Here is a 144,179-nt window from a genome sequence, read left to right as displayed (position 1 = left end):
ATTAAGGATATTGTTCAATAATTTCCTCATCTGTTGGATCACCTTTCTGTGAATAGAGACAAATACCAATCTCTTCCAATTGCTTGTCCAGTAGCTTAGCTGTCTTCCAAATTTCTTGACATAGACAAGTGAGCAGGTTCAGCTCTGCATCCGTTTGTTGAAACATCTCAGTTGGTACTCGTCAATTCCTGGAGCCTTTTTTTTTTTTTTTTTTTTGGCCAGTGCCTTCAGTTTAGCTTGAAGTTCTTCCTTCAATACCATCACTTCTTTCCTTTTTTTTTTTTTTTGAGTTTTTTTTTCTTGTACTTTAGATGAAGGTTTACAGAGTGAACTAGTTTCTCATTAAACAGTATACATATCGTTTTATGACATTGGCTAACAACTCCACAACATATCAACACTCACCCTTCTCAACATCAGGTTCCCTATTACCAGCTTTCCTGTCCTCTCCTGCCTTCTAGTCCTTGCCCCAGGACTGGTGTGCCACTTTAGTCTTGTTTTGTTTTACGGGCCTGTTCAATCTTTGGCTGAAGAGTTAATCTTAAAAGTGGCTTTATTACTGAGCTGATAGGGTGTCCAGGGGCCATATTCTCAGAGTTTCTCTGGTCACTGTCAGGCAAGCAAGTCTGGTATTTCTTTTTGAGTTAGAATTTTGTTCTACATTTTTCTCCAGCTCTGTCTGGAACGCTGTCTTGTGATCCCTGTCAGAGCAGTCAGTGGTGGTAACCGGGCACCATCTAGTAGTACTGGACAGGCTAATGGAGGCCATGGTGGATGTGGTTCATTAGTCCTTTAGACTAATCTTTCCCTTGTATCTTTAGTTTTCTTTTTTCTTCCTTGCTCCCAGAGGGGTGAGACCAATGGAGTATCCTAGATGGCCACTCACAGGCTTTTAAGACCGCAGATGCTACTCACCAAAGTAGAATGTAGAATATTATTCTTTATAAACTGTGTTATGCCAATTCAACTAGATGTTCCAGAGACCAATTAGCATCACTTCTTGATCATATGCTACCTTCTTAAATGGTTGAACATGAACCAATTCTTTTTAGTACAGTGATTCTGTATATTTCTTCTGTCTTCTTTTGATGCTTCCTGCATCATTCAATATTTTGCCCGGAGAATTCTTCAATATTACAGCTCAAGACTTGAATTTTTTCTTCAGCTATTTCAACTTGAGAAATGTTGAGTGTGTTCTTCCCTTTTGGTTTTCTAACTCCAGGTCTTTGCACAATTCATTATAATACTTTATTTTGTCTTCTGAAGCTGCCCTTTGAAATCTTCTATTTGACTCTTTTACTTCATCATGTTTTTCCTTTTGCTTTAGCTGGTCCACATTCAAAAGCAAGTTTCAACGTTTCTTCTGACATCCATTTTGTTTTTTTCTTTCTTTTCTTTTTAACTGAACTTTTGCTTTCTTCTGGGGCCCTGGGGCACAGTGGTTAAGCGTTTGGCTGCTAACCAAAAGGTTGGCAGTTTGAATTCACCAGCCACTCCTTGGAAACCCTATGGGGCAGTTCTACCCTGTCCTATAGAGTCGTTATGAGTCAGAATAGGCTCAAAGGCAATGGGCAGGGTTTGCTTTCTTCGTGCATGATATCCTTGATCTCATCCCACAGCCCATCTGGTCTTCAGTCATTACTGTTCAATGCATCAAATCTATCCTTGATATGGTCTCTAACTCAGGCGGGATATACTCAAGATCGTACCATAACATTAACAGCCCATCACTGAATGCCTGCCCTGTGACTGGTGGGGAGTGGGGAGGAGAAAGGGCCATGCATTTACGGATGGACTACTGTTGGATTTCAAGGGTGGTGATGGGGGGAACTGTAAGAAAAATGGACATAATTTTATATTCACTGTAGAATTTTTAATTTTATATGATTTTAACTCGTTTTGTGAGTTACCACACTCTCCCTTTACTTTTTTTCTTCTTAAGGACCACAGAGCTGATCCTGAATCTTTCTAGATAAGATCTTTTACTACGCTCTTTCTCTTTTTAAATCTCCTTTCTACTTCCTTCCAGCTTCTGGGGCAAATCCTCTAGGCCCCCTGAGAGCTGAGACTTCCTCTGTCTTCTGGGGTTTCCTGTCTTCCAGGGGATGAGGAGTTTGGCTAGGCTGAGTGTTTAACTCTTCACTATCCATAAGTCTGTGTCCTGTTAAACCCCTTTCCCTATAGAGGGAAGCTGGAGGGAAGGGACTCCAGGAACTGCTCTTATTGTGGTGAAATAAGACAACAGTTCAGGGAGGGGCTGAACTGGTGGGGAGGGCAGGGAAAGGGCAGAAAAACCGATGGGGCCTTTCCTGCAGGGGACAAAGAACTGGATTGGGAGAAGGAAAACCTGGATCTGGCTTTGTGCCTGGGTGATCCATGGCAAGTTCACTTCCCTACTGAGCTTCAGTTTTCTCCTTTGTAAAATGAGGGGCATGGACAGATCACTTCTCAGACCCCTCCAATATGACATTCAGTGATTCCCTGTCTCCACCAGACACCATTTTCCTATGGCTACTTCAAGGCCTCTATACTGTCTCTTCCGGAAACCCTGGTGGTGTAGTGGTTAAGTGCTATGGCTGCTAAACCAAAGGGTTGGCAGTTCGAATCTGCCAGGTGCTCCTTGGAAACTCTATGGGTCAGTTACACTCTGTCCTGTAGGGTCGGTATGAGTCACAATTGACTCGACGGCACTGGGTTTGGTTTGGTTTTGGTACTGTCTCTTCCATCCTGTCATGTACTATTCCTAAGGCCTGATGTGGACTAACTGATGAGCCTGTCTGGGGCACCTTCAAAGAGAAAACCCCCATACATTCCTGTGAATTTTAAATGAACATGTGTCAAAGTTTTTGGTTCATTGATTAATTTTGAAACCAGCAGGATGTTACAACTGGTTCAAAGTAAATTAAAAAATCACACGCATATAGCCATCAGCAATGCTGATATGAATTTACAGATAGATCCAAAACTGATCAGTGTTCAAGTAACAATAATTTATCTACTAGACAAATCTACCAGAGCAGGTTACCTTTTTGCACCATACAGGGACTCCTGTAGTATCTGTGGATTACCCACAAAAAGGTCTGAGAGGATGAACATTACAGTGTTTATCTTTGGGAAGAGGCACAATTTTGAACTTTTACTTGAAACAACTCCATTATGTTTTCAATGAACATGTAATACTTTTGTAATCTGAAAGCAACCCAAGAAAGAAAATGAAAATGCCCAAATCAAATAGCTAATAATATAATTTTGTTTCAGCCCAAGCTTGAGAAAACACGTAATGATGTAATATTAAGACAACATCTTCCCCTCCGTCTTTACCTCTCTCCCTCAGCTGCACAAATAAGTGCTCAGGTACTTGTGACACAAAGCAGTCTTACAGTGGCTGTGGAAGCCAGCTGCTGTCAACTCAATCCATCCAATTTCCTTTAAGCTCTAGGTTTTAGTAAACTGTAAGACCCTGATTGGACCTTAACTCCTTGTTTGTTTCCACCTATGGGATTGAACCCACAGGTGCCTGGCTTCCTAAAACGCACCCCTGTACTCAAGGAGGAGACCCCTGAGAGGGACAGCTTGGTGGAGAGGAAAGGGCACTGGCATGGAAGCTGAAATCATGTTTCAAATCCCAAGTACGCTTGGTCAAGTAATAATTATCCTAATGATGAGAGCTGCTAATTGAATGATTATTTATTTTGCAGATGATATCTTTTTTTATTGTTGTGAAAATATATATAATACAACATTGGCCGGTTTTTCAGGTGTACAATTTAAGTTGAACAATTATTGAACACTCTTCTGAAGGCTTTTATCTTATTAAATCTTAGAATAATCCTATGAGGTAAACACTGACATTTCCATCTCACAGAAGAGAAAGCTGATGCCGGAGAGGTTAAATAACTACTCAAGTCCACACAGCCAGAAAACGGAAAACCTGGAATCAGCTCAGATCCCCCTGATGCTAAAGTCCAAGCCTTTGACCACTCTGTTGTGCTGTCCAACTAGGTCACTTAGTCTGACACCAAGATAAATGCCAGTCAATTGGTCTCAACCCACCTAGATCAAAGGAGAATGAAGAACACCAAGGTCACACGATAACTAAGAGCCCAAGAGACAGAAAGGGCCACATGAACCAGAGACTTACATCACCCTGAGACCAGAAGAACTAGTTGGTGCCCGGCCACAACCGATGACTACCCTGACAGGGAGCACAATGGAGAGCCCCTGAGGGAGCAGGAGATCAGTGGGATGCAGACCCCAAATTCTCACAAAAAGACCATACTTAATGGTCTGACTGAGACTAGAGGAATCCCAGCAGTCATGGTCCCCAAACCTTCTGTTGGCCCAGGACAGGAACCATTCCCGAAGACAACTCATCAGACATGGAAGGGACTGGACAGTGGGTAGGACAGAGATGCTGATGAAGAGTGAGCTATTTGTATCAGGTGGACACTTCAGACTGTGTTGGCATCTCCTGTCTGGAGGGGGGATGGGAGGGTAGAGAGGGTTGGAAGCTGGCAAAATTGTCACAAAAGGAGAGACTGGAAGGGCTGACTCATTAGAGGGAGAAAAAGTGGGAGTATGGAGTAAGGTGTATATAAGCTTATATGTGACAGACTGACTTGATTTGTAAACGTTCACTTGAAGTTCAATAAAAATTTTAAAAAAAAGATAAATGCCAGGTGCATCAAAAATTGAAAAATCAGAAATGAAACCATAAAAATGCTAGAAGAAAACACGAGAGAGCTAAAAAAGAAAATACTCTGAAGCAAGGATGATTTTTTTTAATTGCAGTGAAAATTTACGTAACAAAACAACCACCTAAACAATTTCTACAGGTACCATTTAGTGACGTTGATGATGCTCTCCAAGTTGTACAACCATTCCTGCTATCCTTTTCCAAATCATTCCACCACCATCAACATAAACGCAATGCCCTCTAAACAAACCCCCATTTCCTTTCCCTCTCACCTTTGGTAACTACTAACAATCTTTGGTTTCTATACATCTGCTCATTTCATTGAAGTGAGATCATAAAATATATCATCCTTTTGTGACTGACATTTCTCTTGGGATGATATCGTAAAGCAAGACATAAAACCAATAAGCCATAAAAAAGGACCAACAGGTTTGACTTCATGAAAATTAATAAGTCTGGCATGGCAAATATTTCATAGACTAAGTCGAAAAATAAACTGGAAAAATATTTGTAATTATATATTAGAAAAAGGGCTAATTTCCTCAAGATATATATAACTCACACAAATTAATAGGAAGAAGGCAAGCATGGACAAAGGACGTAATTAGCCAGTTCACAGAAAAGGAAATAAAAATGACTTTTAATAATTTGAAATGAAGCTCAAACTCATTTATATGATCCCAGTACCAGTACCAGCTGCCATCGAGCCAATTCGAATTCATGGTGACCCTGTGCATCAGAGTACAACTGTGTTCCATAGAATTTTCAATGGCAGTTTTAGAAGTAGATCAGCAGGTCTTTCTTCTAAAGCACTTCTGGGTGCACTCGAATCTCCAACCTTTAAAAAATGCACATTAAAACTATAATGAGATGTCATTTTCACTTACCAGTTTGGCAAAGGCTAAAAATTTTGTTCACTGTGTGAACTGTTGTTCACTGTTGATAGGAGTGTAGGTGGGAACATCCTTTAGAAGACAATTTGAAAATATCTACCATCCAGGGTTTAAATGTATGTGCCTTTGACCCATTAGGTCCACCCTAGTGGTTTATCTGAATATATATACACCAGTGTGCAAAGGCTCAAAAGGCTACTCATTGCAGCATTGTTTATAGTGTCAAGAAACAAATATCTGACAGAAGTGGACCAGAACTAGAGCCCCACAATGAAATAGTACGCATCCATTACAAAAAATGAGACACGTCTATGTGTACTGATTCAGAATGCACTCCACCATATGTTGTTACTTGAAATGGCATGGAGCAGAGTGATGTGTAGAAAATGTGTTTGAATGTGTGGTTACAGCCATAGGCACACGGAACTGCATAGATTATCTTTGAATGTATACCCAAGAGACTGATCACAGTGCTTGTCTTTAGGGAAGGGAACTCGACAATAGGAGTCAGAGATAGGAGAGAGACTTAATTTTCACCGTGTATTTCCCTGTTCTAATTTTATTACCTCTTTGAAGTTTAAAAAATAAAAATAAAAAAGCAACTTAATGGTTGTTATGGATTGAATTGTGGCCCCCAAAAGTATGTATCAACTTGGCTACACCATGATTCCCAGTATTGTATGGTTGTCCACCATTTTGTGATCTCATGTGATTATCCTAGACATTGTAAATCCTAACCTTTATGATGTTAATGAAGCAAGATTATAGAGAGTTCTGTTAATGAGGCAGGACTCAACCTACGGGATTAGGTTGTATCTTGAGTCAATCTTTTTTGAGATATAAAAGAGAGAATTGAACAGAGAGGATAGGGACCTCATGACACTAAGAAAGAAGAGCAGGGAGCTGAGCGTGTCCTTTGGGCCCAGGGTTCATGAACTGAGAAGCTCCTATACTAGGGGAAGATTGATGACAAGGACCTTCCCCCAGAACTCACAGAGAGAGAAAGCCTTCCCCAGGATCTGGTGCCCTGAATCAGGACTTCTAGCCTCCTAGACTATGAGAGAATAAATTTTTCTTTGTTAAAAACATCCACTTGTGGTATTTCTGTTATAGCACCACTAGATAACTAAGACAATGTTGCTGAAACTCCATCTCCTAACCCTTAGAATGAGGATAATAATCTCTAACTTGCCAACCCCGATGGATTGTTCTGAAGATCATTAGACATTTGGTAGCTGCTGAAATATAGGGGCTGTGAATCATGCTCGTGGTGGGTGGGCTACCTCTTCTCCCAGGCAGTGAACACATCAGGGGAAATCCAAATAACCGGAAATTCCATAACAGGTTGTCCTTAACAATGGTAATTATAATAATAACTGTGTGTATTAAATACATAATTATTGTTGAGTGCTTTTTATGTATCACTTTGTGTAACACAGGAGCCCCACAAGTAGGTGAAGTTATTATGCCCATTGTTCATATGTGGGAACTTGAGGCTTCAATAGCTTCCACTACCATGCTCAAAACCCTTCTTCAGGGCTATTGAGATTCTTCTGTGGTCATCTGTCTTCCACCAGAGAGATTTAAAGACGTCCCTGAATAAGTTCAGCTCACCTGTGCTGTCTTCCCACTCTCTGCCTATACACACACAGGGGCACGTTTGCCCAGAATATGGGCTTCAGAACTGGGGTCTCCCAGAACCAGTGATGTCTCACCTCAGCCTCTGTTTCATCCCTCACCTGCGGGAGTAAGTACATTGCATTACTTGGAGAACATTGCTTTAACTTGAGGGGCCCTGGGAGCCTCCATCACTTAGGGTAGATTTGAGGAGTGGGTAGACTGCCCCAGTGGAGGTGCAATTGCCAAAAGAGAGCAGTGTCCTTTCACTCATCTCAATTAAAGAAGCGGGAGCACACATTTAGCTTCTGTTCAAGTGACCAGATTCACCACAAGCAGCCTCCACTTAGTAGTGGGTGTCAGCTAGCCACTTCCCTGAGCCCATTGAGTTAGGGCAGATTGGACTAGACCTCTCCCCTTTGAGGCACAAGTAACTCCAAGACACTCAGGAGCTGATGGATGCAGAAAGGGAAAGGGGGAGCTTGGAAAGCAATAGAGTGGACTTCTGTCCCCTCTGCTGCTGATAATCGAGCCCTTGCATCCTGACTTGTTTAGAGGGACCAGGTAGCACAGTCTCATCCAGCTCTTCTCAGCTGGCCTTTTTTGAATCATGTCAGCATGTCCGTCCTGCACCTCAGGAAGCATATGCTCTGTGGGACAGCGTGGCGAAGGCCCAAAAAATATAAATATTAACAGAGATTATGTTACTTCTGGACTAATGCAGTGAAGACCCCATGTGTGGTTCTCCCATCTCCCTTTCCCTGCTCTGTTGGCTGAGAGGGCTGTGAAGACACTGTGGGCTCCATAAGGAGCAGCTATGAGATGGTGGAGCCTCCATCCACGTGTGACAGGACCCTTCCTGCACTCTCTCTCATGGAATGTGTAGTGTAAGCACAATATAAACTCTCCTTGTTCTAATATACTGAGTATTTGTAATTGTTACCATAGCATACCCTAGCCTGTCCTGGCTAATACACTGCCTAGGATGAAAGGGAAAGTAAGGAAACCTTTATTATCTATTGCTGTGTAACAAATTATCCCAAACTTGGTTTAGGCTCAAAACAGCAACATTTATCATCTCACAGTTTCTGTGGGTCAGAGATCCAGGCGTGGTTTAGCTGGGTCCTTGGCTGGGTCCTTTGGCTCAGGGTCTCACAAAGGCTGCAGTCAAGCTTTTGGTTGGGGCTGCATTCATCTCAGGGCTCAACTGGGGAAGGAACTGCTTCCAATCTCACTCATGTGATTTTTCGTAGGAGTCCGGTTCTTGTGGCCTATTGGGATGAGGGTCTCAGTTCCGCAAAGACTGTTGGCCAGTTGTTTGCCACATGGGCATCTCCATAGGGCAACTAACAATATGGCAACGGGCTTCATCATAGCAAGCAAAAGAGAAAGAGTAGGAGAGAGGTTGTGTGTGAGCAAGATGGAAGTCACAGTCTTTTATAACCTTATATTGGAAGTGTTTTTTCTATTTCTTAGAGGCAAGACCCTAGGTGGAGCTCATACTCAAGGGGGGAGACTACACAAGGGTGTGAGTATGAGGAGGCATATTAGAAGACGTCTATATCAATTTTGTATTTAGTATGTGCTAGAAACTGTGCTAGGTACTTTGGATCCATTCTCTCTTTTAATTTATACTATTTTTACGAGGCAGGTAAGGAAAGACAAAGTTCAAACGAAACAAAACCCATTGCCGTTGAGTCAATTCCGATTCATAGTGACCCTATAGGACAGAGTAGAACTGCCCCATAGGGTTTCCAAGGAGCCCCTGGTAGATTTGCTCTGCCGACCTTTTTGGTTAGCAGCCGAGCTATAACCACTACGCCACCAGAATTTCCATGTAAAGATTAGCAAGTTTAAATAATCTATTCACAGTTATACTCCACTAGAACCAGAGCTTGATTCCAGATTTACTTCAAATTCGTTATATCAGGCAGTCCTCCTAGAATCAAGGGGTGAGTACATTGGATGGATTTTATTAAAAAGAAAAAGATGGGGTCTGAGTTTTTCTCATTTGTTCTTACATGAAAACACATTTCCTGTTTCCCAAAGTCCTAGTTGTCTACAGCACTGGGGCCAAGAGTTCTGGAGCACATGGTTCTAGAACTAAGGATTTCAAAGTTCACGTTCCTCTGAAGGAGATCTGAGGAGGTTCCATCTTGTTTCACATGATCATGAAGCCAGGAGTAGATCCAGGAACAGAGCTGAAGGATTGTTCATGGTGCTTTGGCCCTGAATCAGATGACAGAATCATGCTGTGTGTCCATCATGGTCCAGGCTCTCTAATATGGATCAGCCTCCAGGACAAGTACAAGCAGAGGGTACATGTGCCCAATGTGACAACCCTGAGAATTGAGAGTCTGATCTTTGAGGACAGTGGGCAGTATGGGGCTCAAGTCAGCTCAACTGAAGGAAGAGTGTTGAACCAGATGTTTCATCTCATTGTCTATGGTGAGTGACAACCCCTTCACCCTAGTCTCATGGCTCACCTCCTCCTTTTGCCCCTGGGAGGGTCACATAAGCCCCCTTTCGCAGGATTTCATCCAGATACCAGTCTTCACACTCTTATTTTCTCCCCTGAGCATAAGGTAAGTGAGTTCACAACTTGATGGTGAACATAGCTAAGATTCATACCTGGGAGAAAATCACTTCACCATTTTGGGAAAGAGGGAATTTGACAAAAATGGAAATTTTTGCAATAACATTAATTGTTCTCTATAAAACTAAGGATACCTAATTTGTGTATTAATTTTCTCTTGCTACTGTAACAAATTACCAAAAACTTAGTGGTTTAAACAACACAAATATGTTATCTTACAGCTTTGTAGGTCTGAAGTTTGACACAGGTCTCATTGGGCTAAAATCGTGGCAGTGTTCATTTCTGGAAGCTCCAGTGGAAAATGTTTCCTTGCTCTTTTTTATTTTTTTGCAGGGGCTTTTTTTTTTTTTTTTTTAATTAGAAATACTTTATTTTTTAGAGTAGTGTTGGGTTTACGGGAGCATTACACAGAAAGTACAGAGAATTTCCCTATACCCCACCCCCAGCCCCTCTGCACAGTATTTCCCTCCTATTAACATCTTGTATTCTGATGGTACATTTTATATAATTGATGAACCAGTATTGATACAGTATTATTACCTAAACTCCATAGTTTACATTACGTTAGGGTTTATTCTTTGTGTTGTAGAGTCCTATGGTTTTGACGAATGCTTAATGTTATGTGTCCACCATTATAGTATCATATAGAACAGTTTCACTGCCCTAAAAGTGCTCTGTGGTCCAACTATTCGCCCTTCTCTTTTCCTCCTGACTCCCTGGAAACCACTGATCTCCTTATTGTCTTTATAGTTTTGCCTTTTTCAGAATGTCATAGACAGTCATGCGCTATATAACGTCTGTTTGGGCAACGTTCAACTGCATATACATCCATGGTTCCATAAGGTTATAATAAAGTTCAGAAATCCTGATCTTTAACGTAATAACACAGTAATAACAATCATGTTTTGATGTGTATCACAAAGTAACCCCGGTTTGTTATTATGAACCATTGTATGTACCTCAAATTTTTAATATAATAGGCTTTATGGGGGTTGATTTATAACTCTGGGTTATATGTAAGCTGTACTTTTGTAACCCAGGGTCTCCCTGTATATAATATGGTGTTTGCACAACGTCCAAATCACATAACGTCCTATTTCACAGAACATATCATGGATATTAAGTGACCCATGACTATAGCTGGGATCATACAGTATGTAGCTTTTTTGGACTGGCTTCTTTCACTTGTTGTGTTGCTGTTGTTAGGTATCGTCAAGTCAGTTCTGACTCATAGCGACCCTATGCACAACAGAACAAAACACTGCCCAGTCCTGCGCCATCCTTACAATCGTTGTTATGCTTGAGCCCATTGTTGCAGCCACAGTGTCAATCCACCTCGTTGAGGGTCTTCCTCTTTTCCGCTGACCCTGTACTTTGCCAGGCATGATGTCCTTCTCCAGAGACTGATCCCTCCTGACAACATGTCCAAAGTATGTAAGACGCAGTCTCGCCATCCTTGCCTCTACGGAGCATTCTGGCCGAACTTCTTCCAAGACAGGTTTGTTCGTTCTTTTGGCAGTCCATGGTATATTCAATGTTCTTCACCAACACCACAATTCAAAGGCTTCAATTCTTCTCCAGTCTTCCTTATTCATTGTCCAGCTTTCACTTTTATGGCCTTATGGTCAGAGAAGATGCTTTGTAATATTTCAATGTTTTGGATTCTGCTAAGTCTTGCTTTATGACCTAATATGTGGTCTATTCTAGAGAAGGTTCCATGTGCACTAGAAAAGAAAGCATACTTGGTTGCTGTTAGGTGGAGTGTTCTGTATATGTCTATGAGGTCAAGTTGGTTGACTGTGGCATTTAGACCTTCCGTGTCTTTTTTGAGCTTCTTTCTGGATGTCCTGTCCTTCACTGAAAGTGGTATGTTGGAGTCTCCTACTATTATTGTGGAGCTGTCTATCACACTTTTCAATGCTGATAAAATTTGTTTTATGTATCTTGCAGCCCTGTCTTTCGGGTATATTGTCCCTTTAATCATTATATAGTGTTCTTCCTTATCCCTTATGATGGATTTAAGTTTAAAGTCTATTTTGTCAGAAATTAATATTGCCACTCCTGCTCTTTTTTGATTGTTGTTTGCTTGATATATTTTTTTCCATCCTTTGAGTTTTAGTTTGTTTGTGTCTCTAAGGCTAAGGTGTGTCTCTCGTAGGCAGCATATAGACGGATAGTGTTTTTTAATCCATTCTGCCACTCTCTATCTCTTTACTGGTACATTTAGTCCATTTACATTTAGCATAATTATGGATAGGTATGAATTTAGTGCTATCATTTTGATGTCTTTTTTTGTGTGTTGTTGACAGTTTCTTTTTTCCCTTTAATTTTATGTGCTGAGTAGATTATCTTTATATATTGTCCTTTCCTCATATTCGTTGTTGTTGATTTTGTTTCTGCTGAGTCTCTATTTTTTTCTTGTATTTTGTTTTCGTGAGTAGGACAGTTTGTCTCCTTTGCAGTTACCTTATTATTTTCCCCTATTTTTCTAAATTTAAACCTAACTTTTATTTCTTTGTATCACTGTATCTTCCTCTCCATATGGAAGATCTATGATTACATTTCTTAGTCCCTCTTTATTGTTTTAATGTTGTCTTCTTTTATATAAGAACATCACTCTTACCCTGTTGTGAGCTTTTTTTTTTTTTAATCTTGCTTTGTTATTTTGATTTCCCTGTCTGGGTTGACTTCTGATTGCTCTGCCCAGCATTCTAGTCTTGGGTCGATATCTGATACTACTGATTTTCTAACCAAAGAACTCCCTTTAGTATTTCTTGAAATTTTGTTAATCTGGAAATGTCTTAATTTCACCTTCATATTTGAGAGACCGTTTTGCTGGATATATGATTCTTGGCAGGCAATTTCTTTCCTTCAATTTTTTAAAGAAGTCATCCCATTGCCTTCTTGCCCACATAGTTTCTGCTGAGTAGTCCGAGCTTATTCTTGTTGGCTCTCCTTTGTAGGTGACTTTTTGTTTATCCCTAGCTACTCTTAAAATTCTCTCTTCATCTTTGGTTTTGGCAAGTTTGATTATGATATGTCTTGGTGACTTTCTTTTAACATCTACCTTATGTAGAGCTCGATGAGAATAATCTTGGACAGATATCTTCTCATCTTTCACGATATCAGGGAAGTTTTCTGCCAACAAATCTTCAACAATTCTCTCTGTATTTTCTGTTTTCCCTTCCAGTCCTGGTACTCCAATCACTCATAGGTTATTTCTTTTGATAGAGTCCCACATGATTCTTAAGGTTTCTTCATTTTTTTTAATTCTTTTTTCTGATTTTTCTTCAAATATATTAGTGGGTGGCTTCTAATTTTTGGCATGTATGAATAAAGCGTCCATAAACATTTGTGTGCAGGTTTTTATGTGGACATATGTTTTCATCTTGTTTGGGTAAATGCCTAGGAGCACAAATGCTAGATCAAATGGTAAGCACATGTTTAGCTTTGTAAGAAATGACCAGACCGTCTTCCAAAGTGGCTGTACCATTTTGCATTTTAACCAGCAATGAATGAGAACTCCTGTTATGTTTGATGTTGTTGGTGTTTTGTATTTTGGCCATGGTAATAGGTATGTTGAACATTTTAGGTGGTAGCATATAATCAAGAACAGATGGTACTGAAGGAAGAAGTCCAAGCTCCAGGCTTCACTGAAAGGAAAAACAAGACTCCAGAAATTGACGGAACACCAACTGAGACGCTTCAAAAACAGTGCATTGCTGGAGGTGCTCACTTGTCTATGTCAAGAAATTTGGAAGACCAGTTCCTGGCCAACTGATTGGAAAAGATTCACATTTGTGCCCATTTCAAAGAAAGATGATCCAACCGAATGCAGAAATTATTGAACAATGTCATTAATATCACATACAAGTAAAATTTTGCTGAAGACCATTCAAAAGTGGTTGCAGCAGTATGCTGACAAGAAACTGCCAGAAGTTCAAGCAGGATTCAGGAGAGGATATGGAATGAGGGATATCATTGCTGATGTCAGATGGATTATGGCTGAAAGAGAGAATACCAGAAAGATGTTTACCTGTGTTTTGTTGACTATGCAAAGGCATTGGACTATGTGTGTCATAAAAATTATGGCTACATTATGAAGAATGGGAATTCCAGAACACTTAATTGTGCTCATGAGGAAGCTGTGCATAGACCAAGAGACAGTCATTCAAACAGAACGAGGGAATACTGTGTGATTTAAAGTCAGGAAATGTGTGAGTCAGGGTTATATCCTTTCACCATACTTATTCAATCTGTATGCTGAGCAAATAATCCGAGAAGCTGAGCTGTATGAAGAACAGGGAATCAGGACTGGAGAAAGACTCACTAACAACCTGTGTTATGCAGATGACAGAACCTTGTTTGCTGAAAGCAAAGAGGATTTGAAGCACTTACTGATTGTCTTAGGTTAGGTTCTCTAGAGAAGTAAAACCAGTAAAGCTTATAAATATATATAGAGAGAGATTTATATCAAGGAAGCAGCTCACACAATTGTAGAGGCTGAAATGTCCCAAGTCCGTGCATCAGGATAGACACTCCTCTCAATTCACGTAGCCGTGGGGGCTGGTGAACCCAAGATTGACAGATCAGAGAGTGGGGCTCCTGCTCTCAGCCTGTGAAGATCGACAAATTCCAAAATCTGCAGATAAGCTGATAGCTCAAGTCCCAAGAGCTGGAGGTCAGACAAAAACAGGAGGCAGCTGCAGGATTCAGAGTGATCAAAAAAGCCAGAATGTCTGCTTATATTCAGATGCAGGCCACACCCCCAAGGAAACTCCCTTTCAACTGATTGGCTATTCACATCAGATTCAATCATGGGAGTGATCACATAGAAACACTGAGAATCATGGCCCAGGCAAGCTGATACACAATCTTCACCATCACACTGATGAAGATCAAAGACTACAGCCTTCAGTATGGATTACACTTCAACATAAAACAAAAATCCTCAAAGCTCTATCAATAAGCAACATTATGATAAATGGAGAAAATATTGAAGTTGTCAAGGATTTCATTTTACTTGGATCCATAATCAACGCCCATGGGAGCAGCAGTTAAGAAATCAAACAACGTATTGCACCAGGCAAATTTGCTACAAAAGACTGCTTTAGAGTGTTCAAAAGCAAATATGTCACTTTAAGGACTAAGGAGCCTGAGTCAAGACCTGGTATTTTCAATCGTTTCATATGCATGGAAAAGCTGGACAATCCTCATAAAAAGACCAGACTTAAGGGCCTGACTGAGACTAGAAGGATCCCGGAGTTCATGGTCCCCAGTCCTTCTGTTAGTCCAAGACAGGAACCATTCCCAAAGCCAACTCTTCAGACAGGGATTGGACTGGACTATAAATGATACCGGTGAGGAGTGAGCCTCTTGGATCAAATAGACACATAAGACTATTTGGGCAGCTCCTGTCTGGAAGAGAGGTGTGAAAGCCAAAGGGGACAGAGCTGGCTAAATGGACACGGAAATACAGGATGTTGTCTCATTAGCGGGAGAGCAACTACGAGGATATAGCAAGGTGTATATAAGTTTTTGTATGACAGACTTAAAGCACAATAAAAATTAAAAAAGAAAAAAAACTGGACAATGAATAAGGAAGACCGAGAAAGAATCAATGCCTTTGAATTATGATATCGTTGAAGGATATTAAGTGTACTATGGACTGCCAGAAGAAAGAACAAATCTATCTTGGAAGAAGTACAGCCAGAATGCTCATTAGAAGCAAGGATGGCTAGGCTTCGTCTCACATCCTTTGGACGTGTTATCAGGAGGGAACAGTCCCTGGAGAAGGACATCATGCTTGGTAAAGTAGAGGGTCAGTGAAAGAGAGGAAGACCCTCAACCAGATGGACTGAGACAATGGCTGCAACAATGGACTCAAGCATAACAACCATTGTGAGGATGCCCCAAGACCAGGCAGTGTTTTGATTTGTGGTACACAGGGTCGCTATGAGTAGGAACCAACTCAATGGCACCTAACAACAACAATAGGTGTGTAATCGTACCTCATTCCAGTTTTGATTTCCAATTCCCTAAGGGCATATGATATTGGACTTTTTTTATAGGTTTATTTGTTATCTGTATATCTTCTTTGGTGGTTTCTGTTGAAATCATTAGCCCTTTTTTAATTGATTTGTTTGTTTTGTCATTGCTGAATTTTAAGAGTTCTTTGTATATTTTGGCTATAAGTCTTTTATCAGATATGTGTTCTGTAAATAATTTCTCCCGGTTCATGGCTTATTTTTTCATTCTTTTAACAGTGTCTTTCTAAAACGCAGAAGTTTAATGAAGTCCAGCTCATTAATTTTTTCTTTTGTGGATCATGCTTTTGGTGTTGTATCTAAAAAGTCACTGACAAACCCATGGCCTCATAGATTTTCTCCTATTTTATTTTCTAGATATTGCATAGTTTTGCATCTTACGTTTAGGTTTATGATCCCCTTTGAGTAATTCTTTTTTTGAAAGATGTAAGCCCTGTGACTAAATTATTATTATTATTTTTATATATGAATGTCCAATTTTTCCAGCATCATTTGCTGAAAAATCTTCCCTTTCTCCATTGAATAACCTTTGTTCCTCTGTGAACGATCAGTTGACTATATTTCTGTGTTTATTTCTGCACTCTCTCTTCTGTTCTACTGATATATTTTCTGTTCCTTCACCAATACTACAATGTTATGATCACTGTAGCTTTATAGTAAGTCTTGAAGTCAACTAGTGTCTGCCAACCAAGTTTGTTCTTGGCTATTCTGGGTCTTTTCCCTTTCTATATAAACCTTAGAATCAGTTTGTCAATATACACAAAATAACTTCCTGGAATTTTGATTGGGATTACATTGAATTTATAGATCAAATTAGGAATAATTGACATCTTAACAGTATCAAGCTTTTCTATTCATTAGGACCACCACTATCTGTCAGTTTGTTACACTGAGATGGCTTGCATGTTGCTGTGATGCTGGAATATGCCCTTGTATTTCAAATACTAGCAGGGTCAGTTGTGGTCAATGAGTTTCAGCAGAGCTTCCAGTCTAAGACAGACTAGGAAGAAAGACCTGGCAATCTACTTCCAAAAATTAGCCACTGAAAACCTTATGGACCACAACAGAACATTGTCTGACTCATTTTCTTTTGACATGTCTTCAGGGGGTATCAACTGCTGTAGGAGAACATCAAGTTTGATGAAGTAGAGGGCCAAAAAGGGCAAGGGAGACCCTCAGTGAGATGAATGGGCATGATAGCCACAACGATGGACTTGAATGTAGGACTGGGCAACATTTTGTTGTGTTATACATAAGGTCACCATGAGTCAGAGTTAACACTACAGCATCCATCCATCCATCCATCCATCCATCCGTCCATCCATCCATCCATCTATCATCTATCTCTTTTGGGGAACAATAGAACACCTCTCCATTTATTTAGATAATCTTTGGATCTTTCATCAGAGTTTTATAGGTTTCCTCATATAGATTTTATACTTATGTTGATAGTTTTACACATAAGTATTTCTTTTCTTTTTTTCTATTGCTAATGTAAATGGCTTTTGTTGGTTGGTTAGTTGGTTGGTTGGTTGGTTGGTTGGTTGGTTGGTTGGTTGGTTGGTTGGTTGGTTGGTTGGTTGGTTGGTTGGTTGGTTGGTTGGTTGGTTGGTTGGTTGGTTGGTTGGTTGGTTGGTTGGTTGGTTCAATGTCGAACTCTAATTTTTCATTGCTGACATATTTGACTATTGTGTATTAATCTTGTATCCTGCTATGTTACAATGATTGCTTATTAGTTCCAGGAGTGTTTTTGACAATTCTTTGAGATTTTCTACACAGATAATCATATCATCTGTGAATAGAGACAATTTTATTTCTTCCTTACCAATATGTATTTTTTTTCTTTTGTTTGTCTAATTGTATTAGCTATGACTTCTGTTGTGCTGTTGAATAAGAGTGGTAAGAGGGGACATTCTTGTTTTTTTCTGATCTAAGGGGAAAAGTATCTAATTTCCCATCACTTGGTGTTAGATATATTAACTGTATGTTGGTTAATAGATGCTCTTTATGAAGTTGAGGAAGTTCTCTGTCTTAGGTTCTTAGTGCTGCTGTAACAAAACACCACAAGTGGATGGTTTCAAAGAACAGAAATTAATTTTCTCACAGTTCAAGAGGTTCGAAGTCCAAATTCAGGGCAACAGCTATAGGGGGAGGTCCTTGTTTATTTTTGTTTCTAGTACCTGGAAATCCTTGGAGTTTCTGGGATTGCAGATTCATCTGCTTTCTTAGTCACTGTCTGTCTTCTCCCATTTGTGCTTCCTTTTGTGTCAATGTTACTCTTTATATCATTTAGAAGTGATTAGGTATAGAACAAAGGCTGTGCTAAGGTGGCCCCCTTAACATAACAAAGAAACCACTATTCCCAAATGAGATTATATCCACATTTAAAAGGGTTAGGATTCCAACACATATTTTGGGGACACAATTCAATCCTTTAACATTCCATCCCTTGGGCCTCCAAAATTCATATCTTATAAAACACATTTACCCTATGCTATCATATTTTTTTTTTTATCATCCTGAAAGTCTTATCTCATTCCAGCATTAACTCTAAACAAAAAATCTTATCTTCTGAATCATCTAAATCAAGTATGACTGTGGGTATATTCCATTCTAGGGCAAAATTTCTTTGCATCCGTGGATTTGTGAAACCTAGAATACAAGTTATCTGTTTCCAAAGTACAGTGTTGAGACAGGCGCAAGATAGGCATTTCCATTCCAAGTGCAAGAAATTGGAGGGAAAGAAGGGGTGATGGTCACTAAACAAGTCCACAACCCAGTGGAGAAAATTTCATTAGCTCTCAAGGCTTGAAAATAACCTGTTTATGGTGACCATCTGAGAAATGGATGTGCATTCCAGACTTCTGGGCATTGCTCATTCTCTCTGGATTCTGGGTGGAGGCCCCTTGACTGTGGGAACTAGCACCACCTTCCAGGCCTACTGGGATGGCAACCTAGTTCCCTTGGCTTTGGGTGGTCCCATTCACCCAGTCCATGTGAGTGGTGATTCTACGCCCTCAGCCCCTGGCATCTCTCTTCTCCTGACTTACCGACACGGCAGCCCTGCCCCCTCAACTGTGGGTGGTTGTCCCATTCTTTTGGTATGCCTAAATAGCTGCTCCACCCTCAGGAATTGTGGTGGTGGAGACCTGACTCTGAAATTAAGGAGGTGGTTTGTTCGTCCTTACCTGCTGCCCTGTTCTCCCTCCAACATTTCTGCTGATTCCCAAACTGGTCCCTTTTCTTGGAGGACAACAGATGTCTGCCACTAAGTAGCCCCATTGGACTATTTCTTGCCTGGAGAATTCCAGAAGGCAGACAATTTCACTTCATTTTGTTCTGTCTCTGTCCCTTTCAGTCTAAGCTAAAGGGATTTCTGCTGGGGTGCTTGATTAGATCCATCAGTCATAGGCCAAATCTTTAGCAAAAGATTGCATAGCCATGACCTTAGTTAAAGCTCCAGGACACATGTCTTTAATGCGTACAAGAGAATTTTCCAAATCTTTAAGTTTTGGTTTCATTTTGCACAGTTCACTTTCAAGTTTATGTCTTTCATCCTGCATTCTACTATAAACGAAACTATGCTGCCCCTTCAAGATTTTGCATAAAAATATCATCAGCCAAATATCCAAGTTCATCACTTACATGTTCTGCCCTCCACAAATCATTAGACATAATTTAGACATGTTCTTTGCCAATTTTTAAAAGCATTGCCCTTCCTCCATTGTCTACTAACCTGGTCATCATTTCCTTGTAAAGCCTCACCAGAATCACATTTAACATCCAAGTTTCTAAAAAAATTTTGATCATGGTGATAGACACTTTCCCCACAACTCTCAATTCATTCTGAGTTCTCATCAGAATCACCCTTAATGTCCAAAATTTTACCAATAGTCTTTTCAAGGCAATCTAGGCTCTTACTATCAATTGCATCAAAATTTCCCCAGCCTCCATCCATTACCCAATTTCAAAACCACTTCTACATTTTAGGTATATGTTAGGGAAGTACCCCACTTTCTGGTACCAAGTTATGTCTTAGTTTCTTAGTGCTGGTACAGCAGAAATGCCACAAGTAGGTGGTTTAAAAAAACATAATTTTATTTTCTCTCATTTCTGGAGGCTATAAATCTGAATGCAGGGTATTTGGGTTAGGATTCAAAAACATAATTTGAAGAGACACAATTCAATCCACAACACCCTCTATTCTTAGTTTCCTGAGAATTTCCTTTTTTCTTTTCTTTTTTTTTTTTATGAGTGGGTGTTGGATTTTGTCAAATTTTTTTTTGCAACTCTATTGATATAATCATATGATTTTTTTTCTTTACTCTGTTGATATGATGAATTAGATTAATTGATTTGTGAATACCGAACCAGGCTTGCACACCTGTGATAAATCCCACTTGGTCATGGTGTATAATTCTTTTCATATATTGTGACATATAATTAACTAATATTTTGTTCATGAGTTTGCACTTCAGTTCATGAGAAATATTGGTCTGTAATTTCTCTTCCTAATAACGTCTTTGTCTGGTTTTAGTATTAGGGTAATGGTGACCTTGTAGAATGAGTTGGGAAGTGTTCCATCCTCTTCTATTTTTTTGGAAGATTTTGAGAAGGGCTGGTGTCAAATCTTCTTTAAATGTTTGGTTGAACTTAACAATGAAACTATCTGGGCCTGTTACTTTCTGTTTTGGAAGATGATTAATCGTTCATTTAGTTTCTTTCTATATGAAACTGTTACCTTTGAGTCAATCCCACCTCAGAGTGACACTATAGGACACAGTAGAACTGCCCCATAGGGTTTCCAGGGAGTGGCTGGTAGACTCAAACTGCCAACATTTGATTAGCAGCTGAGCTCCTAGCCACTGTACTACCAGGGCTCCTTAACAGATAGAAAAAAAAAAAAAAAAACCCATTGAGGTCAAGTTGATTCTGATTCATAGCGACACTTAGAGTAGAACAACCCCATAAGGTTTCCAAGAAGCTGCTGGTGGATTTGAACTCCATCCTTTTGGTTAGCAGCCAAGCTCTTAACCACCACATGACCATTTTTGTTCTTGTGTGAGTTTTCGTATGTTGTGTCTCCCAAGGAATTGATCCATCTCATCTAAGTTACCAAATTTGTGGGCAAAGAGTTGCTTATTGTGTTTTTTTGTTTTTACTACCCTTTTAATGTTCATGGGACCAGTTGTGATGACACCCTTTCTTATGTAATATTAGTAATTTCTGTGTTGTCTCTTTTTTCTTTTTTACTTTGTTAGTCTGGCTAGTGGTTTATCAATTTTGTTCATCATTTCAAAAGAACCAATTTTAGGTTTCATTGATTTTCTTTTAACTTTCTCTTCTCAATTTCATTGATTTCTGTTCGAATTTTTATTATTTATTTCCTCCTATTAACTTTGGATTTAGTTTGTTCTTCTTTGTAAGTTTCCTAAAATAGAAGCTTATTGATTTTAGATCTCTCTTCTTTTTAATATCCATGATTGGTTTCAACTGTGTGGATCATAATAAATTATGGATAACATTTCGAAGATTGGGAAATCCAGAACACTTAATTGTGCTCAAGAGGAATTTGTACATAGATCTAGAGGCAGTCATTCAAAAAGAACAAGGGGAAACTGCATGATTTAAAGTCAGGAAAGGTGTGCATCAGAGTTGTATCTTTCACCATGCTTATTCAACTTGTACATTGAATGAATAATCTCAGAAGCTGGACTATATGAAGAAGGACAGGGCATCAGGATTGGAGGAAGACTCATTAACAACTTGTGATACACAGATGATACAACCTTGCTTGCTGAAAGCCAAGAAAACTTGAAGCATTTACTGAGGAAGATTGAACATGACAGTCTTCAGTATGGATTATATCTCAACATAAAGAAAATAAAAATCTTCACAACTGGTCCAAGAAGCAACATCAAGATGAATGGACAGAAGTTTGAAGTTATAAAGGATTTCACTTTACTTGGATCCACAGTCAATACCCATGGAAGCAGCAGTCAAGAAATCAATCAATGAATTGCCCTGGTCAAATCTGCAGCAAAAGACCTCTTTGAAGTGTTCAAAAGCAAAGACATGAGTTAACAAGACCAAAAGCTGACTCTTTGAAAAGATCAACAAAACCGATAAACCCATTGGCTGAACTGACAAAAGAAAAACACAAGAGGAAGAAAATAACCCAAATAAGAAATGAGATTGGAGATATCACAACAGACCCAACGGAAATTAAAAGAATCATAACAGAATACTATGAAAAATTATTCTCTAACAAATTTGAAAACCTAGAGGAAATGGACAAATTTCTAGAAACTAATTACTTATCTAAACTGACAAACAGAGGTAGAAGAACAAAATAAATCTATAGCAAAAGAAGAGATTGAAAAGGTAATTTAAAAACCCCCAACAACAACAAAAAGCCCTGGCCTTGACGGTTTCACTGGAGAATTCTACCAAACTTTCGGAGAACAGCTAATATCACTACTGCTAAAGGTATTTCAGAGCATGGAAAAGGATGGAATACTCTCAAAATCATTCTATGAAGCCAGCATAAGCCAGATACCAAAACCAGGTAAAGACACCACAAAAAAATAAAATTACAGACCAATATCCCTCGTGAACATAGTTGCAAAAATCCTCAACAAATTTCTAGCCAATAGAATTCATCAACATATCAAAAAAATAATTCACCATGACCAAGTGGGATTCACACCACGTATGCAGGGATGGTTCAACATTTGAAAAACAATCAATATAATCCATCACATAAATAAAAGACAAGAACCACATGATCCTATCAATTGATGCAGAAAAGGCATTTGACAAAGTCCAACACCCATTCATAATAAAAACTCTTAGCAAAATAGGAATAGAAGGGAAATTCCTCAGCATAATAAAGGGCATTTTTACTAAGCCAATGGCCAACATTATCCTAAATGGAGAGAGTCTGAAAGCAGTCCCCTTGAGAACGGGAACCAGACAAGGATGCCCTTTATCACCACTCTTATTCAACATTGTGCTGGAGGCCCTAGCCAGAGCAATTAGGCTAGGAAAAGAAATAAAGAGCATCCAAATTGATAAGGAAGAAGTAAAATTATCTCTATTTGCAGATGATATGATCTTACACACAGAATACCCCAAAGAATTCACAAGAAAACTACTAGAACTAGTAGAAGACTTCAGTAGAGTAGCAGGATACAAGACAAACATACAAAAATCAATTGGATTTCTCCACACCAACAAAGGGAACATCAAAGAGGAAATCACCAAATCAATACCATTTACAATAGCCCCCAAGAAGATAAAATACTTAGGAATAAATCTTACCAGAGAAGTAAAAGGCCTATACAAAGAAAACTACAAGACACTACTGCAAGAAACCAAAAGAGACCCACATAAGTGGAAAAATATACCTTGCTCAGGGATAGGAAGGCTCAACACTGAAAATGTCAGTTCTATGCAAAGCGATCTACACATACAATGCAATCCCGATCCAAATTCCAACAGCATTTTTTTAATGAGTTGCCTTAGAAAGGCAAGAGGCCCTGGATAAGTAAAGCATTATTAAAGAAGAAAAACAAAGTGGGAGGCCTCAAACGATCTGATTTTAGAACCTATTATACTGCCACAGTAGTCAAAACAGCATGGTACTGGTACAACAATGGATACAAAGACCAATGGACAGAATTGAGAATCCAGAAGGAAATTCATCCACCTATGAGCAGCTGATATTTGACAAAGGCCCAAAGTCTGTTAAATGGGGAAAAGACAGTCTCTTTAACAAATGGTGCTGGTATAACTGGATATACATCTGCAAAAAAATGAAACAAGACCCATACCTCACACCATGCTCAAAAACTAACTCAAAATGGATCAAAGACCTAAATATAAAATCTAAAATGATAAAGATCATGGAAGAAAAAAACAGGGACAATGCTAGGAGCCTTAATACATGGCATAAACAAAATACAAACCATAACAAACAATGCACAAACACTAGAAGAGACACTAGATAACTGGGAGCTCCTAAAAAACAAACACTTAGGCTCATCCAAAGACTCCACGGACTGCCAAAAGAATGAACAAATCTGTCTTAGAAGAAATACAATCAGAAGGCTCCTTAGAAGCAAGGATGGTGAGACTACGTCTCTCATAATTTGGACATGTTATCTGGAGGGATCAGTCCTTAGAGAAGGACATCATGCTTGGTAAAGTACAGGATCAGTGAAAAGTAGGAAGATTCTCAACCAGATGGTGTGACACACTGGCTGTAACAATAGGCTCAAGTATAACAACAATTGTGAGGATGGAGCAGGACCGGGAAGTGTTTCATGCTGTTGTACATAGGGTTGCTACAAGTCGGAACCGACTCAACTGCACCTAGTAACATAGAGAATGAGAGCACTGGCATGCACAGCCCGACCTCTCTGTCTCCCTTTTCATGGCAAGAGCTGTCAACAGGAGTTTGTGTTCTCTTCTGCTCTTCTATGCCCTAATTTTTTTTTAATAATTTTTATTGTGCTTTAAGTGAAAGTTTACAAATCAAGTCAGTCTACTCTCCCCCCATGAGACAGCCCACTCCCTCCTTCCACTCTTTCTTTTTGTGTCCGTTTTGCCAACTTCTAAGTCCCTCTACCCTCCCATCTCCCCTCCAGGCAGGAGATGCCAACATAGCCTCAAGTGTGCACCTGATCCGAGTAGCTCACGCCTCATCAGCATCTCTCTCCAACCCATTGTCCAGTCCAATCCATGTCTGACAAGTTGGCTTTGGGAACGGTTCCTGTCACGGGATGCCCTAATTTTTAAAAGGTTCTGCCTCTATAGAGGGGTGCCTCCAGTTTCAGGGATGTAATCCCAACCTCAATATCTACTACACAACCCTTGAGAAATAAAAATAGTGGAGAATTCAGGGGAGCAAAATGGACAGCAAGAGATGGAGGCTTCAGTGACAGCCAAGGCAGATGGTTTTATGCTTTGAGGGTGTTTACCAAGCATAGACCATGTGGAGTTTTTACTGTGGCTGTTTTCAGCAATTTATTTGGAGCCGTCAGTCAGTTTAGATCTGAATAGACTTTTGGCTGTTGAATGCGTGAAAAGAGCCCTAAGCCGTGGGCTGTGGTGTTTTATGGTGGGTCACTAGAGCTGCAGCAGCTTTGTTAAAGGCTGTAGGGTTGGGAACGCACGCACTGACCATTAAGCAACGATGAGCAGGGTTCCGGACTCTGGCTGGAGTGGCCGTAGCTACAGTGCACTGTTCCAAAAGTTGTGGATCCAGGCTGGTGCTGCTCCTGCCAGTCAGGGGTCCCAGCTCCTCCCTGCACATGGAAGCCTGAACTCACAGCTCCTCTCTCACACCCATACCATGCACCGTCCACTTCCCACCTCCTGCCTCCTACCTCCCACCTAGAGGCACCCCTATTGTGCTGAGCTGCAGAAATGCAGGGAAGTTAACCTTGACAATGAGATAGTGGAGGCAGTGGATACGTTTTCCTCCCCTCCACACACCCCGTCCCCTCCACGCATTGCTCGGAGATGTAAAAGCTGTATGTGGTCTTTCTGAAGTCATCCTGAAGGATCAAGAAGCCAACTCGTTGTAAAGCTGTGGCTGTCTTGGGAGCACATGCCCTTCTAGGTGTCTCCTTCCTGCCTAGCCTCACTCCCATTTTCCCTGACTCCTGCTTCCCTGGAATCACACTCCCCCATAATGTGTTAGCACAGAAGCTTCTTCTTCAGTCTATCTTCTAGGGCATCAGAGCTAAGACACCAGGCCTCAAGCAAACAGCACATAAACCAGTTGCCACAGAGTTGACTCCTATTCACGGCAACACCGTGTGTGCTAGAGTAGAACTGCTCCACCAGGTTTTCAATGGGTGATATTTTGGAAATAGATCTCCAGGCCTTTCTTTCAACTCATCTCTGGAAAGACTCGGACCTCCAGCCTTTCAGTTAGTGAATGCGTTAACTGTTTGCACCACCCAGGGACTCCCTAAACAGAGGATAGGCTTTGGCAGTCTGCAAACATTCAGGGACCAGGCACACCTCAAACCACAGTTCCAGCCACATGGTGGCCATATGGGGCCTAGTAATCAGAAGCCAGCCATGTGGCCTCAGCAAAGTTAGGATCAAGGGCCTCAGCAAGAGGGAGGGGGTGATGAGGGCCTCAGCAAAGCCAGGGGCCTTGAGAAGCTGCCCACTTTCCCTGGAACAGATGTGGCTGTGGCAAGGACAGCAATAAAAAAGAATCTTTTCACCAAAGGCCGTTGACACGTTAGGAGCCAGAACAATATTTTCTGCTTTAAGTTCTACGTGTGCTACAGAGCTTCTCAAGCTTTACAGTGTTGGGAGTTTGCCTGGATACGCAGGGCTGGGTCTGCTGACCCAAACTCAGCTGAGCCTTTCAAAAAGGAAAACAGACACTAGAAACAAGATCCTGTGCTGCAGCTTCGTCATGTCATGCAGAGCACAAAGCAGAGATGTCTGCCTTCACTGCAGAAATTCAACTAGCAAAAGGAATAACAAGGTGGAAACATTCCCTAGGAGGCAGGGATTTTACGTCTAAAAAACCAACCCAAACCATTTGCCGTCAAGCAGATTCTGACTCAAGGTGACCCCACATGTGTCAGACTAGAACTGGGTTCCATAGGGTCTTCAAAGGCTGTGATCTTTTGGAAGTATATCACCAGGCCTTTCTTCCGAGGTGCCTCTGGGTAGATTTGAACGGCCAATACTTCAGTTAGTAGCCGAGCACTTAACCATCTCCACCACCCAGCAGAGACTCCGTTTTTTAGGGCTAAGAAATTGCAAAGTAAGAGGAGAGCAGCAAGGGCCACTCAGAGTAAAGGAAACAAATCTGCTCAAAATTTATCATGGAGGCCACATTACCAAGCAAATATCACACCCGGTGCAACTCTGAGAGGCCAGAAGCACCAGGCTTGGGAGGGGAAATTTTAAAAAAAAATTCTCAGTGGGAAAGAAAGTCACCTTCTAAGTGGATTTTCGTACCTGCCCTGAGTATCGTAAATCCATAGAGGCTAAGCTAACCTCTGGATGGAAGTTTTTGTCCACTTGAGCTGAAGCCATGGGTTGTAGCAGACTCCACACAGCTGCACCAGATTGATGTCATCCTGGCAAGACTAACATTAAAAAGATCTTTTCCATCTACCTTCCATGATTTAGACACCAGTCTCTTTGACAACATTAAGTACTGGGTTCTAGGGATGTAATCTTTCTCAGGATCAATGTTTCTGGAATTTAGGATTGGCTTGTTTTCTGAAGTCATTGCATCAATTGCCAGTCTTGTCATGGTCTGATTTGCCTTATTAACTTCCCAGATTCTTTTAAATAGTAAGACACATCACCTACTAGCTAAACTTGGGATAAGCATTAAAAAGAATATTTTTAGCTATAAATTGTAATGCAGGAAATTTTAAAAGAATCTATGAGAGAATGATCCTAGAAAAAGAAGAAGTAAAAAAAAAGAGAGGGAGCAGGAAGAAGGGAAAGACCTACTTTATAGAAGAAAACAGATAATAAATGTGGAAGGAATGCTAAAGTTAGAAAATCACTTGACAGTCCCATGGTAAACTGATTCAGGCAAGGATCACAAATGGTTGTTAAAACCAGTGGGTGAGAGGTTGCTGGGGAGCAGAAGACCACATGGGCTCAGCGCATCACCTCCATGAAACCCTTTGCCGCTGAGTCAATTCTGACACATAGCAACCCTGTAGGACAGAGTAGAACTGCCCCATAGGGTTTCCAAGGAGCAGTTAGTGGATTCGAACTGTCTACCTTTTGGTTAACAGACAAATGCTTAACCACTGTGCTGCCAAAACACCTTCCCCAGTACTTGTTAATTAAAGGGGAAGATATACCTTTACCAAGAGAGAGCTGGCAAACCCTGTATTAATCAAGAGATCAAATTTATTCTCACTAGAAACAGGGGAAATTGACCTTATGTGCCCTCAGATGCAATGCAGTAGGAAGTTCAATTTCACCTATGAAATGTTCTTGCAAAAAAACTTACCCAGAGCCTACGTAAGGAGACAAACAAATCCAGAATGTGGGACATGCTGACCAAGGCTCTTTAACATAGTCAATGTCATGAAAGGCAGACCAAAGGTTAGAGAGGGCTAAGGGAGACTGAAGAGACATGACAACCAAATATGAATCTTGATTAGATCCTGCATCAAAAAAAATAGCCATAGAATAAATTTCGATAAAATTTGAATAGATCATCTTATTCAATGTTCACAACAAACCTATGCAATAAGTATCCGTTACTGTCCCTATTTTACAGATGAAGAAACTGAAGCGTAGAAAGATCAGTTTACCCAAGGACACACATTAGTAAGTTTTGGAGCCAGAACTGTCCAGCATCAAAGTCCACGGGCTTAGCCACTTCACCAAATGTCCTCAGTGGCTTTTGTGGGTCACTAAGTCCTATTTTAGACAGAAGCAATTGTGAAAAAGTAGAAAATCACACAAGATTTGGAGTCAGAGGCCTGGCACCTGCACCAGCCTCTACCACTCACTATTTAGTTTCTCCAAGCTTGAGTTGGAGCCCTGATGGCACAGTGGTTAAGTGATAAAGCTGCTAACCAAAAAGTTGGCCATTCAAATCCACCAGCTGCTCCTTGGAAACCCTATGGGGCAGCTCTACTCTGTCCTCTAGGGTCACTATGGGTTGGAATCAACTCGACGGCAATGGGTTTGGTTTTTAAGCTTCAGTTATCTCATCTGTGAAACAGAAAAAATAATAAAAGCTACTTGAGCGGATTATGTATGTATGGAAGGAGATAATCCTTGTGTAAACACTGCGCAGATGTTCAGGGAGGCAGGTGGTGAGTACCTGTGTTCATTACAGAGCTGGCGATGGTTTGTTTCCCTTTATTGGTCCCTGCCCCATGATTATAGTGAAGCAGCTGCTGAATTGGAGAAAAAAAAAGATAATCCAAGAGAAAATGATAGAAAGTAATTGGATATCCTTTTTAATGTAAGAAGAATGGGATAATTAGATAAGAGGAGTGGAAATACCTGTGTTTAGAATTTTAAGAACTGACTTGTGTGATTTGGGTGTTATTTGGTCATTTTCCTGAGAAATAAAAGCAAAGCTGTAATTTCCCTGGAGACACTATTCCAGGTCTCTTAGTAACAAAAGGACATGGAGTTTACTCACAAGAGTGTTTTGAATAAATACCAATTCCTTGGATAGCGGTCCAGCTGCAAGCTCTAGGTTTCCTGGCACCAGGCAGCTTAAGAGGTCAAGGACCTGGTGCTCAGGTTGATGGGTACCTGGGGTCCCTCTCCACCATGTTCAGGCCCTTGGCCTCCCTTCCTATCTGCTCATCACTGTTGTCATTCAAATCCCTGCTGTGCTTGCTCCACACCCCTGAACCCCATGTCCACCTGCATCTTCAACTGGAGAACCACGGTGTAAACCCAATGGGTAGATCTGGTCCAGAGTTGGCTGTGTGGTCATGTCAGTGGGCGGGGGGAGAGCTGGGAGAAGAGGTTTAAGAGTAAGACTGAGAGGCAGGTGCCCCTCAACCACCTTCCCTCCATCTGCCCAGGCTGCCCTCTGTCAAGGTCACTCACCTTGCCAAAAATAGAGTGAGTTTGGGAGAGGGTGGGTGCTTGGCTATAACCATGGAGCAGTACGGGTGTAGGGAGGGTCGGGGAATGGTTCAGGGGTGGGAGTGGTCAGGGGAAGGTCAGTCAACTAGTTATCAAGTCTCGTTATCAGAGGAGACCTAAAAGGTTGTCCACCCTGGGCACTTTTCTTATGCTTTAATTGCTCCATAGCATGTCTGCTGAGACATCATACAGCCTATGTTGGAGTACCTCCAGGGCTCAGGAGCTCAGCACTTCATACTGCCTGAACTCATGTAAGGTTAGAGCTAGAGATAATCCTTGAGGCCAGCTGCTCCAGTGCATGCTGGGGTGGGAAACCATATGTTTCCTGTTATCTTCCTTGTGCTCTGAAAGCTACTTCCCTGTCACTTTTATCTTTAAGGAGATTCTGCAATCTGGGTTTATTAACCAAATTCCCTCCTTCAGGTATTGCCTTCGAATAACTGGACCAGCAGACCAAGCCAACCCGGGTGGACCTATGCTGTCCTCACTGCCATTCCCTAATTTGTTCACCAAATATTTATTCAGTGTCTACAACTTAGCCAGACTAAGCACTCAGAATGCATCAGTGAACAAAATAGATAAAAAATTCTGCCTTCAAGGAGCTGACATTCTACCAGAAAGAAACAGACACTAAATAACAAAGATGATAAGTAAGTCATTTATGTAGTAATTTAGAAAGTGGTGTGTGCCATAGAAGGAGCCCTAGTGGCACAGTGGTTCAGCACACAGCTGCTAACCAGAAGGTTGGCAGTTTGAACCCACCAGCTGCTCCACGGGAGAAAGATGTATCAGTCTGCTTCAGTAAAGATTACAGCCTTGGAAACCCTATGAGGTAGTTCTACTCTGTCTTATAGGGTCACTATGAATCGGAATCGACTTGATGGCAATGGGTTTCTGGTTTTTATGTGCCACGGAAAAAGAAGAAGTACAATAGGAAAAGGGGGGTCAGGAATGTATATGGCAGGCTGAAATTATAAATAGATTGGTCAGGGAAACTCTGGTGGTGTAGTGGTTAAGTGCTACAGCTGCTAACCAAAGGGTCGGCAGTTCAAATCCACCAGGTGCTCCTTGGAAACTCTGTGGGGCAGTTCTACTCTGTCCTATAGGGTCGCTATGAGTGAGAATCGACTCGCCGGCACTGGGTTTGGTTTTGGGTTTGGCTTTGGTCAGGGAAGTCTTCACTGAGGAAGTGATACCTGAACAAAGACTAGAAAGATTTTAGGGTGTCAGCCAATGGCCATCTGGGGAAGAGCATCTCAAGCCTGGCATGTTTGAGGGTACACAGCAGAAGGAGCAGCGGTAGAGTCAGGGAGAGCAGTTAGGAGGCCACCACATGGTCCAGGCAAGAGATGATGATGGCTCAGGCAAGGGTGGAGGCGGTGGCAACAGTCAGAGAAGCACAATATTGGGCATATGTTGAAGATAGAGTCCACAGGATTTCCTGATGGATAAGGTGTGAGGTACGACCAGTAGAGAACAGTGTGAGTGGAACAAGTTTGGGGGAGAAGATCAGGAGTTTGGTTTTGAACTGGTTCCATTTGAGATGTGCATTGGACATGTGAGTGGAGATGTCAGGTAGACAGTCTGAGATGTAAGCCAGGGTTTGGGAGAGAGGTCTGGAGATCTGAAAGTCACTGGCATAAAGGCGATGCCTAAAGCCAGGAGACTGCACGAGAGCATGAAAGGAACACGTAGTGGCAGAGAGGGCCTTCATGACTACGTCAGAAGCACGCTTTGGTTGCAAATTCAAGATGGTCAAATGAGCACACGAATTTACTCCCCTGCCTCCCCAAAATCACTGAAATAAAGATATCAGTTTTTATCATATATTGGCCACCGTCCTAACAGCTCTGCATGTATTATCTCTTTCCATCCTGAAGTGACCCATGAACGCGCCGTATTACACCCATTTTACGGCAGGTGATACCAAGGTGCTGAGTTAATAGGTGATGAAGCTGGGTTTCAATCTCAGGAGCCCAACTCTTAACCACTATGCTGTGTTGATCCAACAAATGTGAACTCTAGCAATAAAAGTGAAATCCAAAAAAACAGATAACACAAGATCTAAGAAAATATGGGACTTGGATGTGAAATGAAAAGAAATAAGCTGATGGTGACCCAGCAGCCCTAAAAAGCAATTGGTCCAAAGACAAAATCAGAGAGCTCTGTGGAGAATGTGTTCAGAAAGCAAGTCACTTCCATTATACAAATTTACGTGACTAAGGACCCAAAAGAAAGGTCCTAAGCATGCCTTAATTCTAAATGATACAATAAAGATATATGGTTCTTCAAGAACAACAGCAACAAGCGGAAGGGCAATTAGAAACCCTAGGAAAAAGCAAGGCAGCCTCAGAAAGTCGTGGTTCAAACATGATGTAAACTAAAAAAAAAAAAAAAAAAACTAAAGTGTGGGTAATTGATGGAGTGGAAGAAAATAAACTTTCATTTACAAAACATTCTTCTTCGAGAATGGCCAAGGTTTAATTACAAACTATCTTATTTTCTTTTCTACATGCCTAATCACAGTACTTGGTTCTGCAGTAAATAATGTTTACAAAAAAATCCTTTAAATACTGTTTAAGAGTTTTCAGAATCAGCCCAAAGCACAGAACAGTTGATCACAGTTACCTCAGTATAGAAATCTGGGGGCAAAGAGGAGAGGAAGGTCTGTGTACTCTAATTTCCTTGTTTTGTGTAGTGGAAAATCAATAGATTTTGTCTAAATTTGAACCAGAGATTTCAGTACACTATTTTTAAGTGTAAATGTAACCATTAGAAAGACCTAATATTTAGTGACTAAAATCAGGAAGTAGAGGGGGTAGGATGAAAGGTAGGTCATATAATGCCCTAAGCTCTTTATCTTTCCTACTATGTAAATAATAAATACTGTCTAAAGTTGCCAACCCTCACGTGTCTGTCAGTTTGTCGTACTATGGGGGCTTGAGTGTTACTGCGATACTGGAAACTATGCCACCAGTATTCAGATACCAGCAGGGTCCCCCGCGGCGGACAGGTTTTAGCTGAGCTTCCAGACCAAGACAGACTAGGAAGAAGGACGTGGCAGTCTAGTTCTGAAGTACAACTAGAATGCTCCTTAGAAGCAAGGATGGTGAGACTGCGCCTTACATACTTCGGACATGTTGTCAGGAGGGATCAATCCCTAGGGAAGGACATCATGTTTGGTAAAGTACAGGGTCAGCGGAAAAGAGGAAGACCCTCAGCAAGATGGATTGACACAGTGGCTGAAACATCGGGCTCGAGCATAACAACGATTGTGAGTTTGGTGCAGGACCAGGCAATATTTCGTTCAGTGGTACATAGGGTTGCTATGAGTTGGAACGTACTCGACAGCACCTAACAACAACAACAACAAAGCTGATAATAAAGAATTATGCATATATACATAGATACATACACACACACATATATATTATATAGAATATATATATGTTTACATATATAAAATATAAGTCATATGTATACATTATTATGTGATTTATATTTGTGTCCTAACCATGAAGTAACTTAAAACAGAAATGGCTGATCACAGGAAATACTGAAACAATAGGTAAGGAGAAGAAATTTACGTTTTATCGCGTGTTTTTATCTGTACTTTGAATTCTTAAACATGAGCACGTATGCTTTGCACACGTGTGTGTCTATTAAGCATGGAAATGCATCACAGTGGTTATTGTACATTGAACTCAAGTAGTATGGCAGTTCTAACAAATGAACACTAGGCGTCACTGTATCCCCAGGCTGGTGCCAAGCCCGGAAGTAGAGCTACAGTAACAACCTGGGAGAGCTGCTCGACTCCTTGGGGTCTTAACCGGAAGGAGGACAGAGGTAGCAGCTGGAGGCCAATGGTTTTGCCCTCTGCAAGAGCTGGCGTTGTGCACACAGCCAGCAGTGCCTTGGACGTGGGCAGTCTCAGGTTGGACAGCGGGGAGCACACAGAGGCAGGAGCAGACAACCTACTGATGTAGAAGCTTCCACAAAGAGACTGGGCTTGGGTTATGAAGACAGAAACTGTGAGAAAGCGTAACAAGCCAGGCCTAAGAAAGGAGACAAAACCTGATGGGCAGAGAGAAGCAATTGCATCAAATGAGAGCGACTGAGCCCAAGTTCCTGAGATGTACTGCATTCCAGCTTTGTGACCTTGAACAAGTTGCCTAACACCTCTGAGCTAAGTATCCCCACTCCCCCAACCCCCTGCCCGGAAAATGGGATACTAATAGCACCTACCAAGATTAAAAATTTAAAAAGCTGTTTCTCAGTTTGGCAGTTTCCTATAAAGATAACACTTACCATGCATACAACCCAGCAAGCCCACTCCTTGGCACTTACCCAAGAGAAACGAAAACCTATGTTTACCCAAAAACCTATACACAAATGTTTATAGCAGTCTTTTTCATCGTTGCCAAAAACTAGAAACAACCCAAATAGCCTTAACAGGGAAATGGATAAACAAATTCCATACAATAGAATACTGTTGTTAGGTGCCATTGAGTCAGCTTCAGTTCACAGTGACCCTGTGTATAACAGAATGAAACATTGCCCAGTCTTGTACTACCCTCATAATCCTTACTATGTTTGAGCCCATTGTTCTAGCCACCGTGTCAATCCATCTCATTGAGTGTCTCCCCCTTTTTCACTGATTTTCTACTTTACCAAGCATGAGGTCCTTCTTCAGTAATTCATCCCTCCTGATAACATGTCCAAAGTAAGCAAGACAAAGTCTTGCCATCCTTACTTCTCAGGAGCATTCTTGCTGTACTTCCTCCAAGGCAGATTAGTTCATTCTTCTGGCAGTCCATGGTATATTCATTATTATTCTCCAACACTCAAGTTTCTGTCCAGATGCCACTTCCTGAGAGAGGCTGTATCTAACCCTTCAACCTAAAATGCCTCCCCCCACGTGCCGCTGCTGGCCCTGACTCCATCACTGAGGCCCTTTACCCTGGTTTAGTTTCTTCATAATACTTACCACTGCATGACCTCATAGCTGTATCTATTGTCTAGCCCACTCAAAGGTACTTTCTATGAGAATGAGTCTATCTTGTTCTCTGTCTACCACCCTCTTAAAACAGTACTTAGCACACAGGAGACTGTCATTAAATATTTTGCGAATGATGAATGAATAAAATGATTAGCACAGTGCCTAGCACATAAGAAGAACTCATTAAACGTTAACTGTTGTGTATCGTTCTATGTACCGCTATTACTAGCGACCATGGTTCCAGTCTCATGCCGCCTTAATTAAAACGACAAACGGCACTAGAGACAACGTAATGGACTTCTCTTCAAACTGGAGGACCTAACAAACACACACATCAGCTGAAGGTGGGTCATATTTTTCTGCCTTGTGGCCCAGAGACTGTCACTGGTCCCAGATCAGAACTGAGCTGAGAGAAGAGCCCAGGCATCTGGTCATCCAGTCACAGAAGGGTCATTACAAAACCCAAGAGAGGAATGGAAAGGGAGGTGTGGGGAAGACCATCGTGCTGCCTTGGGCCAACTCCCCCCCACACCCCATGACCACCATGATGAGGGACCCCTCCTGGGTACCAGTAATCCAGCCATGTTGGGAGGGGCAGGAGGCAGGAAAGTGGGGAGGGACACTTTGGTCTCATGATTCTTTGCTCTCAACTCTTGCCCTGACTACATTCAACCCAAGAGCTCAAAAGGTTTCTCCATCCAACCTCAGCTCTTTGCATAGCCCCCAACCCCTCCACATACATACCTGTTAGTGACAAATAAGAGCTCTAATCTCAATAAGGTTGAAAAAGAGTGCTCTTTATAAAGACAGTTTTGGTCATAGACTGTTTGAAAAAAAAAACAAAACACTGTTGCCATCGAGCTGATTTCACCTCACGGTGAGCCCACGTGACAGAGCAGAGCTGCTCAGAGGATTTTTCTTGGCCGTAATCTTTACAGAAGCAGATCACCAATGGTGTCAGTGGGTGGGTTTGAACTGCCAAGCTTTCATTTAGTAGTGTGTTAACCATTTGGACCACCCAGGGATCTTCCATTGACTACTAGCCTGTGATAGAAGACAGAGGTCACCAGGAGATCAACGGACAGAAGTCACCAAGAGATTAAGCCAAAGCCGACTAAGTAGTTTAATGGAGCCCTGGTGGTGCCATGGTTAAGAGTTCCGCTGTTACCCAAAATGTTGGTAGCTCAAATCCACCAGCCACTCCTCGGAAACCCTAGAGGGCAGTTCTACTCTGTCTTATGGGGTCGCTAGGAATGGACTCAACAGCAATGGGTTTGGTTTTTTCAGTCTGGCAGTTTAACGCTCAGACTCACCACCAGGAGGAGCTTTTATCTAACAGATACATTTGCCGGAATACAGGAAAACGTAAGGTCAATAACAAATCAGACTTCAGGTGCTTATTCCTCTCAAACTGGGCTAGTGTATCACCTCTGGTTAATGTCAAGATCAACTTAAACAAAGTCATCTGTTCTGAGAAATAATGCAGGGGGAGTGAATGGTGATAAGGTTATGGAGGCTGGAGTGAAAATACTGGCACTTCTCCCAAAATATCTTGAAGTGAAAAAGAACCTCATAGTTGACACACTGTGATAACTCGGAACTTTTGAAGCACTTATTTATGTATTTACTTTTTTTAGTAGACAAACTGCCGTAAGATGATTATGAATGCCACATCTGCTAAACTTATTTCTGGCCTATATTCCCTCTCATCTCCTTACCTGAGCTTTCCTGCTTCTCTTCTCCCCTCTAAGTTAAATTTCCCTGCACAGATTCACCTCCTCTCCCCAGATCCTTCTTCACTCTCCTCCATTCTTTCCTGCCATGCCCAGCCCCTCAGCACGCAGCCCAGGAACACTTGGGACTCCGCTAAACGTTTATTCCCCAGAACCTTCATGCTGCACACCTTTCCCCACACATTTTTCAACCTAGACTCCACCCGCCTTTGAAGTTCTGCTTTCATATCCCCTCTCAGAGCTCCACTTTGGCACCAACTTCCAGCTGCCCCCTTGGCTTCTGTTGACAGAGGCCCAGGCTCCCTGCTGTCTGAGGCCAAGTCCTTCAGAAAGCAGAGCCTGAGGCAAGGATTCACATGCTCGAATGTTACTGGGAAGTGCTGACCCAGAGGGGTGAGGGTGAGAGGCAAGGGAAGTGAGGCAAGGAAAGATGAGAAGCAGTGAGATTTGATGTTGTCCGTGTGGGCCACTGAGTCATGACCAGTGGGAGGAGACACATGGGAGCTGAGAAGGTGCATGTGCTCATCACTGAGACTTCCAGGGAAATAAAACTCACCTTGGAGCAGCCCACAGAGAGGAAAAAGGAGGGGACATTCCCTGCCTGGTTCAGAACCTCCTTCTTCCTTTTCCTGTTAGATCCAAGTTTCCATTGGTCAAGTCCCATGGGGTGGGTGCTAACTCCACCACATTTCTGGGTGTATCAACAACAGCTCAGGCAGCCAGACCCCATACCTGCCACATGACATTTTATCAAATTTCAGAAGCAGGGGGACAACATGGCTCAGCAGGGGCAGTGACCAAGAGAAACAAGGAAAGTGGCAGTCCAGAGACCCTGGCAAGGTGTCCAAATTTGTGTCCACACACCCTCCCTGGCAGCACCTATTACTCCATCTTTCACAACGGCTGAAGAACAGGCATTTCACAGAAGGCAGGGTCTGAGAGAGACAGAGGTCGACAACCCTCCAATGGGCCTTTGACGACCATAGAAGAACAGAAAGGGGGGAATGATAACATTTTGTTTAACCAGTTTCACTGAAGGGAACCCCGAGGATGTAAATGATAAGTAAATCCTCAACACCCATGGAGGCTCGCAGTAATGGACCCCCAGTGGCCCCACTGGGCCCTTTCACAACTGAATCAGTTCAGTGTCCCACTCTTTAAGACTTTCCTTGGCCCAAACTGGAGCTTCATCTTGCCCCATCCAGAGGTTATGGAGCTGGTGAAAAGCCTGAGCAGAATGTTGGCTCCCATTTCTGCCTCTGGTCAAGAGGAGCACTGTTATGGATTGAATCATGTCCCCAAAAAATATTTGTTGAAAACCCCTGTGTCTATAAATATGACCCTATGTGGAAATAAGGGTTTCTTTTGTTATCATAAGGAGATCATGCCAGAGTAGGGTGGGTCCTAACCTAATCACTTCTGAGTTATAAAAAGAGCAGAAATGACATAGACGGGCTGTCAGGGATTGAATTGTGTCCCCAAAAAATATGTGTGTCAATTTGGCTAGGCCATGATTCCCAGTATTCCGTGATTGTTCACCATTCTGTCATCTGATGTGATTTTCCTATGTGTTGTAAATCCTACCTCTATGATGTTAATGAGGCGGGATAGGGGGCAGTTATGTTAATGAGGCAGGACTCACTCTACAAGATTGGATTGTGTCTTCAGGCAATGTCTTTTGAGATACAAGGGAGAAGCAAGCAGAGAGACAGGGGGACTTCATACCACCAAGAAAGCAGCACCAGGAGTAGAGTGCATCCTTTGGACCCAGGGTTCCTGCCTGGAGAAGCTCCTAGGGGAAGACTGATGAGAAGGACCTTCCTCCAGAGCCAGCAAAGAAAGAAAGACTTCCCCTGGAGCTGGCACCCTGAATTTGGACTTCTAGCCTACTTAACTGAGAGGAAATAAGTTTCTCTTTGTTAAAGCCATCCACTTGTAGTATTTCTGTTATAGCAGCACTAGATGACTAAGACACAGGGGAAGATGCCATATGAACATACACACACACACACAGCAGAAGCATCTACAAACCCAGAAACTTCAAGGATTGCCAGTTACTAGAAGCTGAAGTAGACAAAGAAGACCTCCTCATAAGGCCTTCCCCTGAATTCAGACTTCTAGCCTCCTGAACTGTGAGAAAATAGATTTCTTTTTTTCAAAGCTACCCACTTGTTATTTTTGTTATGGCAGCACTATGGCAGCACTAGGTAACACAGGAACTGATCTCCGCGTAACCCAGTGAGGGTCAGTAGTATGTCTGTCCTCCCTGGGCCCCCTCACCTCCAGATATAGGGTGTGGGGAAGAGAGGGGGAGGCACACAGTACCCCCTCCGCCAGTGGGGCTGGAGAAGCCAGTGAGCTCAGGCCCAGAGGCTTCAGGGGTAGGGTGATACAGGGCATGGGACATCCACGGCATCACCGAAAAGGCTCATGGCTTCTTGATGGAGAATTTGCACCCTTCCTCCCCAACAGCCAGACCATTACAGCCAGGGCAGCTACATATGATAGCAAAAGAGCCCTTGAGTAAAATTACGTACGGAAAGGTGCTTGACTATAGTATACATGTCGTTCGTCAATGTCCGTAAGAATATCAGCATGCCTTACCACATATGGAAGAATTCCCAGTTTTCCCATGAACACTCAGTGAAGAAACTATGCTAAAAGGAAAAAAACAAAAACAAACCAAACCAGTCACTCTCCAGTCGATTCTAACTCACAGCTATCCTATAGGACAGAGTAGAACTGCCCCACAGCGTTCCCAAGTAACTGCTGGTGGATTTGAACTGCCAACCTTTTGGTTAGCAGCCTAAGCTCTTAGCCACGGCACCACCAGAGCCCTGTTGAAAGGAAAAGGAGACATACAAAAAGAAGAAAAGGAGGCATATAAAAAGACTGAGCAACGAGTGTCCCACTCTCAAAACCCAGAAGCATTCAAAAAAGAAAGCCAGGGAGTAGGAAGGGGAAGAAGGTGACTCAGTGTTTCTCATCTTGGCTACTGCCCTGGTCTTTGGGCCAACATCTAACAAACGTACTGCAAAATGTGCCCTGTGGCCACATGAAGAAGCTGAGAAGTGTTCAACCTGATGAAAGAAGGAATATCTGTGTCCAGTACCATCCAGAGAAGACATAGCCAGTTGCCATGGAGTCAATAACAAGTCCCTGGGTGGTGCAAATGGTCAAAGTGCCTGGCTGATAACCCAAAGGTTGAGGGTTCAAGTCCACCTAAGAGGCACCTCAGAAGACAGGCTTAGAGATCTACTTCTGAAAAATCCAACATTGGAAACACTGTGGAGCACAGTTCTACTCTGACACTCATGGGTTACCAGAGAAGGCTTGGCAATGTGTTGCTTCCAGCTAGAGGCAAGAGATGAGAAGACAGAGACCGTTTCTGTTATCAATACACTTGTTTTGTCAGCCATGAGGGTAGAAAGCGGAAGTGGTCATAAAGGGTTTAGGTTTCCTTAAAGTAGAGACACATCAATTATGTTACCACTACTGTGAAACCCTCATTATTTTGGTCCATAACATCTGCACAACGGCTTAGATATCAATGTAAGAAAGGTCACCAGAGTGTCAGTACAAATTACAGATGTATGCCACAGTGGTGTCACGCCCCTGATGTCACTGGCAGTTGTTAACCACTTGTTAGACCTCAAACCCCGTTCTCTAAAGGGCACACTTCTAAAAGCAGCTGGGAGCCTGCCACTAGTTCACCTTCCTGTGTGAGGGGGCACCCGCAGAATTCGGTCAGATTGGGCCTTGCTTCTTCCGGGGGATAAGAACCAGGCTGGAGACCCCAGATATTTGCTAGGGAGCCGTCGGGACACCTTTGAAAATCTCCAGATTCACATATAAGGAACCCCTGGGGCAGACTCCTGTGAGAATCACACTTTCATTGAGTCAGGTGTTTCCTGTAAACATTACTTGTGGCCGCCTTTTTTTTTCTTTCACTAAAAGGTTTCTCTAATCTGAGACCCATTTTTCTCTCTCTCTCTCTCACACACACAACACACACACACACACACCTTGATCACATCTGAAGCGCAGAATTAACCGTACTTATGAAGACTGGAGAGAACCGCTAAACCACAATGGTTGGGAGTGCTGGGCCGTCTGCTAGGCTCACTCACTAGCTAAACAACTTAAAACACACACCAGCCTTGCAGAATATATGATTCAAATGTGTGTATTTGCTGATTTATAAATGCAAATGCCATAGCCTTTCAAGTCATTTACGAATTGTCAACCCCACTGAAGGTAAATTACAGAATTCCAAAGGTCATGGTAGTCTTCACAGCATTCCCTCTTCACCAGCCCATGCCTTACTCCACTCCCATTATCATGCAAGCTTCCCCCTTCCCACCCCTGAGTCACAGGCCATCCTGAAAAAGTTATCTGTAGCATCAGAAAACAAAACAAAACAAAACAAAAGTAGCATCAGGGAGGCACCAAATACCTCTGACTTTTCCTAATTGTCTTTTTGTGGCCAGGGGTGGGGAGGGGAGTTGCCACATGATTGGTATCTGTTGGCTTCCTGAATTTTATACATCCAAACAACTTTCACAGTCCAAATCATTTCACTACTTTTGTAGCATAAGCCCTCCTATTAAATTCCAGTACAACCAGATGGGCCACTTAGGCCTGGTCTGTCTTACCCACAGATGTGGCAGTAAGTAGCTCACTTCTGCTGAGGTCCCACCATGTACCAGTCACTGAACTAAGCACCTCACTGCATTGTTCCAGTTGAAAACTAAGGGTCAGAGAAGTTAAGTAACTTTCTAATAACTCACCTCATTAGAAAGTTGTCACTGGGTACATGTCTCTAGAATTGCGTGCTTAACCTCTATTCTCCAGGTGGTGTCACAAGCCTGTGCCTCATCCCAGGTCACACAAGCCCGTGCCCCATCCCAGGTCACACAAGCCCCTTCCAATACCTGCAGGCATCAAACCCACACGCATATGCATAGGGAACTTCTCTGCCTGCCCTGAATAGAGTGACCGACTCAAGAACACACCCAGGCAGCCAAGGGCTCCCCAAACAGGCCCAAACACCGGAATCCCTGAGGGGGTCTGCACGCTTACTGGGCGATAAGGTCACAGCCTCACTAGATTCTGGGAAATTCTTATCAAGTCTGACCAGGTCACACACAATCGCCAGCTGGAAGCAGATAACCTGGAGAGGACGGTCAGGTCACCCAGCACTGCATGTTCAGGCAGATTTCCCAGGGTGGGCACAGACAGCCCAGATCCAGGACCTGCAACACAGAGATCCGGAAGCCAGAAATCCAGTTCCGAGGGAATGCCTTGATGCATTACTGAGAAGAGCTGTGCAGAACCCATTTGGGCCTGATTCTTCCCAATTCTAGAGAACCTGGAACCACTCCCGCTCCTCTGACTTCATTAGGGCGCCTCCTTTATTTAAGGAGAATTCTCTTGTTCTGCCCCCACTCTCCAGACCAGTAGAGGCACCATGGCAGTTTCTCGTTTGGTTTGGTTTTTACTACTTCCTTAGAACACACATCCTCCTTATCTCAGGATCACCATCGTTCTCTACTTTCTAAACAGGGCTTTGGTCAAGTAGTACTTGGAAGAATATCTCGTAACTTTTACTTGCGTTTTGTCCATAACCTTTCCAATTTCATCACGTTGGTTTTAAACAACCTTACATTGTCATCACTCTTCTTCCTGGCCTCTGTGGATTTTTCCTTAAGACTTCACACTTGTAGGGGCAGTGGATGTTGTATGTACAGTTCTCAGAGTGGTTACTCTATAAAACCATGGCTGTGACTCCCGAGTCTCTAGCCACACATATTGCAACACGTTAAGTACACGATGACCTTTGATTCTTCATTAGTGACAAAGATATTCGTATTTGAACCGATTCTCCATACACATGTATAACAATTCTTTCCCCGATCTGTTGGCAATCTGGAGCGCATTTGCTCTTGTCAAAAGAGCTTTTAACAGCCATTTCTTGCCCAGGCAGCCTTCTCTAGAGCAAAATTCTCGAACTCTAAGTTGCATCAGGATCACCTGGAGGGCTTGTTGAAACACAGATTTCTGAGTCCTATCCCCAGAGTTTCTGATTCAGAAGGTCTGGGGTGGACCCCAATAATTTGCATATTTAATAAGTTCCCAGGTGATCTGATGCTGCCGGTCCTGGAATCACGTTATGAGAAACACTGGCCCAAGCAACATCGTTGTTTTCTTGGACAGAGGATCTTGCTGGTTTGCAGCACACTGTCCACCATCTTCCACCCCTGAGTCTCCAGCATCAGGGGCATCACTTGCCCAAAGCTGCCACTGTGTCCTGGTGAGGAGGAGACCTTCTTCAACAGCCTGTGAGTCAGAGTTGCAGGAAGACTTTTAAGTGAAAAATTGTCGTTAGTTCCATCAAGTCAGCTTGGACTCATGGCGACCTTATATAACAGAATGAAAAGATGCCCTGTCTGGTGCCATCTTCATGATTATAGGTATGTTTGAGTCCATTGTTGAGGCTATGGTGTCAATCCATCTCACTGAGGGTTTCTCTCATTTTTGTGGGCACTAAACTTTACCAAACATGATGTCCTTTTCTAGCGAATGGTCTTTCCTGATAATGTGTCCAAAGCAAGCAAGTTGATGTCTCTACATCCTCGCTTCTACAGAACATTCTGCCTGTATTTTTTCCAAGATTGATTTGTTTGTTCTTCTGGCAGTTCACAGTATATTCAATATTCTTCACCAACACCACAGTTCAAATGCATCAATTCTTCTGGTTTCCATTTTCATTATCTGATTTTCACATGCATATGAGGCAAATGAAAAGACCGTGGCTTGGGTCAGATGCACCTTAGTCATCAAAGTGACATCTTTGCTTTTTAAAACTTTCAAGAGGTCTTTTGCAGCAGATTTGCCCAATGCAATATGCCATTTGACATGAAAAAGACAACCCATTTTTTACATTTGTAATCTTGATTACATGAGATTACAGAGTACAGGTGTGTCTTTAATTTCATATCTGATACTTGTGTGACCATGGTAGTCAAGCTATGTACAAAGTTAACCAAAAGTTTGGGAACACATACACCCCAAATGAATTCAGTGTAGGAACATACTTCCTAAAAGACAAAATACTAGGTTTTCTAGATAAAAGTAACTTCGGCACACACGTCACCATATCACAAAATATTAAGGGCATCATAAACCACAAATGTCCTGGTGCCAATCCCAACTCCATATTAATCCCTTGGGCATTTAACCAGTGTTTATTAAGCAGCTACTGTATTTCAGGCAATCTTCTGGGAGCTGAGAATACAGTAATAAATAAAATTTCCAAGTCCCAACGTTGTGAAATAAATTAGTAGGCCAGAAAATAGAATGGGGTGGAATAGAATGGAATAGAAAAGAAATCATCAGAGTTTATCACATAGAGTAGGGTCAGTGATGTAATATGTATTTCAAATTGTCAATCAAGGTCTAAAACCTCTGAGAACCGCTGTTCCGTTACCTCCTTGCCAAGAGGTCCTCCAGCCTCTGCTTGAGTACTTCCAGGGCAGGGAAACCCACTGCTTCCCAAGAGCACATCTTCGAATTCAGGGAGCTGAGGAGAGTCACACCCCGTGTGGAGGCAAGAGTGACAATCAGGAAGCCAGAGTCTTCTCTGAGGACAGTCTTCAACACACATCGCCCTTTTTCCTTGGGCTACCCAAGACAGAGTCAAGGAAAGGATTCCTTGGCTTTCACTCACAAAGGCCCTCCTGTCTCAAGCTCCATGGAGTGCCCCCACTGAGCCAAGGTGGGGCCCTGGCCATCTCTAGCCCTCAGGTCAAGGAGTCTGAGCTCAAACTGCCCTTGAGCTGACTGGGATTATCTCCTTACCTATTTAGCAAAAGATCCCACAGACAGAGAGATGCCCCCTCAGAATAGTTCACGGGCTAAGAGTCTATGGCCTCTGGTAGGGGAAGGATAGCCTAGGGTGGGAGGAAAAGCAGTAGCAATGTCTTATTAAGTTGGCCCTAGTAAGAGCTCAGTGACATGGAGACAGTGAAGATGGAGGTTTCCCCACATGTCCCTGGAGACTCAAATAGATACTTTTCAGAAGGGGATAAAACAGAGTGGGCCTGGGCCCAACAACCGAGCATCGGGAAGCCTGTCCATCTGCTCTGCAGCGGTCTCCTCTTCCTCCTCCTACTTGTATAGAACCACTGGCTCAAACTCAATCCTGAGCCCATAGAGTCTCAAGGCTGCAGTGGGGCCAAGAGGTCTTCTAATTCATCCTCCCACCAAATGAAGGAGGCGCTTTAATAGCTTCCCTGGCTGGTGGTCATTAGTTTCTACTTAAACACTTCTGGTGGTGGGAAGTTTATTACCTTATAGGGCAAAAGATCAAGAAATGTTAGAATGTGAAAGAAGAAGAAAAAGGAGGAGGAGAAAAGGAAGGAATGAAGAAACAAAGCAGGAAGAAGTAAGACATAAAAGAAGAAAAAGAAAAAAGAAATGACCCTCTAGCCAAACTGTTTACACTGTTGGATAACTCTAATTTTTAGAACTGCCTTCCTTACGTTCTGAAAACGTCCTCACTCTTAAAGTCATAATTTATTCTCACATTCTGTTCCTAGCAGGCTAGTTCCCTCCTCCGTATAGCTACCTCAAATAGATGAACAGCTGCAGTGTGCAGCAGAACAATATGGAAGGGATTGGTGACCACTTCATTTCAAGCCCCCACCAGGAGAATGCAAAGCTTTATCCACGGAGGCAATCGGCCACTATTCATTGAAGTAGCAGTTCTGCCTCCAGCCACTAAGTGTCACGGACATTATATGTAGCAGGCACTACTTGTGTCAAGGCTGAGAAACAGACATCCCCTTTTGAAATGAAAACTCACCACATACACTGTGAACCTCAATTTCAACTTAAATTATTTTATTATTATGTTACTGAAATGTATAATAATAAAAAAACTGTATGCCTAATGCTTATCTCATAACAATAACATTTGAAAGGATAAAAATGAAAACAAAGCAATAGAACTCAAGTTAACATTAATTTAATGTGGTGAATAATGTTGTTTTCCTTAAATGAATTGATGATTTGGGTTTTAACTGGGCTAACGTGCATTTACACTTTTTGGTCCACTGGTTATGGGCTTGAGTCTATTAACTATTAACATGATGGACCATCATTTGAGTCTTTTTTTTTTATTATTCCTATTTTTAAATTAGTTCACTTTAAACCTCCAAATTTGGATGAGTCAGTAAACTGAGCAATGCAACCTCAAAAATTCAATTCACCCATATGGCATTTTACACAACCCTTTGTAGTACTGACTCATTATAATGTCAATTACCTTTGAAATAGTTCCGGAAGAGAATTATATGTAAGTACAAATCACTGCAATGGACAAGGATAGTTCAGGATGTCCACAGTCCCTTGCTCCTCAACTAATGAAACCCTGGGGAGCAGAAACTACCAGATCTGCTCCATCCTTCTTGCCACCACCTCCCGGTGCAGCCTGGCTGAGATGTGTAGCTGCTTCACTCCTACCCTGGAGGCTGTTGCCACCACAGCTTCCTCTGCTCTTGCCTCCACTGGCTGTTGCATCAAATACAACTGACCCCAAAACCATGAGCTGCTGCAGCTGGGTCTCATCTGTGAGGCCAAACATCCGAGTTTCCCTCCCAGCTCAGCTCTGCTCAGCTCAGCTCAGCTGCCTCAGCTCTAGACCTCAGGGTGCAGTATCTGAAAGGGACCTCAGCAGAAAGGCTTCAAATGCAGGGAAAACAATCAGAAATCAGGGAATCCATGCCAGGGCTCCACCCATCCCAAGCCGCTGATATTAAAGTATAAGGAGAAGGCCCCATCAGCGCACCTGAGCTACTGGTTCTTTTCTGTGGTGCTACTCTACACGTCTTGTAGATGTGGCTAGGCACCTAATGTAAAAATTCCCAAATACTCCATTGTAATTCCAACATTCCCTCAAACGTTCTGCAATGGAAGCTGGTCAGCCTAGACCCCAGGGAGCATCTCAAGAGTGAAAAAATACTTCATTGCATGTGAACTCAAATCTCAGCCCTGTAATATCAAGATACTCTGTTATGCGTTTTGCTCCAATAAAAGTTTTGTAACTCCTACAAACCTCTTCATCCTCACCCAAAAATTTCTCCCAGAAAGATTGCAACGAGCAGTCGTTTTTCCAGGAGGCTGTTTTGTCTAGGCTCTGCTCCCTAGAGATAATAAAGTCAATGGTGCCTGTCACCAAAGTGGCTGGGCCATGCAAAAATGAAAATAAAAACACACACATGAAAATCAAAGGAGCACTCCTAAGGTCCACATGTTTCCAACAAATTCAGAGAAAAACCACAGAGACTGAGCTCTCAGAATGTAACTGCCCACAGTCCCATCTCAAAACTCACCTGTCTCAGTAACTGAGTAGCTGAACAGATATCATCAATATCTGACCTCCCATTCAGGTCTTAAGGGGAAGGGGCAAACAAGAAAGAGGGGGACAGTTTCACCCATAATATCTTTAGGCAAATAGCACACCACACAGTTATTATTCCAACATAAAATCCAAAACCAGTTCCTGTCGAATCAATTTCAACTCCTGGCGACCCCATGTGTGTCCAAGTAGAACCATGGTCCATGGAGTTTTCAGTGGCTGATATTTTGGAAGCAGATCACCAAGTGTTTCTTTTGAGGTGCCTCTGGGTAGAATCGAACCTCCAACCTTTCAGTTAGCAGCCAAATGTGTTAATCATTTGCACCACCCAGAGACTCCACTTTCATTTATAAATAAGCCAATATGAACGTTTGAATCAAGTACTCTGTGAGGCTGGTGTGTGTTGTAAGTTGTTTAGCTAGTGAGTGAGCCTAGCAGACTGCCCAGCACTCTCAACCAACATGGTTTAGTGTTTCTCTCTGATTTTCATGAGCGCAGTAATTATAGAGATGTGATTAAGAACGTGTGTGCGTGTGTATGTCTGTGTGTGTGTGTGTGATTTGTTTTGTTTTTCAAATGTATTTTTTGCCTCTTTCTCCTCTCTTCTTCTGATATTCCAATTACTCATGTGTTTGACTTATTCATATTGCCTGACAGGTCTCTGAGGTTCTACACATTTTTTTTTTTTAATTTTTATTGTGAAAGTTTACAAATCAAGTCAGCCTCTCATACAAAAATTTATATACACCTTGCTGTACACTCCTAATTGCTCTCCCCCCAATAAGACAGCACGCTCCTTCCCTCCACTCTCTATTCTCTCTATTTTGGTGTCCATTTGGCCAGCTTCTGACCCCCTCTGCCCTCCCATCTTCCCTCCAGACAGGACATGCCAATGTAGTCTCATGTGTCTACTTGATCCAAGAAGCTCATTCTTCACCAGTATCATTTTCTATCCCATTGTCCAGTCCAATCGCTATCTGAGGAGTTGGCTTTGGGAATGGTTTCCTGTCTTGGGCTAACAGAAGGTCTGGGGACCATGTCCACCAGGGTCCTTCTAGTCTCAGTCAGACCATTAAGTCTGGTCTTTTTATGAGAATTTGGGGCCTGCATCCCACTGCTTTCCTGCTCCCTCAGGGGTTCTCTGTTGTGTTCCCTGTCAGGGCAGTCATCAATTGTAGCCAGACACCGTCTAGTTCTTCTGGTCTCAGGCTGATGTAGTCTCTGGTTTATGTGGCCCTTTCTGTCTCTTGGGCTCATAGTTACCTTGTGTCCTTGGTGTTCTTAATTCTCCTTTGCTCCAGGTGAGTTGAGACCAATTGATGCATCTTAGATGGCCGCTTGCTAATGTTTAAGACCCAGAAGCCAGTCTCCAAAGTGGGATGCAGAATGTTTTCTTAATAGATTTTATTATGCCAATTGACTTAGATGTCCCCTGAAACCATGGCCCCCAAGCCCCCGCCCCTGCTACGCTGGCCTTCGAAGCATACAGTTTGTTCAGGAAACTTCTTTGCTTTTGGTTTAGTCCAGTTGGGTTGACCTCTCCTGTATTGTGTGTTGTCTTTCCCTTCACCTAAAATAATTCTTATCCACTACCTAATTAGTGAATACCCCTCTTCCTTCTTCCCTCCCTCCCCTCCCTCCCTCGCCTCCCCGTAACCATCAAAGAATATTTTCTTCTCTGTTTAAACTATTTCTCGAGTTCTTATAATAGTGGTCTTGTACAATATTTGCACTTTTTTTTTCAATCTTTATTCTCTTTTTTCATCAGCTTGAGTAATTTCTATTGGGTATCTTCTAGTTCACTGATTCTTTCTTCTGTCATATCCAATATGATGTTGAACAGATCAAACAAAAAAAATTTTTTTTTTATTTCAATAATTCTTCTTTTAAACCCCAGAACTTCCATTTGGTTTTTTATTTGTTTGATTTTTACCATTCCCATTTCTCTATTGAGATATTCTTATCTGTTCATTTATTGACAGCAATTTTCCTTCACTTCTTGGAACATATTTATAATAGCTAATTTTAAGTCTTCATCTGTGAAATCCAACATATGAGCCCTCTTGAAGTCAGTTCCTATTGACTGACCTTTTTCTTGAGTATGGATTACACTTCCCTGTTTCTTTGCATGTCTAGTAATCCTGGTTGAAAGCTAATCATTGTAAATAATGTGTAATATCATTGTGGATTCTGTCATGTTCTTCTGAGGATAAACATTGTTCTAGTAGACAGTTAATGTCTGAATTCAAACTAAAAACTGTGTCTCCCTGTAGTAAGAAACTGCCAATATCTGTTCTTATAAGGCTTCCCACAGCCACTTTTTTTAGCCTGGTCCCTGTAGAGCTTCCCTGTGCTCGTGAAACTGAAAGTCAGCCAAGATTTGAGCAAAGATGGGCCTACCTCTCTCTATGGTTTCCATGCGTCTAAGCATTCCTCCATTATTTCCAGCTGCTCTGCCAGATTGGGACTCTGTTCTTTAACACTTCAAGCCTGTCTACCTTTAGCTTTTTGCCATCAAGCTACACACTATTAGGGTATGAACACAGTTAAAAAAAAAACAGAAGTCTCAAAGATCTGGTTCAACGTAGCTCTATCTTGCAAGAACAGACTTCTCTCTGCTATCTGCACGCTTTTTTTTACCAGACCTCCTATAGTCTCAGTCTCATATGCATAGTTTAGCTGCCAACTGGTATGATACAGTGAATTAACTAACCCTTCTGCTACTATTGGTTTAACTGTATTCCAGCCATTTTTCATGTCTGCATTCAGTGTCAAGGTGAGTCTGTTTTGAAATGCATAAAGCTCAGCCAACTGGAGTTGGAGCCTCATTGTTATGTAGGTTGAGCATTCTGTTAGGTGATATTTCCTGGGTGTGTTAGTTTTGTAAACTTTTTCTTTTATTTCTGTGAGATAAGGCTTGCAACCATGATTACGTGATAGTTAAGGAGCTCTGATAGGTTTGTTTTGATTTTTCTGTGTCATATTTGGAAAACCAGAGGTTCCCCACGTAACCTAATAGCAAGGTACACAAATAAACCATCTATTGAGTTCTAATTGGTATATTGTCATATTCCAGATCAGTGGCACCACACTGCCACTTGCCTTATTAGTGGCTTGTATTACCAGATCATATATCTCAAAATTCGTAATCCATATCAAAAATTCTGAATTGGTCTTTGAATCAGCATGCCATAATTAGTGAAAACACATAGTACCACAAATATAAATAAATAAATAACAATGTAGTAATGAAAGTGTTAACATGGTCTGTCTAGCCATAGGCTTTGTAACTCCCACCAAATGACTGGGTGATACTACGCAAATGAAGTGCACGGGCCCACCAAGGGGATTGGAAAACTTGGTAATAATGTAAATAAGGTACGTGGTACCCCTGTGGGGGTGGGATCAGGCAAATAAGGTGTATGGAACCCTAACGAAGGGATTGACCAGTCTTGCCAATCCCATCAGGCTTAAAATGAGCCATCCCAGAGGCAGGAAGACAGGATCTCATCACGACCAAGAAAGAAGACCCAGGAGTGGGGTATGTCCTTTGAACCCAGGATCCCTGTGCTGAGAAGCTCCCGGAAACCAGAGACCAACTGAGAGAGCTTTAACACTGAAGATGGTAAGAAACAGTGGCAACAGAGGCAGGAGACCAACAAGACCTAGCACTGTGGTCTTCCTGGTCCACAGAGGGACAAAGTTGAGCAACTTCAGCAGAAGGCTTGCTGGCAGAGTAAGGAGCCTCCAGATACTTGGTGGAGCTAGATTTGCCAACCCAGGGAGCTAGAGCTGAGCACCTTCAGGCTAAGGCTTACTTGAAGTGTGGGGTACCTCTAGGTACTTATCGGCAGAACAAAAACAGCTTTGTAACACTTGCCAGGTCAGGGCAGAGGCCAAACCCACGGGCTGAGGGCTGAGAGAGACCTGCCTGTGGGTACCGCTGAGAAGAGGCTGCCCTGATCAAATAACTGTATCCTGAGAGCTCCTGAGCCTGAATTATAACCTGTTACTTCCTTAATAAACCCCATAGCTGTGAGTATGGTCTGTGAGTTCTGTGTGACTATTGCAACAAATTATTAAACCCAGCAAAGAAGTAGAGAGTGCTGTGGGAGGGACAAATGGTGTCAGAATTTGTAAAAACGTTGGAGGGTGGAGGCATGTCTTATCTCTGCCTCAAAGGAATCAGCCTTGGGCCGTTGATCTTGATTCTCCTTCTCCCTCTTGAAGTTAGATGTGGAGGTCAGACACCCCTGCCACAGCATTTTTACAGCCAGAGATTTAGACAATTTATTCTCTAAATTTGAGTATCTGTTACCGCACATTGCGGGTTCGAGCCACCTGCCGCAAAGCCAATACTAAGACAGGAGGAAGTAAGCAGTAAGAAGGCTTTACTGAATACCGGTATTCAAGAGACAGAGGGGGTTAAATTTTTCCCAAATTCTGTCTGCCCTAAAGGGTTGATGGGAGGGTTTCATAGGCAGAAGATCACAGTTACTTAATGTTTTGAGCACATAGTCCACAGATGGTCTTATACATCACAAAACAATTACAAAAACTCTTTATTAAACTAAAGATAAACATGTCAGGCATCTGGACTCTAATCAGTATATTTATGCCAGGCTGAAAAACTCTCATAAGAATCTCTCAGCTTGTGGGGCTGTTTTGCCAAGTCCACTGTGGCTGAGATAGGGAGCAAGAAAGCAAACCTTCTTGTCGGTTCGCACTCTGAAGCCCGTTTTTCAAGACAACAAAGAAAGGAGACAGTAAAGCCACAGGAGCTGAGATAGCTCCGCACACCTTCGGAGGAGACCGGTGCAGCTGGTGCAATTAAAAAAATGTTTAGAGATTACTTAGAGCATCATTATGGCCTTAGCCATGTCAAGTCTCAATCGCCTATTTTGAATAAGGGAAAATATGTTGTAAGGTATTAGGGTGTTTGTTATGTTTAAGAGGGAACAGGCTGCTAAGCTATATTTTGAAGAGCCTGTACCATTTTCCAAGTACTAGAGATTAATCACAGTTTATACAGCTATATCAAAATAAATGAGAAAATATATTCTCCCTAATATTAAAGCACTAAAGAAAAAAAACATTTTCACTACTTCATATCCTTCTAAATTCTCATGCTCCCAGGATTTTCTCTTTACACTTCCAGCCACTTGCAAGCCCTGAACTCTGATCTCTGAAACATTTAGCCAGCAAGACTGTAGTTTCTCTTGATGTCTTTTCCACAGTCGTAGCTATGGGAGGTGGGCAGTGCTCTTGGGTGCACTCCTACCCTGCAGTCTTCCACAGTGGCCCCTGTCTACCAGCCCAGTCCCATGCTTTGCTCTGAGTCTTTGAAAAGGCAGAAGCATCGGAAGCCGAAGTTAAACAGCTGCTGATACAGAAAGACAATTTACCCTGCTCTCCCTGGTGCACGTTGTCCACTGCCCTGAAGGTGAGTTACGCCCGCAAATGAAAATATCCCCTCCTCAGCCCGGCCCAGAGCTCTCTGTATGTTCTGTCATCAGGGCCGTGCTCAGACAGGGGCAGGGAAAGGGCTTCTGGTGCCTGTGACTGTTGCTTAGACCTGCCAAACCTGGACCTTCTGCAGGCTTCTACTCCAGGCCAGATAAGCCTCTTTTCATATAGACTCAGGTTTAAATTGGCTCTGTGGGAAGCTAGCTAGGTAACCTCGGCCATTACTTAACCTTTCTGAGCCTAGATTTTCTCTTAGTGTTATATAATCATATCTGCCTCTTTAGGGTAATTTTAAGAATTAAATGCAAGTAAAGCAATCAGCATATAGTTTGGCACAGACCAGTGCTAAAATATGTCAGGTATTATTCTAATTTTCAAGATAAAGTTGCACGGAAGAGTAGGTTGGATTATGAAACATTGACTCACATCAAATCCTGACCTCAATCCTTATTAGTTAGGCTAAGACGGACAATTTACTTAAATTTCCTGAGCCTCATTTTCTTCATCTGAAAATAGGGATGATAATGTCATCTACCTTTTAAGAAAGGTATAAGGATTAAATGATACAATACATGTAAAACACTTAGGCTAGGTACATAATAAGAGCTAATAAATGTTCACTGTTATTGCTGGAGCCCTGGGTAAGACAGGGAGCAAAGGCCCTGAGATCAGAGGGTGCCTGTCTGAGAAATAGCAAAGAGACTGGTGTGGTTAGAGGAGAAACAAGTAAAAGAGAAATAGACTATACTATCAGAGAGGTAATTGGGGGTTGAGTGTGGAACCCAGAGACTTAGTAAGACAGAGAACAGAGGGGCCCCCAAATCTGTAAACAAAGTAACAAGAAATGGGCCAGGGCACAGAAACAAAGCCATTCCTAAGAACAAAGGGGCAGGGCATCTAAAAATAGCCCACAAACTTCTTTAAAGTTGCCTTTCAGAAGCAGCTGAAGAAAACCAGGCCCAGGGACATGCGCAGAACACCCACCTGTGACTGCTGTGTGACCTTTCATCAGGGTCACTGAGGGGCTACAGCCCTAGCCGGGGACTCAAACCCAGGGAGCAAGAGACTGCCCAGGTGCTACACTCCGTAATAAGTCTTGCTACAAATCCCAGAGGCCTCCGGAAAAGGAGCCATCTTGGAAAACTGCTGTGCAGCACCTTAGTTAACATATCCCCGCCTGTGCCTATGAATAAACATCAATCTTTTCCTGCCCAAGAACTTTTAAAAACTCAGGCCCATCTTTTGTTTTGTGAGACGGGGGTATGCGTTGCTTTAGGCCCTCCTCGTCTCCGCTTACAAGACTCTTCAATAAAGCTTTGCTCGTGTGGAAAACTATGTGCCTTATCTGCTCATTCTTGACCAGTGAGAAGCAAGAACCTTATTCCAGTAACAGTGGCACAGTGGTTAAGAACTTGGCAACTAACCAAAGGGATGGCAGTTTGAATCCACCAGCCACTCCTTGGAAACCCTATGGGACAGTTCTACTCTGTCTTATAGAGTTGCTCGCTATGAGTCAAATCCTCTCCATGGCAGTGGGTTTGGTATGATTATTATAGCTAATGAATGCTCCCAAAATCCTGTGAGGGTTTTGCATTCCTGTATTGTTGTTGAGGAAACAGAGGCTCAGAGGCTTAAGTAACTTGCCCAAGGCTACCCAGACAGATGCCAGCCAGAACTTCATCCTTTCTATGAAGAAAAAACAGAGTCCAATCAGCCTTCCTCATCTTCCAAGTTGAAACTCATCTCTTTGATTTCTAAGGTGCTCTGTGCTTCTGGTATTAGACTTAGCAGAGTCTGATTTAGACCGTGGTGGCTTCCTTGAGGGCAAGGCAGGTGTCTTAACTCATCCTTCGAGTCTGGCGCCTAACATCAGCCAGCCCCCAGAAGGTGCTCAGGAACGTTTGTTGACTTGAAAGGAGATGACTGGGGTCAGGGCCCAGGCACAGGCAGAGCCTGGATGTGAGCCTGTGTCTAGAGTGTCAGAGGAGAGAGACAAGGAAGACTGGAAGGGGCTGAGGCGGGGTGAGTGGAAAATGGCGAAAGTATTGAAGAGAGGGAAAGCTGGGAGAAGCTGATGGCTTGGGTTTGAGAAGAAACTTGGGGACTGGGAGATGTAAAGTTCAGGTTTAGACAGGTTGTGTTGGAGAAATGGGGTCATTTAAACAGGATTCCATACTGTGAAAACCCATCCCTGCAGTCCCCCCTCCCTTCCCCAGGGAGGGGGCTCCCTGGACTGCATATCCGCTCCCGAGCTGGGTGTGTGTGCCAGGCAGGCATGGCCTGGGCAGACAGGGTGTCTGCATCCTCAGGGCTGATAAGGGGACTGCAGCTGCACCACCCTCCCCACCCTCATGGGAACCCCAGTTGTCACCCTAGAGAAGAGGATGTTTGTGGGCACAGGTGGTCCACAAGTGGTCTCATCCTGAGACATACAGGAACTGGGGCAGGAAAGGGGGGGTATCTGGAAGCCAGTCTGTTCCCTGGTACCTCAGTTTTCCCTCCTCTGGGACTGTTGCAATGGGAAGGTGGTGAGACCCGTGAATCCGGCTATGGGGGAATGCCTCCTCTTCCAGTGGCCCTGGCCCACAGACGCCTCTCAGTCAGTCCTCTTCTCCCTCCTGGCTGAATCTCTCCTCTCCTCTTACCCATGGTTGCCCTGTTCCCTGGCTCCAAATGAGCCCCTGGGGACCTCTCAGCAGCAAACACAACAGAGAAAGAGCAAGAACCAGCCCCCAGAGAGAATGGGGCAGACAACAGTGGTGACAGCATATTCCACATCCGGCCCCATGGGCCACCCTTTCCCCCTCCCCTCTCCCGCTCTGCCCCTCAAAACCCAGGCTGGGATCCCTTTTTCCGGCCTCTCATTGGGCACTGGGCTTTCCCACCCCAGACCCCAGAGCAAAGAGAATAGAGAAAAAGTGAAGTGGACAAGGATGAGTGGGAAAAAACACTGGATGCACTGGGGTCAGAGTCTAAGTGGCAAGGGGTGGCAATCCGTAGCCAAAAGACTAAGAGTTGGGAGGGGCGGGGAATGGGAAGAGGGAAGACAGAAACTGCGCATCGAGCTATCGCCCCCTGGTGGAAAATGTTGCAGCACCTGCCTGAGGTAGCTTTCGTCAGGGTTCTCCCCTGTAAAGTTACTACTGGTTTGTCTCCCTTTCTACATTGCACTCTTTGGAAGGAAATCAAAACGGGTAGCCCACGCTAAGGAGTGCTCCACCTCCTGAAGGACAAAAAAAAAAAAAAAAAAAACCCGTTGCCATGGATTTGATTCCGACTCACAGAGCATGTAAATACCTCCTGTGGAGCCTCTACTGAGCCAGGTGAGTGCAGCCAGGACCAGACGGGAAGTCCCGCCAGGGCCACAGCACAGATGTGCTCAGTAAATATTTGCTGAACACAACCAACAGGATGTGCTGTGTCAGAGGCGTATCTATGGAAAATGGACCCCGTGCCACGCACTGAAACTCTGTCCCAGGCCAAACATCTGATGTTGATCTTTTAGATAACTTTACCATATCAAACATACAAGCCAAGTTCGTTAATCATTTACTTAACACATATGGCACTACATGAAAATTACAACTGCACCTTCCTGGCTTTCACTGATGAAAATTGGTCTGTGATGTGCTCAAAGTCATTTTTTTTTTTTTCCAGTTTCTTCTCTTTCTACATTCAGCGGAGTGAGATCACACAGTCTGCCTTGACCCACGGCAGCTCTCCATTAGGAAAGTATTAGTGTTAACTTGCTGAATGATCGCTCACAGCTGCGACGGAAACTGCAGTGGTTAATAGAAACCGCTCAGTGGCGCCCCTCTTCAGGTGGAACCCAGGGCATGTGCCATGCCTACCGTAGCTTAGATAGTCCTCTGCTGTGTAGTTTAGCTGAAAACTGTGGGTCTTCTCCGTGACCATGCGTGACACCGCAGTGTCTTCACAGGCAGGGCTGGGACCAGGGTGAGAGATCGAGTGCCCCTACCTCACCTTAGTCTCAGCCTGTTCAAGGCACGGGGGGAGGAGGGAGGGTTCTTGGTTCAGCAAGGGGGAGGGCAAGAGCCAGTGACAACTGGCTGTATCACAAATGACCACACAGCTTGCTAGAAGAGCCCAGAGCAGAGAGCACCGAGCTCTGTCTGGTGGGGCAGGGCAGGCAGACTTCCACAGGGGAAGTGCATTTGAGCTCCATTTGAGGGTGGGGTGGTTCTTCATCCAGAGAGTGGAGCCAGTGCACAGGCTGGAGGCTGACGGTGTCCTCCTGAAGTCCATGAAGGGTGGGGATTGAACCCCATAGCTAGGGAATCATTTTCCCAATGAACAGCTCATACTAGGGCTCTTCGTCCACCCTGGGCCCTATGTGGAGATGATCAAAGCCTGAGGGGCATGTTCTCGGAGGCTGTGATGGGCCCTGCAGAGCCCACACTCCTCCCTGTGGGTGAGGAGTAACTGTGGCCTGAGCCCTTGCGGGAGATGGAAGCTTATGCTGGGAGTTCCTGTCTGTCTTCCACCACAGGACGCTGCACAGAAATGTGGGAACTTACTAAGCTAAGCACCGCTAGGGAAACCTCATCATAAAGCCAGCCCAGACAGAAAGGGCAGCCTGAAGTGGTCGGGGTGTGAGTGTTGCTGATAAACTGTGGTTGAGGAGCCCTGGGGTGGGGGCCAGGTATACACACGGGGCGGGAACGTTCTCTCCAGTCTTTCAAAAATAATATAGTCGGCATGACTGATGGGAGGGCTGTTCAGATTCAAAGACACTGTGAAGCAGCATGTGAGACCCCAGGGAGACAGTGTTCACTTCCCAGGAAGGAGGATGGGTTTCCCAGCCCAGCCCCTTGAGGTGAGGAGCCCATGGTCAGGCTGGGAGACCAGCTGAGCTTTTCAGGTCAGCAGCCTTTGTGGGTCTGGCTGGGGCTGGAGGCTCAGGGCATTCGTGACCCAGGGACTGCAAACGGAGGTGGCTGTGGTTGGCTGAGGGCTGCCTGGGGCCCAGAGGCTGCCGAGAGGTGGCCAGAGGCTCCTCTGCCTGGGGTGGCGTGAGGGAGGTGAGATGCAGCCCTGGGGTCGGCCTGCTCTTCCCCCTCAGTGTGGCTTCTCACCTTAGTGTGGAAGATGAACTCCATCCCGAGGGTGGCTTGGCCTGGGCTTCTGAAAGACGACTGGGCCTAGCCCAGTCCTGGCTCTGCCACAGACTGACTTCACTTAGCTGCTCTAGAGTCTGCCACAGGGCGCTCACACTCAGTCCCCCTAGATGGGGCTTCCCTTCCCCTCCAGGCTGGACAGTGGGATGCTCTTCTCCCCTCCACCCTTCAGGCCCTGTCGTTTGCCAAGTGGTTCTACTGTATCAATGTCTCTATCCCGTTATCTTGTACTCCATCACTGCCCTAATTCAGTCTCTCCTCCCTCACTGGACTATTACAAGGTCTCCTAACAGCCCTCATGGCCACGAGTGTCCCTTGATAGGCTGTGCCATCCTGATTCATCTTCCTAAAGCCCCTCTAGTCCTCCTCTCCCCTGCTCAGAGAGCTTTGTGATTTCCAATCAGCCACAGAATTTACTCCCGGTGCCTCAGCCTGGTGTCAGCATCGTCTACAGCCTTGCTACTCACCGTGTGGTCCTGGGCCAGCAGCAGCGCATCACCTGAACTGTGAGAGATGCAGTCTCAGCCCCAGACCTGCTGAATCAGAGTCCGCTTGTTAACAGGACTGTCAGGTGAATCGTATGACATTCAAGTGTGAGGAGGGCTTGACTTCTTTCTTTTTTAATAGAAATATAAAACCAAATATATATGTCACAAAATCAAAGTTATACGTGTGTGATTTTTAAAAATGTAACAAATGTCTCAGTCCTCTGCGGACCCAGTTCCTCTCCCCAGAGGCAACCACTTTTGTTATAATTTCTGGTTTTATTTCTTCTGTGGTTACTTCCAAAAAAAATAAAAAATAATTTTAAAAAACCCACTTCTGACTCATAGTAACCCTGCCTCTAGGTAATGCTTGTGAGGTGATTTCTGGATTTTTCACACCAGGGTATCACCTAATGACTTCCTGCTGCTTCACGTGGGGACTCGGTTCACAGGTCCCACCCCTGCTTCCGCTCCTGGCCCTCTCCCAGGGCTGCGATTATTCCTTCCTGCTGCCAGCTTTCCTCACTGTCTGGCAATCCCCAATTGTTCTCTTGTCCATTCATATTTAAAAAAGACCTGAGGGCTGTGAGGGCATCCGGTTCCACTTTGGGGTGGGGGCAGGAAGCTGCTTCCATACTGGGAACCCGCAGATGTCAGATGGAGGAGGGCCTTCCTTTGAGGCCCCATCACCCACACTGGCTTCCTGAGCTCCCACCAGACAGAACATTCAGGAGTTCTGATTGTTTCTTTTGTTTTAGAAGAGCCCTCCCTTGTGGAGTCTAGGAGGAACTTCCTGGATGGTTAGTGCCTGGGCAGGGAGACAGAGGATTTTATACTCAGACCTCCTATGAGTCCCCCTATTTCAGCCCCACTTCTTTTTTTTTTTTTCCCCAGCCCCCCTCATCCTCCCTGGCTTCTCTGAGTTCAGAGTCCTGTGGGCTCCTCTGGGTAGGCTGCTTCACCCTCTGCTGGGCCTAGGTGTTTATTCCAGGTCAGCAGTTCTCAAACTCGGCTGCACAGTGGGATCACCTGGGTAGTTAAAAAATTCTGCTCCCTGGGCACCACCCCATAGATTCTGGTGGGATTGGTCTGGGATCTGGCCCTGCCTTACCAGGCAATCCTCTTCCATCTCTTTCTGTCTTCCAGGCACCTCTGGTCAGATGAGTAGCTGCCTCCCAGTCTCTCACTGATACACTTAAAGTAAATTTACTACGGCTGTAAGGAGTTGGGGAAGGAGAGGAGACACGCACACGTGCTTGATTCATAAACTCTTGGAACAAGAAGTCCAAAGCCTGGTTTCAACCTCCACATCCACTGAATCTCCAACATTGCCTCATTTGCAACTCTTTAATTTAGGGAATGAAAACAAACTAGCAATCAAACTCCAAGGCCCTCCCCTTCCCCTACACACGTACCCTACTCTCTGCCACATCTCGCACTTCACCCCTACTGCCCAATGGTAATTTCTAAGCCTGGATATGAGCTGTGCTGGGGGTGGATCCGCTCTCAGGGCTCCGGTTAGCCTCTGCCACCCCGAGACGGCTCTGCAGTGTCGAGGGCCATCTTCTCACATAGCCATATTCAGAGGCAAGAGCCAGTGGGCAGCGAGGGGCAGTTTTCCTCATTCTCTTCCCTGTTGTCAGGCTGAAAGTCATTCTCAGAAGCCCCCAGTAGACTTCTTCTTCCATATCATCGGCCAAAATAGGGTCACATGCCCACCCTGAGATCAGGGGATGCCCCCTGCCCCCCAATATGAGGTATTTCTGCTTGACACCTAAACCAATCCTGGTTCTGTTTGTACGAAGGGGGGTGCCTTTAGGGGAAGAAGTGGATGCTGTCTACCACAGTATTTTTTCCTTCTCCTTCTTTCTACCTCATTTCCAGAAATCCTCTTTATCCACATATCTGCTCTCCATTGCCTGTCTATGCTGTCCTTAGTCCTAATTGCTTCCCTCTGTTAGTCTTCTTGGAAACCCTGGTGACATAGTAGTTAAGAGCTACGGCTGCTAACCAAAAGGTCGGCCGTTCAAATCCACCAGGCCCTCCTTGGAAACTCTATAGGGCAGGTCTACTCTGTCCTATAAGGTCACTATAAGGTTGCTGTAGGTCAGAATCAACTGAATGGCGACGGGTTTTGTTAGTCTTACTCCGTAGTGTTACTTCCTCATCCTGTCGTCCACATCACTGATATGGTGTCTCATATTGCGGATTCTGTTCTTCGCATTTTTAAGTTCTGCAAAAAGATTATTTTCTCCTCCATTGTTTTCTTAGCACCCTCGTTCCCTACCCCTTTAGTCATATTATGATATCGTACCATTCTGTTTCACATCTCCGGTTTCATCTGTCTTTTGCAAATGGTTGCTCTTGCCTTCATTTTGAGGGGCCCAGATATTTGTGCAGGTCTCTTGTTAGTTATTTTCTGCTTTTCCATCTTTGATTGGGATGCTTTCTATTTGGTCCTGCTGTTTGCCTCAAAATAGTGTGACTGGATTCCTTTCAACTTTGCTTTCCGTTTGCCTGGCACTGTGAAGCTTTACCTCAGCACAGGAGTTAGAGAACTAGGTAGAATGGTTTGTAGTCTGTGTATGGTCTCTCGCTGTCTCAGGAGGATAGAAACAGGCCATGAGCTCTGGGCAGCAGTGAGAGAACCCTGTTTGCTCCATCTCTCCAGTTCTGTGAAAACAACAACAGGGATCGTTTCCATGGGTGGGGTAGGTCCTGTTCCTTGAGGGATGCCCTATCTGATTCCATTCTCTCCCCCTCCCACTCAGAGTGGCCCACCCAGAAGTGTGACATGCTTGTGGTTCATAGGCTTTTGATTGGGGGTGGATGGGCTCTCCCCTGCCCCTTCTGCCCACTTATGCTGCTGCCTTTCTTGTCTGGACCAGTGGCTCCAAGGATATTGTTTGTCACACATTGTCTTAGTCATCTAGTGCTGCTATAACAGAAATACCACAAGTGGATGGCTTTAACACAAAGAAGTTTATTCTCTCACAGTCCAGTAGGCTAGAAGTCCAAATTCAGGGCACCAGCTCCAGGGGAAGCTTTTCTCAATCTGTCGGCTCTGGGGGAAGATCCTTGTCATCAGTCTTCCCTTGGTCTGGGAGCATCTCAGCACAGGAACCTTAGGTCCAAAGGACATGCTCTGCTCCTGGCACTCCTTTCTTGGTGGTATGAGGTCCCTCTGTCTCTCTACTTGATTCTGTCTTTTATATCTCAAAAGAGATCGGCTTAAGACACTGTCTAATCTTGTAGACCTCCTGCCACTAATCGATCTATTGCATCGTAGATGTAGGATTTACAACAGATAAGGAAATCACAGCAGAAGAGAAAATGGTAGACAGTCATACAATCATGTAAGGGAATCATGACCTAGCCAAGCTGACAGATATTTTTGAGGGATACAATTCAATCCATGACACACACACATGTCACACTCAAAGTTCCTGCGCTATAGCTGTCAGGGGCTTGTCTGACTTGCAGGCAGATACGCGGGATCTGATGTTTGTGAAGTCAACTTACAGACATTCACTAGTAGTAAGTGTGGTAGCAAATACCCAATGGAGAGCTTTTTTGTTCTATGATTCCAATAATAAATAGGTAGATATGCACTGAGTGGAGATTTCAATAATGTTGTAATACTAATTTTATTTTCAGGTGAATAAAATAGTTTTACAGTTCTGTCAAACTCTGCCTAAACCTGGCAGAGTTTAGGTTAAGCATGAAGTTCTCTTGAAATAATAAAGTCTTTGTAATCCAGTGTTGTCCAAAAAATGCACATGAATAAGTATTTTGTATTAAAGGGTTTTTTTTTTTAAATAAATACGGAACATTATGTGAAGCTACAACTTTTGACCCTTAATCGCAACATCAATGACTTAGTTTCAGCAAGACAAAAAACACCCATCACATTAAAGTTGTTAGTTTGCATATTATCTGTTTTACTGTTTTGCTTTTACTTTATATGCTTTTTCAGTTTATATTATAAAAAACTATAGGGATATGAAATTTGTACATATTAGAGGGGTTTCTGGGTGGTACAGATGGTTAATAACTTGACTACTTACTAAAAGGTTGGTGGTTTGAACCCACCCAGAGGTACCTTGGAAGAAAGACCTGGAGATCTGCTTCTGAAAGGCCATAGCCATGAAAACCCTATGGAACACAGTACTACTCTGCACACACGAAGTCATCATGAGTCACAGTTGACTTGATGGCAACTGTTTATATATATCTTTAAGCAACATTATAATAAAAATAAATTAAAGCAACATTTGGTAATGAGAATCATTTCCTAAATGAAGAAATGCCTGGCGACCTGCTTCCACAACGCTTACAGCCAAGAAAACCCTATGAAGCATTTCTACTCTGTAACACATGTGCTTGACTTGAGTTGAAATTGACTCAATGGCAACAGGTTTGTTTTTGTTTTTTGGTTTGAACAAGCATAACACAAATACCAAGCTGGCAAATTTAAGCAGAAGAAAACAAAACTGCAGTGTCCCCGCGTCTTCATGATCCAGGCGTCCCCCTTAGGTTCTTGTCCTGATCTTCTCGTAGACTGTGTGCACCGTCGGGGTCTGCTCGGGGCTCCTTTTATGACCACTGCCCCTCTCAGTGCTGGTCTACAAGTCAGGAGGGGTTTAGGGAACTCTGGCCAACTTCCGAGAATTAGGTGAAGGGTCAGTCAGGCTACACCCCTTCATGAGCTATCTGACCTCATCCAGGATGTTCTCACTCAGGGAAGGATGGCAATTCTTGTCTCCCTCTCATTTTTTCTCTCTCCCCTTCTCAGCCCTCCTTGAAGCACTTCCTTCGCTAAGGGCTCTACCCTCCCATCCGACATTATTGTCTATGGAGCCTCCCTCCCTTGCAGATCAAGAGAGCTGATCAGCAACTAACCTCCCACCTTCCAGTCTCCTCTGCTCGCTCCTCCTTGTCTCCCCAAGCTATCATTTGGGGGTTCCCAGGGCTCAGTCCCCGACCTTTCTACCAACTACACTCATTCCCTCAAGACCCAACCAGTCTCATAGATTTAAATACCATCTCATCCTGATGACTCCCTGTGGCGAAATGAGTTCCTTTATGTAGCCTTTTGCCTTGGTTCTTCGGAAAAACAGCTTGAGAGATTTTCCCCCTCAGCCCTGAGGAGTTTCCTGTGTCCTAGTTTGCTACCCCAGAGTGTTTGTTACATATCCTAGGTAAGCTGTAAACGATTTGGTTTGATACTTTTTGTCTGGCCCTGGGCTGCAGCCTGCCCTGTGATTGGTACGCACCTTGCAGGGATTGGTCAATATACCCATGCAAATGAAGAGACTATGGGCTATGCAAATGAGTTGGCTATAGCCTACTAGGTAAATGAAGTATCTATGGCCTACTGAGAGGGGATTGGTCAGTTTGTGGCCCACCACTAGGAGAGGCTATGCCTTGAAATTGACAAGCAGTAATGTGTATGTGCAGCCAGCCCCACAGAGGCTTTTTAGACAGAAAAAAGCAGGCAGACTGGAAGCAGGAAGAAGCAGAAAGGAGAAAAGTCAAGAGAGAGGAAAGAAGAAGCAGACAGGAGGCAAGGAATCTCTTAAAAGAACTATAACACCTGTCAAGGGCTATAACACTGACAGACCCAGAAGCAGCCCAGCGGCAGAGCTGGTGGTTACAGATGGCGAGGCCAAGAGAAGCCTGTCCTGAGGAGGCTGAGAGGAGCCTGTCCTCAGGGGCTGAGAAGCAACCTGCACAGCTGAGAGGGGCCATGCATGGTGAAGAGAAGGGCCTCCTTGTTTGCACAGCTGAGAAGAGCTGAGAGGGCTATTCTGCACTGAAGAAGGGAAACTTTGCCTACACGCTTCCCAATCCTGATCCTGATCTTGAGTTGTACCCTGTTACTCCCTTAATAAACCACTTAACAGTAAGTGTGGTCTGTGAGTTCTGTGTGGCCATTGCAATGGCTTATCGAACCCAGCAGGTAAGTAGAGAGTGCCGTGGAGAGGATGGCCAGTGTCAGAATTGGTAAAAACGTTGGAGAGTGGAGGTATGTCTGACCACCACCTCATAGGATCACCATCAGCTTTGTGCTAATGGTGATTCTCCTCTCTCTCCCTGAAGTTAGGCAGGTTCTGATGCCCCTAGTACTAGTACTACTGCTACTACCATTTCCCACTCCTCAATATAAAACTTCAGCCCAGACCTCTCTCTGAAGTCCTCAGGGGCTTTGCACTTGCTCTGACCTCTGCCTAGGATGCCGGCTCCACACCACACTCCCCCCATGAGAGCACATTGCTCTCGCCTCCTCTCTTCCAGGTTCTCAACAATCTTCTCAGTGAGGTTTTCCCTGGAGCCTTGGTTACAATCGCACCCACAGGCTGCCTATCCCTGCCCTGCTCCCCCTCCTCACTGGGTGGCAATGAGGATCTGATAAGATTGCTGATAGGGAGACTTACATGGGAGGTGTCCTCACCATTGGCAGTTTCCATCCTTGTCCACAGCTCCCAGACTGCTGTGGGCACTCAGGCACAGCCACCATATTGTCCAAATAAGAACTGGACCCAGAGCCTGATGGTGGCAGAACAGCCTGGATCCCCAGACCCATGGATCCTGAGCACATGATCTGATTCCCTTAAACCAACCTTAGGGTGTTTCCGGAGGCTGATCTCAGCATAGGGAGGACTGTGGCTCTCAATCTCTCTGGTCTGCAGGTCAGCACTGTCCTCTGTGGGAAGGGCCTGGGGGACCACTGCCGAACTGGGCACCACCGGCAGGAAAGTAGACCCACCTTATACATGCAGACAGACAATGAGAGTATGTGCGACTGAACTGGATCCTCACAGGCCCAGGGTGAGAACAGCCAGCACTCCCTGGGCTATAAGCACAGGTCTGACCCCTGCCCCCTACCTCCCACCCACAACCCCTCCTCTGTGCCCATGCACACACCTCTACCCTCAGCATTGCTCTGCCCAAGCCTTCCCCAGGGATGATTCACAGGGAAGGTCAAGATGCCTCTCTGCTCATTGGCCTCTCCAGTCTGCCCCCTCCCATGGGGTCTCCTCCATCCACAGTCCTTTCTCCATGATCTCCAGCCCAGTCCTCCCCTCAGGGTCTCTGTAGCCCTGCTCCTTCCCACAGGGGTCTCCTCTGTCCACTCCTCCTCCCCCATAGCAGTCCTCCCCTCTGGGTCTCCCAGCCTGCTCCTCCCCTGGGGTCACCCAGCACCTGCCTCTTTCAGTCTCCGTCTTCCTCCTCTTCCAGATCCACACTCCAGCTCCCAAGCTCACCACCAGAACTGTGGCAAAGATGCCTTTCCAAAGCCATTTGCTCCAAAGAGAACCTGGGGTCAAATCCTGGTGTCAGATATGCTTCCCTCAAGCCTGATGGGCAGATGTGGGGTGGGACTGCCCTCATCCGGGCCGTCTCCTAAGCCAGGTTCCCTCCTCCCTAGTTACTGCACACTACCCACAGCCCCTTTAACGACCTCCTTTTGGTCGTCTGTCCCATCTTCACAAAGGGACCTCAGACGCTCTCACTGACAGGGGGTGCCATTGCTCATGCCCCCACCTTCACCTCCTTTCTACTCTCAGACTCCCAAATAGAACCACGTGCCAAGAGGGAGAGGAAATGGAAGGATCCAGGATGACTAGATCTCAGAGCATGTACTGCTCTCTGTCTGGGATGTCTTTCTAAAAGACTGCCACAGAAAACTCCTATTCATCCTTCAAGGCCCAACCCAAGTGCTCCCTTCTCTGTGATGCCTTCCCAACCCCTGGAGGCAGTTACTTAATTTCTATTTTTTTGTTCTTGAACCACATTTCGTATTTGCCTCAATTTCAGCATTTAGCACCTGGCCTTATATTTCTAAATTTATTCTTCCTCCTCTTCTAACTAGAGAAGAAGGTAGCTAGTGATTACTGTCACTTTTTATGTGCCAGGCCCTTGTTGATAGTTTTGTATAGGTTACCTCTTTTAATTCTCACAACAACCCTGTGACGTAGGCACACTTATTACTCCATTTTACAAATGCAAAGGTTTGGAAAATATAAGTAACCGATCCAAGGTCACAGAGCCACTGTGTAGTGGTGCCTGCCAGGCACTGTGAGTGCCTTGAAAGTGGGGCTTGTTATATTTTTCACTGTGCCTTCACTCAACACTTAGCTGACTCTCAAGGAAGGTTTGTGGGTTGAATGCTGGGTGGATGAGTAAGGAAATGACGAGAGGTTGTTAGATGAGAACTCCACGTGAACCAGCAGAGCTCAGGATGAAATGGGTGGGAGAAGGCAGCGGGCCTGATATTTGTACCTCCTTTTTACATCAGTTGTTCTTGCTGTGAAGTCCTGGGGAAGATGAGGGTTTCAGTTTTATGAAACCAGGACCTGTGGGTATGGTTCCTTTTTAAGAACCCCACTCTCTAACTATCTCTGCATGGTCCCGCTATATAGTCTACATAACCCTTTAGACTGAGTGGGGAGAGAGGTACCTGGTCATAGTGACCACATGTGTTCACAGTGCTCAGCAGAGGGCTAAACTTTCTTACTCAGGGTGGGACCATCCTCAGAGAGGGGACATCTGGCATGGGCATCTGAAAGACTGAACTGGCCCCACAGGCCCAGCCCATCCAGGGAGGAAGCCCAAGTCCTTCCTCCTTAGGTCCTTCCCTTCCCCTGCTTTGCTGGGAAATCGGGGTGCCCAGGTAGGGGGCGCCCACATGGCAGTCCCAGTGTAGAGTAGGACATTTGTGTCCTGGGTAGTACCGCAGTCTGTTCAATGATCTGGTCCAGGCTCTGGACCTGCAGGCTTGAAGACTAGTGCAAGGAACATGACTGTTCACTGAGGTGGGGCTGTGGTCACACCCATTGAACTGCCTGAAATGTCCCTTAGCCCCATCCCTCTACCTGAGTCCTCCAGTCTGCCCTCCTCCACCCTTTCCTGGCCCATTTCCATCACTCATCCTGGTAGATCACACTCACCCGTCCATAGACAGATGCTCCCCAGGTCCAAGGTGGCATTTTTCTGGTCTGCAGGGTTGCTGACCACACAGATGAGGTGGGCATTCACCTGGCTCAGGGGCAGGCTCAGGCTCAGATTCCGGGAGTTGGGGGTTGGCTCATGAAAACCCTTGCCCAACCACGTCACTGTCAGGTTCCCTGTAGCCCCTGGGGTCCCACACTCCAGGGTGACGTTGCACCAGCTTGATGTGTTGTATGACGAGTGAATCAGAATCTGGGGTTGAGGGATGGGCTCTGGGGTGAGAGGGGACAAAAGAGAAACTGAGCTTCAAGACTGGCAGCCGACCTAAGCATATCAGCCTCTCTTACCTAGGGGATGCAGAAGTATGAGGAATCCTGTTTCCTAAACGGAGGCCCTGGGAAAGAACCTGCTCCGCCTTCCCAAGGGGTTCCAATTGCCAGCCCAGGGGCAGGTGGTTGAGGCCCTTCCATGCTCAGAGAGGGACCTGGGGCACCTCCCCCTTGGGAGACAGTGGGCGGGCGTGTCCATCTGCTCCAAAGAGCAAGGCCAGGATCACTTCCTGTATTTTCTCTAGGCTGCCCTGGCCCCACACAGCCTCCCATAGTCCCTCCACTCCTCAAATCTCCCTGCTCAGAGATTTTCCATCTGTGTGGGGAAATAGATTTGAATCTAACATTCATACCCTTTCCAGTTAGCATTAAACTAAAAGAGCAAAACAAAGACACTCTAGATCATGCAAATGTTTAGGAAATTAATCACTCTCTAAAAAAAGAATAATTCAAGAATGTACAGAGGAAAAATAAAAACTGAATTCATGGAGGAACCCCCAGACTATCACCCTAAGATACACTTTTAACCTGGAACTGAAGCAACTCCAGGAGGTCATCTTTCAGCCAAATAACAGATTGGCTAATAAAATAAGCAATAACATTCATGAGGAATGTGCTTCTTTAAACAACCAACGATAGGAGAGCAAAAGGTCAACATTTACCCCAAAGCAAAGATGAGAAGGCAAGGAGGGGGAGGGAAACTGGGTGGATGGAAACAGGACAGGAGGGGTGGAAATGCTGAGAGTGCCGATATGTTGCGGGGACTGTAACCAACGACATGGAAAAATTTGTGTGTCAATTGTTGAGTGGGAATCTAATTTGCTGTGTAAAATTTTACCTAAAACACAAGTAAATATTTTTAAAAACTTTAAAAAATTAATGAATGAATGAAGTAGAAACAAGATATAGCAGTGATCAAAGAAACCATTGAAACTCACAGTTAAAAAAAAAAAGTCTAGTTAATATTTGACTTATAGTTAAGTCAAATATCATCATGCATATGATAACAATCATATATGCATTATCATTTATATTATAACTACAACATGGCAGGAGTTGGAAAATAGAGTGGAAAAAATGTTAAAATTCTTTTTGTCTTCAGGGGAAGAAAAAAAACTAATGATTATAGGTAGTCAAATGGTGAAGTAAAAATTTAAGTTTTGTATCTGGTAGAATTAAAAAGATAAGATCATCTAACTTCCAATTTACTAGGGAAGCTTGGATCAAAGAAAAATCTATTAATTCAACAAAAGGCAAGGAAAAGAAGTAAGAAGAAAATTTGGTAAATACAAAGCATTAAATAACTTGTTGTTGTTCTTGTTAGGTGCCGTCGAGTGGGTTTGACTCATAGCGACCCAAGCACAACAGAACAGTACACTGCCCGGTCCTGCACCATCCTTACAATTGTTGTTGTGCTTGAGCTCATTGTTGCTGCCACTCTGTCAATCCACCTCTTTGAGGGTCTTCCTCTTTTCCGCTGACCCTGTACTCTGCCAAGCATGATGTCCTTCTCCAGGAACTGATCCCTCCTGACAACATGTCCAAAGCATGTAAGACGCAGTCTCGCTGTCCTTGCCTCTAAGGAGCATTCTGGCCGCACTTCTTCCAAGACAGATTTGTTCGTTCCTTTGACAGTCCACGGTATATTCAATATTCTTCGCCAACACCACAATTCAAAGGCATCAACTCTTCTTTGGTCTTCCTTATTCATTGTCCAGCTTTCACATGCATATGATGAGATTGAAAATACCATGGCTTGGGTCAGGCGCACCTTAGTCTTCAGGGTGACATCTTTGCTCTTCAACACTTTGAAGAGGTCCTTTTCAGCAGATTTGCCCAATGCAATGCGTCTTTTCATTTCTTGACTGCTGCTTTCCTGGCTGTTGATTGTGGATCCAAGTAAAATGAAATCCTTGACAACTTCAATCTTTTCTCTGTTTATCATGATGTTGCTCATTGGTCCAGTTGTGAGGATTTTTGTTTTCTTTATGTTGAGGTATAATCCGTACTGAAGGCTGTGGTCTTTGATCTTCATTAGTAAGTGCTTCAAGTCTTCTTCACTTTCAGCAAGCATGGTTGTGTCATCTGCATCACGCAGGTTGTTAGTGAGTCTTCTTCCAATACTGATGCCCCATTCTTCTTCATATAGTCCAGCTTCTCGGATTATTTGTTCAGCATACAGATTAAATAACAACTACCTCTTGATCTATATAAAGGTTCCTCATGAGCACAATTAAGTGTTCTGGAATTCCCATTCTTTGCAGTGTTATCCATAGTTTGTTATGATCCTCACAGTTGAATGTCTTTGCATAGTCAATAAAACACAGGTAAACATCCTTCTGGTATTGTCTGCTTTCAGCCAGGATCCATCTGACATCAGCAGGGATATCCCTGGGTCCACGTCCTCTTCTGAAACCATCCTGAATTTCTGGCAGTGCCTTGTCGATATACTGCTGCAGCCATTTTTGAATGATCTTCAGCAAAATTTTGCTTGCGTGTGATATTAATGATATTGTTCTATAATTTCCACATTCAGTTGGATCACCTTTCCTGGGAATAGGCATAAATATGGATGTCTTCCAGTCGGTTGGCCAGGAAGCTGTCTTCCATATTTCTTGGCATAGACAAGTGAGCACTTTCAGTACTGCATCCATTTGTTGAAACGTCTCACTTGGTATTCCGTCAGTTCTTGGAGCCTTGTTTTTTTGCCAATGCCTTCAGAGCAGCTTGGACATCTTCCTTCAGTACCATTGGTTCCTGATCATATGCCACCTCTTGAAATGGTTGAATATCGGCTAATTCTTTTTGGTATAATGACTCTGTGTATTCCCCCCATCTTCTTTTGATGCTTCCTGAGTCGTTTAATATTTTCTCCATGGAATCCTTCACTATTGCAACTCAAGGCTTGAATCTTTTCTTCAGTTCTTTCAGCTTGAGAAACGCCGAGCGTGTTCTTCCCTTTTGGTTTTCCATCTCCTAATCTTTGCACATGTCATTATAATACTTTACTTTGTCTTCTCGAGAGGCCCTTTGAAATCTTCTGTTCAGTTCTTTTACTTCATCAATTCTTCCTTTTCCTTTAGCTGCTCAACGCTCAAGAGCAAGTTTCAGAGTCTCCTCTGACATCCATCTTGGTCTTTTCTTTCTTTCCTGTCTTTTCTGTGACCTCTTGCTTTCTTCATGGTTGATGTCCTTGATGTCATTCCACAACTCGTCTGGTCTGCGGTCACTAGTGTTCAATGCATCAAATCTATTCTTCAGATGGTCTCTAAATTCAGGTGGGATATACTCAAAGTCATATTTTGGCTCTCGTGGACTTGCTCTGATTTTCTTCAGTTTCAGCTTGAACTTGCAGATGAGCAATTGATGGTCTGCTGCACAGTCGGCCCCTGGACTTGTTCTGACTGATGATATTGAGCTTTTCCATTGTCTCTTTCCACAGATGTAGTCAATTTGACTTCTGTGTGTTCCATCTGGCGAGGTCCATGTGTACAGTCACCATTTATGTCGGTGAAGAAGGTATTTGCAATGAAGAAGTCGTTGGTCTTGCAAAATTCTATCATTTGAACTCCAGCATTGTTTCTGTCACCAAGGCCATATTTTCCAACTACTGATCCTTCTTCTTTGTTTCCAACTTTTGCATTCCAAACACCAGTAATTATCAATGCATCTTGATTGCATGTTCGATCGATTTCAGAGTGCAGCAGCTGATAAAAATCTTCTTTCCTCATCTTTGGCCCTAGTGGTTGGTGCGTAAATTTGAATAATAGTCATATTAACTGGTCTTCCTTGTAGGCATATGGAAATCATCCTATCACTGACAGCGTTGTACTTCAGGATAGATCTTGAAATGTTCTTTTTGACGATGAATGTTAACACCATTCCTCTTTGAGTTGTCATTCCCAGCATAGTAGACTATATGATTGTCCAATTCAAAATGGCCAGTACCAGTCCATTTCAGCTCACTGATGCCTAGGATATCGATGTTTATGTGTTCCATTTCAGTTTTGATGATTTCCAATTTCCCTAGATTCATACTTCGTACATTCCAGGTTCCGATTTTTAATGGATGTTTGCAGCTGTTTGTTCTTATTTTGAGTTGTGCCACATCAGCAAATGAAGGTCCCGAAAGCTTTACTCCATCCACATCATTAAGGTCGACTCTACTTTGAGCAGGCAGCTCTTCCCCATTCATCTTTTGAGTGCTTTCCAACCTGGGGGGCTCATTTTCCAGCACTATATCAGACAATGTTCCACTGTTATTCATAAGGTTTTCACTGGCTAATGCTTTTCAGAAGTAGACTGCCGGGTCCTTCTTCCTAGTCTGTCTTAGTCTGGAAGCTCAGCTGAAACCTGTCCTCCATGGGTGACCCTGCTGGTATCTGAATACCGGTGGCATAGCTTCCAGCATCACAGCAACACGCAAGCCCACACAGTACGACAAACTGACAGATACTAAATAACTTATCAAGAGTAAATACATACACGTAATAGTTGAAGTATATTTGAATGCATTATATCCCCCATTAAAAGACAAAGACTCTCAGGTTGGGTTAATTTAGTTGTATGCTATTTACAATAACTAATGACAAAGAAAGATTTAAAAGAGAGATGGAAAAAGATATAATTTTTAGGTAAATATTAACAAAATTACTGCAGTAATGGCAATAGTTGGCATGGACTGAATAAAATACAAAGTCAAGTAGGTCAAAGAGAGATATTTTAAATTAATATGTACCTAAAACATGGTTTTGAACTGTAAAAAGCAAAACAGGATCATGAAAAACTATCGAAAATTCAAGAATAAATTTACAAATCCACTGTTACTATGGTGGATTTTTAGCAAGGCTCTGTCAGAAGTTAGATCAAGGAATCCAATAACCAGAAAAGGAAATAAAGAATGTTTGTACCCAACACACGGAAAACATTTTTGTCTTCACACAGTCATGGAACACTTACAAAAAAAAAACCTCTGTGGTACACTACAAAGAAAATCCCATATTCCACAAAATAGAAAACATAGACTCTATTTCTCTGAAAATGAGTTCATTAAAGTAGATTATTCACAACAAAAGCAAAATTCCTATTTGTTCAGAATATTAAAATCCACTTCTAAAGAAATATTACTATAAAGAAGAAATTGAAAAGGGACTTAGGAATGATTTAGAAATGAACATCAACAAAAAATATGTGGACTGTGGACAAAATAGTTCACCAAGAAAAAATGCATAACCCAAAATTCACTTATTAGGAAGCATATAAGATTGAAAATAAATGAACTAAGAGTTCAACTCAAAAATTCAGATAGGCTAATAGACATAGATTAGTAGAGAGGGTGGAATAGAGAAGAAAAACAGGTACCAATGCCATGTGGCTGGTCTGGTAATTGGCTCACTCCACTCTTCTCCCCAGTCCCTTTCTTTGTCTTGCCTGCATCTACATAGAGTCTGGAAAGCCAACTTCTCAATTTCTGTCTCACTTGCAGTTGCAGTTCTGACCATTGAAGAAAGAGAAGTCTGCTGGGTAGGAGGAAGGGACTTAGCCCCTGAAAAAACAAAGATTCATTAAGAGAAAGCCTTTCCCATTGTCCTTCTCTAGTTGGCTGCTTAATTGTAGTATGATGTCTGGAATAGAAGCCTTTTGGGACCACGAGGCCACAAGCATGAGGACAAAAGCCTATGTGCCAAGAAGTGAAGAACAGAAGGACAGAGAGAGCTTGAATCCTTGATGATATCACTGATCAGGGGAACCAATGTGATCAGATGCTATCTCCTGACTTCTTGTTCTGTGAAAGAACTAACACTACTGGCTTAAGTCTTTGAAACTCAACTTACGTTAATTGTAGCCAAACAAATCCCTAGCTCATATACCTAAAACAATTTTAAAAAAGAGTGATTCAATCAGCAAAATAAAAAGGTGATGTAAAAAAAAAAGACCAGTTGAGAGGCAGAGGCAACATGGCACTGTAGACAGATGCACCATGCCGACCCTCTGCAGCAAAGATCCAAAAACTAAAAAAAAAAAAAAGGATACAAATGTCAATCATGGAACCCTAAGCATCAAACGAAAGGATAAAAAAACTAGATCAAACACCAAATGGAAGAAGAAACTGACAGAAAACAGAGAATGAGGAGAGATACAGAGTGGAGGTCCCCTGCCAACTAACACAGCATAGCCAACTTGGAACACAGCCAACAGCGACCCTAGACAGGGAGTTCAGGAAAGCAATTTCACGGAGCTCCAAACAGGAAACGGAGCATCCAGTAACCAGAGAAACACTCTTTCCTACACCTCACCCTTCTATATGCACCTCCACCTCTTCCCAATGGGACACACTATGCTGCTCAGCTAGAGAGCTAATGGTCCACCGCCACCCTGGGTCCATCCCACCCCCACCTGCTGGCTCCCATCCTGCCATCTTTTTTTCCCCCTTTCTTTTTCCTATTCTTTTTTCTTCCCACCTTGCCCCATATGCCACCTACCTCACTTCCCACCTGGCGATGCCACACTACTGGCTAGAGAGCCACTGGCCAGTCAGCACCCCACCCATCAGCTCCCACCATGCCATCTTTTTTTCCCCCCCTTTCTTCCTTTATTTTCTCCTTCCCACTTAGCCCCATATACCACCTGTCTCAGGCTGGGTTCTCTACAGAAGCAAAACCAGTGAAGCATATAAATATATACAATCCCTGCTGCCATCGAGTCAATGCCGACTCATAGCGACCCTATAGGACAGAGTAGAATTGCACCATAGAGTTTCCAAGGAGTGCCTGCTGGATTCGAACTGCCGACCTTTTGGTTAGCAGCTGTAGCACTTAACCACTACGCCACCAGGGTTTCCATAAATATAAATATAAACCAAAAAAAAAAAAAAAAAAACCCATCGCAGTCGTGTCAATTTTGACTCGTAGTAACCCTATAGGATAGAGTAGAACTGCCGCATAGTGTTTCCAAGGAATGCCTGGTGAATTTGAACTGCCAACCTTTTAGTTAGCAGCCAAATACTTAACCACTGTGCCACCAGGGCTCCATAAATACATATATAAATAGATTTATATCAAGGAAATGGCTCACATAGTTGTATAGGCTGGAAAGGCCCATGACCATGGGTAAGGCTTCACCTGATTCATGTAGCTGCAGGGGCTGGTGAACCCAAGATAGGCAGATCAGACAGCAGGGCTGTTGCTCATAGGCTGCAGAGGCTGACAAATCCCAAGATCTAAAGGCAAGCTGCTAGCTCAAGTGCCAACAAGCAGAGGTTAGATGAGCAGGAGCCAGCTGCGGGATCCAGAGTGAGCAAGAGCCTGAGAGCCTTAACTGAATGCCCACCTATATTGGACGCAGGCCACATCCCCAAGGAAATTCCCTTTCAACTGACTGGCTACTCACAGCAGATCCCATCATTGAGGTGATCACATTATATCAGATCTCATCATGGAAGTGATTACATCATTATGTGACTGCCAAACTACATCATATTTGCCAAACCACTGAGAATCGTGGCCCAGCAAGTTGACATACAACCTTAATTATCACACCGCCTCTACCCCTTTCCACTGGGCCGTGCTGCACTGCTTGGCTAGAGAGCCACTGGCTCACTGCCAACCTGGGCCTGCCCTGCCCCCACCCTCCAGCTCCTGCTGCACCATTTTTTCCCTTTCTTCCTTTTCTTTCTCCCTCCCACCTAGTCCCATATGCCACGTCCATCATTGCCCACCAGACCACACCACAGTGCCTTGGCTAGAGAACCACTGGCTCACCACTGCCTGGGGTCTACCTGGCCTCTACCCCTCAGATCCCACCATGCCATCAACTTTTTTCTTCTTCTTCTTCTTCTCACCTAGCCCAGTACATCACCTCTCCTCCATTTCCCCTGGCCCCCAGGTCTGCCCTGCCCTCACTGGGCAGCCACCACTGCACTGCTGTTTTTGTTTTTCTTCTTTATTTTCACTTTTTTCTTTTCTTTCTTCCTGCCATCTAGCCCCATACACCACCTCCCCCCATCCCACCATCCCACCATCCCACCATCCCCCACTGTGATGCCGCAGCTAGAGAACCACTGGCCCGCTACTACCCTGGTAGCAAAACTGGATGTCCATCTGTAAAAAAATGAAACAGGACCCATGCCTCACACCATACACAAAAACTAACTCAAAATGGATCAAATAACTAAATATAAAGCCTAAAATGATAAAGATCATGGAAGAAAAAATAGGGACAACACTAGGGGCCCTAATCCATAGCATAAATAGAATACAAACCATAACTATGAATGCACAAACAGCAGAATATATACTAGATAACTGTGCACTCCTAATAATTAAACACTTGCTCATCAAAAGATTTCACCAAAAGAGTAAAAAGATAACCAACAGAATGGAAAAAAATTTTGGCTATGACATATCTAACAAGGGTCTAATCTCTAAAATCTATGGAATACTTCAACATCTCAACAACAAAATGACAAATAATCCAATTTAAAAATGGGCAAAGGCTGTGAGCAGCCATCTAGGATACTCCACTGGTTTCACCCCTTTGGGAGCTAGGAAGAATGAAGAAAACTTAAGATGCAAGGGAAAGATTAGTCCAAAGGACTAAGGGATCATATCTACTGTGGCCTCCACCAGACTGAGTCCTGTACAACTAGATGGTGCCCAGCTACCACCACTGACTGCTCTTACAAGGATCACAGTAGAGGGTCCCAGAGAGAGCTGGAGAAAAATGTAGAACAAAATTCTAATTCAAAAAGAAAGACCAGGCTTGCTGGCCTGGCAGAGACTGGAGAAACCCTGAGAGTATGGCCCCCGGACACCCTTTCAGCTCAGTAATGAGGTCACTCCTGAGGTTCACCCTTCAGCCAAAGATCAAACAAGCCCATGGAACGCCAGCCCTGGGACAGGGACTAGAAGGCAGGAGGGAACAGGAAAGCTGGTAATAGGGAACTGGGGTTGAGAAGGAAGAGTGTTCACATGTTGTGGGGTTGTTAACCAATGTCATACAACAATGTGTGTACTAACTGTTTGATGAGAAACTAGTTTTTTCTGTAAACCTTCAACTAAAGTACAATAAATAATAATAAATAAAAAATGGGCAAAGGATAAGGACAGACACTATACCAAAGAAGACATTCAGACAGCTAAGGGTCAAGTGAGGAAATACTCATGATCAATAGCCATTAGAGAAATGCAAATCAAAACTACAATGAGATACCATTTCACCCCAATATTACTGGCACTAATTAAAAAAAAAAAGGGAATAACAAATGTTGGAGAGGTTTTGGGGAGATTGGAACTCTTATGCACTGCTGGTGGGAATGTAAAATGTTACAACCTCTATGGAAAACGATATGGCACCTCCTTAAAAAGCTGGAAATACTAATACCACACAATCGATCATGCAATTTCCCTTCTAGGAATATATCCTAGAGAAATAAGAGCCCTCACATGAATAAATATATGTACACCCATGTTCATTGTAGCATTATTCACAATAGCAAAAAGACAGAAACAACCTAAGTGCCAATCTACAGATGAAAGGATAAACAAATTTTGGAAAAAAAAATTTTTTTTTCCACACACAATGGAATACTGCATACCATAAAGAAAACAATGATAAGTCCAGGAAACATCTCACAACGTGGATGATCTGGAGGGCTGAGTGAGATAAGTCAATCATAAAAGGACAAATATTGTATGAGACCACTATTATAAAATAACAAGGAAAGGTTTACACACAGAAAAAAACAATCTTCGATGGTTAAGAAGGAAAGGAAGGGTGGTGAGGGGAAATCACTAACTAGATTGCAAACACGTGTTAACTCTGGTGAAGGGAAAGACAACACACAATATAAGGGAAGTCAGCACAACTTGACCAAGGCAAAGCCATAGAAGCTTCCTAGACATATCCAAATACCTTGAGTGACCAAGTTACTGGGGCTGAGGGCTGGACTGGGGACCATGGTCTCATGGGACAACTAGGTCAATTGGCATAACATAGTTCATAAAATGTTCTACATCCTACTTTGGTGAGTAGTGTCTGAGGTCTTAAAATCTTGTGAGTGGCCATCTAAAATACATCTACTGATCCCATCACATTTGGAGGAAAGGAGAATGAAGAAAACCAAAGACACAAGGAAAATTATTAGTTCAAAGGACTAATGGACCACAGGGAACCATAGCCTCCACCAGCCTGAGCCTTGAAAAACTAGAGGGTGCCCAGGCACCACCACAAAACACTCTGATAGGGATTATAATAGGAAGTTCCAGGCAGAGCAAGAGAACAATGTAGAAAAAATTCAAATTCACAAAAAATGACCAGATTTAATGTTCTGACAGAGACTGGAAGAACCCCCAAGACTACGGCCCGTGAACATCCTGCTAACTCAGAACAGAAGCTACTCTCGAAGCCCATTTTTCAGCCAAAACTTAGACCTTACAAGACAGACTTATTTGTTCTTCTGGCAGCCCATAGATTATCCAATAATTTTTGCCAACACTATAATTCAAAGGCATCAATTCTTCTTTGGTCTTCCTTATTCATTGTCCAGCTTTTGCACACATATGTGGCAACTGAGAAAATCATGGCTTGGTTCAGGCTCACGTTAGAGCTCAAAGTAACATCTTTGCTTTTCAACACTTCAAAAACATCTTTTTCAGCAGATTTGCCCAATGCAATTTTTTTTTTTTTTTTTGGTTTAATACATTGTTTTCTTGACTGATGCTTCCATGGCATTGATTGTGAATCCAAGTAAAATGAAATCCTTGACAACTTCAATCTTTTATCCATTTTTCATGATGTTGCTTATTGGTCCAGTTGTGAGAACTTTTGTTTTCTTTATGTTGAGGTGCAATCCATACTGAAGGCTTCAGTCTTTGATCTTCATCTGTAAGGGCTTCAAGCCCTCTTCACTTTCAGTTATCAAGGTTGTGTCATCTGCATACTGTGGGTTGTTAATGAGTCTTCCTCCAACCCTGATGCCATGTTCTTCTTCATATAGCACAGGTTCTCAGATTATTTGTTCAGCATACAGGTTGAATATGGTGAAAGGTTGCAAACCTGAAGCACACCTTTCCTGATTTTTTTTATTGTGCTTTAGATGAAGGTTTACAGAGCAAATTAGTTTCTCATTAAACAATTCATACACATATTGTTTTGTGACATTGGCTACCAACCCCAGGATGTGTCAACACTCTCCCCTTCCTGACCTTGGGTTCCCCATTACCAGCTTCCCTGTCAGCTCCTGCCTTCTTGTCCTTGTCCCTGGGTTGGTGTGCTCATTTAGTCTTGTTTTGTTTCATGGGCCTGTCTAATCTTTGGCTGAATGGTGAACCTCAGGAGTGACTTCAGTACTGAGTTAAGAGGGTGTCCAGGGGCCATACTCTTGGGATTTCTCCAGTCTCTCTCAGACCAGTAAGTCTGGTCTTTATATTATTCTATTTTTTGAGTTAGAATTTTCTTCTACATTTTTCTCCAACTCTGTCTGGACCCTCTATTGTGATCCCTGTCAGAACACTTGGTGGTAGCTGGGCACCATCTAGTTGTGCTGGTTTCAGTCTGGTGGAGCAGTGGTAGTTGTGGTCCATTAGTTCTTTGAGCTAATCTTTCCCTTGTGTCTTTGGTTTTCTTCATTCTCCCTTGCCCCAGACAGGGTGGGACAAATGAAGTATCTTAAATGACCATCCACAAGCTTCTAAGACCCCAGACGCTGCTCACCTAAGTAGGCTGTAGAACATTTTTTCTATAAACTATGTTACGCCACTTGAGCTAGGTGTCCCCCAACACCATAGTCCCCAGCCTTCAGCCCAGTAATTCCGTCCCTCAGGGATACCTTTCATATGGTAAACCATATGTTTGTCTGATTTTAAAAGGCCAGTACCAGTCTATTTCAGCTCACTAATGCCTATGATATTGATCTTTATGAGTTCCATTTCATTCTTGACAACTTCCTATTTTCCTAGATTCATAGTTCTTACATTCCATATTCTGATTATTAGTGAATGTTTGCAGCTGTTTGCTCTCATTTTGAGTCATGCCTTATCAGCACATGAAGGTCCTAAAAGCTTTACTCCAACCACATTGTTAAGGTCGACTCTACTTTGAAGAAGCAGCTCTTCCCCTATCTTCCAACCTGAGGGGCTCACCTTCTGGCACTGTATCAGACAATGTTCCCCAGCTATTCATAAGGTTTTTACTGGCCAATTTTTTTCAGAAGTAGACTGCTAAGTCCTTTTTCCTACTCCATTTTAGTCTGGAAGCTCTGCTGAAACCTGTCTACCATGGGTGACCCTGTTGGTATTTGAAATTCTGGTGGCATAGCTTCCAGCATCACAAGAACATGCAAGCTACTGCAGTACAACAAGCTCTTAGACATTAGGGATGAGTATTAGGGCATAAAGATATTTTAAAAAATGACAAAATTATAAGGAAATATTAAAAAGATTGACTTTTTTTGCTTAAAAAGATTAGAAAACTTAAGACAACCATAGCCTTAGAAGAAATTAGAAAAATAATTAAATTGAAAAGTAACCAAAGAGCTGTCCTCATGAAGAACACGAAGCACATATGGTTTTAGAAGAGCATATGGTTTTAGGGTTAAGTATTAGCAACAGGTTATTACCAAATGGTCAAAAAAATAAAATTTGTGTGTTATTCAAACTATTCCAGAGATTAGTAAAAGGCAAAATGTTCCTCAGTCACATCAAAAAAGGAGACTGCCTAAAACAAAAGAAGAAATGACACACTTGCAAATCCATAGGCTGTCAGTTATAAACATAGACTTACAATTCCTAAATTAATATTAGAAATAGAATCTACCAATACATCTGATCTAATTGGGCTTATTTTGAAATGCAAAAAACAAAAACCCAAACCCATTGCCATCAAGTTGATTCCGAGGCATAGCTACCCTACAGGACAGAGTAGAACTGCCCCATAGGGTTTCCAAAGAGCAGCTGGTGGATTTGAACTGCAGACCTTTTGGTTAGCAGCCAAACTCTTAACCACTACGCCATATATTCCATTAGCAGAAGAAAAGAGAAAACCAGCTAGTATTTATTCAGCAAGGATGTTTCCAGGCACTGCTCCATGGGCTTTATACTAACTCATTTAATTCTCTTTAATAACTGTATGAAGCTACCTAGGATCCTGCGGGGGTGGAGGTGAGAAGCCCTGTTTGGTTTTAAGCAGGGAAATGACAGGAACAGAATGACATTTTGAAAAGATCAGTGTAGCAGCTAAGTGGAGAGTGGTTTGAAGAGGGGAGAGCAGAGGCAGGGAGCCCCATTAGGAAGCTGCTGGCATAATGCAGACAGAAGTGGAGGAGGATGGCTGGGGGCAGAAGGACCCATGGGACAGAGCTCTGCAGGTTGGGTACCTCCAGGCTCTGCTCCTTCTTGTCCTTTTCTCCAGCGCTCTTGGGGTCACTGTCTGCCCAGAACTCTCTGTTTCCAGGTGGTAGGGTGCTGAGAGCTATAGGGGGCAGAGCTTGATCTCCTGTGTCTTCAACTTGGGTCTAGGAGGGAGCTTTGTCCTGAGAACTTTCTAACTTTAGTGGCTTTAGATAATTTGTCTAAAACTACTTTATTAAGGGCCAATTCTATCATTCAATCTCCTTTTAAATGTCTTTTTCCCATCTTTTTTTATATCCAGTTCTTTGGGTTTGGGGGAGTTTTTTTTGCCAACTATTTTTTGATCATTTAAGGATTTTCAATCAGTTTTCGAATGAACCAGTTGAGAACACTTCTGATATAATTTTGCGTTTTTAATAATCAATTTTGCTGTATGTTATGACTGAAGAAATTTTTGTATCCTTTTGGGTGGATTGCTCTCCATATTTCATGCGTATTGTATGCCTTTTGAGACATCTTAGATAGTTTTTCCCGGAATTTAATCTTTAAAATTTAGTTTTTATTTTGAGGACATCAGAACAGATGCAAAAACTCTCAAAAGAGAGTTGTGCTTTTGACCAGGTTTTAGGCTAACTCACTTTAGATAAAGCAGGCATTAGAATGCCCATCGGGCACGGCCACACAATTTACCGTATACACAGAGTCTAATGACGTCCTCCTGGAATTTTCCTGAGTTGAATTTGATTTTTGCTCCATATAGTCCACTCATTTCCACAGTGAGATTCCTGATGCTCAAGAAAGCCGACTTCGTCAGGTAGAATCTGTGCTTGTATTTGTCTTCAAAGTCATACCAGGCAGGAGCGGTGGTGTTAGGCCTCCAGGACACCAGCAATTGATTTTTCTCATCCTCAGAACTCCAACTCCACTCAATCTCTCGGACTGGAAGGCGCAAGGAGAAGTTGAGATGCAGCTGAGCAGATTCTCCCACAGTCCTGTTCAGTGTGCAGGGAGGGCGGAGGTCTTTGACAGTCTGGACACCTGGAAAAAAAGGAGATAAGATTGGGGAAGAAAGGGGCTGAGCAAACATTTATGTGAAGCATCTATATGCTTTCACATCACATTCATTTGATTCACGAAAGAGAATTATCTTCATTTTTACCAGTACAGAAACAGAGGTGCAGAGCTAACTTGCCGAGGCATTGATCTTGCCTAAAACATGGCAGTCTTGATTCAAGCCTGTGTCTGTCACTCTCTCAGACTCACGCTCACTCCTTCTCTGGGTACTTGCACCCAACATGCCCCTTGACCTAATTTCATGGCAAAGAAAAAGAAAATATGAAAGTTAATAAATAATGCTTCAATTTTCTCACTTACTTGTACACTCTGGGAGAAAGTCATTCTCTACTGCCACGATTTTTTCCTTAAGCCACTGCAGCATCACTAATAATCCCCTAATTATCAAATCCCATTGTCACTGCTTAGTCCTAGTCTTACAGGACCATCTTGTGGCATTTGACATGCGACTAATTTTTCTTTCTTGAAACTCCACTCCTTTGATACAAATTTCTACTCCTCTGGTCACTCGGCCTGAATTCATGCCATATACATTTAACAAGCTAGGTACTGCTGAGGTTGCTGGGAAATAGCAATGAACAAGAAGATAAGATCTCTGCTCTCCTGTAGTCTCCATTCTAGTGAGTAAGATTGTTTTTAAAAAGCAAGTGAAAACATAAATGACTTCAGATAATTACAAGTGTTCTGAGAAAAATTAAAAAGGATGTGGCACAGATTTCAGTTCTGTTGCCTGGAATCCAAACTTCCTTCTCATATTTGTCGAACTTTGTACTTCATGAGGCAGGGCCCACCTGCCTCTGTTGAAGCTGAAAATGCTGGATATTCACCTTCTCAGCATCCTTTGCAGCAGAGAAAGCACATGAGCTAGGCTCCTGCAAGCAGATGGAACTGCTCTAGACTTTCAAACACAAGCTAACAACATGAAGAAAGAAGGATCACAGGATCTGCGCTATTGCCAATGACAGTCATGGCAGCAGCCACACGCAGCTGCCAGAGGCAGAGGTGGTAGCACTTCTGTGGCAGGGCAAATGTCCAGAGTTATTGGTGTTGAGGTGTGATATGATGTCAGTGCCAATAGCAGGAGTGATAGACCAGGTGGTCTATCTAGACCAATTCTAGAGTATCAACCAGCTCTGGCTGTTGACTTTGGATGTGGTTTCTGGATAAGAAGCCTTGAAGCCTGGTCACTTGGACCCCTCAATGGTCTGTGTACCACTGGCTTCCTCTAAAATATGTTATTTTTTCTGTTTAAATTAGTCAGTTGACTTCTGTTACTTGTAACTAAAACCCTGACTGACACTAAGAGTAATATGATAGAATACTGGTGGTTTGGTGGAGGTGTAGGATGTGGGTGGTGTGTCTAGAAAGGTCTCTAGGAGAGGGTGACATTTAAGCTGAGCTCTAAATGATGACAGAGATTGTTCCAGGCAGAGAAAACAGCATATGCAAAGGTTCTGGTGCAGAAATGCACTTGATCTGCTTGAGGGGTAGAAGAGAGGCGTAAAATGAACAAGGTAAAGATTTTTAGACTGCAAAATGAGAAGCAGAGAAGACTTTGTGTGGTAAGTAGGTAGCTTGGATTTATTTTGAGTACCACAGGAAGTGGTTTAAAGTCAGGAAAGGTGTGTATCAGAGTTGTATCCCTTCACCATACCTATTCTAACCGTATACTGAGCAAATAACTCAAGAAGCTGGACAATGTGAAGAAAAACTGGGCATCAGGATTGGAGGAAGACTCATTAACAACCTGTGTTATGCACATGGCACAAGCTTGCTTGCTGAAAGTGAAGAGGACTTGAAGCACACAGTTATTAATATCAAATACCACAGCCTTCAGTATGGGTTATACCTCAACATAAGAAAATAAAAATTCTTACAACTGGACCAGTAAATAACATCATGATAAACAAAAATATTGAAGTTGTCAAGGATTTCATTTTATTTGGATCCACAATCAATAGCCATGGAAGCAGCAGTCAAGAAATCAAAAGATGCATTGCATTGGGCAAATCTGCTGCAAAACATCTCTTTAAAGTGTTGGAAAGCAAAGACGTCACCTTTAAGACTAAGGTGCGCCTGACCAAAGCCATGGTGTTCTCATTCACCTCATATGCATGTGAAAGCTGGACAATGAATAGGAAAGCCCAAAGAAGAATTGGCGCCTTTGAACTGTGGTGTTGGTGAAGATTGAACATATTAGGTACTGCCAAAAGAACGAACAAATCTGTCTTGGATGAAGTACAGCCAAAATGCTCCTTAGAAGCAAGAATGGTGAGACTACGTCTCACATACTTTGGACGTGTTATTAGGAGGGATCAGTCCCTGGAGAAGGACATCATGCTTGGTAAAGCAGATGGTCAGCGAAAAAAAGGAAGACCCTCAACTAGATGGACTGACACAGTGGCTGCAACAATGGGCTCAAACATAACTACAGTTGTGAGGATGGCACAGGACCAGGCAGTATTTTGTTCTGTCCTGCATAGGGTAGCTATGAGTTGGAACCAGCTCGAAGACACCTAACCACAACAACAAAAGGAAGCTACCAGGTGGATTAAGCAGAGGAGTGATATCTTATGATTTACATTTTTAATGACCACTTGAGAATAGATACTGTGTAGATGATGGTTTAGATGAAGGTAAGAGTGGAAAAATAGATTTCAGTTAGGAGGCTTTTGCAGTAAGGCAAGCGAGAGGAGAATGGTAGAGCTGGATGGAGAGAAGATGGATTTAGGATAGATAGTGGAGGTAAAGCTGACGGGGCTGCTGATGAATCAGATGTCAGAGTGAAGGAAAAGAAAATCAAGGATGATTGCTGGGTTTTTGGCTTAAGGAACTGGTTGAATTTTGGAACATTTGCTGAATCAGTAAAGCCAGGGGAGGGGATCAGGTTTGGGGTGAGTGTAGGTGTAAATCAACAATTTTGTTTTAGACATGTTTAACTTTGGCTTCCAAGAGCAGATGCCAATAGGCAATAGGGTAAGAGTCTGTGGCTCAAGGGAAAGGTCACACTAGAGATGGGGCCATCAGCCCCAAGGATGCTATACATTTATTTACTTTAATTTTATTTGTTTTGTTGTTGTTGTTAATATACTCAGCAAAACATACATCAATTCAGCAGTTTCTACGTGTACCATTTAGTGACACTGACTACATTCTTCGAGTTGCACAACCATTCTCACCCTCATTTTCTGAGTTGCTCCTCACCCGTTAACATAAGTTCACTGCCCCATAAGGTTCCTATTTAATCTTTCAAGTTGCTTTTGTCACTTTGATCCCATACAGATAGTTCTTAGAAGAGTATAATGCTAAGGCAGATTTTTTTTTTTTTTTTTTTACTAGTTAAGCTAAAATATTGTATGACTTTAAGAAAAAAATCAGAGGACTTTTTTGACTAATTTTAAAGATTATTTCAGGGCAAGAGTTTCAGGAATTCATCCAACCCTCATGGCTCCAGAAAGCCTGCAGTCCATGAGAATTTGAAATTCTATTCTGCATTTTCACCTTTTTGATCAGGATTCTTTTACAGAATCTTTGATCAAAATGTTCAATAATGGTATCCATGTACCATCCAGGTTTTCTGGTCTCATGGCAAAGAAGACAGGTGTTCATGGAGACAATTAGATATACAAGGATGCTATTAAAGCCTCAAGAGTAAGTAAAATCACTTGGGGGAGATTATAGCTAGAAAAGAGTACGTCTACCACTAATCCCCTCATGTCTGTCAGTTCGTCATACTGTGGTGGCTTGTGTGTTGTGATACTGGAAGCTTTGCCACCAGTATTTCAAATACCAGCAGAGTCTCCCTTGGTGGACAGGTTTCAGCAGAGCTTCCAGACTAAGACAAATTAGGAAGAAGGGCCTGTCAGTCTATTTCTGAAAAAAAAAAAAAAAAAAAAAGGCCAGTAAAAACCTTATGAGTAGCACTGGAACATTCTTTGATATGGTGTCAGAAGATGAGCTCCTCAGGTTGGAAGACACTCAAAATACAACTGGGGAAGAGCTCCTCAAAGAAGAGTCAACCTTAACGACGTGAATGGAGTCAAGCTTTCCAGACCTTCATCTGCTGCTGTGGAATGACTCAAAATGAGAAGAAATAGCTGCAAACATCCATTTATAATTGGGATGTGGAGTGTACAAAGCATGAATCTAGGAAATTGGAAGTCGTCAAAACTGAAATGGAACACATAAACATCAATATCCTAGGCACTAGTGAGCTGAATTATACTGGTATTGGCCATTTTGAATCAGGCAATCATATGGTCTACTACGCCGGGAGTGACAAATTGAAGAGAAATAGCAAGGTGTTCATCATCAAAAAGAACATTTCAAGATCTACCCTGAAGTACAATTCTGTCAGTGGTAGGATAGTATCCACATGACTACAAGTAAGACCAGTTAATACACTATTATTCAAATTTACTCACCAATCACTAAGGCCAAAAATGAAGAAATTGAAGATTTTTACCAACTTCTGCAGTCTGAAATTGACCAAACATGCAATGAAGAAGCATTGATAATTGCTGGCAATTGGAATGGAAAAGTCAGAAACAAAGAAGAAAGATCAGTAATTGGAAAATATGGCTTTGGTAGTAGAAATGATGCCAGAGATCCCATGATAGAATTTTGCCAGACCAGCAACTTCTTCATTGCAAATACCTTTATTCAACAACATAAATGGTGACTATACACGTGGGCCTCACCAGATGAAATACACAGGAATCAAATTGACTACATCCATGGAAAGAGACAATGGAAAAGCTCAATATCATTAGTCAAAACAAGGCCAGGGACCAACTGCCAAACAGACCATCAATTACTCATATACAAGTTTAAGTTGAAACTGAAGAAATTTAAAACAAGTTTACAAGAGCCAAAATATAATCTTTAGTATATCTCACTTGAATTTAGAGACCATCTCAACAATATATTTGATTCACTGAACACTAATAACCAAAGAGCAGACGAATTGTGGAATGACATCAAGGACATCATACATAAAGAAAACAAGAGGCCATTAAAAAGACAGGAAAGAAAGAAAAGACCAAAGTAGATGTCAGAAGAGACTCTGAAACTTGCTCTTGAGTGGAGAGTAGCTAAAGGGAAAGGAAGAGATGATTAAGTAAACGAGCTGAACAGAAGATTTCAAAGGATGGCTCAAGAAGTCAAAGTAAAGTATTATAATTAAATGTGCAAAGACCTGGAGACAGAAAACCAGAAGGGAAAACCATGCATGGCATTTCTCAAGCTGAAAGAACTGAAGAAAAAATTCAAGCCTTGAGTTGCAATGTTGAAGGATTCTACGGGGAAAATATTAAATGACGAAGGAAGCATCAAAAGAAGATGAAAGGAATACAGTGTCACTGTCCCAAAAAGAATTGGTTGATGTTCAACCATTTTAGGAGGTAGCATATAACCAAGATCTTATGGTACTGAAGGAAGAAGTCCAAACTTCACTGAAGGCATTGATGAAAAACAAGACACCAGGAATTAACAGAATACCAATTGAGATGTTTCAATAAACAGATGCAGTACTGGAAGCATTCACTCATCTATGCCAAGAAATTTGGAAGACAGCTACCTAGCCAATCAACTGGAAGAGATCCATATTTGTACCCATTGCAAAGAAAGGTGATCCAGCAGAATGTGGGAATTATCAAACAGTATCACATACAAATAAAACTTCACTGAAGATCATTCAAAAGTAGTTGCAGTAGTGCATCAACAGGGAATTGCCAGAAATTCAGGCTGGATTCAGAAGAGGACATGGAACCAGGGATATCATTGCTGGTGTCAGATGGATCCTAGCTGAAAGCAGGGAATACCAGAAAGATGTTTACCTGTGTTTTATTGACTATTCAAAGGCATTCAACTATGTGAATCATAACAAATTATGGATAACATTACAGAGAATGGAAATTCCAGAACACTAAATTGTACTCATGAGGAACCTGTGCTTAGACGAAGAAGGAGTCATTCAAACAAAACAAAGGAATACTTCGTGGTTGAAAGTCAGGAGAGGTGTATGTCAATGTTGTATCCTTTCAGCAAACCTATTCAATCTGTATGCTGAGCAAAATAATCTGAGAAGCTGGATTATATTAAGAAGAACATGGCATCAAGGTTGGAGGAAGACTCATTAACAATCGGCGATATGCAGATGACACAACCTTGCTTTCTAAAAGTGAAGAAGACTTGAAGCACTTACTGATGAAGAAAAAAGACCACAGCCTTCAGTATGGATTACACCTCAACGTAAAGAAAATAAAAATACTCACAACTGGACCAATAAGCAACATCATGATAAATGGAGAAAAGACTGAAGTTGTCAAGGATTTCATTTTACCTGGATCTATAATCAACACCCATGGAAGCAGCAGTCAAGAAATCAAAGGTCGCATTGCATTAGGCAAATCTGCTGCAAAAGACATCTTTAAAATGTCAAAAAGCAAAGATGTCACTTTGAGGACTAAGGTGCACCCAAACCCAAGCCATAGCATTTTCAATTGCCTCATACTCATGTGAAAGCTGAACAATGAATAAGGAAGATGGAAGAATTGATGCATTTGAATTATTGTGTTGGCAAAGATTATTGAATATACCATGGACTGCCAGAAGAATAAACAAATCTCTTTTGGGAGAAGTACAGCCAGAATGCTCCTTAGAAACAAGGATGGCAAGACTTCATCTCACATGCTACGGACATGTTATCAGAAGGGATCAGTTCCTGGAGAAGGACATCATGCTTGGTAAAGTAGAGGGTCAGCAAAAAAGAGGAAGACTTTCATCATGATGGATTGACACAGTGGCTGCAACAATGAGCTCAAGCATAAGAACAATTGTGAGGATGGCACAGGAACCAGGCAGTGTTTCATTCTGTTGTACATAGAGTTGTAATGAGTCGGAACCAACTCGATGGTACCTAACAGCAACAACAACAGCACCAACCCCAAGGAGATTAGATCCATTAAGAGAGACTGAGAAGGAGCAGCCAGTTGGGCAAAATGAAAACCAGGTGAAAGTGGTGTCACAGAAGCCAAAGAAATAAAGGAAAGGTGGTCAACTGTGGCAGAGCTTCTAAGGTGTGAGGTCAGGCTACCTTCCATTCTCTTCTTTTCCTCCTTGATAGTTTGGAAATTCTTCTGTGCTTCTCCATTTCATTAGAACTTACCTTCCTAACATATATACTTCTCTACTATTTTATTAAAAGATTCAAATGATACCCCTCACCCCAGCGCTCTGCTCCCCACTGCTCACCACCACAAGCAGGGTGATAACTGAGAACATTTATTAGCCCCCATTCTCCGCCCAAGCCAGAGTCTTTTGGAGTACTCTTATCTTCTCCCTGCAAAATCCTTCCTACTTGGAGGTTTTGCTGAAATAATCAAGGCGTCTCTTTCTAGACCATTTTAGATTTTCTCTGAAAATATGACTCCTTTATTTCAAGAATCTTTACTTATCAATAAAACTACAAGTTCCCAGTCACATTACCATTATCCAGTTTAATCACAATTGTTGTGTGGTTCATTGCTTACCACTGTTTACTCTTTAGTTTTCCCTGTTCTTAAGATCTCTGATACGATTAACTTGTTATTTGATAAAGCACTTTCTTGAGGATTTCCCTTAAATGGGCTCTGTCTATGGGTGATATCTTACGTATTTGCTCTTACTCTGACAGTAAATGACGTCTAGGTAGATTTCTAAGGATTTGTTGGTTTTATTTTTTCCTAGTGGTGTATAGATGTCGTTCCATTGTCTTCAAGCTTCCACTGTTGCAAATATGAAGTCTAATGCTGATCTGGTTATTTTTCCTTCAAAGTATTTTTTATTTTGGTAGATTTCTAGGTTATTTTTCCCTTTTTGTTATATTTCAGGAATTGTACCAGGATATGATTAAGTGCATGTCTCTTTTAAATTTCCTTTATTTAGGTGAAATTCACATACCATACAATTAACATTATGTAGTATATATAAATCTATACATTTAATATTAACAATGTTTTGTAACTACCACCTCTCTCTAATTTTAAACTTTTCACCACCCCAGAAAAACTTCCCATAATCATTGAGAAATCACTCCATTCCCTCCTCCCACTATTTCTGGTAACCTCTAATCTTTCTATCTCTACTGATTTGCCTACTCAGGATAAGCCATATAAAAGGAATCACACAATGTATGACTTTTGTATGACTGTGTCTGGCTTCTTTCACTTAGCATGTTTCAACAAATTGGAAAAGAAGAAATAAAACTATCTTTGGCATTTTCAATTGCTTCACATGCATGCGAAAGCAGATAACATGATTCTATGTACAGAAAGTCCCATAGAATCCACAAAAAAAAAAAACTAGAGACAATAAACAAATTCAGGAAAGTTGTAGGATCAATACACAAAAATCAGTTGTGTGTCTATACACCAACAATGAACAATCCAAGAAGGTAATTAAGAAAACAATTTATTCACAATAACATCTAAAATATCTAGGAATAAATGAAACAAGGAAGTGAAAGATTTGTACACGAAAAACTGCAAAACACTGTTGAAAGAAATTGAAGAAGACATAAATGAATGGAAAGATATCTCACATTCATGGATTGAAAGATTTAATAATATATGATTTCAATCACTTTAAATTTACTTTGGATGGTTTAATGGCCTAACATGTGGTCATTCCTGGATAATGTTCCATGTGCACTTGAGAAGAATGTATATCCTGTTGCTGTTGAGCAAAGTGTTATGTATAAATCTGTTAGGTCTAATTGGTTTATAGTCACTCAAGTCCTATATTTTCTTACTGATCCTCTGTCTGGATATTCCGTCCATTAAGGAGAGTAGAGTATTACGTCTTCAACTATTATTGTAGGACTATTTCTCCCTTCAGTTCTGTCATGTTTGCTTCATATATTTTGGCACTCTGTTTTTGGTGTGTATGTGTCCATAATTGTTATATCTTCTTGATGAATGAACCCTTTGATCAATATAAAATGTTCTTCTTTGTCTCTTGTAAAAACATTTTACTTAAAATCTATTTTGTCTGATATTAGTATAGCCATCCTAGCAATATTTTGGTTATTATTTGCATGAAATATATTTTTCTAGCCTTTAACTTTCAACCTATTTGTGTCTTTGGTTCTAAAGTGAGTCTTGGGTAAGCAACACAGTCAGATAATTTTTTTTATCCATTCTGCCTGTGTCTTTTAGTATTGAATTTAATCCATTTATATTTAAGATGATTGTTGATAATGAAGGACTTACTTCTGCCATTGTGATACTTGTTTTCTATATATTTTTTTTTGTCCTTCAAAAAATAGGTGTTCTGTCTCCTTCAATCCCCTCAACAGATGCTGCCAGCAAGCTGCTTCAACACCAGAAAGGTGAAACAATGGCCATCCTCTCTGCAGGTCCCTGAGCAATCCACCAAGCAGATCAGAACACACAATCCTAATTTTTGGAGGACACGGTCTCTATTGCCCAGCACTAGCGAGCCACACCAGGAATGCAAGCCACTTTCTGGTGGTTATACCCCACCAAGGGGCCTGGGCAGGGGGTGCTGACAGCTACTATGTAAAACAACATTTAATGAAATTTATCAGTCTCTTTCTTTATTAATCACTTTCCTGGATCATACAAGTGTTTTAGAAAACTCCAGATGTCCTAAATACTTGATTTTGACAGTTCTTGCCAGCTAAGTAGTTGTTTCATTGGAGGGACTGATTCCTGGATCTTCCTACTTCACCATCCATCATGACAGCACTCCAAGTTCATGTCTCTTTAATTAAAAAAAAAAAAAACTATCTGAAATTTGGTGAGTCCTTTTATCTTCTCACTAAAAATCATTCCTCAAGTCAAGGAAATCTTCCCCTGCTAATTCTGCAATATTTCTCCTCCTGTGTTCCTTGTTATTCTTCTGGAATTTCCATTATTCACACGCCAGAACTACTGATTCTGACTCTGCGTTTCTTCTATTTTCCTTAAATTTTTCTCTCTCTTTGTGTTTGGGGGTCTGTATTTTGAAGCATTTCTTTTTCCTGATCTTCCAGGTCACTATTTTCACATTTGACAATGACCATTATTTCCTTTATCTGTTAACTTTTTTAATGTTGGAAATCATACTTTTTGATTCCAGAAAGTCTTTTATTTTTATACTGATATTGAGTATTTCTCAGCCCTGGCTGTACTCCTGAGAGGTTTTAAATGATACAGTGCCCAGTCCCAGCCCAGAAATTCTGATTTAATTATGTCTGCACTGGGTCTTGGGCACTGAAATTTTTAAACAGCTCTTCTGATGCTTCTAAAGTGTAGCCAGGGTTTAGAATTATGCTGCAGTTGGACTTCGCTAGGACTTTGCTATTCAAAGCATGATCCAGGGACCAGCATCATTACTATCATCTAGTAGTAGCTTGTTAGAAATGCAGAATCTCAGGTCTCATCCGGACCTTTTGAATCAAAACTTGCACTTTAACAATATCTCCAGATGATGCCTATGTGCAGAAACTTTGAGAAGAAATGCTTCAGGGGCTGTGTGTTCAGAAGTTGCGCTGGATCTCTTTTTCTTCTGGTTACAGAGAGCCCTTAGGTGTGCTCTGTTTTCAGTTGCCTGCTCGTGTTTCCATTTGCCCTCACTAGTCAAGTCCACCTGTCAGGGTCTGTTGAGCAGCTGCAAACCAGTAAAGATGAGAGGCGTAGACATCTCTGCTCCTGGAGCCACATGGTACAAACTGCCTGCACTGGAGGGATACACTCTCCTGTGTCCCCAGTAGCGAACTTCCAAGTTTCATGGGTTGGACTTAATCTGGCTCATTTATGTAGTTCCTACCGTTCTCTGGGCTGAGAGGTCCAACAGGCTCTCCTAGGTCCAACCGCAAGCAGGCAAGTGCTCCAACCCATGGGAATTCAAGGATCTCTGAGGATCAAGCTGTCTACATGGATCTGTGACTACTGCCTCTGTGACTAGTCCACCGGTTCCCACCTGGCCCAGACAACGATACTATGACTGTTTTGTCTGACACAGATTCTAGGACAGCTGGCCGTGCAGCCACTATTGTTTTGGTGTGGAGAGGTAATTGAATGAGGTACTGGAGACTTTTGATAGCGCCACTGGAAAGGACTGTAGAGGTTAAGGGTGGGATTAAAATTTTTAAGTTCATTTTTTAATAACCTTTTAACATCTAATAAAGTCATGTGGTTCAAAATCCAAAAGATACAGAGTGATAAACTGTCAAATATTCTCTTTCTTTACCTCGTTCTCCTGTACCATTTCAGAGCTAGTCTATCCATATGCAAGGAAAATGTATACATAATTCCCCTAATTTTTTACACAAATGCTTCACATACTATATGCTCTGATCTGCATTGTGCTTTTGTTTCTTAGTGACGTATCTTAGTGTGATGGTTAAGGTTGTGTGTCAGCTTGTCTGGGCCATGATTCTCAGTGGTTTGGCAGTCATATGATGTTGTGATCACTTCCACCATGAGATTTGATATAATGTGATCACCTTCATGATGGGATCTGCTGTGAGCAGCCAATCGGTTGAAAGGGAGTTTCCTCGGGCATGTGGCGTGCATCAAATGTAAGTGGACATTCTGGCAAGGTTCGTGACTTTTGCTTACTCTGGATCCTGCAGCTGGCTCATGTTCATCTGACCTCTGTTTCTTGCGACTTGGCATAGCAACTTACCTGGGGTCTTGCCTGCCAATCTTGGGATTCATCGATCTTTGCAGCCTCTGAGCAAGAGCCCTGCTGTCTGACCTGCTGATCTTGGGTTCGCCAGCCCCTGCAGCTACTTGAATCAGGAGAACCCTCTATCCTGGCTCCCCGACTTGGAACATTCCAGCCGCTACAACTGCATGAGCAATTTCCTTGATATAAATTTACGTGTTTACCTATATACTCTTTACTGGTTTTAGTAATCGTTTACACTTAGCAATCGTTTCATATCACCACATAAAGAGCTGCCTCGATTTTTTCATCATTGCACAGAATTTCACAGGATGGATTTACCATAATTTATGTTATTGACTTCTATTGTCTCCAACTGATGAACACTTCAGTACTTTCCCTTTTTTTTTTTTCTTTTTTTGCCTTTTAATACGTGATTTATTGGCAAATATTTTTCCTAATTTGTAATTTGTCTTTTGACTGGGTATAGTCATTTTTGCCATGCAGAAAATTTTTATTTTTATATGGTCAAATCTATTAATCTTTTCTGGTTTCAGAAGTTTTTTTTTTTTATGTTTGTTTGCTTTTTTCACATGTTTTCTACTCTTAGTTATCACACTGTTTTAATAATTGTAGTTTCATGATATGTTTGAATGTCTTGTAGGGCTAGTCCCCCTGATTCTGCTTATTTTTTAGAATGTTTTGTATGTTCTTGCATCTTATTTTCCCATTCATAGAATATGCTTGTCAAAAACAAATCCTATTGGTGTTTTTTACTGGGATCACCTTAAATTTATAACTTAACTTCAGAAGAGTTGACTTCTATATGAATAGTTTTCCTACTGAAGAGTACGCTATGTCTTTCTATTTGTTCAGAAACTGTTTTGTGTTTTTCAGTCACATTTTATATTTTCTTCATGTATCTTTTACACATTTCCTATTATGTTTATTCACAAGCACTTTATGTTTCTGATCCCATAACACTTTTTGGTGGTTATATTCATCTAAGAAGTCTATATATTTTTCAATAGTTATTTTGCATCCAGATTTTTTCCTGAGCTCTCTTGTCATTTGTAATAATTTCCATATTGATTCTTTTGGGTTTTCCAAGTTGCTGCTGTTTTTGTTGTTGGTGATGGTGGTGGTTTTCCAAGTAAAAAATTAAATCATCTATAAGTAATGATAGAATAACCCTCTTCTTTGAAATTTTTATCTCATTTCTCAGATCTAACTGTGCTATTATCTCTAGCAATGTTAAATTATAGTGGTGAAATTGGAATTATCTGTTCTGTGAACACTGGTAACAATCTGTGAAAATATCCGGGCCTGGTGCTTCCTTGGGAACCGCTCTTTGACAATTTAGTCTATACTTTTATAAGATAATTTAACTTGAGAAACAGTTCCTAATTGTCCATGGAGTTGGGGTGGCCCACCCAGGCTGTTGCCCTGAGGTCTTCTTTTGAACCTTGAGTCTTGAGCAGACTGGTCTCCTAGGAGCCTCCTTTAAGTCAAACAATGAAAAACCAACCTCTTGCATGGGAGTCAATTCGAACTCATAGACTCTTGGTAATTTGCAAAGACTATTTTGCCTTGGGAGTTGTGCCATTTGAGGAATTATCAGTGTGCAGTCACTTTAAAAAAAAAAAAATTTTTTTTTTTTTTTTAGTCAGTTTGAGGAACTGGAAGCTCCCAGGCCAGACTGGAAGCTGTGTTTCAGGGTAAATTTGCTTTGTGTAAACACACTGTTCTGGACATGTTTTCATGCCAAATGTCAATAAGATGGGGGTATAAGTATCTTTGGGAGTTATTTAATCTTTGGAACATTTTGACTGTCTAGTCAGAAGCGTTGCCTGATTTACAAACTATATATTAAATAAATTCCAGATTAATTTATATTATTGGGTTAATATGATTTTTTGCTTTAACAATCCGTTTAGATTTTCTTCTTCTCCTGGAATCACTATTGATAAATCATATTTTCCTAGAAAATTATCCTTTTCATCCAGGTTTTCAAATATACTTGTATAAAGTTGACCAAAGTAGTCTTTTGATTTGTTTAATTTACTTAGTATCTGTGTTTATTTTTCTCCTTTTAACTTCTTCTTTTAAATATTACGTTTTCCAGGGAGAAGTTTTCAAAGATACCAGACTCTAGATCATGCTTGTGTGCCAGTGGGATGGTTCAAAGATTTTACCTCTTTCTAACAAAATACTTAGAGAAGGGATCAATTTAATCCCCCAAAAGAATGTATAGTACTTGAACAGGGAACTAAATAATGAAAGAGAAAGCAAGTAACCAGGTTCAGGAAAAGGTAGGAATGAGAGACTTTCCAGAGACTAATAACTGGGACAACATCCTCACATAGCAGTGAAGCTAAGATCTTTACAGTCTGGAATATATGTGAGAGCTGGCTGACTTCTTTCTCTCTCTTCATTACATTTAAAGAAATTTATTAAGATATTTCTCACAGCCTAGAGAAAAAATTCTTTACTATGAGCAGAGACATCTCATATTCATGGGTTGAAAAGCTTAATATTCTTAAGATTTCAATACTACCCAAGGTAATCTATAGATTCAATGCAATCCCTATCAAAATTGCAATAGCACTTTTGCAGAAATCTAAAAGCTCGTCTTTAAATTCATATGGAATTCAAAAAAAGCCCAAATAGCCAAAACAATCTTGAAAAAGAAGAACAGGGTAGAACAATTTGCCCTTCTCAATTTCAAAACATACTATAAAGTTACAATAAATAAAGCAATCTGGTACAGGCGTAAAGATAGACACATTAACCAGTGGAATAAAGTTGAGAATCCAGAAATAAACTCATATATCTAGGGATAATTTATTTTCAACAAAGGCACCAAGTGCATTCAGTGATGAAAGAACAGTCTCTTCAACAAATCGTTCTGATACAACTGAATTGCCCCATGCAAAAGAATGAAGTTGGACCCCTACTTCACACCATACACAAAAGTTACCGCAAAATGTATCAACGACCTAAATGTAAAAGCTAAAGTCATAAAACTCTTAGCAGAAAATATAAGGGTAAACCTTTATAACTTTGTATTTGGCAATGGATACTTTGATAGTGCAAGCAAACCAAATGCCTATCAACTGATGAATGGATAAACAAAATGTGGTATATACATACAATGGAATGTTACTCAGCTATGAAGAGAAATGAAGCCCTGATGCATGCTACCACCTGGATGAATGTTGAAAATATTATGTTGAGTGAAGTAAGTTTGACACAAAAGGACAAATATTTTACGATCCCACTTATCTAAAATATCAAGAAAAGCAAATGCATGGACACAGAAAGCAATTAGTGGTTACCACGGTTTGAGGGAAGGAGTTAACGCTTAACAGGTACAGAGCTTCTGTCTGAGGTGATGAAAGGCTTTTGGAAATAGTAGTGATAGTTACACGACATTGTGAATATAATTAATACCACTGAGCTGTACACTTAAAATGGTCTAAAGGGCAAATTTTATACTATATGTGTTTTACCACAATAAAAAAAAAAAATTTTAAACAATTTAAATTAAAAAAAAAAGGCAGAGTAAAGACTTTGGAGGTAAAAAAAAAAAAAAAAAAACACAGTTTGCTAGTTCACCTTCAGTTGTTAATAGCAATGAGTTCATCATGAACCCAGCACTGCTTGAATCTGATTTAATCCTAGATGAGATTACAAGAAAGTGTTTTTGTTTTGTCAGCGTTTAATGGCTAGAAAAGACATTGTGAGTAGGTCAATTGGGACGCAGCCCCATTCCTTCCCTCCCCATTATGTCAGGCTCCATGAAGCCCCAGCTGTAGCTGCTCGGAATTGTTCAGGGACTTGAGGTAAGGCTGATGTCAGCTTGGGGCAGGCAGGGACAGCTGCATCTCCCTCCTGAGGGGCTTCCGGACCTCAGTGGTTGTTGGGCAACCAAAGGTGCACAAACAAGAAAGCTGCTGGAGGCAGAGGGTGGCTTCCTGTCACCCCACCCCCTGCCACCTAAATGGCTTTCTGAGACTAGTGGCAAATGCTAAAATTGAAACATAGGCTGTGCTCTGGGAGCACGAATGTGGCAGCCTAAAAGGAACCAGCATCTTAAGATAAACCTGCAATGTTCCCTGAACTGATCACTGACCCCACAGATTCAGTGACCCGAGCCATGAAATGGTAGTATTGTTTTCAATAGAAAGAGGAAAGGGACGGCAAAAGGAACCACATTTCCCTGTTGATAGGGTAAGTGGAATAGTGTTCCTAGAGGCTGGATCAGGAAGGGAGGGAAAGAAGTTGGGAGAGAAGACAAATTTCTTTTAAATAGCAAAGGACCATTTGGGACTGTTAATCCACCCCTGATTAAGAGAATCAAAGGACTGTGTGGGAGTGTGAGTAGGGAAGGGTAGGGAGAGTGACGGCAACTCAGGCTTTAGAGAAACCTGGCTTCACAGCCTGAGTCTCCACCTCTCTGCATTTGGGGGTTAGAAGCCCATTGGAATCATGGTTGTGACACTTATTAGCTCTGCCATAGCAGGCAAGTTAAATGGCCTCTCTCGGCCTTGGTTTCCTCTAATGCAAAACAAGAGGGATATAGCTGCTACAGTGAGGTTGGCAACATTGGTCACAGTGCCTGAGTGCTCAGTGGGGCCTCCCATTGTCTTTGTGTTTCCCACCTCACTATCCTTTCCAACCCCACACACAACATATGGTGTGTGAAGTGAAACGAGGTGATGTATGTAACATTCCTAGTATTGATGTGGGAGGTGCTCAACACGTGTTTATTCCTGTCTCTTTCTCAGCAAGTCCTTTTCACCTTCTCAGCTCAAGAGAACTTCCTCAGTCACCAGACAACATTGCTTACCTATGGCAGTCATTGTCACTACCACAAGGTTGTAACTTGTCCATCTTTAATTTACCTTCTCATTCGGTTCCAATCTTTTCATTGCTCTAACTAGACCGAAGTGAATATCTTTGTGCCTAAGCTTCTTCTGCATGATGAAGTCTTTCCTTAGGGGTGAATCCCGGAAGTATAAAGGGTATAAATATTTTAAATGTTTTTGATACATCAAATGGACTACCAAGAAGATTTTTACTCATTTTTAAAACTGCCTATAATACATGAGCGTGCCTGTTGCACTGCCTCCCTGCCAATATGGAGTATTCTCATTTAAAAAAAAAAAAAAGTATTAATTTGATAGGCAAAATATGTTCTCTAGTTTTTCTAATTTTGATTATCTGTGAGGTGACCACCTTTCTTAACCTTCGCACTTTTAGGAACAACAGTGCTAGTATTTCTCTTATTGATTTGTAAGAGGGAACTACCTTTTTTAAAGTGTCAACAATGATCACTATTGTGTAACAGGTGAGGTAGGGAGAGCATGGGAAAATATACCACCCCACTGGTTCCCAGAGAAAACATTGTTTTTATCTGTTATATTAAGATAAAACTTCAATTATGAAACTAGGAACGGTACCTTTTTCAGGTTTACTCAGGTCACTGAGTCCGTGGGGTCAGTGATCAGTTCAGGGAACATGGTGTCTAACATGCAAAATTTTCATTAAAATAGTAAAGTAACACATTACCTGCTTAAAAAAATAATCTGTGTCCCTACGTCAGACTCTGGTAGGAATGTGCTCTATTTCATTTAATCTCTCAAATAACAGCTCAAGTTAGGTGTTTTTGTATCTATTTTACGGGAGAGAAACTGAGGCTCAGAGAGATGTATGCCCCAAGGTATATACAATTTGCCCAAGATTTGATGGTCAGTGTGTGGCAGAGCCGGAACTGAGGATCAGTGGGTTTTAGGGCAGAGCTCAGTCTCTCTTTTGATCATAATGAGGTTTTGTGGACAGGGCAGGGGCCAGGACTGGAGCCTGGTTCATATCAAGCAGGATCCACTGTATACACCCCCCTAACAATCACCACTACCATTGTATCCTTGGAAGCAGCTTGTAACAACACAGGAAGGTCACCAGCAGGTGAGAGGGGAGGGTCCGGCTTCCTTCTTCCTCCTTTGCCTTTGTGATGGCCCCACAGTTTACTTATGGCCAGTGATGTCACTGGGGGTGTGGGGAGGAGGGGGGGTACAACCCACGCTAGTTGACACTGTCAGAGTGGGTAACATCAAAATGACTGTCTATAAAATTTATGTGCATTGTTTCAGCAGAAATTTATTATTTTTTATTAAAATATCCCTGTAGTTAGTTATAACAACAAAACTATTTTTCATAAGCCTAGGTTATATGTATCGCTATACCTACAAGGCTAAACCTCTATGCTCATTTATTCTTTGAACCTTCTAATGCACTCTGGTCAGAGTTGTCATTATTGCCCAATTACAATGACCCTCTAATCGTGTGGCTTGGTCTGCACAACTAAGAGCACACACTTGTTTTTGTTGCTGTCGATGTTTTTATAGTAGATGATTTTGTCAAAGTTTCCGGTGTTTTTAGCTTTAATATTGTGACAAGTAGTATTTGTGAACCTATATCAATAAATGTTTTGAGAATTAAGTAGTAATCAAAGGAAAAGAAAAACCAAAAAAGGCTTCAGCTTAGTTACTAATAACGTAGTAACGAATTATATCGTAATTCAATGTAGAAAGATTTTATAAAGCAATTTCGTTGTTAGTATTCATATAACCTAAGAAATATTACATTTAACCAGTTTGCAACTATATTTACCGCATATTATTCTATGATTAAAATTGCTAATAAACTTTACTAAGGATTCTGTATGGTCTGGTATGGGAGGAGGTCCATGGGCAAAGGGGGTGATGCCATGAGTTACCGCACTGTGACACCAACTCTAGTGATGCCACTGGCCCTAACCCGTCTCTCACCACACATGCCCCTGGTCAGCCTGGGAACAGAGGAAAGAAGAAGGATGGGGGTGAGTAGGGGATGGGGAGAAGAGCCTCATGTTGTCCCTGGTAGAGCAACAGGAAATTCGAGGCTGAGACAGGGTTGTCAGGTTGCTCACAGCTGCAGCACCCATGCAAGCAGGAGAAAAGCCTGTCTTGTGAAAGAGGGCTGCAGTGGTGATTGTCCTATGCTGCAGCCTGATTACTTGAAATCCTCCCAGAAACGCCCTGTCCCACTTTCTCTTCCACCCTCACTCTCAGAGCCACTTGAGGGATCAGGATGTTTTCTACCATGGATGTTGACACCATAGCTGCCTGTCTGTCTCCCTCACACCCGACACATCTGCCTCCTGCCAGGCTCACCCGGAGCAGCCCCACCTGTTCCACTACTCACCGAGAATGAGGCTGAATTTGAGCATCAGGATCTGGGTGGAGAGCCAGCTGGTGAATAAGGAGTCCATACTGCCTGAAACACAGTAACGTTGCAGCTCCTCCCAGGCCCCACCTTCTAACCCTGCCCAATCACTTGCCTCTCTTCCAATCTTCCACTGCACTAGAATTAAATCCAGACTAGTATACAAAAACAGCAAGAAACATGCTTATGGCCTCAAAGGAAATATAAGCTTTTTTTAAAAGGATTATTTTTCCAATGATAAAAATAATCCAAGTTGATTATATAAAAATTTAGAAAACACAAAAAATTATACGGGAGAATAAAAATGACTTGTAATCACATATTCAAATGTAAGAGCCATAAATATTCTTGTATACTTCTGGGTATGTTTTTCCATACATTTTAAAATATCATAAAACCAATAATAAAAGTTATCTTTTTGTATAAAATAGTAGTCACAAAGTGGGTTAATGTGTGATACTTCATTGTAGTACAAGAAAAAAATAGAAAAATGTCTATGTATTTAGTTACAGGAAGAAAGAAATTCTTCCTAATTTTTAATATTCAGATTTTCCCTGAACTCTGGCCTAGTCTGTTTGTCAGATAGTTGTGCATATGGAACAGCCCCAAGGGAAGACTCGGAGGCATTCTTGCTCACTGGATCAATTTCAACTGCCTGCTGCCTACTTGGTGTAGACACCACTGAATTAACACTCACCCAAACTGGTTGAGTTGTTTCAAATACTTCCCAGCAGCCATAGATTTAAGACAGCATATATCATGCAAATGAAGAAAATGGCAGAGCAGACCTTCTCCCACCGCTGAAACAAGGTCTTCATTAGCATATTATGAGGTAAAACAGATGATCCAGTTAAATCAGACAAGAAATTCAAAACATCGAAGAAGACCATATGAAATACAGAAACACCTCCAATATTAATAAGAGCTGCCTTAGTTTGGGTTCTCTATATGAGCAAAACCAGTGAAGCATATGCAAATAGACATAGAGAGAAATTTACTTCAAGGAAATGGCTCACACAATTGTGGGGGTTGGCAAGTCACAAATACATGGGTCAGGCAACAGGTTGAAGGCCTCTATTGGCTCACGTGGTTGGAGGGGCTGATGAACCCAAAATCTGTAGGTCAGGTGGCAGGCCAGAGACTTCTGCAGGCTTATGTACCAAGAACTGGAGGTCAGGCAACAAGAAGAGCGCAGGGACAAGAAAGAGCAAACTTTGACAGAACATCTGCTTATATACTGAAGGCAGGCCTGACCCACGAAAACTCCCCTTTCAACTGATTGGCTGCTAACATCACATCACAAAATGGAAAGTGATTACATATTATTTACCAAACCACTGAGAAACATAGCCTAGCTAAGTTAACAAATAACAATAACAATAACCATCACAAGAACACTGGGTCTAAATGCATATTGAGCCTTGAAGTATTAGCTAATGGTATGGGAAGCCACCATGAACTGCAAGATATTACAAAACTGTTTATTTCATCTTTATCTAATCCGTCTAAAGATTTTGTTATTTGGCATATGGTTTAAACTGTACAATTTACAATTTAAAACATATGATTTAGTAGGCAGAGTCAGCATGGCACTAGAGGGAGAAGCAGCACACCATCCCTCTATGGCAAAGACCTGAAAAACTAAATCAGTTACAAATATTGTCATGGGTTGAATTGTGTCCCCCCAAAATATATGTCAACTTGGTTAGACCATGATTCCCAGTATTCTGTGATTGTCCTCCATTTTGTGATTGCAATTTTATATTAAAGAGGATTAAGGTGGTATTGTAACACCTTTACTAGGTCACATCCCTGATCTAATGTAAAGGGAGGTTCCCTGGGGTGTCACCTGCACCACCTTTCATCTCTCAAGAGATAAAAAGGAAGGGGAAGCAAGCAGAGAGAGGGGACCTTATACCACCAAGAAAGCAGCACTGGGAGCAGAGTGTGCCCTTTGGACCTGAGGTTCCTTCACTGAGATGCTCCCAGAGCAAGGGAAGATTGATGACAAGGCCGTTCCTCCAGAGCCAGCAGAGAGAGAATGACTTGCCATGGAGCTGCCATCCTGAATTTGGACTTGTAACCTACTAGACAGTGAGAAAATAAATTTCTCTTTGTTAAAGCCATCGATTTATGATATTTCTGTTACAGCAGCACTAGATGACCAAGACAAACGTCAATCTTGGAACCCTAAGTGTCAAAAGAAGGGATAAAGAACTCAACCAAGCACAAATGGAATAAGAAACTGACTGAGAAGAGAGAATGAGGAGAGCTACAGAGTGGAGGTTCCCTATCAGCACAAACTCACCATCTTGGACTTTATCCACCAAGAATGGTGGAGAGGGAATACAGGAAGGCAATTTCACAGACTTCCCAATAGGAGACAGAGCACCTGGTAACCAGAGATACATATTTTCCCATGCCCATCGTTTCTTCCCTCTACTCCGCCTCTGCTGCTTTCCAACTGGCCATGGTCACTTAGCAGAGAGACAACAGCTCCTTGTCGCCTGGATTCACCCTGCCCCCACTGACCATCTTCTTCGGTGCCATTTTTCGTTGTTGTTTTGGCTTTTTTGTTGTTGTTTCTTCCCTCTCTCAGTTACCTGGTACTCACCATGCCACCAGCAGGCTCCCTAAGCATGATTTTTTTTTTTTTTTCAGTTTCTTATCTCTCTCTCCCTTCCTTTCTTTCCTTTCTCTTATTCACCTACAAGCAGCTGCATGTGCCATATCCACCCTTTCTTGATGGGCTGTGCCACACTGCCCTGCTAGAGAACCACCAGCACACAGCTTCCTTGGGTCTGTGCCACCCCACTGGCACACTCCCTCAGCACCATTTTTTGTTTGTTTGTTTCTTATCTCTCTCTCTGTTTCTCTCTCTCTCTCCCTTCCTTCTTTTCCTTTCTCCCATCCACCAAGCCCCATGTCCCATCACTGCCTCTTCTTGATGGGCTGTGCCACACTGCCCTGCTAGAGAACTGCCAGCACACAGCTTCCCCAGGTCAGTGCCACCCCACCAGCAGGCTCCCTCAGCACCATTTTTTTTTTCAGTTTCTTCTCTCTCTCTTCCTTCCTTCCTCCTCTGTTCAGTCTGCCTAGCCTCATCTGCCTTCCTTGACCCTTCTTGATGGGCTATGCCACACCGCTTTCCTAGAGAGCCAATGACACACAGCCGCCTCAGGTCCATACCACCCCTGCTGGCAGGCTTCTACAGTGCATTTATTTTTTCCTTTCCTTTTCTTTTATTTATTTTGTTGTTGTTGTTGTTGTTTCCTGTCTCCCTCTCCCTCTCCCCCGCTTCTTCCTTCCTTTCCTTTCTCCCACCCACCTAGCCCTGTCTGCCTCCCCACCCCCTTCTCAATGGAAAGTGCTGTACTGCTTAGCTAGAAAGCTTCTAGCACATGACCTCCTCAGGTCTACACTGCCCCACCCGCCCCGCCCCAGGTTGGTTCCCTCAGCACTGTATTTTTATTTATCTTTCCCCTTTTCCTTCTCCCTCCCATCTAGGTCCTAAACTGCCTCCACATCTTCTTGATGGGTTGTGCTGAACTGCTCAGTGAGAGACACATCAGCTTGCTGCCACCCCAATTTCATCCATCCCCAACGGCCAGCTCCACCAGCATGATATTTATTTTTGTGGTAGTTGCTTTGTTTTGGTTTGGTTTTTTGTTTGTTTTGTTTTCTTTCTTCTCTCTTTCCCTTCTTTTCTATCCTTTCTCCAGCCCGCCTAGCACTGTGCACTGTCCATGCACCAGTCTGCTACAGAGGCATGGGCACATGGCCTTGCTGGGTTTGCCCTGCCCCCACCCGCCAAATCCTACTTCACCATAATTATATTCACTTTTTCTTTTGTATTTTTCTCTTTTTTCTTCATTTGTTCCTCCTTTTTTGATTTCTGTTTCCCTCTCTTCTTTCTCTCACCCACTTAGCCCCACACATCCCTCCTGCCTATCTGCACCTCTCACGAGGCTCTGCACCCCTGAGCGGCACAGGTGCAGGCCACTGACCCCACTCTGCACTCCACCCTGGCCCTGATCTATCCCCATCTCTCCCCCCTCCACCACTGGACCAGCCCTGCTGCTCCATAGCTGAGCAACCAGCCTTGCTGAACTGGACAAGGTGGTGAGAAGTATTGTGACCACAGATGAGCAAGCAACAAAGTATGCCCAGCCCACCTACCCAGGCATAACCAAAAAAAAAAAAAAAAAAGGCGGGGGGGATGAAATGAAAAATATATACAATCAATAAATGAAGAAAATAATTCTTGAACGTCCTGAAGACAGCAGACAATATCAAAACATAAAAAAAAAAAAAAGGACAGGATGGCTCCAGAAAGCTCCCAAAAAAAAAACACCAGATGACTTTCCATTAGAAGACAAGGTACTGAAACTACCTGATAGAGAACTCAAAACTCTTAATATTCAAGACTCTACAAGAGTAAAGGAAAGCAGAGACAAAAATAATAATAAAAAAAGACAAAATTATTTAAAATACACACAAAATCATGGAAAAGACAAAGCAATAGAAGAACTCAGGAAAGTAATACAGGAACAAAATTTCAAAATAAACAACTAGAAAACATACAAAAACAGCACTTAGAAATCCAAAAGATAAAAAACAGGATTTCAGAAATGGACAGTGCAATAGAAGATTTTAGGAGCAAATTTGAAATAATGGAAGACAGGATCAGTGAAATTGAAGGCATACACTTGGATACCACTTTGAGGAAAAATCAAAAATTGATTAAACAATCAAAATCAAAAATTTATGTGTGATTGGAGTTCCAGAACAGGGGGAGAAAATGGAAAACACAGAGAGGATCATTGAAGATTTGCTGACAGAAAACTTCCCTAATATAATGGAAGATGAAAAACTGACCATAGAAGAAGATCAACAACCTCATACAGGATAGAATCCAAAAGAAAACCACAAAGACATATTATAATCACACTTGCTAAAACCAAAAACACAGAACAAATTCTGAAAGCAGCCTGAAAAAAAAATGAAGTCATATAGAGAGGGGAAACAATACGACTAAGCTATGATTACTCAGCTGAAACCATGCATGCAAGAAGGCAGTGGGATGACATATATAAAATCTTGAAAGAAAAAAATTGCCAACCAAGAATAATACATCCCATAAAACTCTTGCACAAATATGATGGCAAAATTAGGATGTTTCCAGATAAACACAAATTAAGGGGATATGTAAAAACCAAGCCGAACTTACAAGAATTATTAAAGGGAGCCCTTCAGTTAGAATCAGACAACAACCTGAATCTAGGACACAAGATTGTACCAGACAGATACCAACCTAGAAAATGAACTCTCAAGGATAAAACAAAACTAAAAGATTTACAACAGATAACTAGAGAGGTCAATCAGTAAATGACAAAGACATCAGAATAATAAAACAGGGAATAAACAATGCAGGTATAGAACTTTCAAATGGAAAGGAAGTCAAGGCAATATCAAGTAATAAAAGACTGGTTTAAACTTAGAAAGATTGGGGTAAATTTCAAGGTAACCTCAAAGAAAATTAACAAAACTATTCATCAAAACAAAAAGTCTCAATAAACACAAAATCCACCAAAATAAAAGAAATGGAAAAAAATCCACAAACAAAAGGAATTCACCACGGATGAGTAAGAGGAACAAAGAAAATGTCAGCACCGCATAAAAAAGCACTACAAAATGACAGCAATAAACTCATACCCACCGATAATCATACTGAATGTAAATGGCTTAAATGCACCCATAAACAGACAGAGAGTAACAGAATGGATAACAAAACAGGACCGATCAATATGCTGTCTACAAAAGACACACCTTAGAATCAGAGACAAAAATTCATTAAAAATCAAAGGATGGAAAAAATATATGAAGCAAACAGCTATCAAAAAAAAGCAGGAGTGGCAATACCAATTTCAGGTAAAATAGACTTTAAAACAAAATCCACTGTAAAAGACAAGGAAGGACATTGTATAATGATTAAAGGGACAATCCACCAAGAGGACATAACCTAATAAATATCCATGCATCCAGTGACAGAGCTCCAAAACACATAAAACAATCTCTAACAGCACTGAAAAGAGAAATTGACAGTTCCACAATAATAATAGGAGACTTCAACACACCACTCTCAGTAAATGATAGAACATCTAGAAAGAAATTCAACAAAGAAACAGAATATCTAAAGGCCACTATTAACCAATTTGACCTCAAAGACATATATAGAACACTCCACCCAACAGCTGCAAAGTACTCATTCTTTTCCAATGCACATGGAACGTTCTCCAGAATAGACCACATCTTGGGTCACAAAGCAATCCTCAACAAAATCCAAAACATTGAGGTAATAAAAAATATCTTCTCAGATCACACCATAGAAGTAGAAATTAATAACAGGAAAAAATCAAATACATGCAAACTGAATAAGACACTGCTTAAAAGCCACTGGGTAATAGGAGAAATCAAAGATGGAATCAAAAAAGTCCCAGAATCAAACAAGGATGAAAAGACATTATACCAAAACCTTTGGAACACAGGAAAGGCAGAGCTCAGAGGTCAATTTATAACAATAGATCCACACATCAAAAAAGAAGAAAGGGACAAAATCAAAACATTACCCTACACAACTCCAAAAAATAGAAAGAGAACAGCAAAAGAAGCCCACAGCCACCAGAAGAAAGGAAATAATAAAGATCAGAGCAGAAATAAATGAAATACAGAATAGAAAAACAATAGAAAGTATCATCAAGACCAAATGTTGGTTCTTTGAAAGGATCAAGAAAATAGACAAACCATTGGCCAAACTGACAAAAGAAAAACAGGAGAGGATGAAAATTACCCAAATAAGAAATGAAATAGGGGACATAACAGCAAACACAACTGAAATAAAAAAGATCATAACAGAGTATTATGAAAAACTATACTCCAACAAATTTAAAAACCCAGAGGAAATGGACAAATTCCAGAAACACGCTACCTGCCTAAACAAACAAAAAAAACAAACCCACTGCCGTCAAGTTAATTCGGACTCATAGTGACCCTGTATTTGCCTACACTAACATGAACTGAAATAGAAAATCTGAACAGATCCATAACAAGAGAAGAGATTGAAAAGGTAATTAAAAAAAAAAAAAAAAACTTCCAACAACAACAACAAAACCCTGGCCCAGATGGTTTCATTGGAGAATTCTACAAAACATTCAGAGAAGAGTTTACACCAGTACTTCTCAAACTATTTCAGGGCATAGAAAAGGAAGTGATACTTCCAAATTCATTCTATGAAGCAACATAACCCAGATACCAAAACCAGGCAAAGATACCACAAAAAAAGAAAATTACAGACAACTATCTCTCATAGATATAGATTCAAAAGTTCTTAACAAAATTCTAGCCTATAGAATTCAGAATTATACCAAAAAAAAAAAGTATATACCCCAACCAAGTGGGATTCATACTAGATATGCAAGAATGGTTCAACATTAGAAAATCAATTAATGTAATCCACCATATAAATAAAACAAAAGACAGTAAAATCATCTCGGTCAATGCAGAAAAGGTATTTGATAAAGTCCTACACTGAATCCTGATAAAAACTCTCAATAAAATAGGTATAGAAGGGAAATTCCGTGACATAATAAAAGGCATCTATACAAAACCAACAGCCAACATCATTCTTAATGGAGAGAGGCTGAAAACATTCCCCTTGAGAACAGGAACAAGACAAGGATGCCCTTTACCATCACTCCTATTTAACATTGTGCTGGAAGTCCTAGCTAGAACAATAAGACAAGAAAAAGAAATAAAGAGCATCCAAATTGGTACGGAAGGAGTAAAATTGTCCCTATTTGGGGATGATATGATACTACATATACAGAACCCAAAAGACTCCACAAGAAAACTACTGGAGCTAATAGAAAGATTCAGCAAAGTACCAAGATATAAGACAAACATACAAAAATCAGTTGGATTCCTATACACCAATAAAGAAAACTATGAAAAGGAAATCACCAAAACAATAGGGTTTGTAATAGCCCCTAAAAAGAATAAAATACTTAGGAATAAATCTAACCAGGGATATAAAAGACCTATACAAAGAAAACTACAAAACACTACTGCAAGAAACCAAAAGTTGTTGTTAGGTGCCGCAGATTCAGTTCCAACTCATAGCAACCCTATGTACAACAGAACAAAACACTGCCTGCTCCTGCTTCATGTCCACAATAATTATGCTTGAGCCCTTTGCTGCAGCCACTGTGTCAATTCATCCAAGCATGGTGTCCTCCAGAAAATGATCTCTCCTGACAACAAGTCCAAAGCATGTAAGACATAGTCTTGCCCTCCTTCTAAGGAGCATTCTGGTTGTACTTCTTCCAAGACAGATTTGTTTGTTTACTTTTGGCAGTTCACAGTATATTCAATATTCTTTGCCAGCTCCACAATTCAAAGGCAACACCACAATTCACAGACACATGGGGGAGAAACCAAAAGATGCCTACATAAATGGAAAAACACACTGCACTCATGGATAGGTAAACTCAACATTGTGAAAATATCAATATTACCCAAAGCAATCTACAAGTATAATGTAATCCCAATCCAAATACCAACAGCATTCTTTAACGAGATGGAAAAACTAATCATTAACTTTCTATGGAAAAGGGAAGAGACCCCGGATAAGTAAAGCACTATTGAAGAAGAAGAATAAAGTAGGAGGACATGCACTACCTGACATGAGAACCTACTATACAGTTACAGTAGTAAAACAGCCTGGTACTGGTACAATGACAGGCATATTGATCAATGGAAAAGAATTGAGAACCCAGATGTAAATCTATCCACCTACGGCCACCTGATCTTCAACAAAGTCCCAAAGTCAATTAAATGAGAATGAGACAGTCTTTTTAACAAATGGTACTGGTGAAATTGATGTACATCTGCAAAAAATGAAACAGGACTTACACCTCACACTATACATTCAAAATGGAGCAAAGACCTAAATATAAAACCAAAAGCTGTAAAGATCATAGAAGAAAAAATAGGATCAACACTAGAGACCCTAATAAACAGGATGCAAATCATAACTAACAATACACATACACCAGAAGATAAGCTAGATAACTGGGATCTTCTAAAAGTTAAACCCGTATGCTCACCAAAAGACTTCACCAAAACAGAAAACCTACAGACTGGAAACAAATTTTGGCTACAAGTCTGAAAAGGTCTAATCTCTAAAATTTATTGGAAAATCCAACACCTCTACAACAAACATAAATAATCCAATTAAAAAATGAGCAAAGGATATGAACAGACATTTCACCAAACAAGACATTCAGGTGGCTAACAGACACATGTTGGAGAGGCTGTGGGGAGATTGCAACTCTTACGCACTGCAGGTGGGAATGCAAAATGGCACAACCATTTTGGAAAAGGATATGACACTTAATGAAAAACCTAGAAATAGAAATACCAGGACTTCTGGCCAACGTAGCACCATAGACAGAAGCACCATGCCACTCCTCCACAGCAAAGACCCAAAAAATGAAGTAAAACAGAGACAAACGTCACTCCTGGAATTTGAAGTGTGAAATGAAGAGATAATGAACTCAGCCAAACACCAAATAGGATAAGAAACTGACAGAGGACAGAGAGCAAGGAGAGATATGTGTGGAGGTCCCCTATCAGTTAATGTGGCACAGATTCACCATCTTGGACTCTAGCCGGGGATCAGCAGACAGGGAACATGGGAAAGCAGCTTCACAGAACTCCCAGAAAGAGACAGAGCACCCAGTAACCAGTGATACATGCTTTCCCACCCACCATCCTCTCCCCACTGCTCTAACTCCAAGCTCCCTGGCTGGCTTCAGTGGCTCAGCCAGCTAGGAAGTGCAGTGTCCATGCCACTTGGATTTGCCCCACCTACATCAGACATCAGCAGACAGGAAGTATGGGAAAGCACTCTACAAAGTCCCCAGCAAGAGACAGAGCACCTGCTGTACCATAGCTGAATGACTCACCGTGCCCACTGGACAAGAAGGTGAAAAGTATTATGACTGCAGATGAGCAAACAAGGAATGTACAGCCAGCCTGCTCAGACATCACCAAATAAGACAAAAAAGCAGGATTAAACGGACAAATCCACAATCAAGAAACAAAGAAAAGAACTACTGAAAGCCCCCCTCCCAAAAAAAAAGTATCAAAACATATTTTAAAAAAACAGGACAGGATGATTCATCAGGCATCCAAAATAAAACACCAGATGACTTTCCAGGAGAAGAAAAGACACTGGAACTACCTGACAGAGAATTCAAATCTTAATATTCAGAGCTATCCAAGAGATGAAGCAAAAAGCAGACAAAAATGAGGAAGAAATAGACAAATTTATGGAAAAGGCAGACAAATTCATGGAAAACACAGACCAAAAAAAAAAAAATGGAAGAATTCGAGAAAATAATACAGGAAAAAAAATGCCCAAATAAATTCACTATGAGAAATCATACAAAACCAACAATCGGAAATGCAAAAGATAAACAACAAGATTTTAGAAATGGACAGTGTCACAGAAGGTCTGAGGAGCAGGTTTGAAATGATGGAAGACAGGATCAGCCAAATTGAAGACGAATACTTGGCTACAACTCTGTTTGAGGAAAAGACAATGAAGAAACCCTGAGAATTATGTGGGATAAAATCAATAGCAAAAATTTGCAAGTGAATGCAGTTCCAGAACAGGGAAAAAAAGCAGAAAACACAGAGAGGATCACTGAAGAATTGCTGACAGAAAACTTCACTAATATCATGAATGATGAAAAGCTGACCATCCAAGAAGCTCCACAAACCACACATAGGATAGACCCCCAAAAGAAAAACACCAAGGGATATCATAACCACAATTGCTAAAACCAAAGACAAAGAAAAAATCCTGAGAGCAGCTTGAGAAAAACAAAAAGTCACATACAGAGGAGAAACAATAAGACTAAGCTGTGATTATTCAGCAGAAATCATGCAGGCAAGCAGGCAATGAGATGACACATATAAAACCTCAAAAGAAAAAAATTACCAACCAAGAAAAATATATCCTGCAAAACTCTCATTCAAATATGATGGTGAAATTAGGACATTTCCAGATAAACAGAAATTAAGGGAATATGTAAAAACCAAACCAAATTTACAAGAATTATTAAAGAGAGTCCTTCAGTCTGAGAACAAAAAACATCAGGCTACAGCCTGAATCTAGTATGCAAGATTGTAGCAGCCAGATACCAACGTAGGAAATGAACTCTCAAGGATGATCTAAAACCAAAAGAATTGCAACAGGGAACAAGAAAAGTTAATCTATAAATGACAACAACATGAGAACTATAAAAGAGGGAATAAACAGTGTAGGTATAGAACTTTCTAATGGAGATTAGGGCAAGATGATACCAAGCAATAATAGCTTGGTTCAAACCTAGAAAGATAAGGGTGAATTCAAGGTAAACACAAAGAAAGTTAACCTACTCATCAAAATAAAGAACAAAAACATAAAGTCTCAATAAAAACAAAAGAAATCCACAGACAAAAGGATGTCAGCACAGGAGAGTAAGAGAAACAAAGAAAATGTTAGCAACACACACAAAAAAAGTGCCACAAAATGACAGCAATAAACTCACACCTATCAATAATTACACTGAATGTAAATGGCCTAAATGCATCCATAAAGAGACACAGAGTAACAGAATGGATTTTTTTAAAAAAAAAAAGATCCATGAATATGCTGTTTATAAGAGACACACCTTAGAAACAAAGATTTATTAAAAACCAAAGAATGCAGAATATATATCAAGCAAATAACACCAAAAAAGACCAAGAGTGGCAATACTAATCTCAGATAAAATAGACTTTAAAACAAAATCCACCATAAAAGACAAAGAAGGGCACTACATAATGATTAAACTGACAATCCCTCATGAAGGCTTAGCCATAATAAACATCTATGCACCCAATAACAGGGCTCCAAAATATGTAAAACAAACTCTAACAGCACTGAAAAGAGAAATTGGCAGTTCCACGATAATAGTAGGAGACTTCAACACACCACTCTAGGCAAGAGACAGAACATCTAGAAAGAAACTCAACAAAGATACGGAAGAGCTAAAGAGCACAATCAGCCAACTTGATCTCATACACATATATAGAACACTCCACCCAACAGCTGCAAAGCACACATTCTTTTCCAATGCACATGGAATGTTCTCCAGAATAGACCACAACTTAGGTCACAAAGCAACCCTCAACAAAATCCAAAACATTGAGATAATACAAAGCATCTTCTTGACCAGAATGCCATCAAAGTAAAAATTAACAACAGGAAGAGTAAGGAAAAAAATCAATTACATGGAAACTAAATAACACCCTGCTTAAAAACCGCTGGGTCATAGAAGAAATTGGAGATGGAATCAAATATTTCCTAGAATCAAATGAGAATAAAAACACATCATACCAAAACCTTTGGTACACAGCAAAGGCAGTGCTCAGGGGTCAATTTATAGCAATAGATGCACACATCAAAAAAGAAGAAAGGGACAAAATCAAAATTTTAGCTACACAGCTGGAACAAACAGAAAGAGAACAGCAAAAGAACCCCACAGAGACCAGAAGAAAGGAAATAATAAAGATCAGAGCAGAAATAAATGAAATAGAGAATAGAAAAACAATAGAAAGAATCAACAAAACCAAAAGTTTCTTCTTTGAAAGGATCAACAAAATTGACAAACCACTGGCCAAACTGACAAAAGAAAAACACAAGAGGACACAAATAACCCAAATAAGAAATGAAATTGGGGACATTACCACAGACCCAACAGAAATAAAAAGGATCATAACAGGGTATTATGAAAAACTATACTCCAACAAATTGAAAACCTAGAGAAAATGGACACAGTTCTAGAGACACACTACCTACCCAAACTAACACAAAATGATGTTGAAAATCTGAACAGACTCATAACAAGAGAAGAGATGGAAAAGGTAATTAAAAAAAAAAACTTCCAACAACAAAAATAGCCCTGGCCCAGATGGCTTCACTGAAGAAGTCTACCAAACATTCAGAGAAGAGCTTACACCAGTACTCCTCAAACTATTTCAGAACATAAAAAAAGGAAGCAATATTTCTGAATTCATTCTATGAAGCCTGCATAACCCTGATACCAAAACCAGGCAAAGACATCACAAAAAAAGAAAATTACAGACCAATATCTCTCATGAGTATAAATGCAAAAATTCTCAACAAAATTCTAGCTAATAGAATTCAGCATCATATCAAAAAATAATACACTGTGACTAAGTAGGATTCATACCAGCTAGGCAAGGATGGCTCAACCTTAGAAAACCAATCTATGTAATCCACCACATAAAAAGAAAGAAAAGAATCACGCAATCATCTCAATAGACACAGAAGGACATTTGACAAAGTTCAAACCCATTCCTGATAAAAATGCTCAATAAAAGAGGTATGGAAGGGAAATTTCTCAACATAATAAAGGGCGTCTATGCAAAACCAATGGCTAACATCATTCTTAATGGAGAGAGGCTGAAAACATTCCCCTTGAGAACAGGAACAAGACAACGATGCCTTTTATCACCACTTCTATTTAACATTGTGTTGGAAGTCCTAGTTAAAGCAATAAGGCAAGAAACAGAAATAAAGCCACCCAAATTGTAATGAAGAACTTAAACTGTCCCTATATGCAGATGATATGATACTATACATAGAAAACCCAAAAGACTCCATGACAAAACTACTGGAACTAATAGATTCAGCAGAATAGCAAGATACAAGATAAACATAGAAAAATCAGTTGCATTCCTATACACCAATAAACAGAATGATGAAAAGGAAATCACAAAAACAATACCATTTAGAATAGCCCCTAAAAAAACAAAATACTTGGGGATAAATCTAACTAGGGATGTAAAAGACCTATACAAAGAAAACTACAAAACACTACTGCGAGAAACCAAAAGAGATCTACATAAGTGGAAAAACATACCATGCTCATGGATAGGTAGAGTCAACATTATGAACATGACAATTCTACCCAAAGCGATTTGCAAATACGATGCAATCCCAACCCAAAAACCAACAACATTCTTTAAAGAGATGGAAAAACTTATCATAAACTCTGTATGGACAGGGAAGAATCCCAGATAAGTAAAGCACTATTAAAGAAGAAAAATGAAGTAGGAGGGCTTGAACTACCTAACCTCAAAACCTACTATACAGCTACGGTAGTCAAAACAGCCTGGTAATGGTACAATGACAGATATATTGACCAATGGAACAGAAGTGAGAACCCATATGTAAACCCATCCACCTATGGTCACCTGATCTTTGACATGGGCCCAAAGTCCATCAAATGGAGAAAAGGCAGTCTTTTTAACAAATGGTGCTTGAGAAACTGGATGAACATCTGCAAAAAAAATTAAACAGGGCCCATACCTCACACCTTATACAAAAACTAACTCAAAATGAATCAAAGACCTCAGCATAAAGCCAAAAACCATGAAGTTCATAGAAGAAAAAATAGGATCAAAGCTAGAGGCCCTAATACACGGCATTGACAGGATACAAACCACAACCAATGACACATGAGCTCCAGAGGATAAGCTAGATAACCGGAGTCTTCTAAAAATTAAACACTTATGCTCATCAAAAGACTTCATCAAAAGAATAAAAAGAGACCCTACAGACTGGGAAAAAGTTTTTGGCTATTATAAATCAGACAAAGGTCTAATCTCTGAAATCAACAAGAAAATCCAACACCTCTACAACAAAGAGACAAATAATCCAATTTAAAAATGGGCAAAGGACAAGAGACAGAAAGGGCCACATAAACCAGAGACTCCATCAGCCTGAGACCAGAAGAACTAGATGGTGCCCAGCTACCACTGATCACTGCCCTGACAGGGAACACAACAGAGAATCCCTGATGGAACAGAAGAATAGTGGGACACAGATCTTAAATTCTTGTAAAAAAAACCAGGCTTAGTGGTCTGACTGAGACCGGAGGGACCCCGACAGTCATGGTACCCAGACCCTCTGATAGCCCAAGCTTGGAACCATTCCTAAAACCAACTCTACAGACAGGGATTAAGCTGGACTATAAGATAGACAATGACACTAGTGAGGAGTGAACTTCGTGGCTGAAGTAGACACATGAGACTATGCAGGCAACTCCTGTGTGATGACGAGATGAGAAAGAAGAGGGGTACAGGAGCTGGTTGAATGGACACAGGGAATACAGGGTAGAGAGGTGGAATATGCTGTCTCATTAAGGGGAGAGCAGCTGGGAGTGCACATCGGGGTGTGTATGGATTTTTGTATGAGAGTCTGACTTGATTTGTAAACTTTCACCTAAAGCAGAATAAATAAGTTTTTTAAAAAACGGGCAAAGGAAATGAACAGACACTTCACCAAAGAAGACATTCAAGCAGCCAACAGACACATGAGGAAATGCTCATGATCTCTCGCCATCAGTGAAATGGAAATAAAAACCACAATGAGATACCATCTTACCCCAGCATTACTGGCACAAATCAGTAAAACAGGAAATAACAACTGTTGGAGAGGCCGCAGGGGTATCAGAACTCTTGTGCACTGCTGGTGGGAATGCAAAATGATACAACCATTTTGGAAAACGATGTGGCATTCCCTTAGAAAGCTAAAAATAGAAATACCGTATAACCCAGCAATCCCACTCCTAGGAATATATCCTAGAGAAATATGAGTCGTCACATGAATAGACATATGCACACCCATGTTCATTGCAGCAGTGTTCACAACAGCAAAAAGATAGAAACAACCTAGATGCCCGTCAACAGATGAATGGATAAACAAACTGTAGTACATACACACAATGGAGTATTATGCAACAGTAAAGAACAATGATGAATCCGTGAAACATCTCATAACGTGGATGAATCTGGAGGGCATTATGTTGAGTGAAATAAATCAATCACAAAAGGACAAATATTTTAGGAGACCACTACCGTAAAAACTCATGAAAAGGTCTACACACAAAAAGAAACAATCTTTGATGGTTACAAAGGAGAGGAGCGGTGGGGATGGAAAAACACTTAATAGACAATAGATAAGTGGTAACTTTGGTCAGGGATAAGACATTTCGACTTGTACAAGGCAAGGTCATGGTAGCTCAATAGACATATCCAAAGTTCCTGAGGGACTGAATTGGTAGGCTGAGGGCTGTGGGGACCATGGTCTCAGGGAACGCCAAGCTCAACTGGCATAACATAGTTTATAAAGAAAATGTTCTACATTCTACTTTGATGAGTAGCATCTGGGGTCTTAAAAGATTGTGAGCAGCCACCTAAGATACTCCACTGGTTTCACCCCTTCGGAAGCAACGAATAATGAAGAAAACTAAAGACACAAGGGCAAGATTAGTCCAAAGGACTAACGGATCACATCCATCGCAGCCTCCACCAGACTGAGTCCAGTACAACTAGATGGTGCCTGGCTACCATCACTGACTGGTCTGACTGGGATCACAATAGAGGGTCCTGGACAGAGCTGGAGAAAAATGTAGAACAAAATTCTAACTCACAAAAAAAGACCAGACTTGCTGACCTGACAGAGACTGGAGAAATCTTGAGAGTATGGCCCCCGGACACCCTTCCAGCTCATTAATGAGATCACTCCTGAAGTTCACACTTCAGCCAAAGATTGAGCAGGCCCACAGAACAAAATAAGACTAAAGGGGCACACCAGCCCTGGGGCAGGGGCTGCAAGGCAGGAGGAAACAGGAAATTTCGTAATCAGGAATCCAGGGTTGAGAAGGGAGAGTGTTGACATGTCATGGGGATGTTAACCAATGTCATACAACAATGTATGTACTAACTGATGAGTAACTAGTTTGTTCTGTAAACCATCTAAAGTACAATAAAAAAAAAAAAGAAGAAATGGAAATACCATATGATCCAGCAATCCCACTACTTTCAAAAAAAAAAAAAGGAATATATCCTACAGAAAAAAGAGCCATCACACAAATAAGCATATGCATACCCATGTTCTTCACGATGTTATTCACAATAGCAAAAAGATGGAAACAACGTAACTGCCCCTCAACAGAAGAACGGATAAACTATGGTACATGCACATAATGGAATACTACAAAACAGTAAAGAACAATGATGAATCTGCGAAACATCTCACAACATGGATGAATCTGGAGGCATTATGCCTAGGGAAACAAGTCAATCATGACAGGACAAATACTGTATGAGGCCACTATTATAAAAACTCATGAAAAAGTTTGCACACAAAAACAAACAATCTTTGATGGTTACGAGGGATGGGAGTGGTGGGGAGGGAATAACACTAAATAGACAATAGATAAGCAGTAACATTGGTCAAGGGTAAGACAGTATACAATACTGGGGAAGTCAGCACAACCTGACCAAGACAAGGTCATGAAAGCTTCATAGACACATCCAAAGTCCCTGAGGGATGGAGCTAGTGGGCTGAGAGGACCATGGTCTAAGGGAACATCTAGCTCAATTGAGGTAGCATAGTTTATAAAGAAAATGTTCTACATTATACTTTGGCAAGTAGTGTCTGGGGTCTTAAAAGCTTATGAGTAGGCATCTAAGATACTCCACTCGTCTCAACCCATCTGGAGCAAGGGAGAATGAAAACAACCAAAGACACAAGGGGTAGATTCGTCCAAAGGGTAATGGGCCAAAACTACCACAGCCTCCACCAGACTGAGTCCAGCACAAGCAGATGTTGCCCAGTTACCACCGTTGACTTCTCTGAAAGGGATCACAAAACAGGGTTCTGGATAGAGCTGGAGAAAAATGTAGAGCAAAACTCTAACTCAAAAAGAAAGACCAGACTTGCTGACCTGACAGAGACTGCAGAAACCTGGAGAGTATTGCCCCAAACAGCCTTTTAGCTCAGTAATGAAGTCACTCCTGAGGTCCACCCTTCAGCTAAAGATCAGACAGGCTTATAAAACAAAACGAGACTAAAGGGGCATACTAGCCCAGGGGCAAGGACCAGAAGGCAAGAGGGGACAGGAAAGCTGGTAATAGGGAACCTAAGGTTGAGAAAGAGAGAGTGTTGACATATTGTGGAGTTGTTAACCAATGTCACAAGACGGTATGTGTACTAATTGTTTAACGAGAAGCCAGTTCGCTCTGTAATACGAAATTAAAAAAAAACTCATGAAAAAGTTTACACACAAAAAGAAACAATCTTTGATGGTTACAAGGGATGGTGGGGGTGGGGAGGGAAAAACACTAAATGGCAATAGATCAGTGGTAACTTTGGTGAAGGGTAAGACAGTACACAATACTGGGGAAGCCAGCACAACTTGACTAAGGCAAGGTCATTGAAGCTTCATAGACACATCCAAACTCCATAAGAGACTAAATTACTGGGCTGAGGGCTGGGGACCATGATCTCCGGAAACATCCAGCTCAATTGGCATAACACGGCTTATAAAGAAAATGTTCTACATCCTGTTTTGGTGACTAGCATCTGGTGTCTTAAAAGCTTGTGGATGACCACCCTGTCTGGATCAAGGGAGAAAGAAGAACACCAGACACAAGGGAAAGATTAGTCCAAAGGACTAATGGACCACAACTACCACTGCCTCCACCAGACTGAGTCCAGCACAACTAGATGGTGCCCGGCTACCACCACTGACTGCTCTGACAGGGATCACAATAGAGGGTCCTGGACAGAGCTGGAGAAAAATGTAGAACAAAATTTTAACTAAAAAAAAAGACCAGACTTACTGGTCTGACAGAGTCTGGAGAAATCCTGAAAGTATGCCCCCTGGACACCCTTTTAGCTCAGTACTGAAGTCACTCCTGAGGCTTACCCTTCAGCCAAATCTTAGACAGGCCCATAAAACAAAACGAGACTAAATAGGCACACTAGCCCAAGGGCAAGGACGAGAAGGCAGGAGGTTAATAGGAAAGCTAGCAACGGGGAAACCAAAGCTGAGAAGAAGAGAGTGTCGCCATGTCATGGGGTGGTAACAAACATCATAAAACAAGACATGTATTAATTGTTTAGTGAGAGACTAATTTGCTCTCTAAAACTTCATCTAAAGCACAATAAAAAATAATAATAAAATAAAATATGATTTACAAATTAATAAGTATACACATGGTGGGATTGCCTGCCTAAAATCTTTTATTTTGCACACCTCTGTCATAAAAAGTCTGTAGACCATTAGTATGGGCTCTGTTTTCTTTGCCTTCTCTGTCTGCTAATAATTTTGAAGGTAAATGTCCTGTTACCAATTTTATGAGTGGTTTCCTTTAAATTAAAACAGAGTGAGCTTCAATTTATAGTTCCTCTAAATGTCAATGGAATGAATAGAATAGCGAGCTCTGCTGATGCATGGTTAAAGTGCTCAGTTGTTAACTGAAAGGTCAGCGGTTCGAACCCAGAGGCTGCTTTGTGGGAGAAAAAGGTAGCAGTCAGCTTCCATAAAGATTTTACAGCCTTGGAAGTCTTGAGGCAGTTCTACTCTGTCCCATAGGGTCGCTAGGAATCAGAATCCACTTGACAGCAATGGGTTTGTTTTTTTGGTATGAATGGAATGATATCCATTTACTTCCCCATGTTAGATTAGAAAAGAGCATGTTTTTCCCTATCTCTACCACTTCCCAGTTTTTGTTGATATAATTGGAATTGGAACTGGAATTGGATTGGGAAAACCTCCAGAAGTTGGAAGATAGGAGCACTTAGATTATTTACTTTCTTTCTCTATTTTACAGCAATGTTGCAACAAACATCTATGTCAGTAGAAATTGCATTTGGCAGCTAGTGACAGAGGCCTAAACACAGTGACCTAAAAAAATCATGGGCGCGTTTTTTTCTCTGTGTGCCCCTGCCCCTCGTCCCAACTGCTCCAAGATAAGACTTGGCATATAGGAAAAGTTCAGAACTGGAGAGTGTATGAAAGATTGATTGAGCAGATACAGATAGGTTCTGTCACATCGAATCTGTCTGAGTTATCTAGTTCTGCTATAACAGAAATACCACAAGTGCATGGCTTTAACAAAGAGAAATTTATTCTGTCACAGTCTAGTAGGCTATAAGTCTGACTTTAGGGTGCCAGCTCCAGGGGAAAAATTTCTCTCTTTGTTGGCTCTGGAGGAAGGTCCTTGTCATCAATCTTCGCCTGGACTAGGAGCTTCTCTGAGAGGGAATCTCAGGTCCAAAGGATGCGCTCTGCTCCCTGCATTGCTTTCTTGGTGGTGTGAGGTCCCTAACTCTCTGCTTGCTTCCCTTTGCTTTTTATCTTAGCAGAGATTAGGATTTATAACACGTAGGAAAATTACATCAATCTAAGATGGAGGACAACCACACAATACTGGGAATCATGGCCTAGCCTAGTTGATACACATATTTTGGGGGGACACAATTTAATTCATGACAGAATCTGAAGAGAGTTTTTTCTTCTGGAGGGAGTAAATTTCAAGCAGTTGGAAAAGGCCAAGGAAGAGTTTACTAATCAGATTCATGAGGGCCGGGTGAGAAGAGGGACAGAGAAGTGCTTGTTTTGAATGTTCTGGGAAGTTGTTGATTTCACCCCCGTATATATGGCTCATAATGGTGGGCTCTGTTGAGTTTGCTCTGCTGGCGGGGTGGGGGTAGTGAAGTGGCAATGGTTGAGAAGAGGAAGAACATCAGATCAATTCCTGCTGAGGCTTGACTAATCCATGGTATTACAGATTCACAGAGCCTGAGTAGGAAGGGACCATTTGAATTTCTACCCAACACTGACCCCTACACCCGTACACCACTGACTAATGGCATCCTTGTCTTCGAACATTCTGACCAGAATTTCTTGAAATGTTCATCTCTGTGTAACTTGAATATTAATTTCATTAGGCTTTGTCTGAACCTCACTTTCATAGTCTGGGAGAGTCAAATCCACCCTCTGTGTTCAGTAATTTTTGAACCCTCCTAGGCCCCTCTCTGTGCCTTCTTCAGGATTTGCTAGGTACCAAGTGCTGGGTGATCATGTCTGTTGTGTATGGGACAACTCTCTGCCTCCCTGCTCCCGCCCCAAGAACCTAAAGATTAATTTGTTGGCGGTGTATATGACAGTACTTACAGATTTCGCCTGAGGACGCCTCTGTGGTTACAGCTGGTGAGCTGTTTTGCCCTCCACCCAGAAACTTGCTTTGCAGAAGCCTAACGTTAGGGGTTCATCGTAACTATATTACCTCCCAGTTGCTAAACTTGAACTGATTTCTCCCACTTCAACCCAGTCATTTTGATCTACTTGATAAATATTGCCATCACCTCCTTCGTTCTCCTCAAATCGCTTCGCCAAAAACAATAATTTGGAGGGTCACCTGGTAAAGTCCAGGACTGCTCAGTAAGACTTCATTATAATAGATTCTCCTGCAATACCATGCTCTAGCCAGCGATCCCTCGTCACTTTTGGTTCCTCACTTAATAAATTTCTTTAATCTCAACACATGGCGAGGTCTTCCCTTCCTTTTGGTTTCTGTGTAGTCAGAAACCTAACATACAAGTCTCTCCGATTGTCAGCATTACCAAATACTTGTGAAGAAACAAATTGCAGTATTAAAACCAGATATGGTTTCTAACACAGGACATTGCCAACTTTCTCCTAATTTCTGTCACTTCTCTTCCTCAAAGCCACACCAGTGTATCTTCAGTCATTGGCACTGTACTTCTTGTTAATGTCTCTTGTTTCTGGTAACATGTTCCCTTCAGTATCAGCTTTAGGGTCTGCTTGGTAGCTGGACCTACAGCAGCAATAGTCCTGTCTTCAGTAAACTCTGTCTCATCGAGAGAAGCCGAATGTCTGCCACAGACCTCTTGTATTTCCAGGACAGCTACCAATTCCTTAAGAAATTACTGTTCTGTTGGGCTACCACCGCTTTCAGCTTGAAGCTTCATGAATAATTTGTTGGAATTTATTGATTCAAATATGCTCACTTCACAATTTGAATGCCTGGTTCTCCACTGGAAACATGTAATTTCAAATGGCTCGTCTCCAAAAAGGCTATAATGCAAACCTCAGATAACTTTTCATACCTCACCCACAACTTAGAGAAGGTATCCATGGACCATCACACCTTGTGCCAACTCTGCCAGCGTGCCCTGGCACTGTCTATACCCACTAGTTTTATTATGGTAGACACGCAAATTTATCCTAGTGTGAGTAACAATATGATCTCAAATGCTTGGTGATATACCTTGAAGTTACCAAAAATGTTACTCAGATATCAAGTAGGGATCCATGGTCAGTATTCTTAGCTGCAGACAACACAATCCACTCTAACTGGTTTAAGCAGGAAAGGATTTACTAAGGAGCCCTGGTGGTGCAGAGAAGAGCTATGGCTGCCAACCAAAAGATCGGTAGTCCAGATCCACCAGCCACTCCTTGGAAACTCTATGACTCAGTTCTACTCTGTCCTATAGGGTCGCTATGAGTCAGAGTTGACTCGACACCAACAGGTTTGGTTTTACTGGTTTATAGATCACTCAACATTTTTTTATTTTCTGGTAAACAAACTCTGGCCTGACTTTTCAGAAATGACTCCCAAAACACAGAAAGAACTAGGACCTCAGAAGAGTTACTGCCTCTATCAAGATTAGGAAGCCACCACTGAATCACACTGCGTCCTCTGTGATCGGGAAGCTGCCTGACGAACCACAAGGAGGTATCAACTTCTGTCTTCCCCCTTATGTAACTAGTTCTGAGCTACAGTCTTGTGTGGGCACATCTGAATGATAAGCTCTCAATTATTGTTGGGAACTCTTGCTTTAGCAGGACCTGGGAAATATGGTGTTTAGCTTCAGAACAGAAAGGAAAAATTAAAAAAGGAGTCAGAATGGAATCAGCCACAGTCCAACTATTCAGAACAACTCAGCATCCATCTTTTCACATTAAATTAAAAAAACAAAAAAAATCAGTATACAAACATCTAACTATCTTTGGTACAAACAAAAATATTCTTACACTATCCCCCCAAAAGTGAAACCCAAACTTTTATCAGGCACTGTGTTCAATTCTGGACATTCTTTCCTACTTCAACCACAACCCTATCTTGATATCCTGTAGCTTATGGATATATTATGAAGGTATCACCACCAACATTTCCCATATCAAATAGTGAGTGAAATGTATAGAGAAAAAATAGGATCATTGGTTAAAATGTATAAGCACGTATAACAAAGAAGTTGGTAGCTGTTACAGTCTTGGTCTCCATAGCAGTTCATGCCAATACAGTCAGTATCGATGACTTTTTTCACCACCCATTTCATACTCCCATTACCCTCAGTCAACGCACTACTGGTCAGAACTCTTCACGTGATGTTGTGACACAAGCCTTCATTTCTGGGTATTTGAAACCTTCATCGTCTGCTCTATCTTGAGTATATGGAGAGCTCCAGATGTTTTCTAGCCTCTTTGTCTTGAAAATTATTTCCAGTTCTTAAAAGAATCATAGACAAAATAGCATTTCCCTTTTTTGCCTGTAGATTTGGCTGACTGAGGAGCTTGAAATGGCCAGGTAGACATCTCACCTTCAAATTCCACGTAAGCTATTCAGCGAACCTGGATAGAACTTTTGCCCCTTGAGTACTCCTATCTCTTTAACCTGCAGAGGCCAAAGTCATGGGGATGGGAGGCAAGAATTTTGTGAATAGTTTATTAGTTCTCTAATAAATATATGTCTCTAATGCAGGAAGAATGCCACCTAATGTTGGTCTAGGATTCAGAGCACATACTACCACCTACAGGACAGCACCCTAACCTCACAGGGTGCCTCCCAGATCAGCGGTGTCACTAGGGTTAGTGTCACCCTGTGTGGTGAATCATGATGTCACCCCTCCCATGGACCTTCTCCCATATCAGACAATACAGAATCTTCAGTAATGTTTTTTGTACTAACATTATTCATAAACAATAATCCCCGTATAACACTCCTTTTCCTTTAAGGTCACTGATATAAGTTCACAAATACTAATCTGTGAATATTGTAGCTAAAACACCAGAAAATCTGACAAAGTCAGCAACTATGGAAACACTGGCAGCAATGAAAAAAACAGCATTTGTTATAGTGTGTGCAGAGGAAATTCTGTGATTCGAAGTGTCACTGTAATTGGATAATAATGACAGCTGTAACTGGAGGGCATTAGAAAGTTCAAAAAGTAAATTAGCGTAGAGTTTTAGCCTTGTGTGGGTATACTGATACATGTAACTTTGGCTTATGAAAAATATTTTTGTTGTTATAAGGATATTTTTATTAAAAAAATAATAAATTTCTGCTGAAGTAATGCACAAAAGTTTTATAGAGCCATTTTGGCCTCAACCTCTGTAACGGTGTTACCCAGTGCAGCACGCACCCCCGCCCCCCACATTCCCTAGTGTCACCACTGTCCCAGGTGGTGTAGTAACTGAATCTTCAGTAGGACATTTCCTTGTCTTTATGGGTAGATACTTCTGAGTCAGAAGCCCTATTCACGAAGTGGTTAAGAGCTTGGCTGCCAACTGAAAGATCAGTGATTTGAACCCACCAGCCGTTCCATGGGAGAAAGATGTGGCAATCTGCTTCTGTAAAAATTGTTATGTTGTTAGGTGCCATCAAGTCAATTCCAACTCATAGCCACCCTATGTACTATAGAATGAAACACTGCCCAGTCCTGTGCCATCTTCACAATTGTTGCTGTATTTGAGCTTATTGTTGCAGCCACCGTGTCAAGCATGATGTCCTTCTTGAGGGACTGGTCCCTCCTGATAACGTGTCCAAAGTATGTGAGACAAAGTCTCACCATCCTCACTTCTAAGGAGCATTCTGGCTGTACTTCTTCCAAGAAAGATTTGTTTGTTCTTTTGGTGGTCCATGGTATATTCAATATTCTTCATCAACACCAAAATTCAAAGGCACCAATTCTTCTCCAGTCTTCCTTATTCATTGCCTAGCTTTCACATGTATATGAGGTGATTGAAAACACCTTGCCTTGGGTCAGGCACACCTTTGTCTTTAAAATGACACTTTTGTTTTTTAATACCTTAAAGAGGTCTTTAACGTATATTTGCCCAATGGAATGCGTAGTTTGATTTCTTGACTGTTGCTTCCATGGGAATTGATTATGGATCCAAGTAAAGTGAAATCCTTGACTTCAATCTTCTCTCTGTTTATCATGATGTTGCTTATTGGTCTACTTGTGAGGATTTTTGTTTTCTTTATATTGAGGTGTAATCCATACTGAAAGCTGTAGTCTTTGATCTTCATCAGTAAGTGCTTCAAGTCTTCTTCACTTTCAGCAAGCAAGGCTGTGTCATTTGCATAATACAGGTTGTTCATGAGTCTTCCTCCAATCCTGACGTCTTTTCTTCTTCATATAGTCCAGCTCCTCAGATTTTTTACTCAGCAAACAGATTGAAGGCGTATGGTGAAAGGATATAACCTTGACACACACCTTCCCTGACTTTAAACTACACAGTATACCCTCATTCTGTTCGAACAACTGCCTGTTGATCTATGTACAGGTTCCTCATGAGCACAATTAAGTGTTCTGGAATTCCCATTCTTCACAATGTTATTCACAATTTGTTATGATCCATATAGTCGAATGCCTCTGCACAGTCAATAAAACACACGTAAATACCTTTCTGGTGTTCTCTGTTTTTAGCCAAGATATCCCTTGTTTCATGTCCTCTTCTGAATTTGTTCAGCTTAAATTTCTGGCAGTTCCTTGTCAATGTACTGCTGCAACCACCTTTGAATGATCTTCAGAAAATTTTACTTACATGTAATATTAATGATATTGTTCAATAATATCTGCATTTGATTGGATCACCTTTCTTTGGAATAGGCACAAATATGGATCTCTTCCAGCCTGTTGGCCAGGTACCTGTCTTCGAAATTTCTTGGCATAGACAAGTGAGTACTTCCAGAGCTACATCTGTTTGTTGAAACATCTCAATCGGTATTCAATCAATTCATAGAACCTTGTTTTTTGCCAATACCTTCAGTGCGATTCGGACTTCTTCCTTCAGTACTGTCAGTTCTTTATCATATGCTGCTTCCTGAAATGACTGAACATTGACCAATTCTTTTTGGTACAGCGACTCTGTGTACTCCTTCCATCTTCTTTTGCTGCTTCCTGTGTCATTCAGTATTTTATCCATAGAATTCTTCACTATTACAACTCAAGGCTTGAATTTTCTCTTCAGTTCTTTCAACTTGTGTGTTTTCTTCCCTTTTGGTTTTCTATCTCCAGGTCTTTGCACATTTCATTATAATATCTTACTTTCTCTTCTTCAGCAGCCCTTCGAAATCTTCTGTTCAGCTCTTTTACTTCATCATTTCTTCTGTTCACTTTAGCTACTTGGCATTCAAGAGTAACTTTCAGAGTCTATTCTGACATCCATTTTGGCCTTTTCTTTATTTCCTGTATTTTTAATGACCTCTTGCTTTCTTTATATATGATGTCCTTGATATCATCCCACCACTGGTCTTCAGTCATTAGTGTTCAGTGCATCAAATCTATTCTTGAGATGGTCTCTAAATTCAGGTGGGGTATACTCAAGGTTGTACTTTGGCTCTTATGGACTTGTTCTAATATTCTTTAACTTCAACTTGAACTTGCATATGAGCAATTGATGTTCTTCTCTGCAGTCGGCCTCTGGCTTTGTTCTGACTCGCGATATTGAGCTTTTCCATCAACTCTTATGACATATGTAGTTGATTTGATTCCTATGCATTCCATCTGGTGAGGTCCACGTGTATAGTTGGCATTTATGTTGTTGAAAAAAGTTATTTGCCATGAAGAAGTTGTTGGTCTTGCAAAATTCTATCATGCAATCTCTGGCATCGTCTCTATCACCAAGGCCATATTTTCCACCCACCAATCCTTCACTTCCAGCTTTTGTGTTCTAATCACCAGTAATTATCAATGCATCCTGATTGCACGTTTGATCAATTTCAGACTGCAGAAGTTGATAAAAATCTTCAATTTCTTCATCTTTGGCTTTAGTGGTTGGTGCATAAATTTGAATAATAGTCCTATTCACTGGTCTTCCTTGTAGGCGCAGGCATATTATTCTATCATTGACAGCATTGTACTTCAGAATAGATCTTTTTTTTTCTACATGTATAATTCAGTGATGTTTGATTACATTCTTCATGTTGTGTGACCATTATTGCTATCCTTTTCTAAATTATCCCACCACCTTTAACATAAACTAGATACCCCCTAAACAAAAACTTCCCCTTTCCCCATCCCTCAAACTCTGGTAACCACTAATAATCTTTGGTTTCTATATATTTGCATATTTCATATAAGTGAGATTATAAAGTACTGTTCCTTTTGTGATGACTTATTTCACTCAGCACAATGTTTTCTCAAAGTTCATCCATGTGGTATGCATCAGGTCTTCATTTCTCTTTATAGTTGAGTAATATTTCATTGTATATATAAATAACATTTTGTTTATGCATTCATCTGTTGATAGACTTTTAACCATCTTTGAATTTCAATCACTCAGCCTATTAATCCCAGGGCTTGGTCCTTGCCTTCTCTGCCCTTCTGATGCAGGGCAGACTTTCTCTGTACGCAATGAAGAGGTCCTCTGGATTTCATACCTGGCTTTCAGCTCTTATTTTTTCGCAGAGCACCAATGGCAGTTATCAATAGCCACTCCTTTCCGCTATCCTTATGGCTGCTATATTCTCCATATATCCCAGATAACTTATACATTATGCCCCTGGTGCATACCCTTCCTCCTGTACACAGTGTCCATTCACCACTGGTGAGAGTTGTAACAATTGGGCCACACTTTGTTTCAGGGGCTGCCTGTGCCCCACCTGCTGCCAGTGATTTTGTCCTCATAGCCTGCCAGGTGGTGAGTGATTAAGTTCCAAAACTCCATCTTCTCCCCTTGCCAACTGCCATAGGTACCAGCCATCATTTTCTTGGAAGCAAATGCTGCGAAGGAAAGAAATGGGGAAGGAGTAAGGTTGGGTAGAGGGCAAAGTCAAAACGTGATACAGACTTCACAAAGTCTCAATCGACTTGTCAGGGTGCTCTACAGTGAATATTTCCCATCACAATTGCCTGACATTGGGCCACAATAGCTTGGCCTTCATACCTCTGTCCTGCTCAGTTGCTGGATGCAACTGGGAGGGGTGTGATCTCAGTGAAGGTGAGTGCAGCTGAGGCAGACCTTGAAGGAGCCAACAGAGGGAGTCTCCCTGCTGATCCCACTTCTCTTAGCTGAGCACCATGTCCTTTTCTGAAGTGAGTTCTGGATGGAATATTTCCATGTTTTCCACAAGGATGAACCTCCAACTCTTTTACGCACTCTCCTTCTTTTGTGCTTAAAACCTTATTTGATGATTCAGAATATGTTGTCCATCATAGAAGCATCCTTGTGATACCCTGTGGGCCCAGAGTGTGGGGCCCATGGCCCTTCTTTGCTGGGACGTGAGACAACATTCCCTACCATAGGTCCTGTACATAGTAGGTGTCAAGAAAGAACCCAAATCTCATAGAGGATGGCAAGGAACAAATCTACCATCACTCGCTAGATGCCAAAAGCAGACAGCAAGATGTAATGCATCACAGTAACATAGCACAGCAAAGGGCAAGGTTGCACATGGTCCCCTGCCCCAAGGACCTTGGTGGGAAGTGATGGGCCCAGATGGATGCAGCACACATAATGTGTTAGACTGCAACTAAAAAGCCTGGGGCCAAGAAGCTACTCACTTTTGTAGTAAGAAGAAAATCAGCCAGTCCCAAGGGAACGCGTGGTTATGTGGTAGTTATGCTGTGGCCACTTCGATGTGCTCAGCTGCCTCTGTGACTAGCTACAGAGCTGTTCAGTATCAGAAGGACAAGCCTTGCCATCTGGCACAGTCAGCAAAACATGCAGGTTGCTCAGGTCCCAAGGCAGATGACCTCTCCAACAGTTGTTAGCTGTTATTGAGTTGCCCCAACTCATGGAGATCCCAAGCACAATGGAATGAAAAGCTGCCTGGTCCTGTGCCATTCCTATGCACATCAGACTATTGTGATCCATAGGGTTTTCATTGGATGGTTTTTGGAAGTAAATCATCAGGACTTTCTTCCTAGTCTGTCTTAGTCTGGAAGTTCCTCTGAAAACTGTTCAAGATCATAGCAACACACAAGCCTCCACTGACAGATACGCGTTGACTGTGCGTGAGGTACACCGGCCAGGAATCGAACCAGGGTCCCCAACATGGAAGGCAAGAATTCTACCACTGACTCCACTAATCTTTCCTCTCCCAACAGTGTCGTTGTTGGGTGTCATCGAGTTGATATCAACTTATAGCAACCCCACGTGACAGAGCAAAACTGCCCCATAGGGTTTTCTAGGCTATAATCTTTAAGGCTGTAATCTTTAAGCAGATTCCCAAGTCTTTCTCCCGTGGAGCCATTGGGTGGGTTTGAACCACCAACCTTTCACTTAGCAGCCAAACACTTAGCCATTGCATCACCAGGACTACTTCTCCCAACAGTAGGTGTTTATAAATGTCTGCTGAATGACTAAATGAGCAGAGTAGTGACTGGCCTCTGCTTGGAGAGGAAGGTCTGTTTCAGATTTCACTTGGTGGCTTGGAATGGAAAACTTATTTCTGTCACAGTGTATAGTTTTAACTACGTAATTTTTTTTAATTATAATTATTTTTGTGTGTGTTTTAGGTGAAACTTTACAGCTCAAGTTAATTTCTCATACATAAATTTATACACATATCATTATATAACATTAGTTACAATTCCTATAATGTGACAGGACTCTCCCCCTTTCCATCCTGGGTTTCCCATGTCCCTCCAACCAGCTCCTGTCATTTCCTGCCTTCTCACCCTGCCGCCGGATAGGAGCTGCCCTTTTGGTCTGGTGTATCTGCTTGAACCAAGAAGCACACTCTTCACAAGTATAACATTATGTTTTATAGTCCAGTCTAATCTTTGTCTGAAGAGGGGGCTTCAGGAATGGTTTTAGTTCTGGGTTAACAGAGAGTCCAGGGGCCATGGCTTCAGGGGTTCCTCCAGTCTCAGTCAGACCAGCAAGTCTGGCCTTTTTGCTAGAGTTTGAGTTCTGCTCCACAGTTTTCTCCTGCTCCATCAGGGACTCTCTGTTTTGTACCCTGTCAGGGAGGTCATTGATGGTAGCCAGGCACCATCTAGTTCTTCTGGTCTCAGGCTGATGGAGCCTCTGGTTTATGTGGCCCTTTTGTCTTCTGGGCTAATATTTTCCTTCTGTCTTTGGAGTTCTTCATTCTCCTTTGCTCCAGATGGGTTGGGACCAGTTGATGCATCTTAGATGGCCTCTCGCAAGCTTTTAAGACCCCAGATACCACTCACCAATGGGGGATGCAGAACATTTTCTTAACAAACTTCTTTATGCCAATTGACCTAGATGTCCCCAAAACCGTGGTCCCCAGACCCGAGCCCCTGCTACTCTGTCCCTCAAAGTGTTTGGTTGTGTTCAGGAAACTTCTTAGCTTTTGGTTTAGTCCAGTCATGCTGTGTTCTCAGTGTATCAGGATAGATCTTGAAATGTTCTTTTTGACAATGAGTGCCACACCATTCCTGTTCAATTTATCATTCCCGGCAGAGTAGACCATATGATTGCCTGGTTCAAAATGGCCAATATCAGTCCATTTCAGCTTACTAATGCCTAAGGATATCAATGGTTATGCCTTCTCTTTCATTTTTGATGGTTTTCAATTTTCCTAGATTCATACTTCATGCATTCCACATTCTGATTATTGATGGATGTTTGCAGCTGTTTCTTCTCATTTGGAGTCGTGTCACATCAGCAAATTAAGATTCCAAAAGCTTGACTCCATCCACATCATTAAGGTCAACTCTACTTTGAGGAGGCAGCTCTTCCACAGTCGTCTCTTGAGTGCCTTCCAACCTTGAGGGGCTCCCTTCTGGCACTATAGCAGACAGTGTTCCACTGTTATTCATAGGATTTTCCCTTGCTAATTTTTTTTCAGAAGTAGACAGCCAGGCCCTTCTTCCTAGTCTGTCTTAGTCTGGAAGCTAAGCTGAAAACTGTCCACTGTGGGTGACCCTGCTGGTATTTGAATACTGGTGCATAGCTTCCAGCATCACAGCAACACACAAGCTCCCACACTATGATAAACTGACAGACATGTGGGGCCTTGTGGCTTCTAGGATGCTGGTTTTCACCTGTAGTGAGTTCAGTGGATTTGGGGAGCTGATTCAGGAAAAAGATATGACCATGAGATAGTGTTGCAGCGTGAGCTATTTATTGGGGCCAATACAGCAACAGTCTCACATAGAGGGTTGTCCTCCATAGCGGGAGGTCTTCCAGTACAAGTAACCACCAGACTGGGAAGAGGGTATGAAAAACCTCAGGGAAGAGGAAAAGAGGAGGGGGTTTATGTGGGCCTTCTTGATGTCCTTCTGCAGCAAGGTGGGGAATCTCTGGGTCAGAGAGCTCCTAAGGACAGGAACATCCTAGGGTCCTTATAATTAAAGGGTTTAATCTTGTGTAGGGCTAGAAGATGTTAGACACAGTTCTGCAGAGTAACTAAAGCAGGCAGGCTCCAAGTGGTTAAAAACCTTATTATTTGGGCTATTTGTAAAACAGTTGGAAGTGTACAAATTTGAGTTTGGTGACAATGGGTTCTTTTTGGCTAACAGACCTCAGTTTGCTATGATGAAGTAAACTACTTGGGGTTTAAAAGCAGAAACCATTTTTAGCCCATTCATATAACATCATCACAAATGCAGGCTTTTTTCAAAGTTGCAGTGGAACTGGAGAGCAGGAGACGGGCCTAGAGCAAAGCTGTCTGCTGTTACTGAGATTTAGCAGCTTTTCTTGAAAAAAATGCTCCTCAAGTTACTACAGACCTTTGGTTAATTTCCAGAGTACTGAAAACGTTCCCAAAAGACTTAGCCAATTTTTTTTTCTTATGGCTTTTATGAAGGAAAGGATTTTTTGCAAGTCTTATTGCACCATTTTCTACCTGTAATATTTTATCATATGTGTGGAATTACACATTTTTTTCTAATTAAGGCTAAAGTTATTCAGTATTTGCATATGCCTCCCTTAAAGATCCAGTGAAACCACCCATCATCTCATTATTATTTTCTAATATGTTAGTTCTATTTTTATTTAACTAAAAAAAGATGAAGTATTAATTTTTTACCAGCAAATATTTATGGTATAGAGGAGGAGGAAAAGGGAGTCAGGGCCAGCTGACAGTCAGCCTACACCTGCTCTGTCTGCTCCTGCCCCCAGCCTATCTCTGGGGCTGCAAATCCTACAGGGCTGGGCTCATGGCTCTTTTCTGTCATCAAAGGCAGGGTGGTCAGGGGCAAGACGATAACTCAGAGCCTCTCACCCAAACTTTCCTCCACCTGGCACCTAGCCCCCTGATCCTGGGGCTCTGGTTTCCTCCCCACAAATCAGGAAACAGCCATCCTTTCTTTCCCCAGGGTCTCTCACAGTCAGAACTGGAGTTTCTCAGAATCTACAAGCTCCTCCTTTCCCTCTTGTGGCATGACTATGGCTGGGCTGATGTCCACAGTGTGTGAGCATTTTGCCACTTGCTATCATTGGGGCCTTGGATGAGTAATTTAATCTCTTTGACTATCTGAGATGCTCATCTATAAGGTGCATGTGATACATGGATAAAAGCCCCCCCCAAAAAAACTCATAACCGTAGAATCAATTCTGACTCATAGCGACCCTGTAGAACAGAGTAGAACTGCCCCAAAACGTTTCCAAGGAGAAGATGGTAGATGTGAACTGCCAACCTTTTGGTTAGCGGCTATAGCTCTTAACCACTGCACCACCAGGGCTCTGATACATGGGTAGTAGGGTTATTTTGAGGATTCAATTCAACACAAATTATGGATTAATAAAACAACGCGTGTAAATTCCCTGGCATGTAGTAGATAGTCATTAAATATATTCTTCATGTGACCCAGCTCTCAGCTGTGGTGTCCTGCCCTTTAGGATTCAAATAAAATAGACATGACTACCCATCCCATGGGCTTTAGACGTCCAGAGCCTTCACTACAATTTCTGAGGCTCACATTCTCGTGGTCACTTGAGACCTCAGATCTGTTGTTCTTACTCCATCCCACTGAACCCTACATTTCACTACTATCTGGCATCCCTCCCTCCCAATCCCACGACACACACACGCACACACAGATACTCTGCTGCTGCAGATCCAGTTTGCCTTCCTTTAATTCTCTCAAAATGTTACCCGCACCAGGCGTTGTGTATAGCAAACTTTTATCAAAGTTTCTGTGGTTACTGTGTGTACCTGCGTGCATATGTTATGACACCACAGAATTGAAGGAACATTGAAACTGAAATTAAAACCAGAAGACCAAAGCAGCTGGCATTCTGAGGCCATGCTAACTAGGTTCGAACTGCCAATGTTTTGGTTAGTGGTCAAGCACTTAACTGCGCCACCAGAGAACCCAGACTGGGATTAGTCTTAGTCTTTTTTTTTTTTTTGAGTCCCTGGTTGTTTTGCCAGCATGGAATGTCTACTGACCCTCCCTATCTTCCCTCCAGCCACATTGCTGGTTCCCTCTCTCTACTTCCTCACCCAAATGCTTTGCATAAGCCAGTGGTTCCCAAACAAGAAGTCCTCTCACAAGATGTATAAGGACATGGGGGAGGACATTTTCCCTGTGGGTGACCAGTAGATGAGCTGCCCAGAGTTTGACTCCATATAAGAAATTTCTGGCCATAGGATGTATAGACCACGTTTTGAAGTAATTTCCCCATTATGAGGTGGGGGTGGGAAATGAAGCTGATGCTGAATATTCACTTGTCTGGGATGCTGCAAAGGAGTCTTGGGTGGGAGGACAAACTGAACCCCAAGCGACTTGTGTTAGGTCACACCGTGGGATGAAAAAGGTGACTACAATGTTGGGAGATGACTCCTGAGCTTGTTGTCCAAAGTCCAGACTCTGCCCCTTGATTACTTGTGTGACCTTTTTAAAGGTCACAAAGCCCCTTTAAGGCCGGAGTTTCACACCTATAATCTGGGTTTGATAAGTAATGCCTCCTGCCTTGAGTGTGTAGGAGTAGGGCCAAACCTGCAGGCTATAAAGGCCTCAAATACTGGTTCCCACCATAAGGCAAATACCAATATTTGCATTAGTGATGTGGGGAGTTCCCACAAACAGCTTTCTTCTTTTCCCCACAGCGTCTTACTTAATCAACCAACAGATGAAGTTTGTAGAAAATGAGAAAGGAAATTTGACTCATTAAACAAGTCAGGTACAGGGGATGACCACCAAAACTAGAAGCAGCCAAGCTCAGTCTTGCTGTAAAGACAGGACTTTTGTGCCTGCCTGTAGATTGGCATTGGTGAGCAGAGCTGCCTGGGGCTGAACTACCAGCCCAGGGAAGCAGCTAAGGGGAGACGGGGACTGCGCATGAGAACACCAAGCTGCTTGGAATCACTCAGGGTGAGGTCAGTCCAACAGGAATGAGCACAGTCCAACAGGGTGCCAGGCACTTTCTAAAGTGAGGTTGTTTCTACTTGGATTCTACCATTTGTTGAGTGCTTACTGTGGGTGCTGCAGAGTCCCTGGGTGGTGAAAATGGTTAAGATGCTCGGCTGCTAACTGAAAGGTTTGAGGTTCAAGTCTACCCAGAGATGCCTCAGAAAAAAGGGCTAATGATCTACTTGCAAAAAATCAGTCATTGAAAGTCCTATGGAACACAGCACTATTCAGGACACATACGAGTCACGATCTGATTCAATGGCAACTGGTTTGTGGGCACTGGAGGTGGAGTGCTCACTGTGTCTCAGCACAGAAAAACCTGGAGGTACAGATGAAAAAGTTCAATTCCTACCATCAATGGGCTTACAAGCTGATGGAAGACAAACAACCATAATAGAAAAAGAAAACGACTATAATGGTGTAATAAACAATAAGCAGTTGCGAGCTTAGAAAAAAAGAGTCCTCCAGTGGCATAAAACTCAGAGAAGCCTAAGAGATATGGACCATGAGAGCAGTTGACAGGTAAATAGCAGTTTGCTAGGGAGGACAAGTTTGGGAAGAGTGTTCCTGACAGGAAGACAGCAGGTGCAGAGACACCCAGAGCAAGGGAGCATGGAATGTTCCAGAGGACATAGGAAGTCTGTTGTCAAAATTACAAAGGGCCTTGACTCCCCTGAGGAAGAGTTTAGATTTGTCTTAGCCTGACACCCTCGCGCTCTGCTGAGGCTATCTGTCAATCAGTGGTTAGGAAATGTGGTCACTGTTTCTTTATTGTAAGGCTGGGCCTCAGACGTGGGAGTCGTTTTCTAAACATCAATGTTCCTCTTCTCTTGTATCATGTGCAGCTGAGCAGGACACCTGGAATGGGACCCCAGCTCAGCAGATGGAGCATCTGCAGGGCCTCATGGCTTCTGGGCTGCATTAGCCTCCTCCAGGGTAAGTGACTCCCCAGAAAAGGAAGGCAACTGGGTGGAGGCAGGATAGGGCTCCCTGATCACTTTGAGGGTTGTTTAAGGGACCTGGGTACTGGGCAGCTGAGACTGTGTCATCCAGTCTGATGGGCCCTCACTACGACACCCACAGGGTTTCACCTCAGTCATTCTGGTTTCCATCAAATGTCCTAAAAGACCCATTCCCAGCAGCTCCCTCTTCAGAAAGCCTGGGCAGCTGGGAGGGTGGTCCCCTTTCTTCCTGCCCTTGGAGAACAAAGACAGCTCCCAACACTAAGCTATTAATCAACTCTATGTTATCAATGTTTCAGCTAAAGCTGCTGAAACAACTACTGTGGGTCCATGCCTGGGTCCCTGGACCCCCTTGGGATCTGGGGATCCAGCAGTGAGCTCCTTGCACCCCAGAAGAGAACCTGCACTCAGGCTTCCCAAGCAGGTGAAACTGTCCAGTGTCCACCTTTGGGCTAGAAGTCTACATAGCGAAGCGCACTGCAGGGGCAAGTTCAGATGTCCTTGGTGAACAAAAAGAGAAAATGACACTGTTATCACTTAGCAAATGCAGCGTGTTTCCTTTATTGCCCCAAAGTAAACGAAACATACAGAAGGGCCATTAGCTGGCAACCAGCCTGGGACCCCCGAGCCAGGGAGTTGAGGCTGCTCCTGCTGCACTGGCAGAGAAGCCAGGATAGCCTGGAGCTGCCTGCAGAGAGCAGTGAAGACACAGAGGCCTGCTTGTGGGCCAGCCTGGGGAGGGAGTCGATCTAGAGCCCTGAGAAAGAGTCTCTGGCCTGGGCTTCTGGAGCTTCTCCATCACCAAAGAAGAGAGAGCTCTCACTCCCTTTCCAGATTTGGGTCTCAGGAACAAACAGATCATCACAAAAGAAAGATTTTTTGGAAGTCTCAGGTTTATCTTAAAATTGTTTGTGAATTTACATTCCACTTCAGTATTACTTTTTATTTGAAAATGTAAAGAATGCTTTACCTTTGGGTAAAGCAAATGCTCTAGTAGGATGTTGAAGGGTGCCCTGTACCCCTATGGGTTGCTCCCAGCCCCACTGTTGCTTAAGCCCTGGGGATCCCAGATTGAAGGCATGTTTATCACAGCCCTGTTTTAGGGCAATTCCTGGAAACAAAGAGGATGCCATCAATGTGGGAATAACTGAATATGTTGGGGCATATTCAACCATGGAATATCATGGAAGCCAAGAAAAGAAATGGATCAGCTGACTGGGAGGGATTTCATGAATCAATAAGCTATTTGCATGAGAATAACAAGATGTAGAAAACAGAATACAGTGGGGTCCCAATTTTGTAAAACATACAGCAGCTTCCAGCCTGGGTGGCACAAGAGGTTTGCAATAGGTTGCTAACCTAAACGTTGGCGGTTCTGAGGAAGAAAGGCCTGGCAATCTACTACCTTAAAGATTACAACCAAGAAAACTCTACGCAGTAGGTTTAATCTGTACATATGGGGTCTGTATGCTGCCATGAGTCAAAACCAACTGGACGACAGCAGCTTTGGTTTTGGGTTTATACACACACATATGTTTATAAGAGCAAGGAGAGAAATGCAGAAGGATACATAGCAGATTGCTAACATGGGCTACAGAAGAGGGTGGAAATGGAGACAAAGCAGGAAGGAGGAAGGAGAGAAAAGGGTGGGAAGAAGGATGGGGAGTTAAGCAAAAAAAAGGGAACTGAAAGAAAAAAGACTTCCAAAGAAGGCCAGAAAATATCCTATTCATGAATTTACTGAAGATTACATGCTTATAACCAAAAATCCGTTGCCATTGAGTCAATTCTGACTCATAGCGACCCTATAGGACAGAGTAGAAAAGCTCCATAGGGTTTCAAAAAAAAGCTCCTGGTGAATTCAAACTGCTGACCTTTTGGTTAGCAGCCGTAGTTCTTAACCACTATGCCACCAGGGTTTCCTACATGCTTATCCCAGAAAACCCAGTGCCGTCTTGTCGATTCCGACTCACAGCAACATAAAAAAAAGCATACATAAATAAAATAAAAAGTAATTAAAAAAAATATGAAGACATAGTAAATTATTAATTCTGGTGACAGCTTTGAAAGCTTGTATTGTTATAACTTTTGAATATCTCAGGGAATTACATGAAATTTAATGGATTACACAGCACTTGTTTCAGGACGTCTGGAATTGGTAGTAGCCTTGCAGTAGCAAGGAATTAGACCTTCACTAGATAATTTTCAATCCACAGTAAATTGTAGGCTTTCTCCACTTCTGCATCTCCTGGGGTCAGAGGGTAGTGGGTACTACACATGCCTGACCTGTAACTCATGCGGAGCTTGACAATCTGACATGTCATGCCACTGAGGGAGCCGATCTAGAACCCCGCTGTCCATGCTGGATCAAATTTCTCTGGTCTGAGCTTCCTGGGCTTTTCCACCAAAAAAGGAAAGTGAACATCCATTCCTCTCTCTGGTTTGGAGCAAACAGATCCTAACAAAGAAGAGGTTTCTTGGAAGGCTCAGATTTATCTTAAAATTGCTTGTGCAACTCAACAACAAAAAGACAACCCAATTTAAAAATTGGCAAAGGACTTGAATAGACATTTCTCCAAAGAAAATATATAAATGGCCAATAAGCACATGAAAAGATGTTCAACATCATTAGCCACTACAGAAATGCAAAGCAAAACCAGAAGATACCACTTCACACCCACTAGGATGGCTAGAACCAAAAAGGCAGAAAATAACAAGTGTTGGTGGGGATTTGGAGAAATTGGAACCTTCCTGCATTGCTGGTGGGATGTAAAATGGCGCAGCAGTTATGGAAAACAGTGGAGATTCCTTAAAAAGTTTAACATAGAATTACCGTATGATCCAGCAATTCTACTCCTAAGTATGTACCCAAAAGAATCAAAAGCAGGGACTGAAGCAGATACTTGTACACCAAAAGTGGTCATTGCAACATTATCCACAACAGCCAAAGTGGAAACAACCCAAGCGTCCATAAGCAGATGAATGGGTTAGTAAAAAGGTAGTGCACATACAATGGATTATTATTCAGCCATAAAGAGAAATGAAATTCTCATACATGCTGTAACAGGGATGAACCTTGAAAATATTATTCTAAGTGAAATAGCCAGACATAAAGGAGGGCAAAAGTTTATTAGTGGTTACCAGGGCCTGGGAGAGGGGAGAGGGGGAAGTTATTGCTTAATGGGTACTGAGTTTCTGTTTGGGGTGATGAAAAGCTTTTGGAAACAGATAGTGATGATGATTGCTCAACACGGTGAATGTAATTACTGTCACTTAAAAATGGTTAAAATGGAAAATATTTTGTTATATATACTTTTCCCACAAAAAAATTTTTACAAATTGCTTATGAATTTTGCATTCTACTTCAGGTGCTTGTTTCCACTTTAAAACGTTAAAAAGTATTTACCTTTGGGTAAAACAAACACTCTAGGAGGATGTCCTTTATTATTCCTGTGAATTGCCTCTACTCCCACCCCCAAATGCTGCTCAGACATGGAGATCCCATGGAAAGCAAGTTTCTTGTTGCATGTTTTAGGGTGAAAACCTGGAAAAAAAGGGGGATACTCATCAATTCAAGAATGATCGAATAAGTTGAGTCAGCAGTTGTCAATCTTTTGATCTCAGGACTTCTTTCCATTCTTAAAAATCACTGAGGACACCAAATAGCTTTTGTTTATATGGGCTATATCTATCAATATTTACATACTAGGAAATAAAAGAGAAAATCTTAAATATATTTACATATTCATTTTAAAAATAATAAACCCACTTCATGTTAAAATAAACATTTTATTTAAAAATAACCGTATTTTCGAAAAAAGAAAAAATTGGTTCAATAAACATATGATCTACAGGTATTTTCTCCCAGTCTGTGGCTTATATTTTCATTCTAACAATGTCTTTAGAAGAGCAAAAGTTCTTAATTTTGACAAAGTACAATTTATTGATGTATTCTTTTATAATTTGAATTTCTTAAATATATTAAGATGGGTAAAGAATTAAAACACATCATATCAAAACCTTTTGGGACATAGAAAGCAGTTCTCAGAGGTCAATTTATAGCAATACATACACACATCAAAAAAGAAGAAAAGGACAAAATGAAAACTTTAGCTACACAACTTGAACAAACACAGAACAGCAAAAGAAGCCCACAGCCACCAGAAGAAAGGAAATAAAGACGATCAGAGCAGAAATAAATGAAATAGAGATTAGAAAAACAATAGAAAGAATCCACAAAACCAAAAGTTGGTTATTTGAAAGGGTCAACAAAATCAACAAGCCACTGGTCAAACTGACAAAAGAAAAGCAGGAGAGGACACAAATTACCCAAATAACAAATGAAATGGGGGACATTACAACAGACCCAACTGAAATACAAAGAATCATAACAGAATACTGTGAAAAACTATACTCCAACAAATTGAAAACCTAGAGAAAATAGACAAATTTCTAGAAACACAGTACGTACCCAAACTAACACAAAATGATGTTGAAAATCTGAACAGACCTATAACAAGAGAAGAGATTGAAAAAACAAGAGAAGAGATTGAAAAGGTAATTAAAAAAAAAAAAACTTCCAACAAAAAAAGCCCTGGCCCAGATGGCCTCACTAGAGAATTCTACCATTCAGAGAAGAGCTTACACCAGCACAACTCAAACTATTTCAGAACACAGAAAAGGAAGCAATATTTCTGAATTCATTATATGAAGCCAGCATAACCCTGATGCCAAAACCAGGCAAAGACACCACAAAAAAAAATAAAGAAAGAAAGAAAATTACAGACCAATATCTCTCATGAATATAGATGCAAAAATTCTCAACAAAATTCTAGCCAATAGAAATCAGCATATCTTGAAAAAAATAATACACCATGACCAAGTAGGAGTCATACCAGGTATGCAAGGATGGTTGAACATTAGAAAATCAATCAACGTAATCCACCACATAAATGAAAGGGAAGAAAAGAATCCCATGATCATCTCAATCAACACAGAAAGGGTGTTCAACAAAACCCAACACCCATTCCTGATAAAAACTCTCAATAAAATAGGTATAGAAGGGAAATTTCTCAATATAATAAAGGGTATCTATGCAAAACCAACAGCCAACATCATTCTTAATGGAGAGGTTGAAAACATTCCCCTTGAGAACAGGAACAAGACAAGGATTTCCTTTATCACCACTTCTAGTTAACATTGTGCTGGAAGTCCTAGCTAGAGCCATAAAGCAAGGAAAAGAAATAAAGTTCATCCAAACTGGTAATGAAGAAGCTAAACTGTCCCTATTTGTGAAAACTCAAAAGACTCCAAGAGAAAACCACTGGAACTAATAGAAAGATTCAGCAAATAGTAGGATACAAGATAAACATACAAAAATCAGTTGGGTTCCTATACACCAATAAAGAGAATGATGAAAAGAAAATCACAACAACAATACCATTTAGAATAGCCCCTAAAAAAAAAAAACTTAGGAATAAATCTAACCAGATGTAACAACCTAAAGAACATTACAAAATACTACTGCAAGAAACCAAAAGAGATCTACAGAGATGGAAAAACATACCATGCTCGTGGATAGGTAGACGCAACATTGTGAAAATGCCGATTCTACCCAAAGCAGTTTACAAACACAATGCAATACCAATCCAAATACCAACAACATTCTTTAAAGAGATGGAAAAACTTGTCATTAACTTTATACGGAAAGGGAAGAAGCCCCAAATAAGTAAAGCATTACTGAAGAACAAGAATAAAGTAGGAGGACTCACACTACCTAACCTCAGAACCTACTATACATCCACAGTAGTCAAAACAGCCTGGTACTGGCACAATGACAGATACATTGACCAATGGAACAGAATGGAGAACCCAGATGTAAATTCACCCGCCTATGGACGCCTGATCTTCAACAAGGGCCCAAAGTCCATCAAATGGGGAAAAGACAGTCTTTTTAACAAATGATGCTGGCAAAATTGGATGTCCATCTGCAAAAAAATGAAACAGAACCCATACCTCACACCATATAAGAAAACTAATTCAAAATGGATCATAGACCTAAATATAAAGCCAAAATATACGAAGGTCATAGAAGGAAAAAATAGGATCAACACTAGAGGCCCTAATACATGGCATTAACGGGATAGAAACTACAGTCAACAACACACGAATTCCAGAAGACAAGCTAAATAACTGGGATTTTCTAAAAATTAAACACTTATGCTCATCAAAAGACTTCAACAAAAGAGTAAAATAATCTACAGACTGGGAAAAATTCTTTAGCTATTACGAATCAGACAAAGGTCTAATCTCTAAAATCCACAGGAAAATCCAACACCTCTACAACAAAAAGACAAAAAATCCAATTAAAAAATGGGCAAAGGAAATGAACAGATACTTCACCAAAGAAGACATTCAAGCAGCCAACAGACACATGAGGAAATGCTCACGATCTCTAGTCATTAGACAAATGCAGATCAAAACCACAATGAGATACCATCTCACCCCAACATTACTGGCACAAATCAATAAAACAAGAAATAATAAATGTTACAGAGGCTGTGGGGAAATGGGAACACTTATGCACTCGTGGTGGGGATGCAAAATGATACAACAATTTTGGAAAAGGATACTGCACTTCCTTAGAAAGCTAGAAATAGAAATACCATAAGATCCAGCAATCCCACTCCCAGTAATATATCCTAGAGAAATAAGAGTCATCACACGAATAGACATATGCACACGCATGTTCACTGCAGCACTGTTCACAATAGCAAAAAGATGGACACAATCTAGATGCCCATCAACAGATGAATGGATAAACAAACTTTGGGACATACACACAATGGAGTATTACATAACAGTAGAGAACAATGATGAATCTGTGAAGCATCTCATAACATGGATGAATCTGGAGGGCATTATGAGTGCAATAAGTCAATCACAAAAGGACAAATATTGTCTGAGATCACTACTGTAAAAACTCATGAAAATGTTTACGTACAAAAAGAAACAATCTGATGGTTACAAGGAAAGGGAGGGAAAGGGATGGAAAAACACTAAATAGACAACAGATAAGTGGTAACTTTGGGGAAAGGTAAGATGGTACACAATACAGGGGAAGCCAGCACAACTTGTACAAGGCAAAGTCATGGAAATTCCATAGACACATCCAAACTCCCTGAGGGACCAAATTGCTGAGCTGAGGGCTGTGGAGACCATGGTCTTGAGGAACATCAACTCAAATGGCATAACATAGTTTATAAAGAAAATGTTCTACATTCGACTTTGGTTAGTACCATCTGGGGCCTCAAAAGCCTGTGAGCAGCCATCTAAGATACTCCACTGGTCTCACCCCTTCTGGAACAAGGAAGAATGAAGAAAGCTAAAGATACAAGGGAAAGATTAGTCCTAAGGACTGATGGTCCACATCTACCACGGCCTCCACCAGACTGAGTCCAGTACAACTAGATGGTACCCAGGTACCACCACTGACTGCTTTGCAGGGATCACAACAGAGGGTCCCAGACAGAACTGGAGAAAAAATGTAGAACAAAATTCTAACTCAAAAAGAAAGAGCAGACTTTCTGGCCTGAAAAAGACTGAGAAACCCTGAGACTATGGCCCCTGGACACCCTTCAGCTCAGTACTGAAGTCACTCCTGAGGTTCACCCTTCAGCCAAAGATTGGAGAGTCCCATAAAACAAAACGAGACTAAAGGGGCACAACAGCCCAGGAGCAAGGACTAGAAGGCAGGAGAGGACAGGAAAGCTGATAACAGGGAGCCCAAGGTTGAGAAGAGAGAGCGTTGACGTGTCCTGGGGTTGTTAGCCAATGTCGTGAAACAATATGTGTACTAACCGTTTAATGAGAAACTAGTTTGTTCTGTAAACCTTCATTCAATTAAATTTTTTAAATTAAAAATTTAAAAAATATATATGTTAATGTTTTTTTTAATGTTTGTTTTATGGCCCAGAATACAGTCTAAGTGAATATTCCATGTATACTTGGAAAGAACGTGTATTCTGCTACTGCTGAGTGTGTGTTCTATAAGTGACAATTAGATCATGTTGGCTGACAGTGTGATTCAGGTTTTCTATAGCCTAACCAATTTTCTGCCTGCTTATTCTGTTAACTGAGAGAGGAGTGCTGAATCTTCAGCTACAATTGTGGGGCTCTTTCAGTTCTCAGTTTTTGTGTCATATGTTTTCGAAGTCCTTTTGTTAGGTTCATACACATTTAGGATTGTTAGAGCTTCCTGTGAATTGACCCCTGTATCACGATGTAATGTCTCTCTTTATTCCTGGTAGTGC

At 41.9% G+C, this 144,179-nt stretch overlaps 2 protein-coding genes across 5 annotated transcripts in view; one reads left to right on the top strand and one right to left on the bottom strand.

The window, feature by feature from the left end:
• Positions 1-58,777: 58,777 nt before the first annotated feature.
• On the bottom strand, positions 58,778-100,433 carry LOC126073783 (uncharacterized). Of its 2 annotated transcripts, XM_049880849.1 has the most exons (6): positions 100,327-100,433; positions 81,040-81,387; positions 66,674-66,946; positions 64,930-65,040; positions 64,343-64,488; positions 58,778-62,344 (listed from the first exon to the last, which is right to left on the bottom strand). In XM_049880849.1, exons 1-6 carry the CDS (start codon positions 100,391-100,393, stop codon positions 62,252-62,254), a joined length of 1,038 nt encoding a protein of 345 aa, XP_049736806.1. In that variant the 5' UTR covers positions 100,394-100,433; the 3' UTR covers positions 58,778-62,251. The 2 variants fall into 2 exon arrangements, with proteins under 2 accessions (XP_049736806.1, XP_049736805.1); XM_049880848.1 differs by having other exon boundaries at positions 62,257-64,488.
• A 34,293-nt stretch (positions 100,434-134,726) lies between these two features.
• Positions 134,727-144,179, top strand: part of LOC126073782 (SLAM family member 9-like) — a 26,198-nt gene continuing 16,745 nt past the window's right edge. For 2 of the 3 annotated variants that reach the window (XR_007516848.1, XM_049880847.1), the window contains exons 1-2: positions 134,727-134,871; positions 135,751-135,841. Coding sequence is in view for 2 of the 3 variants with exons in the window: in XM_049880847.1 (XP_049736804.1) it covers positions 135,769-135,841 (73 nt within the window). In the remaining variant the exon portion in view is untranslated. The remainder of the gene's footprint in view (positions 134,872-135,750; positions 135,842-144,179) is intronic. The other variant, XM_049880846.1, reaches the window with a different exon arrangement.

The sequence above is a fragment of the Elephas maximus genome, chromosome 3 (genome assembly GCF_024166365.1).
Source record: "Elephas maximus indicus isolate mEleMax1 chromosome 3, mEleMax1 primary haplotype, whole genome shotgun sequence".
In the NCBI taxonomy this organism is placed as follows: domain Eukaryota; kingdom Metazoa; phylum Chordata; class Mammalia; order Proboscidea; family Elephantidae; genus Elephas; species Elephas maximus.
The sequence above is the reverse complement of the archived record's forward strand: the minus strand, read 5'-3'. Positions and strand labels throughout refer to the sequence as shown.

Excerpts from the sequence above, each read along its gene's own strand:
- LOC126073783 (XM_049880848.1), bottom strand. The coding sequence starts at position 100,393 with ATGGACTCCTTATTCACCAGCTGGCTCTCCACCCAGATCCTGATGCTC. Across the intron at positions 66,947-81,039 it reads CATTAGACTCTGTGTATACG|AGCCCATCCCTCAACCCCAG; the intron begins GTAAATTGTGTG and ends CTCTCACCCCAG. Across the intron at positions 65,041-66,673 it reads GAGCATCTGTCTATGGACGG|GTTCTCTTTGGAGCAAATGG; the intron begins GTGAGTGTGATC and ends ATTTGACCCCAG.